Below are 130,268 nucleotides of genomic sequence, written 5' to 3' on the forward strand. Positions count from 1 at the left end.
TTACGTCTAGGGACGTATTCTGTATTTCCATCCTTTTCTACTTTCCTGTGCATTCTTTTAATATCAACAATTGGTGAACTAGAGCTCATATATTTTTTCAAATAGTCAATATTATATTTGGTATCAACATCGCGTATCAGTCCTTTGATTTCCAAGAGGTGATTTGGAATGTACGCTTTTAAATTATCGTCCTTTAAGTGACTATTATTGACTAAATTATTTGCATCCAAAATAGATTTGAGGATTACTTTAACACGGTTTCTTCCTATACTTTTAATTTGCTTAATATTATTAATCTTTAATTTTTGATGTAAAATATCTGCAACAACCATTGGATGCAAACGGGAAATATTCTGATCATTGGTCTTCTCAACATAAACACAACAATTTTGAAAGTCGTAACTATTACAATTAATATTAAAAAGTTTTACCTCCCTTGTAGCAGAAGAATTTGTGGTGATAGTTCCTGTATCCATGTCTTGATTACTAACACTAATAACTTGAGCAGTATTTAGTTCGCACACTGGCGTCTTTTTTATATTCACCCCCATCTGGGGAGAAATTTTTTTTTCTTTTGTATCACTATTCTACAATATGTAAATGTTTTTACCCACGATGAAATTTAAATGTTTTAATTGTCACAAAAACTGCAAGCTGAATGTCAATATTTAGGTACGTTTAACCGTGGCCAAATTTTAAACTGTTCACACAAAAGTTAAACACCGTGAAAAGAAGCCTAGGCTGTTTAACCCATAGGACCGATACTTCTTATCAGTGATAATTAAAACCACTATAAAATTAATTTAAGTTAAACTACTAAAAAATTAATTTTTTCTGGAGCTATTTTAGATGCAACCGTATTTGACGTTTTTTTGTAAGTATATTTAAGGTAAAAATATATACCACAGCTTTGACCAACTAATATTTTTTATAATTAATGTTTTTATTTTTAATTTTAAATTAATCACTTTGACATTTATGTCAAATTTCCAGTAAACGTTTACAGACTTGTCACTACTGGCGCTCGCGAATTTTTAAATATCCCCTCTACGTACGAGCTCACCGTGACCCGTCAAAATAGCCCGGTCAAAACAGCCCCGTCAAAAAAGCCCCGTCAAAATAGCCTCAACACAAAATAGCCTCGACAAAATAGCCCGCACACAAAATAGCCCCGACAAAATAGCCCGCACACAAAATAGCCCCGGTCAAAACAGCCCCGGCTAAAATAGCCCCGGCTAAAACAGCCTCTTATAAACAATTACATAATTATTTATACAAGGTGTCCAAAAACTTTTTTTTTAATTTAAATTATTTGACAAAAAGAAAGAATGTATTTAATTTATTTAATTTAAAATGCATTTTACTGTTGCCCGAAAACAGAAAAAAATGTTTATATCATAAATTAACATTGATTTTTGCTTAACTTTATTGTTCAAACTTCCAAGGGGCAGGAAAGACAGGACTCGAGTTCTCTGAAAAGACAATTTTTATTTAATGTGGTTAAGATAAACATCTGAATAGAGGATAATTACCATTTCCGAAAAAATGTATTTTTAAGGAATTATTTCATGATGAATTCTGAAGGGAGCTTTTTTTTTCGGGGCTATTTTGTCGGGGCTATTTTGTCGGCGGGCTATTATTCCGCGGCGATTTTGTCTGCAGGCTATTTTGTCGGAGCTATTTTGTGTGCGGGATATTATGTCGGGGCTATTTTGTCGGAGCTTTTTTGACGGGGCTATTTTGACGGGGTACCCGAGCTCACAGCGTATACCTAAGCCAGCTCATATTATATTATAATACCTTCAGTGACTGCACTAAATTAATACATCTTCCACATTCATCGTACTTCGCACTATATGTACACACAACCATACTTATATGGAATCATCTGATATTTCTTATTATTTCGTGCGAACTTAAAAAAATTAACACACGAAGTCAAACATAATTTATTTTTTCTACAACCGTGTTAAAAATGCAATTTTTAGCACTCCATACGAGCGTTAAAAATGCTACTTTAAGGCACTAGTGCTTTAAAAAAATTTTAAGGCACTGGATGTAATGTCAAAAAAATATAAAATTGGAATGTCAGTCAAGTTCAAGTAAAAGTTTTTGTAGATATTGTCCTGTAATTACGTTTGTAGAAAAAATATTGTATGATATGCGTGTTAAAAAGTACATTTTTAAGGTACTCATGTGGATTGCAGAATTCGCTTTCGCTCATTCTGTAAACTTTCACATGCGTGCCTTAAACGTGTACTTTTAACACTTATATCATAAATAACTATTAAAGCAATTTACTAACAAATACGTAACAATTAAATAAAACAATAAAGTATTTAACAAACAAATTGAAACTAGTTGTTTTAAGGTCAATAGAATAAAAAAGTTCAATAAAAAAAAAGTTCAATGTATCCCGAATAAAGTACGTGCCTCCTAGTGGCGGGATACGGGCAACAATACATTGGCCTCTAGGTCAGTCCTTACAGTAGGGATCCTGGCCTATACAGAAAAATGCACGCGGGTGTGGGGTAATACTGCACTTTGGTTGAATTGGTGGTGTGTTGGATAAACGTGAAGGGCAGGGTATGGTGCTGATAGAAAAGGCATTCAGGTATCAAATATCCAAAAAATCTTTTCAGGCCATAATAATGAAAAGACCTACTCCAACACAATAAAAACTTATACTTAAATGATGGCATCTCCTGAGGTAAAATATTCCGAAAGTAAAATGAGCCTCCGTTCGGATCTCCGGGTGAAGACTATCTCAGGGGGAACACCATTACAGGTTAGAAAAATCAGGATAGGGTCTTGGAATCTTGATAGTCTTATAGGTAAGAGTCTGGAGTTAGTGGATGCGGTCAAACGAGGAAGAGTTCAAATTGCTTGTATTCAAGAAACTAGGTGGAAAGGACAAAGGACGAAAGAACTAGGTGAAGGATACAAATTGTGGTATGTAGGGAGAAGTAACACTAGAGATGGAGTTGGTATAATTGCTGATAGTGAAATGAAAGATAACGTAGTAGAAGTTGTAAGAACGAGTGATAGAATGATGTCAGTGAAATTTGTAATTGATAAAGAGGTATTAAATGTTGTGTGTGTATGCTCCTCAAACAGGTCTGGGTGAGAATGAAAGAAGAGCTTTCTATGACCAATTAGGAGACGTACTGAGTGATATTGCAGCAGAGGAAAAAGTTATAATAGGAGGTGATTTCAATGCACATATGGGCCAAGCCAAGGCAGGATATAAAACAGTACATGGGGGATTAGGCTTTGGAACTTGAAATGAAGCTGGAAATGACATGCTTGAATAGGGCTTTTCATCGATTGTCATTTGTTTCGAGCTTCTGTCATGTGTTACATAATATTAATATATCTACGTCATACGTCTTCGGTTTGTTTCATTGGTATATACCAATAACGTACGGCGTAGATATATTAATATTACGTGACACATGACAGAAGCTCGAAACAAATAACTGTGAATGAAAAGCCCTATTAGCAACAGCATTGGATATGGCGATTGTTAACACATTCTTTAAAAAAGAGAGAAACTTGCCTACAAAAGTGGACAACATCAATCCCAAATAGACAACTTCATGATAAGGAAAGAAGACATACGTGAATGCAAGGACTGCAAGGTAATAGTTAGTGAGACAGTAAGCCAACAACATAAGCTGCTTGTTCTGGACATCGAAGTAAAAAAGCGAAACTAAACAAAATATCGGAGAGGACCACAAAAAATCAAGTGGTGGATACTAAAAGATGAGAAAGAAGGTCTATTCAGGGAAAGAATAGTAGAAAAAATATGTTCGAACATGAAAGGAAGCTCTAACACAATTTGGAGAAAAATTGCCAATATTATTAGAGAGACGGCTATTGAAATACTTGGGAAAACGTCGGAAAGAAGTTTGACGATAAAGAGACTTGGTGGTGGTCAAATGAAATACAAGAAAAAATAAAAGAGAAGGGAAAATTAAATAAAGAGTGGAACCCATAAAAGGGGGGTTAACTACTGGAAAGGGGGGGGGTTACAACTACTGGAAGGTCTCTAAGGGGTATGGTGTTAGTATAGAGCTCAAAGTACATCCCAATGGGGGGGTTATAACCCCCAAAACCCCCCTGGTTACGCCTATGATACGTATGAAGTAACCGAAATATCCGATAATCAATTTGGCTTTATGCAGGGCAGATCAATAACAGATGCAATTTTCATTGTAAGGCAACTGATGTAAAAATACAGCAGTGAATGAGAGACCAACGCTCATATGGTATTCATTGATCTTGAGAAAGCATATGATAGAGTTCCTCGAGAGATTCTGTGGTGGGCACTCAATAAGAAAGGAATTCCATGGCGAATATGTAAAGATTGTGAGAGATATGTATGAGGGAGTAACGAATCGTGTTAGGACAGGTGAGGGAGAGACTGATAAATTTCAGGTGAAAGTAGGATTGTACCAAGGCTCGGTGCTTAGTCCTTATTTATTCTCATTAGTTTTGGACCAGATAACAGCGAAACTACAGGGTAGCATTCCATGGTGCCTAATGTATGCTGATGATGTATTGTTAATTGGAAATAGTGAAAGAGACTTAGAACAAAAACTGGAACAGTGTAGACAAGCTCTGGAGGAAAAAGGTTTAAAACTTAGTAGGACAAAAACAGAGTATTTGGAATGTTCATTTAAAGATGGAGTTACTACAAATAAAATGGTATCTTTGGATTGTGAAATGATTGTGAAAAGCAATAGTTTTAAGTACTTAGGATCGGTATTACAGAGTAATGGAGAAATAGATGGAGATGCATGCAGTAGAATTAGGGCTGGATGGATAAAGTGGAAAGAAGCGAGTGGTGTTGTGTGACAGAAAAATTCCAATGAAGCGGAAGGGAAAATTCTATAAAACAGCCATAAGACCGGCTATGATGCGGAAATGAGAATGCTTAGATGGATGAGTGGAGTGACAAAGAAGGATACAATTAGAAATGAGTATATTAGGGAAGTCTAGGTGTGGCACCAATTGATGCCAAAATGAGAGAGCATAGGTTAAGATGCTTTGGTCATGTGCAACGTCGAAACGTTAATCACCCAATACGAAGAATAGCTGAAGTGCAGATTCCTGGAAGGAGTAGGAGAGGAAGACCAAAGAAGACCTGGGGGAGACAATAGGCAGAACATGTTGGTAAAGGGGATTAACATTGATATGACCCAAGATGGAATTGTGTGAAGAAATTCAATTAGGGAAGCCGACCCCGCATAGGGATAAGGCAAAGAAAATGATGAGAATAAAAAAGTTCAATGTAAAACTAATAATGTTTAAATTGTTTTTATTTATTTCAACATTTTGTTGTGGTAGGTTGCTCCATTCTTCAAGAGCAGCTTGTACTAGCCGTGCGGTGTTTTGTGGATTATCCCGGCGGAAAATCTAGTTTTTCTTTTAAGCATATCCAGCAAATACTCTATAGGGTTAAGCTCGGGTGAGCAAGCAGTTAACTCCAAACAAGGGATACCTTCTGCTTCAATGATGTCTCTAGTCACTCTAATGGTATGTGGAGGTCCATTTTATCATGCATGAAAATTAAATGTTCTCCTGTTGCATCTCTCCAGAGCCTAACTACAGGTTATCAACATACCTGTGAGCAGTTAAAGTTGATTGGATGAAAATTAAAGGAGTTTTTTTACGGATCAAAATTCCTCTCCAGAACATTATACTTCCCCTTGTATATTTGTGAACAGATCTGACAGTTTTCGTTCTTGCTTGCCCTCTTCGACCTCTAAGTAGGGGAGAGTTGGACAAAACCGGGTACCACTCCAAAAACCGTCTGTATATTTTTCTATGTGAGAGTAGCAAACGTTTTCTGCAGATTGAAATATTCTCAAATGACTTAAGTTTGATATGCCAATATCAATTTTTAAAAATGTTCTTAGATTTTTAATTTTTTTTATTTTTATAAAAATATTGCAAAATACCCGGTTTTGTCCAACCGGTATGATAAAACCGGGTAGTAACTTAATTACCATGTAAAAAGACTAATGGGCAGAAAATAAAATATTTATTAAAAGTATGTGAACAAAAATCGAAAATCCATGAACAGTAGTCACAAATAAAAACTTCATCTACATCATCATAGGCACTACAGGCGTCATAAGCCCATTTGGTGCAAAACACACATTTTATCCAGCCTTCCTTCGCATTATAATTTGAAAATAGTTAGTTGTAATATAGACACGCATAGTCATTATTATCTTCTTCCTCCAAACTCTCCAAAATTTTGTTTTTGATGCCCTTTGGAACCCTTTTTACACGTTTTTTCTTTGTTTTTGTCCAGTTCATTTAGTTTTAATTTTTTTACGACTGGAGATTTTTTTAATTTTCCTACTAGCTTACTAGCTTCTTCAACAGAAGAAGCCACATGTTGTAGTTAACTAAAAGCAAAAAAACCACTGCATAAACTAGAAGTAACAACAGGTCTGATAAAATCGGGTAACCGGTTTTGTCGATTTTCGGACTACCCGGTTTTGTCAAATTCGTAAACAAGACATTAAATGTTATTTAAATTTTTAAGTTATGAAATAATATTCAAAATTTTTGGCCAAATTAAAGGTAATATACTAGATTACATGTATTAAATTTTGAAATGGCCATTAGTTATTCATTAGAGGAGAAAACAGCTATAAGTTTACCTTAAAAATCGAGTTTCCTGCATCAAAAAACAGGTGAGGTCTTACTGCTCCGGCACAGATTAATCAAATGAGGTAGAAATGAATACACACGACTGTTGGTGGTAAAAGGACACTAATTTTAACATTGTCTAATAGATAGCAGCAGACAGTTAGAAGAATTAAGGGGTACCTACCTGGTTTTATCAACCTACCCGGTTTTGTCCAACTCTCCCCTACACGAATTCGTGGGTCATCTGATTTTACACCACTCCTCACTTTTTCTGAAAATAGCACATTTTGTCAATTCCCAATGTTCCAGTTTTGGTGGTGAAGACACCAATTTAGGCGATCAATCTTGTGCTGCCTGTATAACTCGGGAACCCATAACTGTCTCTTTCTGTATACTTCTTGGCAAGCCCGGCCCCAGGGGTGCGCGAACTGGGCGGCTGCCCAGGGCGGCAAATTTTTAGGGGCGGTAAATTATAGATGACTCCCAATTTTTGGTGTACCAAGAGTCTACCTAGTAAGAAAGGGGGCGGGAGTCACCGATCTTGCCCAGGGCGGCAAAATCTCTAGCGCCGCTCCTACTTGGCACGACCTCTTCTTCTTATCGTTTCAACTGAAAAAGTTACACCTGTAGCTTCCAAAAGCTGCTTTGAAGCTGCAGGTGAGAAATGGTTGGGTGTTTTTCAGCTGATTGGACAAGCCAGCTGTTGCTGTTACCTAGCATAGGTTTTGGACAGAACGCCCTGTGTTACGCAAAGCTCTACAGCTACATCCCACTGAGAACATTTCTTTCTCCACAAGACCAATATCTTTCCCCGTTGTAAGTTCTATAACCCCACATGAGGCATATTTTCGTTTTTGCAAAAGTTAGTTTATTTATTTTCGTTCAATTTGCAACTGAAGCAAATAGCCTATAGGTACCTACCGTACCGAGCCGTATGATCTGATTGTCTTATCGATTTGTTTATTTTCAATAAAAACCTTTATTCTTCGCAACAATAACAAGTTTTTTCAAAAGAAATAAATATCTATTGCTTTGAAATATATTATGATTCCATATAAGTTGGCCTTATGGTTCCATATATGGCCTTCTGTGTTGTTCTCAATCTACCTTTTATGTTTTTATTATGACTTTATAATATTAATTTATAAACTTAGACTGAATCGTCAGAATCGTACAATAAAAATTCTCTATTGGTATACTGTTAGAACTTACCACTCTTTTTTTCGAAAAACTGACCAAATCAATAATCAATCCCTATAGAGTTGAAACTACCCCAAACCCAGTCAATAATATCAAATTCGGGATCCATACTTTGTTTTAATATAAAAACATGTGTCGCACTATTTTTGAACAAATCACCACTGTGGTACTATTGGGTTGAAACCACCCCGAAGCCAGCCAATAATTTAAAATTCGGGATTTATACTTGAAATCACCCTGAAACAATAGATAATTCGTAATCTGCACTTAGTTTACTAAGAACGTTAAAATAAGTGTATAGATATAATGTATATTACGGTATACTACGGTATACTACAAGGCTACAATTAGGTTACCCCTCGCGTCACGATTTTTGAATGACGCCAAATACGGTTTTAGTTACGTCAAAATTTCATACCGAGTGATACGAAGTATTCACTAGTATTCACTTCAAAAAAATTTCATGAGGGAGGCAATAATTTTTTTTAAGTGTGGGCCCAAGATCTACAGTTGCGAGTAGAGATGTTTTCATACATGTTCTCAAAATCACATGGGATGATTATATAAATTTAAATGCCACAAACCCTTTTCCTTATCCAGACCATGACCCATGACGAGTTCTCATTCTCACCACGGCTCGGCTCCGGCTCTCGAAGTGAATGGAAGTCAGTTAGAGTTAAACAAGACAAGACATGTTTGGAATGAATAGTATGCCAAAATAGAAAAAAAGAGCAATGTTAGGGAATGTTTCATTGATTGATTGAAATTTGCCGTGCGCAAGTTACCTATTTCTAATCATTTATTATTCAGAATGATCTACACTCAGCGGTTCTCAATCTGTGGTACATGTATTACCACTGGTGGTACATTTAATTTTTTGAGGTGGTACACAAAACGCAAAAACAGCCAAAATAAGCACCACTATTATAGTTAATTAGATCACCTAGTTAGATATGTATTTCAGTTAGATGGTATTGTCGAAGCGAAGATCGGTGGAATATGCGCATTTTATCAATGAAATTCGATATTTTTAAGATATTCCAGAAGCCGCTAGAGATAAAATGTTTTAACGACCTATTAATCATTCATAAATACTCAACGGATATTAGTACAGTTAAAATAATTAAGACGATAACCGGACAACATTGATTTAATGAGTAAAATTTAGTTTTTTTTTTACTTTAATGACAAAAAAAGCAAGCCCATTAGCAGAACCCAATTAAAAATTATTTTGCACATCATATTTGAAACATTATTTGGTTGAAAAATCTCATTTTTGTTGGCAAAAAAAATATATTAATTTGTTTGGACTAAATTACAGTTGTGCTTATCTTAAAAAGGATATGCTACTATCAACATTCGCACAGTGTTGCCAAACTGAATTTTGTTATTTTGGGTGTAAATTTTTTCCACGGATCTCCGAGGGTACTATACCAAAAATAATAAGAAGTATTTGGTGGTACATGACACAAAAAGATTGAGAACCGCTGATCTACACTACATAACTAATTAAAAAAAAGTTTTATAAAAAATATGTTGGATATGATCAAATTGCAATGAAAGCGTTTCCATTATTTTATTTGCCCTTTTGCGATTCTAAAATATTCAACCTTCTATACCTATATAATCATAAATTCCACAAGGAATTTCATTTGTTTCATATGGAACTATGAAATTTTTAATTGCGTGCTTTCGTGCTTATGATTTTAAATGTACATCATCTAATTTGTGAATAACAAACTGATAATAATTTTCAAATCATAAAATACAGCATTTTATTTGAAATTTCTAGATTCAAAACCAATATATTTTTCGCGGTTGTAACTTCGTAAGCTTTCGCTTGTTCTCGTTTGGCGGTTTTTTCTACAGGCGCATTCTCGTTGGAGAGAAACGTTCACCATTTTGTATTTTGTCATTTACGTTATAGAAGCTAAACCGGAACAACTACGATCAGTGCCGGCTAGTTTATTCCTCATTTTTAACAAAAAATACCGCATAAAATCGCAATTACTCAAAGTAAGATAGTGCTGGTCATTAAAATTTAGTGAGCAAAGCAAAATGAGTGCTGAAAATTCCAGCCCTGCTTTGAGTGTGGAAAAATCCATTGTTATACTGCTGGATGTCGCCGGTACAACAACTTCTAACACGTTTTTAAAAGTAAGTAATATTTCGTTTATCGAATAGTAACGTTTTCTTTGTTTAAAATAAATAAGTAAATTTAGCCTATTATTGATTTTTATTAGGCCTGGTGTTCGTCGCGTATTCTTAATAACGGGAAATTTTCCATTTTCTCTATTTTGAAATAATTAGTCTAAAAATAGAATATATTTTGACTACACATGTTTTTAATTCGTGAGACGATGCTCTAGGTTGTCGTCCTTGAGTCAGGTAAAAATTCAACCCTTGATCCATACATAGTGCATTCACATCTGTGTACAGCCGTTGCAAAATGTCTTGCAACAAATTCGCCAAGAGCAGTCTGCTGGTTCCACGGGTAACTATGTTCGCCGTCGTCGTAGATTTCGTTTGCCCTGCTCAATTGCCGTTTCTAAATAGAAATTTTTGCTTAAAAAATCTATATATTTCATTTAATATAATAGCTTCCCCATTTTGGAACAGACACAAAGGAAATGTCTGAATCCGATAATTATTTTTAAGATAGCGGTATTTGCATTCGCAAAGGAGTTGCAAAATAAGTTGAGGTCATTGTCATTTTAAAAATATTGGGTGCTGAATTAATTGTCTCGTTTTATAAAAATGCGGGTTTATTTAATTCTATACACATACAGTGATAATGAAAAGGTCACACGATTTTCGTGTGTAGGTAGAAAGTACTGTATTTTTAATACCAAAATGTCAAAAACTATGGTAAATTTCCAACATTTTCCCAAAATTAATGCCAAATTCTGTGGCCAAAGTAACCTATGAATATGAGAGTTCACTACACTTTATTCTATAAATATATCTTTAAACTTTTTTTTGATTCTCAATTTTTTTAAACAAACAGGTGTTTCGCCCACAAGAGGCTTTTGATACTAATTATATTTTTTTTTGTTTTCCATGTCTACTCTGGTCTTAATTCAGTCATTTATTTCACTTGGTCAAAAAACTGTTGAATGTTTGAAAATGGGTGAGAGAAAAAACAAAAAAAAATTACAGCATACTTAGCAGGAAGAAATCTTCATCATTCTCTTTACCATTATCCCTATCTGGGGTCGGCTTCCCGAAATGCATTTTCCATTTAGGTCATATCGTCCCTGCCATTTCCAACTATCGAATGTGAAACGTGGTACTTTTCAGGAGAGCAAAATAACTCTTTTAGAGACTCCTAATTCAGCGCATTGACAAATGGGAAAATATTTTTATATTTTTTGTATGTAATGTTTAATCCTTGTTAGATTGATAACAAATTTGAACTGCTTATCATTTTTTTCTTTCCAAAAAATCACATTCGTTACTTTGCTTTTTGTATTAATCATAGATTTGTTTTGATCTGATGATTCAAAGTAGCGAATGTGTAGTAGGGAATAACTATAATCAAATAATGAAAATCCGTTAAAGTGAAATCATAAACTGCCTCATAAGAATTTCTTGGAAGCGATACCGTTGTAAACAGCAGCACAGTAACTTCACCTCCCACACAATCCCACCAGTCAAACATCCAAACAACCTTATCACCAATCAAATTAACTAAATCTAATCTCCTTCTGGACATCACCCACTTTTGGACGTGGTTTCCCCACTTTTAGATTTAAATAAGGTAATTCGGACGAAACAAAAATACCTGAAATATGATGAAGATGGTGGCACCGCCTTATGGCAAAGAAAACTCATGATGCACCCATGTGCATCACTGTACTGAGCAGACAGTCAAGCATGATGCACATGGGTGCATCACCGTACTGAAGGGGTTAAGCCTTGAAAATCGCCATTATTTGTTTTTTTACTGTTTTAAATTGTTTATAATTTGAAAAGGATCAACTTCACACAAAAATTACAAAAGACCAAAGTAGTGTCTGCCCGGGTCGAAAAAATTTATTTTTATAATTTTAATATGTAACATCTTTTGAAGGTTGACAGTCATCAATTGTGGCTTAACCCCTTCGTGCCGGACCGTCATTCGGCAAGTCGGCTCCTATATACAGATTCAAGCGCTTACTGAGCGGCTTTGCGTGGTCTGTTAAAATACAGTACCACACTACAACTAATTAAAGTTAATGTCATAATAACACTAATTTTAGAAATAAAACTATTTTTATTAAATTTATTATTCTACATAATATGTGAGTTAAATTAAATTTTATCCATAAAATACCATTTTAAACAAAAAATAATTAAAAAAGATAAACAAGATAATTCGGATGGAATTTCCCAGATTATTTTGTGCTTGATATCGTCCCAGTCTCATAATCTGGGAAGTTCCATCCGAATTATTTTGCAAGGGATAGTAAGGTAAGTTGTAAATAGCAGCACAGTAACTTCACCTCCCACACAATCCCATCAGTCAAACATCCAAACAACCTTATCACCAATCAAATTGACTAAATCTAATCTCCTTCTGGATGTCACCCACTTTTGGGCGTGGTTTCCACACTTTTAGATTTGAATAAGGTAATTCGGACGGAACAAAAATACCTGAAATATGATGCAGATGGTGGCACCGCCGTATTTGGCGAACGAGAACTCATGATGCACCTGTGTGCATCACCATACTGAGACGACAGCCAAGCATGATGCACACGGGTGCATCACTGTAACGAAGGGGTTAATCCCATTATAAACATAATATTTATCTTATACATGCCACAAGAAGGAGAGTTTCAGATCTTTTTTATGGAGACAGGTGTGGGACCAGTTTGTTAACTGAATGAATATTGGGAGAATTTAAAATCAACAGACAAGAGCTTACCAGGAAAATCCCTTAAAAGATGGCTATACCCTATTCCACGAACATACGCCTGTTTTGGATTACTTCGACAACGAATATTTTAATGTGCAAAATAAGGAGAACAAAAGTAAATTGCAAATTACATTGTTGTTTATTGGAATAATTATTAGCGCCATTTACTTTCGTACTTCTTATGTTGCACAGTAAAATATTCGTTGTCGAAGTAATCCAAAACAGGCGTATGTTCGTGGAATGGCCCATAGCAAACTCAACTTAACAAATATGTAGCCAAAGAATCAATAAGAGCAGGCCTGAAGTTTTAATTAAGACAATGCCTATTTTTCTTCAATTCCTTTACTTATACTTTTTAATGATATCATCATATATCTTATGCAATGATGTCTAATAATATATCTATGACCAGTGAGATTTATTTTTGTAGGACCATCACTGCTATGTGCCATCTATTCATTTTTCATAAATGTTTCATTCTCTTTCCACAAATCATCCATATTTTTTCCTTCTGAATTGTACAGGTCCTTCCTTACCAATAACATTTTCTGTTCTAATATTTCACTCTTTCTTAGAGTGCCTGACTGTGATTTGATCTATTTGGTTGAAGTATACTAAGGTCCTTTTGAAATGGCTGTTTGTTCATGTGATAATAAGTACACATGTGCTCCTCTTGGTCCAAGGAAGAACACCATTCTATTTATTAAGGTCACCAAAGGTACAAGTAACTCTGGGATATAGGGTCTTTTTTCAAATTTTAAAATTCTGTTAGTGATAGTCATTTGTAGGGATTTATAAATTTCTTTCGCACCATATCAGAAATCTGACATTGGTGATTACCATTGCAAAGGCTTTTCAATGTCCTGATCGCTTATTGAAATTTAGAAAGTGTGTTCTAGAGTTCTGTGTCCCATTTTGTTATTTTAGGGTTGCTGATTTGTATAAATCAATTTTATATTCAAACAAAGTGCAAACAAAAACAACTTATAAAATAGGATTTCTAATTATTGCACTTCCATATTGTAGGATGAGTGTTACATTATGGGTTATGTTGTTCTTTAAATGAAAACATAATTAAATTCAACGTTTTACTCTTTTCAATGATCTGAATATAATTAATAATATTAATTTGTATCAACAAAGACAACACATACAATTTTATAGGTTACTTTTATCAAAGAATACTCCATCCAACAAGAAGCGAAAGCATCTGTCGGCTCCTTTGATATTCAGGGAACAGAAATATCGGTCGAAGAATGGTAGGGGTAATACTTCACACTACACTAAGAAAAGTAATGAAGAATTCGTTCAAAACTGTAGGAAATTTGAGTTACACTGAGAAACAAAGTAATAATTAAAACTATAGTGTTTTTAAGTTGATCTATTAATATGAATTGTATTTTTTCTGTAAAATTTAATATAACCCATATATCAATTTTGTACTGATAAGTAAAAAGGTTTTAAGTTAAAAATATTGATTTTGACTAAGTTTTGTAAACTTATGTAAACGTGATGGATTTTTAATGCTTAGTTTAATTTAATAGTTAATTTCAAAATAGAGATTAAAATTTTCTATCGATTTCTATTACTTTTTTTCATACTAAAAACTTGAAAAATAGATATTTTTGACCCAAGACCTTTTTACTTAGGACAGAATTATACTTTCAAATTTTCTATTAACTTTGTCTTAGATTGATCTTTTTTTTTTGTTTCCTTTTGAGAAATTTCTTTGAATGTCTATTGACCTCCAACACCACCATATTCTCGCTGCACGAGGAAACTCTGCGGCGGAGGCTAAAATGACTTTATTCACCTTCGATTTCTTTCTGTACATCTGAGGTTTCTCGAAACTCTGGTTGTACTGTACCAAATTCAACTCGCCTGGATATATAACAATTATCTCATCAAATCTAGCATCTAATACTTGGGAATTAATCTATCAGCTGAAAACAATATCGAAGAAGAAGTAAAAGAACAAATAATTAAAGCCAGTAGAACGGCCGATGCCTAAACGGCACAATTTGGAAAAACAAACACGTAAGAGTGCAAAGCAAAGGCCCAAATATATGTCAGTTATTAAGCCAGTTATGACTTATAAGGCCGAGACAAGACCAGGTACAAGCAAAACACAAAAACATCTGGAGACCAACCAAATGAAGATCTTAAGAAGGATTGCTGGAAAAGTACTACAGGACAGGGTAAGAAGTGAGGAAATCAGCCGCATATGTGGGGTGGACAACATAAATACCTGGGTAAAGAAGAGTGGATTAAACATATAAGCAGGATGTTTGAATCAAGGATAGTAAGGGACAAGTCACCGTTAGGCAGAAAAAGTATAGGACGCCCAAGGAAAAGCTGTAATGACAATTTAGGGACAGAGTGAAATGCACCGTTGAAGAAAAACAGGCAGTACTGCCTATATAAAAGAAAGAAGACACCAGATCTAGCATCTAGCCACCTTAACCTGTTTCTTATTTTGTTTCCAATTTTTTCGTATATACTGATTCCTAACATTATCTTTTCTAGTTATTCGCTAGTTCTAGTTATTAATAACTGCGGATTCAATACGGAACTTAACCTAACCCTAATGAAGCTCTGCTTTCACACAAAATTTTCCAGTTTCAGCTGCATTCGCTCTCTCTAATTGTTACCTTCTGATAAATTTTTTATACCACTCTCACATATTCACCCGGCACTCCTTTCCTACTTAGTACCATTAGGTTTCTGGTAACTTTGCTATATGCCTTCCCAAGATTAATAAACACTATGTGCAAGTCATTCTCTTCCACTCATAAGTTTTTCCCTCAGGTGTCATAAAATAAAAATTGATTTTGTGGACCTGCCTTGCATAAATTCAAAATGACCTTTATTTCTAGAACCGTACACTAAATTTATACTATTGCAAATTAAATTAAACACTAAATAGCTGTGTTTACATTGTTTTTTTATTAAAAAGCTTAATTAAAAATCTGGGAATAAATCATTTTAATAGATAGGTACGTATATGGAATCACATAAATGTTTAAAAAGAACTTTCTCTCATTGCCCTACCCCTACGATCGTTTACCTGCTACGATTTCTCGGTACTGAAAATAATTTGTTCACGATCTAGTGGGGCGTCCCAGTACGAACCACACAAGAAAATCCACCTTTGCGTGGAGCCATCACAATGAGAGTTTATTTTAACAATAGATATGTTTAATAGTATTATCCTTTTTTCTACAATTAGAAAAGATTAAACAACACAATAATTTTACAACAAACAGCTGTTAGGGGTTAGGTTGAGAAATAAGAAATAATACATGAAACATGGCGGATCGTACATGCGCAAAGAAATTTGGATCGTGAAATAGTCGATGCTTTCGCTTCTTGTTGGATGGAGTATTCTTTGCTTTTATATTTACAAAAAAATTTAATGTCATTTGTCAAAATAAATCATCTGTCATCACTCATCGGTGACATCTGTGTGTGAATACGAAACCACTATCGAAAACAATCGATAGTTATCGATGGTCGAAGACAAAACATCCACAATTATCGATGGTGTCTACTATCGATTGTTTCGTATCTCTAGTTAGGACTAAAGACTAAAAATTTGCTTCTGAGTTTATTTTAATACCCAGAATCAAGGTTTATAAATAGTATAATTTATTTCTTCCTGCTTCCTGCACAAACTACAGGACCATAAAACTACTTAGTCACACAATGAAAATATCGGAGAGAGTAATTGATAGACAGACACTGGAAGAAACCGAAATATCCAGTAATCAATCTGGCTTTATGCAAGGTAGATCCACCACATATGTAATTTTCATTATAAGGCAGTTGACGGAAAAATACAGGAATAAAGAAACGAAACACTCATAGGTCTTCATTGATCTTGAGAAAGCATAGGATAGAATTCCTCGAGAGATTCTGTGGTGGGCACAAATAGGAAAGGAATCCCTGGTGAATATGTCAAGATTTGAATCAAAGTATTATTACTACATATTTAGCTCGTAAACTTATTATTGTTAATTGTATAACTTTTAATGGGGTAATCCCGTCAATAAATAAAAAAAAAATAAAAATAAAAAAAAAATAAAAGATTGTAAGAGATATGTATGAAGGAGTAACAACTAGTGTTAGGACAGGTATGGGAGATACAGTGGAACCCAGATAAGTCGGCCTCCGATAACCCGGAATTCAGGCTAACTCGGACCGATTTTCATCAGACAATACATACATTTTTTCCCTTATACAAAGTTTTTTTCCCAAGAAATAAACAATACTGTATACAACTGTACGTAATTTAGATGTACTGTGCATACATACAGTAGAACCCCGATTATCCGTGTGCGGATTATCCGGGCTGCGGATTATCCGTGCTATGATTTTCTATTACTTAAATTGCATTTTTGAGGTTTTATCAAAATAGCGTCACTGTAAATCACTCGACAGAAACTCTATACGTGGAGAGGGAGACTCATAATGAGATTTATTTTTTCTGTTGTCTTTTTATGGTAGGGCTATATGTATGGATATACGTACATATGACATGTATTAGAATAAGAAATACGTGTTCGGATTATCCGTGCTTTTCAATTATCCGTGCTAACGTCCGGTCCCGAGGAGCACGGATAATCGGGGTTCTACTGTATTTCAAGTTTTTGCAATTATAATGGAGATTATTTGTAAGTATAGCGTGTTTTATTAATTTTTACCATATTCTTCAGCTAATCCAGATTTTCGATAACTCGGATCGGCTGCGGTCCCGATTAATCCGACTTATCGAGGTTTCACTGTACTGATAAATTTGAGTGTGTTATCCAGTATAAATCTAAGATGTTTTAATTTCATTGGCCCATTCAGTGCATTCATTATTAACTTTTAGTTTAAAATTTTCCATACTTATATTGTTTAATTTATACTGACTAGAAACTATCATTGACTTTGTTTTACTCGCATTAAGTTTTAACTTGTTAGCATCCAAAAATATCTCAATTCTTTTTAACAACCACTGCATCCTTCTAACAACCTCAACAATATCATCACTACTGCATACAATTATTGTGTCATCTGCAAAAAGACTAATAAATTCCAAACAAAATTGGTGGTACACGAACCAAGACAATTAGGTAGCTTAACTGCACTTAATAGCTTAACAGTGGCTTAACAGTGTCTAGTTGGAGAAACTTTGATGTACGGGAACACTGGAACAGAAGAAGTTTTAATTGTGGAACAGTTTACAAATTTGGAACATCTGATTACGAAAATGTCCCATGCATTTTGTCAGACAGAACATCCAATTGATTTGTTATCCTTTCATTAAATTCTCTTGCAAAATTCTCTTGCTTGTTTCTGGTTGATTTAGTAGAAAAAATTAAAAATTGTAGTGTTCTTATGTTTGCTGACGATGTAAAACTGTTTAGAAAAATTCAATCCTGGGATGATGCTGTTATACTACAGGAAGATCTGAAATCTTTTTATGATTGCAGTTTAAACAGAATGTCACTTAATATAAACAAATGTCATAAAATGACGTTCTCGAGGAAAAGAAATCCAATTACATTCGTTTATTATAATTAATAACTTGCCATTAGCCTCTAAAAATGAAGTATCAGATTTGGGAATCTGGTTAGACACCAAATTGTCATTATCATGCCACATCAATCAAGTAACAAACAGGGCGATGAAAGTATGTACTGGGATTTATCCAACGCACATGTGTAGACCTGTCTTTGTTCACATTTAGAAAACTTTATAGTGGTCTCGTTAGGCCCATTCTAGAGTTTGGATCAGTTGTATGGTCCCCATCATACAACTGTTACATTGAACATATTGAAAGAGTCCAAAATAAATTTTTGAGGGTAGCAGCTTATAAGAGTGGATACAGGAGAGAGGAATATGACTATCTGTGGGTAAGAGATAGTCTAAATTTACCAACACTTGAGTCAAGGAGGACATTGTTAGATTTATGCTTCCTACACAAAGTTATTTATTTATTTATTATACGGGATAACCCCATTAACAGAAAAATTACAGTTAAATATTAATACATTTCCAAAAGGTAATAATAAATTCAATGTGTTAAATATGACTTAATTAATCTAAAAAATAGAGAATTAGAAAAGTATAAAAACACTGAAAAATTTCATATGTCACGAAAATTAATATATAACATAAATATTGACTACAAAAAAATATACAACATACAAACATAACACTTAAGAGTATAAAAATAACATCACAGAGCAAGAGATCTTTTTAATTGATTTAGAGTTATATTAAATAAATCAAGTTCGTAATTATTTAACAATCCCATATACCTATCAAGTGGGTTGTGAACGCCGTCCAATGTTCTATGGAAAGGTATTTTAAACATATTATGGTAACGGAGAGCTTGATAAGGAACATTAAAATTAATCTGACTTAAAAGATTGGGAGAATCTATAAGTCCATTTATGATCCTAAAAATGAAAACAGCACCTGCTATGTCACGGCGTACCTTAAGTGGAGGTAGGGACAACTGTTATTCAAGAAAAGAATAATCATGATTGACAATGATAGTTTGTGTATAGTAAGCACATGATCTCAAGAATCTATGTTGTATTCTCTCGATAGTCTCAATATGAGTCTGGAAATAGGGAACCAACAAAGGAATCATGAGTTCTCGTTCGCCAAATACGGCGGTGCCACCATCTGCATCATATTTCAGGAATTTTTGTTCCGTCCGAATTACCTTATTCAAATCTAAAAGTGGGGAAACCACGCCCAAAAGTGGGTGATATCCAGAAGGAGATTAGATTTAGTCAATTTGATTGGTGATAAGGTTGTTTGGATGTTTGACTGATGGGATTGTGTGGGAGGTGAAGTTACTGTGCTGCTATTTACAACTTACCTTACTATCCCATGCAAAATAATTCGGATGGAACTTCCCAGATTATGAGACTGGGACGATATCAAGCACAAAATAATCTGGGGAATTCCATCCGAATTATCTTGTTTATCTTTTTTAATTATTTTTGAAGTTATACTTCTTTACCGGCGATAGAGGGTGATTTTTTTATATGTTAAAACCTATCAGCCTGGCGCATGCGCATTATAACTTTGTTCTGATTGGATGTTCAAATGACATGTCAAAAATTATCCGATATGGCAGCTGTGGTTTGGAGGTAAAGGTAAACAAATGTATAATATATTAGTTTTATTGTTGTGAGGACAGAAACAAAAAAGTTTATAATATTGTAGTGACTTTTAAATAGTTTTTAAAAGCAACAGGTACGTAATAATTGTTAATGTATCATGGATATAAACCTACCTATTTGATCTGCCAAAATACATAGTATGTAATACTTTTATTTATATAATTTGATTACCATCAAAATTTCTATCAATATTCACCTAATATATTGTTTTTTTTACTCTATGTTTTGTTGTATTTTTTTCAATTCTAAATCATTTCAATTCAAAATTAAAATAATTTGATCAATTTTCAAAATATCAAAATATCACAAGTTTAATCCGTTTAGTTAGTCGATCTTCGTAAATAATGGCACATAGTGTCCGTGGCTAAGCGGAGAAGGCGAATGAATTCTAATACCAACCGCTCTTATCAGCGCTGGTTCGAGTCCCAATAGAAACTTTCTCTTTTGTTTTTTTAATACATTTTATGATTGTAAGTATATTTTTTTATTGAAAATACGTATTTAGTTAAAAAAAATTTCGACAATTAATGTTCAGACATCATTTGTGGCTTGTTTAATGTGTTTGTGTGTGTTTTATTCTTTTATTATTTTAATTTTTGGCACTGTTCTAATAAAAATGTTTGAGAAGTAGTAAGTATAAATTAGTTTAATATTTAAACAAACTATAAATAAAAAGTATATTAATTTCGTTTAAATCATATAATAGAAGTATAACTTCTTACGTGCGTACAAAGTACACACACATTCTTTTTTTGTTTAAAATGGTATTTTATGGATAAAATTTAATTTAGCTCACATATTATGTAGAATAATAAATTTAATAAAAATAGTTTTATTTCTAAAATTAGTGTTATTATTACATTAACTTTAATTAGTTGTAGTGTGGTACTGTATTTTAACAGACCACGCAAAGCCGCTCGGTAAGCGCTCTAATCCGTATATAGGAGCCAACTTGACGAATGACGGTCCGGCACGAAGGGGTTAAGCCACAATTGATGACTGTCAACCTTCAAAAGATGTTACATATTAAAATTATAAAAATAAATTTTTTCGACCCGGGCAGACACTACTTTAGTCTTTTGTAATTTTTGTGTGAAGTTGATCCTTTTCAAATTATAAACAATTTAAAACAGTAAAAAAACGAATAATGGCGATTTTCAAGGCTTAACCCCTTTGGTACGGTGATGCACCCGTGTGCATCATGCTTGACTGTCTGCTCAGTACAGTGATGCACATTTGTGCATCATGAGTTTTTGTTTGCCATAAGGCGGTGCCACCATCTTCATCATATTTCAGGTATTTTTGTTCGTCCGAATTACCTTATTCAAATCTAAAAGTGGGGAAACCACGTCCAAAAGTGTGTGATGTCCAGAAGGAGATTAGATTTAGTTAATTTTATTGGTGATAAGGTTGTTTGGATGTTTGACTGGTGGGATTGTGTGGGAGGTGAAGTTACTGTGCTGCTGTTTACAACTTACCTTACTATCCCTTGCAAGATAATTCGGATGGAATTTCCCAGATTAGGAGACTGGGACGATATCAAGCACAAAATAATCTGGGGAATTCCATCCGAATTATCTTGTTTATCTTTTTTAATAATTTTTGTTTAAAATCTTATTTTATGGATAAAATTTAATTTAACTCACATACTATGTAGAATAATAAATTTAATAAAAATAGTTTTATTTCTAAAATTAGTGTTATTATTACATTAACTTTAATTAGTTGTAGTGTGATACTGTATTTTAACCGACCGCGCGAAGCCGCTCGGTAAACGCCCGACTCCGTATATAGGAGCCGATTTGCCGAATGACGGTCCGGCACGAAGGGGTTAAAAACACAAGTAAAAAATATTATTTTTGAAATTATGAAGTGCCTAAATTCAAGTTCAAACCTTATTTTTTCAGTTCTCAATAAGTAATTTGGGCTTATAAGGACATCGCACACATCTTATGGAAAATATGTCACTCAAATTCAATAACATTTATACGAATAGATTCGTTTTAAATTAACGGTCAAATATTATCATTGCGCCAACTCCATATTTTCAATAATAAGAGCAGAAATTGATATAAATAAATCTGAAATCAAATGGATACGTACATAAGTTAGAGAGAGAAAAAATATTTTATAATACCCAAATTATCGGTACTCCATAAATCAGCGGATTAGTTTCACTAATCCGCTTAGGCCCAGCGGGGTTTAAGCTCTTTTGAATAGCACCCAGAGCAATAGTGATTGTAACTGACAGTTTTACTGACTCCAAAAATGTGATTTCGATAAACTTTAATTGCAATTTGCGCCGTAATTAATCATAATTAAGAGTTGGCGCAATGATAAGATTTGACCGTTAATTTAAAACGAATCTATTCGTATAAATTTTATTGAATTTGAGTGACATTATATTTTCCATAAGATGTGTGCGATGTCCTTTTAAAATTTGTTTTTTAACAAATGGAGCAATAACTCCGAAATTACGGCATTTGGGTATTGGTAATATTATATTAAAAATGATCAGTATTTCTTAAGGACTTCAAAATTCTAAGTTCGAAATAGAAAAAAATACAAAAATAGATTTTTTTTCTTAAACTAGTTGGTTTAAACCAAGGTTTAAAGCGTGTTGGTTTAAACCTGCGAACCCTGTTTATTGTGCTGTAAAATGTATCTGTTCTACAGTCCCTGCTCAATTTATTAGACTCACCCTAGAAATATGAATTTTTTAATTTCAAGCACCTAGTATCTTCAAAGTGATACGGTGCTGCTAAATGGGTTAAATAACAATTATTTAATAATCATGCTACATAATTAAGTTAAAGATGGTGCAATTTTTTTATTGAATTTTGAAAACTTGACAGATGGTAATAGAATGTGCTATAAAGTAGGCAATGAGTCGATTTTTTTTTCACTTTAGTTTTTTAGTGAAATTAGTGATCAGCATTCAATTTTCGTAAAATTTGCAGTGGTAAATGTTAAATTGTTCCATGTTAAGGTTAATTTTTAATTTTGTTTAATTGATTTTAAGATATTAATTTAAATATGTTAATTTCTAAAAGATGAATATCTTCGATTGAAATTTTTTCATATAGGTGATTGTAAAAATCTTTCTGTTGAGCAAATCTCTTCTGTTCTATTAGAAAAAAACCACACGTAATAAAAGAGAAATAGCCAAAAAATGTGGTGTATCTTAATCGTCAGTTGGAAGGTTGAGTCAAGAACTTAAAGAGAAACATCCTGATACATCGGTTTCAAGGGGTCGGTATGGCAGAAAGATTTCAGTGACCCCCGGTGGGCAACGAATTTGAAAGAATTTGGCTGTGAGACACAGAAGAGTCATCCATAGCGATATAAGGAATAAATTGTAAGAATGAGAGTGTTCAGTATCAGAGTCCACTGCACGCCGAAATTTGTACACTATGTGATTCAAATGTCCTAGACCAGTTAAAGTCTTAATCCTAGGCCAAAACCATTACCACAAATGCTCAGGAGACGCTTAATTTCGGCCAATTTGCATAAATATTATATAACTACAGAGTCTTTATGCAAATTGGCCCAAACTAAGCGTTATTTGAGCATTTGTGGTGATAGTCGGTTGTTTGGTTGGTTCCTTAACTGGCCTATAACATTTGAATTCCATACTGTACAAATTTCGGCGTGCAGTGGACTCAGATACTGAACACTCTCATTCTTCAAATTTATTCCTCATATCGCTACGGATGACTTTTCTGTGTTTCACAGTCAAATTCTTTAAAATTCGTTGCCCTCCGAGGAGGACTGAAATTTTTCATATCGACCCCTCCAAACCGATGTAACAGGAAGTTTCTTTAAAAGTTTTTGACTCAACCTTCGAAGTGACGATTAAGACACGCCACACTTCTTGGCTATTTCTCTTTGACGACATGTGGTTTTTTCTAATAGAGCAGTAACAGAAGAGATTTGCTCAACAGAAAGATTTTTACAATCACCCATATGAAAAAGTTTCAATCGAAGATATTCATCTTTTAGAAATTAACATATTTAAATTAATATCTTAAAATCAATTAAACAAATTAAAAACTAACCTTAACAATATTAACATTTCGAGGGCTGAGAACCATAGGGTTCCAAGCGACAGTTTGTACAAAACTTGTTTTTTAACAGAAATCTATTATTCTTTGAGTTCTGCATCGCATGGTATTGAAAGTTCTGCCATTCGTTAACATATAACGCCACAGTCAACAGTGAAATCTAGTTCCAAGCGCACGAAATGCTTTAAAGTTCAAACCATATGGTTCCATGTACTACAGTGAGAGTATTGGTGAAAGTTAAATGTCAGTTTTATCAGTTAAAATTACCATTTTCTTGTTTTGCAATGTTCTCTATGTCCGAAAATGAATTTTGGGCGCATTATTGTAGCTCAGCTTCTGAATATCTACTGAAAAATAGCAATGAAAAATTATGAAAATAATTAATTTGATTAATTAATTATAAATTAATTAATTAATTACATATAATTTAAAAATTAATTAACTAAATTAATTAATTAAATTATTTAATTTTAGTAAATTTCTATGCTTCCTTAATTTTCTTCTTCCTTCGTTTTTAAAAATTCTTCCATCATGGTATACACTATTATTGTTTTCAGTGCTACAAAGTCAATAAAGTCTACATTGTTGACATAATATGTCATATGATATTTTTAAAACTTCAAATTTATTTAGGGACACAGAGTTCCAAGTACAGCGGTTACAGTGCCCTAAGGTTCCAAGTACAAGTGTAATATTTTGAAAAAACCATGAAATTTGCATTTTATACCACAATGACAGCATTGATTTAAGAATCACTGTATTACCAAGTCCTTAAACAATAATATATGACATATCTAGCAAAGTATAATTTTGTCATAACCGTTTTATTTGACAGCAAACTTTAAAATTCGTTTCCTGAAAATTTTTGTGAATGTCGCTTGGAACCCTATGGTTTTCAGCCCTCGATTTACCACTGTAAACTTAACGAAAATTGAACGCCAATCACTAATTACACTAAAAAACTGAAGTTGAAAAAAATCGACTCATTGCCCAATTTTAGCACATTCTATTACCATCTGTCAAGTTTTCAAAATTCAATACAAAAATTTCACCATTTTTTACTTAATTATGTAGCACGATTATTAAGTAATTGTTATTTAACCCATTTAGCAGTTCCCTATCATTTTGAATATACTTTTAATGTGCTTGAAATTAAAAACGCTGGACGGAAGGGCCGCCCGAGAACTTTATCGTACCGATCTATTATCGTTATGGTACTAGATACTGGAATTCTATAAAAATAACAAAGTTACTCGTTATTTTGATATTTTAGAAACACCTACTGTACTTAAAAGTATTTTATGGTTCTACGCATCATTAATTCCTGCATTTGAGAAAATGTTCGGTGCCATATTTCGGGGACACACTATAGATGTGTAGATTATTGCATAAATCAATAGAATACTTTCATTTCAAATTAGTTCATTTTTCTGAGAAATTAATAGTTTACAATATTTGCATTTCATTCTATTTCGATTACGCCAGTCAATGCGCGAGATTAAGAACAAGATATTATCTCCAAATTCTATCCTACTGCATGGATTTTAATGAAATTTTGGGAGTAGCCCAATCTTTTAATTCAAAGTCTATCCTATATACTATGGCGCTTTTATCATGGGGGAAGTCCCCACCACTTCTCAGGGGTGAAATATTTTTATTTTCGAATTTCATGGAGAAAAAGGAAGATTTTTAAGAAAATTTAAAAATTCATTATATAATTTGATCACATTTTTTACAAATCCATTCATTTTAAACCCGTTCAACTTTTTGAAAGTAGAAATAACACTATATATATATTAAAAGGTATTGTAGAAGGAAAACAATGCATTTAAATTATGGTGGATGGGGAGTTAAATGTATATACTTTTCATTTTTCCTTAAAGTACATTAGTCATATATTTTTTTGCACCATATCTCGCTTAGTTTGTAAGTAACCGACATTTAACGGTGCTCGTTTTAAAGGCCTTTTCAAACATTACAAAAGGTGTTAGTAGCATTATACACATAAAATCGACAATTTCTCTGTTATTTCAAGTTGAATACACCAATTTGAGCATGCACCAAAAAACAAACTATTTTCACCTACCATATCTCTTTTTGTATTATAAATAGAACATTTACGAAGGAACGAATCTCTTTATTATTTATAATCTAAAAAATGTTTTATATAGCGTTTTTAGTTCGATGCATAGTTTTTAAGGTATTCACAAAAAATCCGTCCGAAAATGTGTCATTTTTCAATGAAAATGGCCAATTTTCAACTACGCATAACTCAAAAAGTATTGAGTTCTCAAAAAAAAGTATAGACCAGTTTTTGCTTAGAAATAGGTTCTTTAGCCACTTCCGTGCTTATTTTGACCAACAAATTTTCCACCCCCTTGAAGAAGTGGGAACCGCCCCAAGATAAAAGCGCCATAGTATATAGGGTAGATTTTGTTTCTTGAGCTATCCCCTACTTACTGTGAAAATATCAAGTAGATCAATGTAGTAGGATGGAATTCGGAGCCAAATACCCTCATTGACTGCCCTACAATAATGCTCTGCTATGAACGCGTGAGAGAGGACACACATAAGATTATAGCAAAATTTCTATTTACCGTAACTTTTCGAGTTTTTGAGCTACAGCAACGAATTTTATGTCATTGGAAAGGTAATTTTGCATTCTTTCAAAATATGTTAAAATATACAGGGCGTATCTAAAAAAATTAAGATTTTTTATTCATTTCCGGTTCAACCGGAAGCCATATTTTTGGTAAAATTTATTGTGATAATAGATAATAAAGTACCATATATGTCTGCAAAATTTCAAATTTTAGTTTCTATTAAGAAGGAAGTTACGGGCATTCGAATATTTTTTTATAAAAAATTCTTAACTCCCCTCCTATGGGGAGCTAAGATATATGACTAATGTCATTCAATTTACTGATAGGATATCAAAAATATATCAAAAAATAAAAAAATTCCTTGGAGCCATTTTTGAGAAAATCTAGTTCAAATTTATGTCAAAATTTGACCCCTTAAATATAGGCAACCCGTAACTTTTTCTGAAAAACGATAACATCCTTCTTATAGCCCCATCTTTAGGCTATATAACGATTTTTTCAAATTAAACTTATCTTAAACAAGTTTTTAGATAGATAGGGAAATGTGTCGGGTGGGCGGTCGGCCATGTTGGCCGCCATTTTGAATTTGGAAATGTCAAATTCCTTATTTTTATTTACCTATCGATGAGCTTACTTTGAGTTGAATTTCATTCATTTCGGTCAAAATTTGCAAAAATGGGCCCTAAATAATCCCCCTATTTCGGCCCCCCTTTGAGAGGTTTTTTTTAAAGCTTAGTTTCTCGACAAAATTCTCCTAAACTTACTCATACCGAATTTCATCAAAATCGGTCCAGTAGTTTTTGCTGGGCGGTGGCGACATACGTACGTACATACTTCCGACATGTTTTTTTTATTTGCTTTTTAGACTCAGGGGGACTCAAAACGTCGAAAAAAAGTGAAATCTGAAAAAAATTTTTTTGCACGATCCTATAACTTGTATCTATTATACTATACTACGTATATAGTACGATAAAGTAAAAAACTCATATTTCTAGGATGAGTCTAATAAACTGAGCAGGGACTGTATGTTCACTTGTTCTACATTTATCCCTGTATCTTTCATAAAGTTATAAAATATTCCCATTTGGTAATTACTGTATTTTTAGATTTACGTACCTAATGTGACATTGTTTTAAAAATAATATCTATGGTTTATTAACATTCAAGTTTAATAAACTAGTTTGATGGTCAGTGCCAACTACATTAGTTAAAAATACAATTTTTGAGATAGTAATAATAATAATTATAAGAACTTTGAACTAACATAACTATTTTAAGAATTCATTAACTGTATGTGATTTAAATTCGGAATCTTTCGAGTCTTAATTAGAATTTTAATAATGTAATGTTGTGGTTTAATAGTAATTTAATAGAGGTTTCATTGAAACATTTATTGATTTTTTTAAGCGGGGGGAGAAAGGTCATTGAAAAACACTATCTGGATTGTACTGGAAGGTAACTTGGCATTTTTAAACCTGTCAAAAGCCTTCATCTTTCCTTAAGGGGCATTGTTGCAAACCTGTGTTGTAATACTTTGCAGTGACCCGCTCTCCTTCACATATACTGTGTTACATTGTAAACTAAATTCTCGCAACATTCTTATTGCTCCCCAGTTTCTCTTTGATTACCATAACAATCAAACCATTCACGACTTTCTTCCTCAATTTTCTGTTCCTCCCATCTTTCTCGCTGTGCAGCCTTAATTCAACCGGCACCTTCAGAGATTCTTTCATCCAGCCATCTAAATCTGCATATTCTTCTTGGCAGTCAGTCTCCTTGTCAATATAGTTTATATAGAAGCCAAAACATCCAAGTCCTGTGAACACCAGAATCAAATGATAGTTTACTTTCCCATTTTCATGTTCAACCCACATCTTGAGATTACTAAGATGTCATGTATAATCACACTTCCCCTTGTCTTCTGTTCATCTCCGCTGACAAACGCATCCGATGGTATTTTATAAGGTCGATGCATATTATCATGCACGTAGCGTTTCCAGCACATAGCGTGTAGAAAGAAAATAATCGTTTCGTTTTGATTCAATTCGAGTCTCTTGCCATCCTCTGACGCCTGATGTTTCGGAATCTAATTATTATCTTATTTTTCACTCATTACATAGCGTTTAGTTTCTGAAAAATATGATTTTAGTGAACGTAAACGTAAGATGTCATGATACGATACGTTCCAGACGGTATGAATTGTTCATATTTAAAATCATTAAATCCTATTTTTCGGAAACTAAATGCTATGTGCTGGAAACGCTACGTGCATGATGTCCTCAAGGACCTTCATTCGTAACATATGTGAGGGTTCAGCTGTAAATTCAACCCAAGGTAACTTGCACAGAATCCAGTGTTGCCAATCGGCGGATAATTATCCGATTTGCGTACCTTTTTGAGAGTTGTCGTATCTTCTTCGTACCTTTAAATACATCGGATATTTGCGGATATTTTTCAGTGTACTACCATCGACTAAAACTTTCTCATCCATATGTTCCCAACACCAACAACACATTAATTTTGTTTTGGTTCCACCCAAATTTTTATAAATAGCCTATACTGGATGAATGTTAGTGACATCCGATACTTTTCATCTTTTGACAAAAGGGACATGTGCCGATTCTTTTGTTTAGAATTTTAATGCACAAGTGCATCCACTTACGGCATACTAATCCAATTCAAATTTCAAAAACCGTCTGCCATCCGATGTTATTTATGAGTTTTTAGTCTTAAAACTTATGAAAGCTAATTCACGCACGATTTAGTTTTATTTTCATTTTATGTAGTACAGTAAAATAATTTCATTCCATAAGTGCCTTCCACCCTATATATTTAACTCAACTAAATAAAAGTACGGCAATCAATGTAGATTGAAAACTTGCGTTGTTTCGGAAAAAATAAAAAAACTTATATTTTTCTAAAATATAATATGTTAATTTTTGTTAATTTAAGTTAGTTAATTGTTTAAATACAACAAAAGCTGTTTTGTAGAAACAATTTTAACAATATCGGTGAATTAATCTTTTAACCTTGATCAAAAATGTTTTTATTTTGATTTTAATTATGCTGAATCCGATTCTGACGTAATAATTGAAACATTAAAAAAAGCTCTTATAGAGTGTGGGTGCGTAACTTGGAACCATATGGGAATTTTGTTATTGTCAATTTTACGAAAAAGTTATTTTTCATCAAATGCTCTGCATGGTTTAAAATATAACAATCAACTATATATTAAATTTTATCAATTTATCAACTGATTTTATCAATCAAACGAGGTATGTTAAAAAATATGAATTTCGTTCAAGAATAAAGTAGGTACTTTTATAGTTCACAATATTTCAAGCAGAATGATATAATTATTGAATATTAAAACATAGTTCTAAATTAAGAACAACTAAAAATTATAGTATTATAACAATTTTCGATATTGTGAAATATTAAGGTACTTTACTATTGAACAAAATTCTTATATTTGACGTACCTTGTAGAAAATTGATAATACTTGAAATCTGATGGTTGCATCTTAGATTTTATACATTACAGAGTATTTTATGAAGAATAACATTTTTTCATAAAATAATTGATAACAAAAAAGTTTCCAATAGGTTCCAACTTACGCAGGCAGAGGTACTGTATCAGAGCTAAAAAAAATTTTTTTTTTTACTTTTACTATATTTAAGCTTGTTATTAAATGTATTTTTGGGTAAACATGTTCTGATGACTTTGTATAAACATTTTTTTAACTGATATTTTTCGGTGGTTTCATTACATTTTTTATCTATCTTAATTTTCTCAAAAAGAAGTTGTTTATTTCATTTTTAAAGTAAAATAGTTTAGTGCATTTTAAAAATTACATCTGATAAGCTTTAAAAAACACCTATAAAATTGTAATACATCAGTTTAAACTTAGTAATATCCGAGTGGTATTAATTCTGTAAAACTACAAAGTATTCAAAAATTACATTTCTTAAGACGTCGTAATTTGAATTAAATTTTTGAGATTTTTTTGAATGATCATTTAGTACGATGTTTGAAAAGTGTGTTGTGCAAATTTGAGAGTTTTATAGGTAAAATTGTAATATGTAGTACCATATATCATTCTGCGTTTAAATTTTTAAATAATACTTATTAGCTTTCTCAGGACTTGAAAAAAATAATGCATTTTAAAGGCATTGACCAGAAATTTTGCGCCTATGCTATTAATGTAGCTGTAGTTTATTTTGTATTGATTTATTTATTTTTCCAGTGCCTAGTTTTAGGTAGTTATTACGTTTTAATAAAATAATATTTAAAAGTGTTTTTTTTTACTTAAATAATTATAATAAATATAACGATCCAAATAATGAAATATTTAGATTTATTTATTTATTTAGAATTTACCACTTACGATAATAAAAAATGCGAATAATATAATAATAGTAAGTATATAGTATTTACATAATACATGAATTAGGTAATCAGCTAGGATACGAGATTTTCATCTATAAACGAAAATTTTTAAGCTGTGAAATAGAGAATCCAGTAGATTAAAGGACCGGTTGTTCGAACGCTAATCAGAAATGGAATCAACTGATCATTATCAAATAGTTAATTACTGTCAATGTCAACTTTGATTGGGTTGCTGAAAACATAATTGATTACGATTATGAGATTAATTGATTAATTAATCAATTATGTTAATAATTGTTACTTTAATCGATAATTAATAATTAATTAATCAATCAATTATGTTAATTATCATAATGATAATTGATTACAATCAACTGGTTGGCGTACGAACAACGGATTTTGTTATTTGATGGTTGTTAAGGGGACTAAAACAATAACATTGGCAACATTGATTTTTAACAGAATAATTTTTGATCTAGCGTACCTTTTCGTGACAAATCGGATATTTTTCGAGCGATCATCGGATAATCTAGAGAAATGCGATTGGCAACACTGACAGAATCTAAAACATTTAACCCTTGTTTTACCAACCAAATAATTAGCTAACCGGGGTACTCATATCCTAAATTTTATGTAAAATTACTCTTTATATTACGCTCGGAATGCTCGGAACTTCGAACAATAGACTCAACCATCAGACCACTTCAGAGCAGTGTCTGATGCTGTTTAAGCGTAATCAAAATTAGTTTCTACGTTGTTTCATAACCGTCGACGAAACATGGTTCGACTGGTGTACACCAGAGTCCAAGGAACAGTCGATACAGTGGACGTCACCCCGCGAACGTGGGAAATGGCCACCATTTTCTGGGATTCGCAAGGTGTGATCTATATCCACGTCCTAGAAAAGGGCAAAACGATCACAAGACTTACTATGCCGCATTATTAGCCCGATTCGATGCCGAATTTCAGAAAAACAGCTCCAATTGGGGAAGCAAAATACTCTTCCACCATGACAACGCTCTGGTTCACACCTCCGTCATCGCCATGGCCAAGGCCAAATTGGTCGAATTCCCTACAAACTGATGTTCCATCCAACGTATTCTCCAGGTTTGGGCCTATACGACTTCTTTTTGTTTCCAAACTTGAAAAAGTCACCCGCCGGGCAGAAATTTTAGTCGAATAAAGAGTTCATCACCGCCACGGAAGCCTACTTCATAGACCTCGAGAAAAGATATTTTTCAGACGGGTTAAAGAAGGTGGAGCATCGCTGAGTCAAGTGTATCGAGCTACAAGGAGACTACGTCCAGAAATAAAACGCCACTTTTCCAAAATTTTCCGTTTTTCTTTTGAAGGCTAAGTACTTATCGGACCGCCCTAGTACATAGATACAGTAGAAAAAATAAGTTTTTACATTCATTTACACCTGCGGAACCTTTGAAATAAGCACACAAGAGTAGGACAACGATGATTCCAATCGATTTTATGGTTTATAATATACCAGGTGTCCACTTATATTTTCCCCCATTTTAACTGCCTATAACTTCTAAACGGCTCAAGATAGAAATATGCGGTTTTCGCTGAAATGTTTTATTTTAGTAAAAGTTTTGTCTGAATGGATTGAATTTTTTATATCGGTTTCATATACGAAATAAAATATGGCGGATTTTTGAAAAAAGGTTGTTGACTTTTTTTTAATGGAACACCCAGTATATTCTTTTGTAAATTGAAAGAAAGGTCATTCACCTATCCAGCGATATAAAGTTTTTTAAAATCGGTTGTCAAATCACTGAGTAATTAATTTTTAAAATGAGGGGTGCAACGTGGATATCACATACCTAAATAACATAACTGAGCAAAATGATATTGTTATGTGATTTCCACATTGCATCTCTCATTTTAAAAACTAATTGCTCAGTCATTTGGCAACCGATTTTAAAAATTTTTATATCGCCGGATACAAAATATCGCCGTTTTTCAAGATACAAAAAAATATACTGGGTGTTTTAATAAAAAAAGTCAACAAAGTTTTTTTTTCAAAAATCCGCCATTTTTTTATTTAAAAGCGATATAAAAAATGGTCACTTACCTAAAAACTTGAAAAAACGGTCATTTATCTATCCAGCGATATAAAAAATTTTAAAATCGGTTGTCAAATGACTGAGCAATTAATTTTTAAAATAAGAGATACTCCATTGAAATGTTACATTTAGTGTGCATTTCTTAGAGGAGTCAATTTTATTTTTTTAATGTGTAGGGGGGTTCAGTAGAAGCTTAAGTTCAAGTTTTTGGGGTTGATGCCCTTGTCCTCCGGCCGCCGTCTTGGAAAAAGAGGTGCAAAGGGTTTTCGCGCTGTATCTCGTAAACTAGCTACCCTACCGAAAATTTAATTTCACATAAAATGAAGCAAATTAAATTTTCTACAATTTCATATTTATCACTTTTTATCCTAAAGGGACCAACAAAAAAGTTATAAACAAAAATAAGAGAAAATTTTGTAAGAAATTTCCTTTTGGAGGTTATAACTTTTTTTACGTTCATTTCACAATAAAATAACATCATAGCGAATTTGTAGAGGATTTTTCAATAAACAATTTTCACTATAAAGTTGTTTAATTTTATTTACTATCTAGGTTTTACAGCGCTCCAAACTTGACCAGATTCTCGAATTCTCGTAGAAAAATAATGCTTTTCTATCTATATATTAGACGAGCGGCATTAACCGTTATGCTAACCACGAAAATCAAATTTAAGGTGAATGATCAATTTTGGTCTATTTTTATGTTTTCGAGGTCGCTGAATCCGAATATGAAGTTAATTTTTATCTAGAGTTGGTGGAACATGTTAAAAAAATTAATTTTATACAAAAATGTCAAAAATCAATTTTGATGATTTTTCAAATTTACCTCGCTGAATCTTTGGTAGCTGTAAATATTTCCTTTTAAAAATTTTACTGTGTCATCTTTGAAGTATGTAGATAACAATGAAAGTCCAAAATGTTTAAACACATTAAAAAAAGAGTTGTTAATTTATTGACATTTTGTCATCATATTTCGTTAGTTTCATGTTTACTTAAAAAAGTTGAGTGACAAACTTTTTAGTTTATAATTTTAACCAACACAACAATAAAATATAGTTCATGAAGAAGTTTTTTGGAAAATTTTAAGTCAAAAAATATAATAGAAAAAAAGTTATGTTACTTCATATACAAGCGGCACACCCCAAAAAACGCTTATATCTCGAGATCCTGGCCACGGTGTGGTGAATGGCTAATTTTTATCATACTTTATGATTTTGATATTAAAAATCGTTTTTTTGCTCTGCTTAAGAATTTTGCGGTTGCGTCATTCTTCTTCTGAAGCGGCGAATTTGTCCTCAAACAACTTCTTGGGCCTTTTCTATATATGCTTAGAGTTATAAGTTTTATAGTGGGAAGAAAGGTCAAAAACAAATTAATAATAGCATAGGAATGTTAAAATCATAATAAATTGTATGAATAAAAAATATATATAGATAGAAAAGTAAGCCTAACTTTTGTTTTTATTGTATCCCTATGAGCATTCGAGAATCTGGTCAAGTTTGGAGCACTGTAAAACCTATATAAATAAATAGAATTAAACAAATTTATAGTGGAAATTGTTCGCTGAAAAACCCTCTACAAAATTTCTATCTATAATGTTATTTTATTTTAAAATGAACTGAAAAAAAGTTCTAACATCCAAAAGGAAACTTATTAAAAAAAATTACATATTTTTGGTTATATCTTTTTTGTTGGTCACTTGACGATAAAAAGTAATAGAAACAAAATTGTGGAAAATTTAATTTGCTACATTTTATGTTTTAATAGATTTTCCGTAGGGTTGGTAGTTTACGAGATATAGCGCGAAACCCCTTTGCACCCCGTTTCCAAGATGACGACCGGGGGACAAGGATGGCGACCCCAAAAACTTGAACTTAAGCTTCTACTGATCCCCCCTACACATTAAAGAAATAAAGACTCCTCTAAGAAATGCAAGGTACGGCCTAAAAAATGTAACATTTTAATGGACTAAGATGCAATGTGGAAATCACACATAACTTCGTTAGTTATGTTAAGGCGCATTTAAATCAAAGCGAACACGAACGAACGAACGAAGGAACGAATTCGTAGGTGTTCGCTTGGTCATTCGTTCGCTACAAAGTAGGGCCATTTACATTGAAGCGAACGTTCGCATTCGTTGATGATCGGGAGTGCATATTGCCCGCAGATGTTTTTAAGATGGGCCAGGCCAGTGCCAGTCACACATTGTGTTTAAGTTTATTTTCGTGTTTCTTGCTGGATAAATTTTAATACAATAATAGCTTACAAAAATAGCAGGTAGCAGGTATTATACGCTGTTTGAGGGAGCTTAGAAAATAACATAATAAAGAACCAGCTTTCTTAAAATTCTTCCTCGAAAAAGTTACTTACTCTTGATATTATGACTATATTATGTTCAAATAATAAATTGTAAAATTAGTGTATCAAAATAAATTTGCTTTTAATTAATTTTAGCAATTAATTTGATTTGGTTATCTCATTAGTGTTTCTGGGTTGAAATTTATCCAATAAAAACATTAGGCTTTTAAAAGCAAACCACTTCGAACCCTCTTTTTGTCTTTCTCGTCTAAATGATGCCAGAAGCTAATTCATTTTTTAGTTCAGAGACATCACAACCCATTCCTATAGAAATGTTAAAACAAGCATCAGTTTTTCTGTTTATTATTTTATATAGCTTCGATTTTGGGTTTCATAGGCATATTCCATATTGCAAAATTATGTTTTCACGACTACACAATAAATAACCCTCTCAAACTAATGTTTGTAAATAAATTAAATCAGTACTTCTAAACGAATTCGTTCGCTACCGTCTATCCACTGTCCACATTGAACAACGATTTCCTTTGATGATTCGCTCACTTACCGACATCGGTTGGAACATGTGCGAATGCGAACGAATTCGTTCGGTCGTGCTCGATTCGCTGTACAAATACAATAAAGTTAACGAACTAATTCGTTCGTTCGTTCGTGTTCGCTTTGATTTAAATGCGCCTTTACGAGGTATTTCGACCCTCGTATTTAGGTATGTGATATCCACGTTGCACCTCTCATTTTAAAAATTAATTATTCAGTGATTTGACAACCGATTTTGAAAAAATTTATATCGCTAGATAGGTGAATGACCTTTCTTTCAATTTACAAAAGAATATACTGGGTGTTCCATTAAAAAAAAGTCAACAACTTTTTTTTCAAAAATCCGCCATATTTTATTTCGTATATGAAACCGATATAAAAAATTCAATCCATTCAGACAAAACTCTTACTAAAATAAAAACATTTCAGTGAAAACCGCATATTTTTATCTTGAGCCGTTTAGAAGTTATAGGCAGTTAAAATGGGGGAAAATATAAGTGGACACCCGGTATTATATAATTTGATATCAGAATACACGTCGCGCATGAATAGTTATGATAAAGCTGCATCAATTACTGGAAACATTTCCCGTGATGTGAGATCGTTTGTAGTATGAAAGTTTAAATTCAGCGTTTTTAGGCATATTTGTTGCCAAAACTCAAAATCGAAATTTTATGTTATAGGTTTTGAAGCCAATGGAAGTGATAAATTTTATTGATCTCATGAGAATTATAAAAAATGACAAAAATCGCGCAACCTTTATACAGGGTGTCCAGCAACTCTACCGACAAACGAAGACAGGAGATTCTTCAGATAATTTTAAGATAATTTAACCCAATTCACTTAGTCCGAAAATGCTTCCTAAGGGAGCTAGAGCTCTTTGAAGATGGCGTCTTGTAATTAGTTTTTCTTAAATACCTCCAGAACGCTTCTATTTTGAAAAACAAAAAATGGTACGCGTATTTATCTTCAAGATATAAATCCAATCGATCCATTGCAAATTTCTAGTACCGATCATAGGCGTCCGTTTTGGGTAGGGCAACGGTTATTTTATCGCATAAGTTTTTTATCTTTAACTTTTATGCATTTCTGATACTGGATTATTAAATTGGGAAGTATTTTAGTACTAAAAAAGGTACTCTTGTTTTAAATCGGTAGGACACACTGTTTTCTAGAAAAATCGATTTAAAAACTTCGCTTTTTGAATTAAAAAAAAATTTAAAAAAAAACTGTTTAGAAAGACGAAAACTGGTACATTTATTTATATTCCAGAGATAAATCGATTTCATTAATTGCGAATTTCTAGTACTGGTCATAGGCGTCCGTTTTGGGAAGGTCAACAGTTATTTTATAGCATAACTATTTTGTCTTGAATTTTTGAGCATTTTTGACACTAGATTATTAAATTATGAGGTATTCGAGTACTAAAAGTTACTCTTATTTTATGTTGGTAAAATACTTCGTTTTTTCGAAAACGAAAAACTTTCCAGTCGATTTTTCTAGAAAACGGTGTGTCCTACCGACTTAAATCAAGAGTACCTTTTAGTACTAGAATATCTCACAATTTAATAATCCGGTGTCAAAAATGCATAAAAGTTAAGGACAAAAAAGTTATGCGATAAAATACCCGTTGCTCTACCCAAAACGCACGCCTATGACCGGTACTAGAAATTTGCAATGGATGGAATCGATTCATCTCTGAAAAGTAAATATGCATACAAATTTTCGTTTTTCTAAATAGAAGCGTTCTGGAGGTATTTAAGAAAAACTAATTTCATGACGCCATCTATAAAAGAGCTCTAGTTCTCTCAAGAAGCATTTTCGGACTAGGTGAATTGGGTTAAATTGTCTTAAAATTATCTGAGGAATCTCCTGTCTTCGTTTGTCGGTAGAGTTTATGGACACCCTGTATATTTAACGGCTTTATAGAAACTGACAATTTGCGAAAAAATGCAAAAATTGCAGACGAAAGCTGCAATCTTCACCTTTAAAGCGCATTTTGTTGTTTGTCGATAGGATACTGTTCAAAAGATATCGAATTTTTACCGACGAGATGATATAAACTTTATTTAAATAATTTATTTCACGCGTGTAACTGACATTCAAAGTAGCCGGCCATTTCAAGCGTAGTTACTGAGAGAACGGTTCATTCTACGCAAAAACTAAATATGTTTGTCCAAAGTTATCTAAGGCCGCACCTACATTGGATCCGATTTTCTCCGATCAGATCAGATCCGACGTCGGAATAGAAAATAAACCCATAGTATTAAATGGGGGTGCCTACATTGGATCCGTTTTTCTCCGATCCGATCAGATCAGATCCGACGTCGGAATAAAAAATAAACCCATAGTATTAAATGGGAGTGCCTACATTGGATCCGTTTTTCTCCGATCCGATCAGATCCGATATCGGCCGACGTCGGGAGTAGCTTCTCCTATTCTCATCGAGAAGTGTTTGGTTTCATTCCGATTGGTTGCAAGTTGAGTTGCAATTTTAGTTGCAAGTTGGTTGCAAGTTGGTTGCAAATTGGTTGCAAGTTGGTTGCAAACTGGTTTCAAACTGGTTGCAAGTTGGGGGTTGCAAGCTAACGTGTTTAAATATATTCAATTCATCATCTCCTTAAATCGGAACTCATTGTCGGTGGTCGGAAGATTACTGAACCAATGTAGGCACCCTCGCCGGAAAACCGGTCTGATCGGATCTGATCTGATCGGAGAAAGACGGATCCAATGTAGGCACCGCCTGTCGGATCGGATCGGATCTGATCTGATCGGAGAAAATCGGATCCAATGTAGGTGTGCACTGAGCAAAATTCGTCTCGTTTTTAGTTGGTGACTATAATTTTGCAGTGTTCAACATTTTTTTATCTGGAAAGCATGCTAAACGCCAACAACATAATATCGGAAGATATAAACCATATAATAGAGATTATTCAAGTACTTTAGAAGCTACTGCTTAGCAAAGAAGACAAAAATCATGATATATGGAACCTTTTATAATACTTCCTGTTCTCATGTATGGTTGTTGGGCGTGGGTGCTTTCTAAAATCTAACACAGATGAATATATGCCATTAATGTTATTACATATATACAGTAATGCCATATAGAATAAATATAAAAGATTATTTGAAGCCAGAGATATACATAAGGTCTATTCGTCGAACAAATCCTGAACTTACCCAGATGGAGAAAGCCTACACATTACAAAATTTGGATAAGGTCGAATTATTATTCGTGTTGAGCTGCCCCCCCCCCCCACGTTCAAAAATTAAAAAACAAATAGCGCTGATGATTTATGAGCTTTCATATTCCGCAAATTAAAAAAAATTTGAGCTCGTTACACTGGGTAGGAATTTAATATTTTAGTGGGGGGCTGAGTCAGCCCCCCCCCTACATAAAAGTGGGGTTACTTTTCTTGCCAAGGGGTTGTAGCGCAATAATCGAAATGCGCGTGATTTTAGAGTTTATTCTTAGAGTGTATACTTTATACGAATTATATCCGCGATACAATATATTTTAATTTTCCTCAGCACTTTTCTCTTAAGTTGAATCAATAAAGAGTTGTTTGGGGGTGAAGGGGATGAGCTCAAAAGTCGAAACTATATCACTTCGAAAGCTCATAAATAGCTCATAATTCTGCCGCAAAGATCGATTCAATATCCCTATTTTGAAGTAGTGGGGGGCTCAGTCCCCCTCCCCCGTGATACGTTCGAGGCATGTACCGCGAATAAATCTAGTCCTTGGAATAAAATTTGGACGTCTGTGGTGGGAGGACATCTAGCCAGAGCAAATGAAAGCTATCCTGCATGACTTATTTTATTGGCGAGACCGCAGTAACTAGATGAAGAGGTAGGCCAAGGTTGAGAGGATGTAGATGAGGATTCCAGAAAGATCAGTGTTGTCAACTGACATTAAGCTGCACAGAATATATCTGAATGGAGATATCACCAATGATGATGATGATATTATTAACCTGGTAACCAAATCGTCAATATTGATAAACATACAGGTTAACATAATTTCTTAATATATCTTTTTTAAATCGATTTGTGGATTAGAAATCATATCTCAACTCGTAAAATCGTTTAATCCTATATAGTCGGAGAGATAGAAGCGGATTTTGTGCGTGATAAGTAATATGGAAAAACTATACGGGGATATGTTGAATTAGTTGTGTACATGACTTTCACCAACTACCGGAAACCAGAGTTGGGGCCGAGGGTAGTTATAAGGGGTCAAAATCGCGGAATTTATAATTTTTTTTATGACGCTCATGATCGATATAGTGCACCAAAATTTGGGAATAAGTAGGTCATGACGTAATTAAGTAAAATCTCTAGGGGCGGAACGCTGCGTGGCCGACAAAGGGGTGGAGGTAGGGGTGAATGTAAAAAATATATAAGGGGTTTTTTTGCGACGTTCGTGATTGAGAGAGTGTACCAAAATTTGGGAATAAGTAGACCATGACATAACTAAGTAAAATTCTCAGAGCCGGAAACCAGAGTTGGACATGAGGGTAGTTATAAGGGGACAAAATCGCCGTTTTTATTATTTTTTTTGTGACGCTCATGATCGAGATAGTGCACCAAAATTTGGGAATAAGTAGGTCATGAGGTAACTAAATACAATCTCCAGAGGTGGAACGCTGCGTGGCCGATAAAGGGGTGGGGGTAGGTGTGAATATAAAAAATATAAGGGTTTTTTTGCGACGTGCTAGATTGTGATAGTGCACCAAAATTTGGGAATAAGTAGACCATGACTTAGCTAAGTAAAATTCCCAGAGCCGGAAACCAGAGTTGGGGATGAGGGTAGTTTTAAGGGGTCAAAGTCGCAGTGTGTATTATTTTTTTTTTGTGACCCGGCACACATTTGTCCCCCACGCAGCGTTCCGCCCCTGGAGATTTTACTTAGTAATGTCATGATCTACTTATTCCCAAATTTTGGTGCACTATCTCGATCACGAACGGCACAAAAAACCCCCATATATTTTTATACTCACCCCTGCCTACCACCCCTTTGTACCTCAAGCAGCGTTCCACCCCTGAAGATTTTACTTAGTTACGGTATAATCTACTTACTCCCAAATTTTGGTGCACTATCTCCATCATGAGCGCCACAAAAAAAAATAATAAAAACCGCGACTTTTACCCCTTATAACTACCCTCGTCTGCCACTCTGGTTTCCGCCTCTGGGAATATTACTTACTTATGTCCATGGTCTACTTATTCCCAAATTTTGGCGCACTATCTCAATCACGAACGTCGCAAAAAACCCCTTATATTTTTATATATTCACCCCTGCCAAACCCCTTTGTCGGCCACGCAGCGTTCCACCCCTGGAGATTTTACTTAGTTACGGTATAATCTACTTACTCCCAAATTTTGGTGCACTATCTCCATCATGAGCGCCACAAAAAAAAATAATAAAAACCGCGACTTTTACCCCTTATAACTACCCTCGTCTGCCACTCTGGTTTCCGCCTCTGGGAATATTACTTACTTATGTCCATGGTCTACTTATTCCCAAATTTTGGCGCACTATCTCAATCACGAACGTCGCAAAAAACCCCTTATATTTTTATATATTCACCCCTGCCAAACCCCTTTGTCGGCCACGCAGCGTTCCACCCCTGGAGATTTTACTTAGTTACGTCATGACCTACTTATTCCCAAATTTTGGCGCGTTATCTCGATCATGAGCGTCACAAAAAAAAATAATAAAAAACGGAATTTTGACCCCTTATAACTACCTTTCTTCCCCACTCTGGTTTCCGGCTCTGGGGGTTTTAATTATTTATGTCATGGTCTACTTATACCCAAATTTTAGTGCACTATCTCAATCACGAACGTCGCAAAAAACCACTTATATTTTTTATAATCACCCCTACCCCCACCCCTTTGTCGGCCACGCAGCGTTGAACCCCTAGAGATTTTACTTAGGTACGTCATGACCTACTTATTCCCAAATTTTGGTACACTATCTCGATCATGAGCGTCATAAAAAAAAAATAAAATCCGCGACTTTGACCCCTTATAACTACCCTCGGCCCCAACTCTGGTTTCCGGCCGTTGGTGAAAGTCATTTACACAACTAATTCAACATATCCCCGTATAGTTTTTCCATATTACTTATCACGCACAAAATCCGCTCCCAGCTCTTAGACTAATATAATACAATATTGAATCAAACATGTCACAACAAAACAGTTGCAGAACCTCTTCAGAATATAATAATTGATTTAAGTCCTTAAAAATAAAATTTGTGAGGATAATGATAACAAAAATTTTGCTAATATTTGTTGAATTTTTAAATAAATATGCATTACTATTTTTAATAAGAATAAATATACAATATACGGTTGCTAGGAGCCATTTTATGAGATAAAAACTATTTATAAGTAAAGATAAATTCTATACATTTTATAGACGAGTGATAATTTGTTGTTTATAACCAGTAGTTTTATTTACTTCTATATCTAATTCAAATTTCCCGCACTTTTAAAGTTTAAAAGTTTCCAGCGTTTTAAAAGTACTTCTTTTATGCTTTCCCACTTTTCTTCCGAGTGCAATGTTTCTGGTTCTTCGTTTAGTCTGTTGGTTATTCGTTCTTCGTACTTCTTCTGTGTCATATTATCTTTTAGTAATGCTGTTTTTTGATTTTTTTGTCCGTTTGATGGTCTTTCTTTATATTAGCATTCATTTTATAACCTGCTCTTACCAAAAAGTGATCCGAGTCGCATTCCGCTTCTCTCATGCTTTTTATATTTATTATATTTTGGGCGTGCTTCTTCTCTATTAATATGTGTCTATTTGATTTTCTTTTTATTCGGAGTTCTTGATATATCGTTACTGAGTTACCGGGTGTTTTATGTAAAAATTGAATAACTATTTTTACTCAGTGGTTTACACCTATTTGACATAACCTTGCCATACTTGGCAAAAAATGTAGGTACTGTACATCCTACTAAATTATGATAAATAAACGTTTTTGGTTACTACCAGAGGCGTACGACAGGGGACAGTGAATGGTTTACCCTTCGCAAATTCCACGCCTCTGGCGAAATTGCTATTTTAGCGCAATATTTTGACTCTCCAATGTTTTCTATGTCAATAATACACTGTTCATTTTGTAACGTTGAAGTCATTATTTTTCGAGATATTTGTAGTTGAAAATGAAATGACACGGCTATTTTGATATGTATTGTGCCCCTTCATTTTTAACTTCAAATATCTCGAAAACTAATGATTTTATCGGTAAGAATAAAGAGATTATTTACATATTATACAGTATTGAAGAACAGAAAAATTGCACTAAAATAACAATTCTGCCAGTGGCGTAGAATGTGGGAAGGGTCAATCATTCACTTTCCCTTGTCATAGCCCTCTGGTAGTAGCCAGAAAGGTTTACAGTAGAACCCCGGTTAACCGAAATAAAGGGGGGGGGGGGAGGCGTTTCGGATAACCAATTTTTCGGTTTAGCCGTCATATGCTAAAAATAGCCTAATAACACGGCGTATAGGGAAAATTAATTTACAAACAATGTCTATACAGGGTGAGGCAAATAAAGGGCCTATTAGAAATATCTCGAGAACTAAAGGCAACAGAATCATGAAAATTGGAATAAAGGGGTTTTGAAGGATGATCTATTAAATGAAAATATTTTCATCTTTTTGCAACTTCCGGTTATACCGGAAGTTGCTTATAACTTGCGTTTTTTTTTTATGAGACACCCTGTATATTTTTACATTTTTGGATTCTCTTCGATGTGTTCTTTATTAAAATAGGAGGTTTTGTAATATTATACAGGGTATTTTAAAAGATAATTACGTTTTTTTATTAATTTCGTAGCAAAATTAACATCCTGTAGAATTGTAGTAGTTTGACATCTAAAACTCTACTTACGTTCAAATGATTTTTAATATACTCTACTATTGTTAAGAATCATTAGTATAGCTAAATTTTTAATTTTAGTATACAGGGTTGGTCGAAACTCGGAATGAGTATTTTCTGAGGTTTTTTAAATGGAACACCCTGTATTTTAGTGTTGTAATGAAATGATATTTTATGGTACTTTTTTATTTCTTAAGCATTCCCTATACCTAACTGCTTTAATTTGTGCTTAATTGTTAATCGCACCAACAATCTTAACTACGTAGGTATTTTTATAGCTAAACCATTATTGGTAATTTTAAGGACCAGTCTGGATTAATATGTATTTATTTCTGAAAAATTATTTGGGATTGAGTATTTTCACGGCCAACCTAATAAAATTTTACGTATTTTTTGTTGCAATTAATGTTTAGCTTGAATCACCAATAACTCACAAATTAAAGCAGTTAGGTATAGGGAATGCTTAAGAAATAAAAAAAGTACTATAAAATATCATTTCACTACAATACAAAAGTACAGGGTGTTCCATTTAAGAAAACTCAGAAAATACTCATTCCGAGTTTCGACCAACCCTGTATACTAAAATTAAAAATTTAGCTATACTAATGATTCTTAACAATAGTAGAGTATATTAAAAATCATTTGAACGTAAGTAGAGTTTTAGATGTCAAACTACTACAATTCTACAGGATGTTAATTTTGCTACGAAATTAATAAAAAAAACGTAATTATCTTTTAAAATACCCTGTATAATATTACAAAACCTCATATTTTAAGAAAGAAGACATCGAATAGAATCCAAAAATGTAAAAATATACAGGGTGTCCCATTTAAAAAAAACGAAGTTATAAGCAACTTCCGGTATAACCGGAAGTTGCAAAGAGGTGAAAATATTTTCATTTAATAGATCATCCTTCAAAACCCCTTTATTCCAATTTTCATGATTCTGTTGCCTTTAGTTCTCGAGATATTTCTAATAGGCCAGTTATCTGCCTCACCCTATATACATAATACATATACTGTAGTATGTACAGGGTTATTCACTATATTTTGACCCCCCTGTAAACTGCTTCATTTACAGAATTAGAAAAAATGTTAAATACAATAGTTATTCGATTTTTAAAGTATGATTTTTTGACATATATAAATCATACTAGTGACGTCATCCATCTGAGCGTAATGACGTAATCTACTATTTTTTTTAAATGAGAATAGGCGTCGTGTGCTAGCTCATTTGAAAGGTTATTCAATTGTCTATTCAGTAATATAAACATTAAGATAATTATTTCTACAGGGTGTCCAAAAAAAATTTTTTTAATTAAATTAATTAACACAAAAAGAAGAGTGTATGTAATTTATTTAATTCAAAATACATTCTACTGCTGTCAGAAAACAGAAATAAATGTTAATTGAACAAATAAACATTACTTTTCACTTAAATTCAATGTTCAAGCTGCCACCCATCTGCCTCTTGGCCTTGTCAGTTTAAACATTGAATTTAAGCAAAAAGCAATGTTTATTTGTGCAATAAACTTTTATTTCTGTTTTCTAACAGCAGTAGAAGATATTTTGAAATAAATAAATTAAATACATTCTTCTTTTTATATCAATTAATTTAATTTAAAAAAAACATTTTGACACCCTGTATAAATAATTATCTTAATGTTTATATTACTGAATAGAGAATTGAATACCCTTTCAAATGAGCTATCACACGACCCCTGTTCTAATTTAAAAAATAGTCGATTACGTCATCACGCCCAGATGGATGACGTCACTAGTATGATATATATGTCAAAAAATCATAATTTAAAAACGAATAACTTTTGCATTTAATATTTTTTTCTAATTCTGTAAATAAAGCAGTTTACAGGGGGGTCAAAATATAGTGAATAACCCTGTACAGTACAGTAATACAGTATGTTATTACAGCTATACAAAATATTTCAAATACAATAATGGTTTGTAAATACATAGTAGGCTACTAGAGTATGTACTGTATAAACTGAACAACTTAAGTTACTACAACCTTTAGTCTAAGAGCTGGGAGCGGATTTTGTGCGTGATAAGTAATATGGAAAAACTATACGGGGATATGTTGAACTAGTTGTGTACATGACTTTCACCAACGGCCGGAAACCAGAGTTGGGGCCGAGGGTAGTTATAAGGGGTCAAAATCGCGGATTTTATTATTTTTTTTATGACGCTCATGATCGAGATAGTGCACCAAAATTTGGGAATAAGTAGGTCATGACGTACCTAAGTAAAATCTCTAGGGGCTCAACGCTGCGTGGCCGACAAAGGGGTGGGGGTAGGGGTGAATATAAAAAATATAAGAGGCTTGCGACGTTCGTGATTGAGATAGTGCACCAAAATTTGGATATAAGTACACCATGACATAAATAATTGAAATCCCCAGAGCCGGATACCAGAGTGGGGAAGGAGGGTAGTTATAAGGGGTCAAAGTTCCGTTTTTTATTATTTTTTTTGTCACGCTCATGATCCAGATAGCGCGCCAAAATTTGGGAATAAGTAGGTCATGACGTAACTAAGTAAAATCTCCAGGAGTGGAAAGCTGCGTGGTCGACAAAGGGGTGGGGCAGGGGTGAATATAAAAAAATGTAAGGGGTTTTTTGCGACGTTCGTGATTGAGATAGTTCACCAAAATTTGGGAATAAGTAGACCATGACATAACTAAGTAATATCCCCAGAGGCGGAAACCAGAGTGGCGGACGAGGGTAGTTATAAGGGGTAAAAGTCGCCGTTTTTATTATTTTTTTTTGTGACGCTCATGATGGAGATAGTGCACCAAAATTTGGGAGTAAGTAGGTTATTACGTAACTAAGTAAAATATTCAGGGGCGGAACGCTGCTTGGGGTACAAAGGGGTGGTAGGCAGGGGTGAGTATAAAAATATATGGGGGTTTTTTTGCCGTTCGTGATCGAGATAGTGCACCAAGATTTGGGAATAAGTAGATCATGACATTACTAAATAAAATCTACAGGGGCGGAACGCTGCGTAGTGGACAAATGTTGTGCCGGGTCACAAAAAAAATAATACACACTGCGACTTTGACCCCTTAAAACTACCCTCATCCCTAACTCTGGTTTCCGGCGCTGGGGATTTTACTTAGCTAAGTCATGGTCTACTTACCCCCAAATTTCGGTGCACTATCTCGATCTAGCACGTTGCAAAAACCCCTTATATTTTTTATATTCACACCTACCCCCACCCCTTTATCGGCCACGCACCGTTCCACCCCTGGAGATTGTACTTAGTTACCTCATGACCTACTTATTCCCAAATTTTGGTGCACTATCTCGATCATGAGCGTCACAAAAAAAAATAATAAAAACGGCGATTTTGACCCCTTATAACTACCCTCATGCCAACTCTGGTTTCCGGCTCTGAGGATTCTACTTAGTTATGTCTACTTATACCCAAATTTTGGTGCACTCTCTCAATCACGAACGTCGCAAAAAAACCCCTTATATTTTTTGTATTCATTCCTGCTCCACCCATTTGTCGGCCAAGCAGCGTGCCACCCCTGGAGATTTTACTTAGTTACGTCATGACCTACTTATTCCCAAATTTTGGTGCACTCTCTCGATCATGAGCGTCACAAAAAAAAATAATAAAAACGGCGATTTTGACCCCTTATAACTACCCTCATCTCCAACTCTCGTTTCCGGCTCTGGGGATTTTACTTAGTAATGTCATGATCTACTTATTCCCAAATTATGGTCCACTATCTCAATCATGAACAACGCAAAAATCCCTTTATATTTTTTATATTCACCCCTACCCCTCACCCCTTTGTCGGCCACGCAGCGTTCCGCCCCTAGAGATTTTACTTAGTTACGTCATGACCTACTTATTCCCAAATTTTGGTGCACTATCTCGATCATGAGCGTCATAAAACAAATAATAAAATCCGCGACTTTGACCCCTTATAACTACCCTCGGCCCCAACTCTGGTTTCCGGCCGTTGGTGAAAGTCATGTACACAACTAATTCAACATATCCCCGTATAGTTTTTCCATATTACTTATCACGCACAAAATCCGCTTCTATCTCTCCGACTAATTGTACATTACTTAATCCAGAAGTCAGTAATTTTTGTCTGTTTTTCGTAAGTCCTTTACATCGTTTTCGAGCGGCGATGTTCCGCCGTCTTTTAATTAGAAGGGCGTCAGTAGGAGTCGATTCGCTGCATTGTTCCACAAATTTTAATTCAACCTGTAATATCACAAGTGATATTTAACTAATTTATTTAAATATTTACGTTCCGGTTGACCCGGGTTCCGGTTAACCTGATTTCGGTTGACCGGGGTTCTACTGTATTTGACATATTTTAGTAGGGTGTACAGTACCGACACTTTCTGCCAAGTATGATGAGGATATGTCAAATACTTAAAGTACTGGATACAAATAGTTAATATTTATGTAATAGGAATGTTTGATTTAAAAATACTATGTAGCCAGTACTTGAAAAGTATTTGAAATATTTTATCATACTTTCCAAAAAGTCTAGGTACTGTACACCCTACTAATTTATGTTAAATAAACGTTTCTGGCTACTACCAGACACGTACAGAGGAAATGGTTGACCCTTCCCAAATTCTACACCACTGCTGGAATTGCTATTTTAGCATAATTTTTAATTAAACTCTTCAATACTTTTTATGTACATCATATACTCTACATTCGTAATGATAAAATTGTTAGTTTTCGAGATATTTGAAGTTAAAATTGAAATAGCCCAATACATTAATCAAAATAGCTATGCCGTTTCATTATCAACTTTATATATCACGAAAACTAATGACTTAATCGTTACGAATAAACAGTAGGTATATTATTTACCTAGAAAGTATTGTAAAATCACAAATTGTACCAATAAATGTATATTTGTATTGAAATTTGGGAAGGGTAAACCATTCACGGTCTCCTGTCGTACGCCTTTGGTAGTAGCCAGGAACATTTGTTTATCATAATTTAGAAGGTTGTACCGTAACTACACGCAAAGTATGATAAGGATATGTCAAATGGTTTCAAAGTACTGGGTAAAACTAATTATTAAATAAAACACCCTGTAACTCAGTAACGAGCCACATTTTATTTAAACAATTTGGGTTAAATCTTAATGTTTTGAGGTCTAGAATCTACAACTCATGAGATTGGACATTCCTAATGAATCACGCTGTCTAAGGCTTTTATTTCTATTATATCCGTTTATATTCCATTTTTCTTCAAATAGTTCCATATATATCTTTCCTTCTTATTCTATCAAAAGCCTTTTTCAAATCAATAAAGCATATTATGGATCTCTTTTCCTTTCATCAATAGTTTTTCTCCTATTTGTCTCAATATAAAAATCAAATCTTGGGTACTCCTTCCTTTTCTGAAGCCGTTTTGAATCCAAAAGGATCATGGACGCTATTTGAAAATTTTCCCATTACAGGATTTTAAGCAACAATTATTGTATTTCACAAATATGTCAATACATAGTGTTTAGTAAAATTAAATAAATTTTAAACAAATACATTACAATGTGTAGTGAAATATTCAGTGGCAATAAATTTCATTAACTGTGCAAGGTTATTTATAAATATGTTCATGATCATATTTTATGGTATGCAGTAATTTAAAATTTATGGCTCAAAATGTTTTGTAGCTCTAAATATATACATGGTTTATATTTTCTTTTTAATTCTTATGTTCATATTTCTGAGAAAATTTTCCATGCGTTCTTACCTGTTTTTATTAAAGGAGGTTTTAACCTTCAGAAGTTGGTGATATGAACCATGTAATCCTAGAATGTTCAAGAAATAAGAAGAGCATTGAATCATCTTTCGAAGAAATGGTAAATCTCAAATTCTGTTTGCCAACCAATCTAAATTGTATAATTTTTAGTAATAATATTAACTTATATAAATGTTTGTATAATCATTTAATTCGTTGCAAAATGAAATTGTAAAAAACTAACACCATTGTAAGCAATTCTGCGATACAAAATATTATTGTGTGTTCACGAAAAAATTAACATAAAAAAAATAATTAAAAAAAAAGTTAAAAAAAAGTAAAATAATGATAAACAAATAAAAAAAACAAAAAAAAAACAATGAAAAAAAAAGGAAATAAAACTAAACAAAAGACTACATAAATAAAGCATTAAAAAAAACAAAAATATAATTAAAAAAATATACATATAAAAAAATGCACTAAACAGAAACACACACATATAAAAAAAAAATGCTCCCTTTATATTTCATAAATAAAAATAAGTCTGGCTAATTGGTTCATGCCAAAGCCAATTATAAAAAAAAACCTTCAGAACTCATTATTTTTTTATCTAACTTAAATATCATTCTAGATAAACCAATATACTTATTGTAATAAAGAAATTCCCTATATTTCACGAATAACAAATATTTTCTGAATTTGGGGTCACATGGCCCTCTTGGTCTTCCATGTTCCAATTTTATATTAAGTAAATATCGTCTTGTGTGGAATTCCTAGTAATTTACATCGATACTGTTATCGAAGGAACTTCTACAACAATCTAAAATCTAAACTATAGGGACAATTAGAAAAAATCCTAAGGAGGTACCCAAACAATTTCTCACGGACAAAACCGAGAGGAACATTCAAGCGAAATTTTGTATACAAAAGATGCAATTTTAGTTTCCTACATAACGATAACAATAATGGAGCGTTCTGCTGCTCAGCGCGCAACATTCTGACCTAAATGTGTCTGGTAAAGAAACAGTCTATAAGCTCTGAATTATTTTGGACTATAACAAACACAACAGTACAGTAGATAGTTTTAATAAAATTGTCAAGGAATATTCATTCAGTTGTAATACAAAGCGGTGGCATCTATTTCATATTTATAAGCATATATACACACACCTAAACTTATTTGGAATCATCTGATATTTCTTACTATTTCGTGCGAATTTAAAAAAACAAACACACGAAGTCAAACAATATTTATTTTAAAGCAATTTAGTAACAAATACATAACAATAATTAAGTATTTAACAAACAAATTGAAAGTAGTTGTTTTAAAGTCAATAGCATACAAAATTTCAATGTAAAACGAACAAGAATAAAAAACCGCTAAACGCCGTAAAAATGAGTGGCGCATAAAATATTCCAGCTACAAAAGATCTGATATGAATGTTACGTGGCGCGAAAATGGATTTTCATTTGAAGCAAAACAAAATTCTAGTTTTATTTTAAAAGATTTTTCCATAATATTTGCTAAATTTGAAGTAAACGCGCCATAAAAGAGTAACTTTGATACAGTTTGAATTTTGAAACTCTTTTGTGGCGCGTTTACTTCAAATTTAGCAAATATTATGGAAAAATATTTTAAAATAAAACTAGAATTTTGTTTTGCTTCAAATGAAAATCCATTTTCGCGCCACGTAACATTCATATCAGATCTTTTGTAGCTGGAATATTTTATGCGCCACTCATTTTTACGGCGTTTAGCGGTTTTTTATTCTTGTATCAGGAGTTTTTCAAAGTTATTTATAAATTAAATGTATGAAGTTGAATGCAATGTTCCTCTATTACACGTCAAGCTTTATAAATGGTCACCTTTGTTGCATTATCTCCCAAATCATCTAGTGTCCATCGAATGTACACTAGATTTTTTTCTATTCGAAATAGATTGAAAAAAAAATATATTGAGATGGCCGGTAAATGAAGTCGGATTGCCCGTTGCCAGATCAAATTTAGCGTCGTAACCACTACAACTCATAAACCATTTGGGGAATAATCGTTAATTGGATTATACTTTTGTATCTTAATAACTTCTCTAAACGGCTTAACCGATTTTGATCAGTAAACATGAGTTTGAAACCTATTGACCAGTAGTATCTGATGGATCTAAGGTCAAGTATGATAACTGAAGCTATTAGGTACAGGAATTATTTAGCTTTGGAAACCGTTTTTCACACAGAAAATAGATTTTATCATATTTATTGTTAAAATACAAATTTTAACCAGCGTCCAAAATAATAATTTCAGACGCTCCCTCGTAAAATAACCCCTAAGTGAACCGCAGACTCTAGCGGCGTATATAAGTATTATTTTTTCTGGCGCGAAGCGTTCCTCCCTTCCCGAAAAGACTTAACCACGTTGCATCGATCACTTTTCTTCTTAAATCTCGAGGAGTGAATAACTAAAAACACTTCTCATTAACGGGTCCGCGTCATCCACGTGAAAAATTTACCGCCAAAAAAATTCTACCGGCTTTACTGAGCCAAAAGTGCGTAAAATAGTGCGCGTATCTATGTGTTTATAAAACAGTTTTTCGCAAACCGTATGTAGGTTACCTCAAACAGCTACACAAGGATACCTATCTGGCCAGATAAGAAAAAACAACCAGAAGCAACCACAGCGCAGGGTGAGTTTGTTTATTTCTACCAATAACTATCTTTGAACGCCTATAAACTAAATCGAGATCAACGAATCTTTTTAGTGTAAAAGAAAAGGTGCGCGCGTCTAAACTAATATTATATATTTTGAGCCAGCGCCTGGAAATACTTTTCCGAGAATAATTTAATTAATCTCTCGAAATATTTATGTAGTATTTTTCTTCATAGGTATCTAGTGGTCCTTCGTTACTAGCCGGATAATTAGCCATTTCTAATTTGCGTAAAAAAGAAAAAATTCTTGTATTCATTTGCAAAATCTCGCCGCGCGCCATCTTATAACGGTATTTTCGTTTTCGATTCTTTCCCTACGACTTGACGGAATATTCCATCGGTCACGTGGTACTACGAAGAAACCACCTACGTCACAACACGTACAAATCACTTTGCTCTAACAACGCTAAAGAATTTTCCACTGACATACGGGGGTGCGTTTGATAATATTTACACATTTTTACAAAAAAAAGACTCTTTAATATCTTAAATAATTCTTATATTAAACATTTATTATCGATTACCAATTAAAATAAATTATCACAATGGAACAGGGACAAATTAACAAATTAACGAGGTCCAAAACTGCCAGTAAATTAGATTTAACTAGATTATGTAGTAGTGTAGAAACTGACTTAGCTTCTCTAACTAAATATATGATTAAGGAAATACTTTGTCAACTCAGAGATGCTTTTCGTACCTATAATGACGCAACTAATCTTCTCGCTGCAGAGCTAGCTACTACTGAAGACGTAGATCCGATAGTAAAAAAATATTATAAATGCATTTCTTTACTTGAGGAAAAACTCGAAAGCCTCCTAACTCCACCTACAAGTTCTACAACATCTGAAATATCTAGTGTCCCAAATCCCAATGTCCCGTCTCCTTCTAGTCAAATTACTCAAAATGCCACCACCAAACAGAGAACTGTCAAGCTCCCGGAACTTCGTATCAATAATTTTTCCGGAAAATTAAGTGAGTTTCAATTCTTCTACCAAACCTTTCTCAGCATCATTGATCAAGATGAAACCCTCACTAACATCGAAAAATTTATTTACTTAAGAAATCTACTCAGGGACGATGCTTACCGCTTAATAGAAAATATTCCATTGATTGAGACTAATTATACCATCGCCTTAGATACCCTGAAAGCTCGATATACTAATGATCGCATTCTTATTAGAGATCTAATTTCAGGCATTGTTGAAGCTAAACCCTTGAACAATCATGCCAATTCCTCCCAGTTAAGAGAATTTCATATTTCTGTTTCAAATAGCTACAAGGCTTTGCTTAATCTCAATAAGACATCCGATGAATTATTAAATTTAATCCTAATTCACATTACTTCACAGAAGCTTGACCAAGCCACATTGCGTTCAATGGAATTTGCCCCTGATGCTGACAAGGTCATAGAGTTTTCAAAGTTTCTAGCAAATATAAATATCAGAGCCAACCATTTGGAAAATCTGCAATCTTCTTCTTCGTCCAAGTCCCAAAATAATTACAAATCACAAACTTCCAAGGAAGTAAGACATTCATATCACACCACTAATAACCAACACGACAACCAACAAACGAACTCCTTCAATAATTCTAAGTCTAGACTATGCCCCTACTGTAAAGGTAACCATTCCATCTACATCTGTAGGGATTTCAAAGAACTCACACCACGAGCCAAGAGCATGTTCGTCAAACAACATGATCTCTGTTATAACTGCCTTGGTTCAAGTCATTCCGTTCCAAAATGTCTAAGTAAGACAACTTGTTCCCACTGCGGTGGCAAGCACCATAGCTATTTACATTTTGATATGAGAAAAAATTCTTCTTCTCCCCAACGTGATCCAATAAATCCAAACACGTACAATGAACTAACTAATTCAAATAATAGACCTTCTTCTTCACAAAATCAGGATAGAGACAACACGCACCCATCCCAATCTTCTATGTCACACGTGTTGTCAGCTAATACGGTCAACACACCTGTTGTCCTTCTAAGTACCATACAGGTATACCTCCTTGCCCCCAGTGGGAAAAGAATTTATGTAAAGGCGCTTCTCGATCAAGCAAGTCAAGTTACATTTGTTACACAAAATCTTATTAATCAGCTAAGCACTCCCACCTTTAACAAGCAGTTACAGATCACCGGAGTAAATCAAACTGTCTCGGTTTCCAAATCAACCGCTAATCTGACTATCTATTCTTCCACAAATGATTCAAGGTTGGACATTTCTTGTTCCATTCTACCTAAAATTACAAACTGTCTGCCACAATTGCCAATTATGGCCAACAAACTAAAAATTCCACAAGAAATGGAACTAGCTGACTCTCAATTCCATATCACTTCAGACATTGATATTTTACTCGGTGCTGATTACTATGGAGATATTATACTCGGTCAAATTATTCGTTTAGGTACTGGTCTACCAATTCTGCAGAACACTACATTCGGTTTTATCATCTCTGGCCGCATTCCTGAAAATTGTATAAAAAGCAAGCATGGTACCTCTCAATATGTAAATAATTTGGTTACATGTACGACACTGTCTTCTACTCCAGAATCGCCTGAATCTCAAACCGCTGATGAAAATCTCTCTCAGATTGTTCAAAAATTCTGGGAATCCGAAGAAGTCAACCCTCCCATTTCTGAATCTGTTGAAAATCATCCATCTGAATTACTTTTTCTGAATACTGTTAAGATTTTGCCTTCAGGTCGATATCAAGTTAATCTAAACTTAAAACACTCTGTTGATGACCTACACATGGGAAATTCCTTTATCACAGCTAAAAAACGATTCTTTCATTTGGAGAAAAAATTGCATTCAGACCCTGTCCTGTTGCAAAGCTATTCTAAAATTATTCAAGATTACCATTCTCAAGGTTTAGTCTCAGACGTTCCTCTTCAAGTAAGAAATTTTGACGGAAAATTCAATTATTTTCTGCCTCACTTTCCTATAATAAAAACAAGCTCCACCACTCCCGTGAGAATTGTCTTTGATCCCAACAACAAGTCCACATCAGGTATTTGTTTAAATCAGGTTCTAGATAAAGGCTTCACGGTGCAACCAGAACTTTTTGATATCTTAATCACTTTTCGCCACTACACGTATATACTAGCAGCTGACATTAAGCATATGTTTCTGCAAATTTCCATAAATGAACAAGAAACTTTCCTTCTCAACTTTCTATGGAGGGATAAACAGGATGACAAACTTCAGTGTTTTCGTTTCAACCGATTACCCTTTGGTTTATCCTCGTCCCCTTTCTTAGCCACTCGTGTATTAAAACACATTGCTGATACTCATGCAATTTCACATCCATCTGCGGCAAAAACCTTGCTCAACTCTACCTATATGGACGATGTACTATCTGGTGGTAACAATTTAGAAGAAATTGAGACTCTCCACTTTCAGTTAAGTTCCTTGTTGAGTAAGCACGGCTTTCAGCTCCATAAATTAAGCTCGAACCATCCAGAATTTCTTAAAAAACATAAGTTGATTCCAACTCCAGAAATTAAGTTAAGCCTGGCTGGTTCCTCAGACAAGATATTAGGTATTATTTGGTCACCTGATCAGGATACTTTTTCATTCAAGCCTCCTGTATGCGAGGTAACATCGCCAATTACTAAGAGAAAAATTCTTAGTTATGTCTCTCGTTTATTCGACCCTTTAGGGCTTCTTTCACCAACTCTTGTATATTCAAAACTTCTGTTGCAAAGGATTTGGTCATTGTCACTAGATTGGGACACCCCCATTACCAATGATAAAATTCTTTCTGATTGGCAATCTCTTCTAACGAAATTCCAATCCATAAATCTAACAAAATTTCCTAGATGCTTAGTCCTAGATAAAAAGGTTATCTTAACTCAGCTTATTACCTTCTGTGATGCTTCTCAGGACATCTACGCTGCCTGCGTGTATCTCCGAGTCACTTATGACGACTCTACCGTCTCGGTGAGACTTGTCACATCCAAGACAAAAATCGCTCCCCTAAAAAACAAACTAACTATCCCAAGATTAGAGCTGTCCGCCATTCTATTAGGAATCCAGTTAACTCACCGCTCACAAGGTATCTTACAGAAAGATTTAAAAATTTCTGAAACTCATCTCTTCTCGGACAGTACAATAGCCCTGACCTGGGTAACTACATCTAAGTTTCTCTACAATCAGTTTGTACAGTCTCGAGTCATAAAGATACGTTCCCTCAGTGAATCTTATCAATTTCACCACGTTGAGTCGAAACAAAATCCAGCGGATCTGCCCTCCAGAGCAAAATCTATTTGTTCTAATGCTGAACTTACTGATCTGTGGCTTCATGGTCCGAAATTTCTAATTAAACCGGAAATCGATTACTCACTATTTCAGATTAAAAAATGGAATGGGGAATTACCTGAATTAAGAAAAAATCAAGTTTCCTTAAATGTCACTGTTACTGCTCAGTCAAATGACACCTTGGATGATTTATTTAATCGTTGTTCATCTTTCACAAAAATTCAAAGATCCCTAGCCTATGTTCTTAGATTTGTTTCCAATCTTAAAGCAAAATCAAATCACACTGCTATAGATACTGATGTACTTTCCGTGGAGGAAATTGAATTTTCTACTTGCCTTGTTCTCAAGTATATTCAATCCATTTCTTTCACTAAGGAGATTCATGAATTGTCCAAACGGCTGTCTGTCTCCAATAAAGCCATCAGAGCCCTGAATCCCTTTATCGATGAAAATGATAAACTGTTACGAGTAGGTGGCAGGTTACGTTTCGCTTCCATAAGCTATTCACAAAAGCATCCAATTCTCCTTCCTTCTAAGAATCGTATTATTGCTCTGATGATTGAACAGCAACACAAAAAGCTGTGCCACGCAGGCGCACAAACCACTTTATCTCATATACGATTGAAATACTGGCCCCTTGATGGTCTTCGACAAACCAAGAAAGTCATTCATAATTGCATCAATTGTTTTAGATTCATGACTCCTAATTATTTTCAACAAATGGCAGATGTTCATCCAGATCGTGTCTTATCTAGCCGACCTTTCGAAAGAGTCTCCATTGACTATGGTGGATTTTTTCTTGTCAAAGCCTCGCCTTTAAAAAATGCTAAACTCTATAAAGTATATATCGCTTTTTTCATTTGTATGACCACCAAATGTGTTCATTTAGAACTGGTCACTGGACTGTCTGCTGATGCATTTCTTCTTACCCTCAAGAGGTTTATCGCTAGAAGGTCAACTCCCAGCATCATTTGGTCAGACAACGCGACCAACTTCTACGGTGGTCGTAATCAATTAAAACAACTTCATGAATTTTTTCTAAATCAGGATAATACTCGTCAAATTCAAGACTTCTGTACCCAGAATTTTATTAAATTTAAGTTTGGCGTTCCTCGTAATCCCTCTCAATTCGGACTACATGAAGTTGGCATCAAGAGTGCTAAGTACCATTTATATAGGTTGATTGGGAATTCCCACTTTACTTTTGAGATATTCTATACAATTCTCTGTCAAGTTGAAGCTATCCTTAATTCTAGACCTATTACCAAACTCTCTAATGACGTCAATGACCTAACAGCTTTGACCCCAGGTCATTTCTTAGTAGGACAGAGCTTGACTGCACCTCCTGAGCCTACACTTTCTGATATACCTCAAAACCGTCTCACTATTTATCAACAAGTGAGCCGGATCCAACAGAATTTTTGGCAACGGTGGAAAGTGGATTACTTGAATCTTCTCCAACACCGACCAAAATGGACGGTACCTACCAATCCTGTACAAGTAGGTGATATTGTCTTATTAAAAGACGACAATACACCTCCTCTACTTTGGCCATTGGCAAAAGTGACCGAGGTACTCCCTGGTAGGGACAATCTCATTCGCACAGTCAGGGTTCATTCCGCCAACGGCGACTACTTGCGAGCTATTAGAAAGATTGCAGTATTACCATGCAATTACTAGTTCAGTAATTTTTATTTAATTTTTTGTCTTTCTAGGTTAGTCGTTTAGGTAAACTCATTAATTTTTATTGATTTTCAATCCTTTATGCGTTAGATACTAATTATAATAAATATGTTACTTAGCTAAAAAAAAAAAATCACTAGTTGTTACGAGGGTATCTCAGAATGTTTCAATTTTTATATTTCACTTTCTATATTATTAACACTACTACATAACCAGAGGCGTACTCGCTCATGGAGCCCCCCGGCAATATGTTAAAATACAAATTTTAACCAGCGTCCAAAATAATAATTTCAGACGCTCCCTCGTAAAATAACCCCTAAGTGAACCGCAGACTCTAGCGGCGTATATAAGTATTATTTTTTCTGGCGCGAAGCGTTCCTCCCTTCCCGAAAAGACTTAACCACGTTGCATCGATCACTTTTCTTCTTAAATCTCGAGGAGTGAATAACTAAAAACACTTCTCATTAACGGGTCCGCGTCATCCACGTGAAAAATTTACCGCCAAAAAAATTCTACCGGCTTTACTGAGCCAAAAGTGCGTAAAATAGTGCGCGTATCTATGTGTTTATAAAACAGTTTTTCGCAAACCGTATGTAGGTTACCTCAAACAGCTACACAAGGATACCTATCTGGCCAGATAAGAAAAAACAACCAGAAGCAACCACAGCGCAGGGTGAGTTTGTTTATTTCTACCAATAACTATCTTTGAACGCCTATAAACTAAATCGAGATCAACGAATCTTTTTAGTGTAAAAGAAAAGGTGCGCGCGTCTAAACTAATATTATATATTTTGAGCCAGCGCCTGGAAATACTTTTCCGAGAATAATTTAATTAATCTCTCGAAATATTTATGTAGTATTTTTCTTCATTTATGAAGCCTATAACCTAAAAATTTGAATTTTCCCGGATATGAGGTATACATCGTTAGATTCGTCTTGAGTCCTTATACAAACGCTAAGTTATTGGCACAATTCGTACGTTGAAATGTTGAGTAATTGTCGAAAAACCAAAATTTTCAAAGTTTAGTTTTTCAGTTTTTCGGCTATACTGAGCCGTGTGTATGTCTGATCCTGACGGCTTGGACACCATTTGAAAGCTTAAGTCAACACTATTGATTTGATATATTTGCGGTTCTCATACCTCTTCTTGATCCGAATATATATATATGTACTCCCAAAAAATATGCCGTTTTGTACCTACAAAGTCCTATAGCTGGCTTATGGGTGGTCAAAAGTCACAAACTACACCGGTTCTAAATCGGCCCTGACCCCCTCTTTAAATACAGAGAAAAAATATCAAATCGGTTTAACTTTCAAACACACATACATACATATCCACAAACATTTTCCCTTTTTTAAATAAAAATTGAGTCACATTTCTAAGCTCTATAACTTTTGAATGGTATAACCGATTTTCAAAATTAGACATGCGTTGGAAAGGTAATGATCACTTCTATTAGAAACCGCAAAGGTTGGACTTAAATTTTCGAAGTTTTTGGGAGTTTTGGGGACCAGAACGAAAAACAGACCCTAAATAGGAAGGGCCGTAAAATCGACACCCTTGGACCAAAATGGATGGTTGACATATGAATGGGTGAGTCTTTTTCTGAACTTGAAGATGGGAGTTGGCACAATTTTCAATTCAGTCAGATTTAGAAAATTGAAAATTTCGTGTATATAATAGTGTCGCGTGTAGGGGGGTGTATTTCTGCGCCACTGGCGAGAACTGCCGTTATCTGGTAATCTTTCCGATATAAAACTAACAGCTTCGATAACTAATAAATCGAAAACTATTAATTTTATCAAAAAAAATGTATAATGAACATTTTTTGTTTATAATTAATATTTTTACCAGCATTTGCGGTCAAAATATAAAAAAAAATTTCCACCCTCGAGATGAGGTGGCAACTACCCCCTTGGTAAAAGCGTCTTTCGGCATCATATAGATTTTGATCCTTGGACTATCCACTACTTATTGTCAAATTTTTAAACAAATCTATCCATTCTGTAAAAATTGCGAAGTGAAAAATTTCAGTTCCTGGACTAATTATACCTTTGGAGCTCTATAATTTCTGAACGGCTTACCTGATGTTGATCACTAAACATGAATTTGAAACGTATTGACAAGTAGTATCTGATGCATCCAAGATCGAGTATGATAACTGAACGTATTACAGGAATTATTGATCTTGAAAAACCGTTTTTCCCATAAGAAATAGATTTGATCATACTTATGAACCCTATAACTTAAAAATTCGAATTTTCCCAGATATAAGGTATACACCGTTAGACGCGTCCTGAGTCCTTCTACAAACGCTCAGTTATTGGCGCAATTCGTAGGTTGAAATTTTGAGTAATTGTCGAAAAACAAAAATTTTAAAAGTTTAATTTTTCAGTTTTTTGGCTATGGTGAGCAGTGCGTATGTCTCAGCTTGATCGCTTAAGGGCCATTTGAAAGCTTAACTCAACCCTATTAATTTGGTGTATTTGCGGTTTTCCTGTCTTTTCTCGAACCTAAGATATATACGCCCAAAAAATATGCTATTTTGTATCTACTTAGTCCTCTAGCTAACTTACGGGTAGTCAGAAGTCAAAAATTAGACCGGTTCTGAATCGGCCCTCACACCCTCTTGAAACACAGAAGAAAAAAATTCAGATCGGTTTAACTTTTCCACATACATACATACATACAAACATACATATCCACAAACATTTTGCATTTTTTAAATAAAAATTGAGTCATATTTCTGAGCTCGATAACTTTTGGATGGTACAACCGATTTTCAGAATTAAACATGCGTTGGAAATGTAATGATCTATGTTATCAGAAGCCGCAAAGGTCGGGCTTAAATTTTTGAAATTTTTGGGAGTTTTGGGGACGAGAACGAAAAACAGGCTTTAAATGGGAAGGGCCGTAAATTCCACAGCCTTGGACCAAAATGGAGAAGTAACATATGGATGGACGAGTCTTTTCGTAAACTTTAAGATAAGATGTGGCCCAATTTTCCATTCAGTCAGGTTTAGAAAATCGAAAATTTCGTGTATATATAGTGTCGCTTGTAGGGGTGTTGTGCGCCACTGGTGAGAACTACCGTTCTCTGTGGATAATGTTTAAATTGTTTTTTTTTTTTTGTATTTTGTGGTAGTCAGTGTTATCACCTCTAGTCCTTATGCAAGCTTCAGTTTGCGTGGGCACGCTCCTAATCAAATTGGCATCATTTTGTTGTGGTAGGTTGCTCCATCCTTTAAGAGCAGCTTGTACTAGCCGTGCGGTGTTTTGTGGATTATCCCAGCGAGCTCTAATTTTTCTTTTAAGCATATCCCACAAATATTCTATAGGATTAAGCTCGGGTGAGCAAGCAGGCCACTCCAAACAAGGGATACCTTCTGCTTCAATGATGTCTGTAGTCACTCTAATGGTATGTAGAGGTCCATTATGATACAATAAAATTAATTTTTCTCTTGTTGCACCTCTCCAGAGCCTGACTACAGGTTATCAACATACCTGTGAGCAGTTAAAGTTGATGGGATGAAAATTAAAGGAGTTTTTTTACGGATCACAATTCCTCTCCAGAACATTACACTTCCCCTTGTATATTATTGTGAACAGATCTGACAGTTTTCGTTCTTGCTTTGTTTCTTCCTCGACCTCTAAGTACACGATTTCATGGGTATCTAATTTTACACAAATCCTGACTTTTTTTGAGAATAGCACATTTTGTCAATTCCCAATGTTCCAGTTTTGGTGATGAAGACACCAATTTAGGCGATCAATCTTGTGCTGCCTGGATAACTTGGGAACCCATAACTGTCTCCTGCTGTATACTTTTTGGTATGCACTCTTCTTATCGTTTCAACTGAAACAGTTACACCTGTAGCTTCCAAAAGCTACCTTTATAGCTGCAGGTGAGAAATGGTTGGGTGTCTTCCAGCTGATTGGACAATTAAACGATCTTGGAGAGCCGTTATTACTTTTGGCGACTTTCCCTTGCTTTATTTTTGAGCTTTCTTAGTTCCTGTTACCTAGCATAGGTTTTAGCAAAGTTACTTGTGGTTAGTAAACAAGACGTCGGCCCTATGCAACTAATTGTCAGTGATGAATCAATAACAAAAGTTAACCATTTTAAATACCTAGGATGTTGGATAAACGAGACACTAAATCTGAATGAAGAAATTAAAACTCGTATAGAAATTGCAAGAGGAGCATTTATGAAACTTAGATATATTCTGAGCAACTCTCAGCTGAATTTACAACTAAGAATCAAGTTCCTAAAATGTTATGTGTATCCTGTATTACTATATGGATGTGAAACCTGGATCATGAAGGTTAACATGATGAACAAATTAGAAGATGTGGTCGTATCGTAGAATGCTCAGAATATCTTGGGTTCAACGCATTTCAAACAGAGAAGTCTTAAACAGAGTAGGTCAAGGCGAAGGTGACTTAATGAAGATGATAAAAAAGAGAAAACTTAAATATCTGGGGCATATAATGAGAGGTAGCAGATACAGGATGCTGCAGTTAATACTCAATGGAAAGATCGACGGAAAAAGAGGAATTGGTCGAAAGAAATATTCATGGCTCCGAAACCTTCGTCAATGGACTGGCTTATCAGCAGATCAATTGTTACATGCCGCACAAGATCGAGAACGATATCGGCAAATTGTTATGGAAGCTACCCACGCCTAAATATTTGAGCACGGTACTTAAAGAAGAAGAAGCATAGGTTTTGGACAGAACGCCCTGTATTACGCCTAGCTCTACAGCTATGTCCCTCTGAGAACATTACTTTCTCCACAAGACCAATAATCTTTCCTCGTTGTAAGTTCTATAACCCCACATCAGGCATATTTTCGTTTTTGAACGCAAAAGTTAGTTTATTTATTTTCGTTCAATTTGCAACCCAAGCAAATAACCTATATCGTACTGAGCTGTACTATCCGATTGTCTTATATATTTGTGTATTCTCAATAAAACCCTTTATTCTTCGCAACAATAACAAGTTTTTTCAAAAGAAATAAATATTACTTTGAAATACATGGTGATTCCATATAAGTTTGGGTGTGTGTATATAAGACTATGGGTCGATTTCTCATACCTGCGGTAATCGATGGTTCAGTTGAACCAGGTTCACCGGTGAACTTCGGTTTTGTTTGGAATGCATTTCTCATTGCACGTTCATGTCAGTGCACATTCTACAGCTTTCGACAAATGCCAATAGATGGCAAAAGGTAAAAAACTGTCACCATTTTGAACTACCTTTTTTATGCTGTTTTTGAATAAAGTGAAATTTAAGTATTTATAGTCAAATAGTCATTTTAATAATTATAAATAAATGTTATAAAAACAAAAATAATGTTATCTTTTATTGTTAGGCTTATTATAATAAAATATGTTATATTTATATTATGACAGCGTTTCGTGTTAATACAATGCATGCGTAATCCATGAAATCATCTGAAATGGGTTCAGAAATCTTTGAACGGCCGAATTCCAGCGTTCAAGCATCGTTCAAGTTTAAACTGCCATCGGTTGAACGTGAATTGAGAAAGACGATTTTTACTTTAAACTGACGTCCACTAAAAGTTCAGGTTAAACTGGAGTTGAACTCGATATGAGAAATTTGCCCTATGAAAAAAGGAAAATATTTTCGCTCTTTCTGCAAGATTTTGCCCTTGAGCTAGTTACACCCTGTATACAATCTCGACCACAACTAAACAGGCATATGGCACTAACAAAATTTTCAGAAGATTCTGAAGATGCATAGCGGACTGAAAATACCAGGAAACGTGACCGATATAAAATTCGCAGTCGATCATCCGCCAGAAAATTCACATCGAAATGTGATAAATGAAAACATTTTGTCTTCAAGGAACATTCCGATATTTAAAAAAATGTTTCTTATACCTGTGGCGACGTAAATTAGTGTATAATTCCTTAAGTTAGAATGTTTCCTGTTTTTGTTCAGTTGTAATTAAAAATGTGTTTTACTAATATTTATTAATCATTTATTGATACAATACCAACATTGTTCTTCTTATATTAGGCTTCTTGGCCTGTTCTTAATCGATTTTGAACTTGTATTCGTAGCTGTCATGTTGACTGCCAGCTATCTCGCCACCTTTTAAAGAACCTTCCTATTTGGTCTCTTGCCTGTTGGCTTCGAATCCCTGGCTATAAGGGCTATTCTCTCGCTGTCCATTCTCGTCACATGCTGATTCCACTCTCGTCTTCTCTGTCTTCCCCACCGTACTATATCTTGTATATTACAGAGATCTCTTATTCTGTCTCTCAGTGTTTTCCCAGTTATTGACCTCAACGTTCTCAGTATTCTCTTGGTTTCTGCTGTGTCACATTTTGTTTCTATCGCGTACGTCATGATCGGTCTTACACATGATTTGTATATGCATACTTTACCTTCCAGCCTCATATCTTTGTTTCTCCTGATGACATCTCTCAGACATCCTGACACGTAATTGGCTTTATTTGCTTGCTTTCGGAAGCTCTCTTTAACATCTCCATAACTACATATTTCCACTCCCATACATTCGAATCTCGAGACTTGTTCAATTAGTTCGTTGTTAATTACTAATTTGCATCTTATGGGTTCCTTTGACACTGCCAGGTTATTTTGTCTTAACTGATATTTTCATGTTGTAGTTCTTCGCCACTGTATGTTTGCCATTCGCTGTAGGTTATCCTCGTTATCGGAGATTAAGATTGCGTCGTTAGCATAACAGAGGATTTTTATTTGTTTTTCTGCCATCTTATATCCTTTTCCAGTACCTTTAATGTTTTTTTCTATGATTATGTCCATTACTAAATTAAAAAGCAATCTATCCCCTTGTCTGATTCCCGAGTTGATTTCTACTTACGATGTTAGTTCATTCTCGACTTTCATTCTGGTTTTGTTCTTCGTATTAATGTCTTTAATTATCCTTATCATCTTGTTGGGCTGATTTTTTTCCTTTAACAATCTTAGCACATCTTCCAATCTTACACAATCGAAGGCCTCAGTCAGATCTATAAAGCACATAAATGCAGGTTTATTATATTCCAGTGCTTTCTCAGCAATTTGTCTGGCTATGACATTACCAACATTAAAATTACGAATACGTTATTTTATTTCTTAAAACAACTTCATGTTTTTGTCAATTGTCATTTTTCACCGGGGGTCATTTCTGACCCTTGTTGGTCATCCGTGTAAGAAAAAAAGGTTGGTCATCGGAAGGGTAAGCAACATACTCAAAAGCTTAGACTTCTTTACCCATTCACTGCTACATTTTGCTGGAAGACATGCTCAGAAGCGGCATTTTTTAATGGCCGACGGCCCTGCCTTACGTTATGTTAAATATATTAATCTACCTACGAAAATCAAAGTCCGAAATGAACAAACTTTAGAAGTTCTGATATGTACTCTACACGCTCATCGACGTACGTCTACCTTGAACTAGCGCTCAGTTCCTACTGGAATTTAAAGTGAGAATGTGCAGCAGTGTCACGGATTTGTGCCACAGGCACTGTCTGAAAACTCAGCCTGGCACGAATTCGTGCCATGCGCATTCAAAGGGTTAAGCATCTTTAATTTTTATTGCTTTTGCTAACAATAAGTGAAGATAATTTTTATAAATACAAACAGCATAGGAATTTTGAACTTTTAAATTTGTATTCATGGTTCACAATAATTGTTTTTTTTTTTTTAATATTTTTAATAAATATATTAGTTTTGGGACTACATATCCTATAAATTTAGTATATTTAGATCTTATAGTAAAAAAATTCTAGTATAAAAACTTCAACTTCATTTTTGTCAATAACTTGCAAATTATGTCCCATACACCCTTCATGCACTTGTGTCTGCAATTATTAGAAATAATTTTTATATAGGTATGTATATTGTCTCCAAGTTTGGTAAATTTGATATCAAAATCCACTGAAGTAATATTAAAGTGTAAACCAAATTAAAATTAAAAAGCAGTGGAGAGAACTGAATCGGTTGTTTGAGAAACCGACAATGACATGTCCACAAAAGCAAAGTTCTGGAAAAGTACAAAAAACATCTCGGGGGTTGCCGGGTTTCTCCTTGATACAGAAAAAATTCGTAACTCTAGGTTCATTTAGAATGTTAAACAGGGATGGGTTTCTTGAAATGTGATTCTATATTTAAGGTTAGTAAAAATTCAGAAAAATACAAAATCGGTTTTTTGGACAAAATATACTTACATTGACCTCACTCATGCTGATAGACAGATTGGACAACAATACATATTAGACAACATACAATACCGCTATTTAATTCAAACTGAAACCCTTTACAAGCCGTATGTGAAGGCTACTAGGATGTGAATTAAGCAGAGATGTATTGAATATTTTCTATTTACTGAGAAACTAGATGCAGTGAAACAACTTAAAATTAAAACAGGAATATTAAAACAATGAATACTAGATTGTAGTAAAAGTGCGAAAAATTTGCATATTCTGCTCAAAATATATTGCACTTGATGGATTGAACTGATTATCATCATAACATCAAAGTAACAATTTATCTGCCAAGTCTGTATTTATTTTCAAGATCATGGGATCATTAAATATCCAACTCGTCTGAAACCTAGATTACTGACCTGGTCTTAAGACCTAAATATGTTAATCCGTGTCTTCATTGATTGAAAGATAATTTCATAATCTTCCCCCACATAACTTTTAATTTTGAATATGTCATCAAGTTCTGGGTCTATTGCTGTTTTGGTGGTACTAATCTCCATATAGAGCACACTAAATAAATTTATTCCATCCATCATATTTAAGCATTACAGCCCAATTCGAGCTTTGGCCTCCCTCAGCACACCTCTCCATTCATTATGATCTGTAGCCATTCTCCTCCACTATCTGCCAAGGAGATTTATTGTGTCCTCATGCACATCATCCTTTTATCGCTTTTTTGGTCTTCCAATAGATCTCTATCCTTGCATTCAACGTTTTTTTTTTAAACCTGTTTTCTTCCATCCTAAGTATATGATCTGCCCAATGAAGACGCTGAAAGAACAATTTTTTTTTATATGTTTATTAGGCAATCTGCTGTAACATATAACAATAGGCACATTTTATCTGAGAAATAATGACATGAAGAGAGATTGTGACCAGCGCCACACATCTCTATAGAGATAATATTAAATTCCTGTATTACATAAATATATTAACTTAGCTACTGTAACAATGTTAATGTCTGTGCGGTAAATCTAATGGTGTCTGTCTCTTTAACCGTTTTGTTTCCTGACTGCTGTCTAACAAATTAATTGCAAGCACATTCGCGTGGCTTTCAAGACGTACAGTGTATTTTGCACTTGACTCCACTATCACTTCACTGACGGTTTTCGTTTCTAGATCATTGTAAATATCCCTGTTAGTAACAAACCACGGAGCATCGATTATTGAACGTAACACCTTGGACTGGAATCTCTCAATTATGGATACATTCGACTTGGATGCTGTTTCCCAGAGCTGCAGACCATATGCCCATACTGATTTGAATATTGTGTTGTAGACTAGCAGTTTATTTCTTGTCGTGAGCTTAGACTTACGCCCTAGAAGCCAATAATGCTTACTAAATTTTATGCCCAGTTGTTTCCGTTTGTTCCATATATGGATTCTCCAGGTTAATCCCCTGTCCAAGTGCATGCCCAGATATTTTACAGAGGTAACTGAGGGAATTACCTTATTATTTATTGTTACTGTAGGTGATTCACCGTGACATTTTGTAAAAACAATATGGTTTGATTTTTGTTCATTCAATTTAATTCTCCAATTTTGTGCCCAAGTATTTATTTGATTTAATACTCTCTGGAGTTTTGCAGCAGCTTCGACGGGATTTTGTGTACTGCTAGGATTGCAGTATCGTCTGCAAAGGTGGTGGTCGTTGTATCACGATTTGTGGGTAAGTCGGCTGTGTAAATCAGATACAGTTGTGATCCCAGAACACTTCCTTGCGGTACCCCTGATCTGATGGGATATAGTTTTGTATAGGCTGACTCAAACTTCACTCGAAAGTATCTTTCTGATAAATACGACTTAAGGAGTGTATATAGTTCCTCTGGTAAGTTCTTTTTCAGTTTATACAACAGTCCTTGATGCCAAACTTTATCAAAAGCCTGGCTAACATTGAGGAATGCTGCTGAACAGTAACTTTTTTCTTCAAAGGTTTTATTTATAACGTTGACCACTCTGTGAACTTGTTCGACGGTACCATGCTCTTTCCTAAAGAAAAATTGGTGGTCGGGTATCATATTTCTGTCTGTTAGTATTTGTAGAATTCTTTTTTCTATTATTTTTTCCATGATCTTAGACATTACTGGCATTAAACTAATTGGAAATTTTAAACACTGTACATTAGACTAATTTAAAAGGACTATTTCACGTGAATTATTTTAGTTTGATTTCAATTTTTGGATGTCGTTAGTTTAATTGTAAGTAATGTAAGTTAACTTGTGTTCAATGTTTAATTTTGACTTTTAATTTTAATTGTAAAATGGAGTTTTCCGTCAATAAATATTAATTATTAATTAATTAATTACTGGCATTAAACTAATTGGTCGATATAAAGTGGGCTCATTTGGAGGTTTTTCTGATTTTTGTATAAGGATAATTTCCGCAATTTTCCATTGGATTGGGAAGTGTTTTAGCCTTAGTACGGCATTACACAATTGAGTTAGCATTTTAATTGCTTTGGTAGGTAGATTTTTAATTACCTCACATGTGATTAAGTCATAGCCAGGTGCTTTCTTTTTTATTAGATTATTGTTGATTATGTTTTGAACTAATGTCGGTCTAGACGGTCCAGTTGGCAAAGGCGCAGTCGATCGACAAGTTTAGTGGTTTGCGATCGATGGTTCGAGCCTCAGCCAGGTCAAGAAATTATTAAAAGCCCAACGCCGTAGTATAAAACTCAATAGCGTCTACGGCTTGGTCTGGAATAAACTGGCGTCTGATCGGCCTATGGAGGAGCGGTACGACAAGGGATAAGGGCTTGCGGCTTGGTGATACTCCTCCATAGATCCCTACCGAAGGGCGTTGACGCCTAAGAACGGTGCATGTATATATGTTTTGAACTTCTTTGGGTGAAGCGTGTAGTGTTTTTTCTCCTGTCGGGGTTTGGTTCTGTAGGAAATTGTAGATTTCTTGATCGTTATTTGTTGCAGCAGCTGGTATAGGTTTGAAAACTTCTTCTAGATATTCGCCGAAAGTTTCTGCCTTTTCATTGTTTGTTCTGGCCCATGTTCCGTTGGATTTTCTAATTGGTGGGAGATGACGATGTTGCTGTTTTAATTTTTTTGTAGCCTTCCATAGCGCGTAATCGCTGGCATATGACGGCGTTAAATTTTCTAGGTATTCTTGAACGCTGTTATTTTTTAGTTGTTTTAGTAGTTCCTTCAATTGTCGTGCTGCTCTATTGAGCCTTAACTTGTCATCTGGATGTCTAGTTTGCTTCCAAGTTCTACTCAGATACCTTTTTTCAATTATTTTTTTCTCTGACATTTATTGGACAATTAATTTTTTGTTTTGCTTTTGTTGGTGGAGGTGTTGATTTCCATGCAGCTTCCTGAATCGTTGTTGTGTAATTTTGGATTTCTTTTTCTAGTTCTTCTGGTGACTTTAGTGATACGTTTAGTTCAATATTTGCTTCAACCCTTTCTCTGAAAGCTTGCCAGTTGGTTTTGTAATTGTGCAACTTGGGCAGAGGCTCTTTTTCTTTAATTCCTGAATGTACAGTTGCTACTACAGGAGTATGATCAGACTCTATATCGAAATTTGATTCGATACTTAGATATCCCCTTGAGAACCCTTTTGTAACAAAGAAATCTAAACAGTCGGGAACTTTCTGCGGGTTGGATGGCCAGTATGTAGGCTGATACGTAGACAAATGGTCCAAGTGTTGTTCTGATATGATTTGATGTAGTACCCTGCCTCTTCCAGGAGCGCACAGTCTTGAACCCCAACTAGTATGTTTGGCGTTATAGTCTCCACCTGCCAGGAAACGGTTACCAAGGTGGTTAAAGAGATCACTTAAAGAATTTTTGTTAGCTCTATAATTTGGTGGGCAGTATACAGCAGCTATCGAGATTGGTCCGATCCAATCTTCTATTTCAATGGAGACTGCTTGTAGATCTGGTTGTTCAATCTTTTGTAAAATATGGTGTTTTATACCCTTTCTAATGATTATAGCTGCTCCAGCACTGGCTCTTCTTGCTGTGTCTGGATGGGCAGCATTGTACATTGAATAGTTGGATATTCTAAAACTATTTTCTCATGTTAAGTGAGATTCAGATATTAGAATTATATCTAGGTTGTGAAATTTTAAAAATGCCTCAATTTCATTCTTCCGATTTATGACCCCATTGGCGTTCCATAAAGCTATTTTAAATATTTGAGCCATTAATTATTGGATTTAGTGTTTTGCTGTACTAGATCTCTCAAATGTCTTATTTCCTTGGTTAGTTCAAGGATTGCTTGCTTTTGCTTTTCTATTTGTTGTTGAAGTTGAACGTTTTGTTGCAGGAGATAATTATTTTGCTGTTGAAAGAATGTGGTGAATTGATTATTTGTTGACTGCGGTAATAACTCTACCCTGTTTATATTTTGAACTTGATTTTGATTTGAAGCTGCTTGTGCATATGTTTTCACCTGTGCTGGAGCGTGTGAGCTGCTTATAGTGTTCTGTGATTCTTTTTCTTGTACTTTTGGTCTTGTCACTTGATTTTGTACAGCCACACCATTACTGGAGGGATATCTTCTATTTAAAATTTCAAGGTATACCTGACAACCTTTATAATTTGCAGGATGTGCTCCTCCACATATGCACATTTTGCTGGATTGCCATCCTCTTTTTTCTTTTTGCAGGTACGGTAGTCGTGATACTCAGCACATTTCACGCAGCGAAATTGTTGAGTGTATTGGTTTCTTGTGTGTCCATAACTTTGGCATCGTTTACATTGCACTATAGTGTGCTTTTTGTGGGGTGTTTCGAATCTAACAACTGCATCTAACAGTTTTGAGATTTTAAAGATATCACCGTTATTTCGATTTCTCTCAATGTCAATAAAGAACAAGTTTTTGGGTGATTTTGTTTGTTTGTCATGGACATTCATTATTTGTTTTACCTTATGACCTTCTTCTGCTAATGCTGCTGTTATGTCTTTTGTGTCTGTGCTGTGGTGTATGTTTCGTAAAACTACTCTGTACGATTTTTCTTCTGGTAGTTTATAGGTATGCCTGACAATTTTATTGTCGTCCAGCAGCTTTTTGATTGTTTTGTAATTGTCGATAGTAGTTGTCTGGATTTTTATTTTGTTTTCTGATAACAATTTGTAAGCAAAATCTGACGTAGATGAGCGAATTAATGTTAGAAGAGCTGGTAAATTTGAGACTCCATATAGTATAAAAGGAGGAACTTTATCTATTTCCTTTTTGATATTATTTCTTTGCTCTGTATCATCTTCATTTGATAGTGAAGAAAAACGATTTTGTGTGCTAATAGAATTTTCAACTTCACTTACCTTTAAGGATTTCTTTTTCATTTGTGGGCTGTTGCTATTTCTTCTCCGCTTCTTATATTCAATTTTTTGGAACTCATTTGGTTGAAATACTTCATATCTGAACTTTCTTGCTCCATTTTTTCGTTTTCTGACAGTGAGACATTTCTTATTTGGTTTTGATTACTTGTAGTTGGATTTACTGCATCATAATAATAATTTATCTTCTGCTGAACTTTATTTTGGTGGCTTTGGTCGGGAATGGCCTTTGTTGACATCGTGAATGGTGTACATTGCATTTGTTGTTGAGTGGTCCTTGTATTCATTGTCCTTGTGGTCCTTGTGGTCATTGCATAATTTTGTGGTCCCATTGGGATGGATTGATTTGCATCAAATGCAGTTGGATACTGAACATTTTGCGTGCTGTAAATGTTTGGGATGGGTTGCATTTGTATATATGGTGTAATTTCCCCTATATTCGTATTTTGATACATTTGTGGTTTAATAATTTATTCACCTAATTTATTTAAGTTACGCCACTGATTAAAATAGTCATACCGATTATTGTGTTTAACTTTTTCACAGTATTAGGTATTAATTGTTATTTGTTTTGTTTCTTAATGATGGGTAATTAATAAATAAGTAAATACCTTTATACGATCACTGATAACAGCTATCACAAAGCGATAAGGCACCTGCACCGGTTTTCGTTGTCAGATGCAGGTAACTTCTTTTTATGTAGCGTAAGTTGTTCAAGTTTTATTTTTAAAACACAGCACAGTTTAAAACAGATTAAAAACAGTTTAAAAACGTTGTTTCGAATATTTGTATTTACATCGATTGGCCATTCGACCTTATCGGTCGACGTCTGAAACGAAACTGAAAGAACAAATGGATTATTTTTTTTTCTTCATATTTTTTATTTACATCCAATATATCAAAATATTGTCTGTTCAATGCCACAAATAAAAGATAAAAATTAGCTTGTCTTCATTTCTGAAGTATAGTGTAGTGTCTATATGAAATTAAGCAAACTTTGGTCCAATGTCTTCTCCTGTTTGGGATGCAGGTCTTCAAACTGATCTGTATTTCGCATGACATCACATAATAAATAATGGTCCCTAGTGATAGATACAAAATGTTCATGTACTAGTATAGAGCTTATCTCTCTGTGTTTTTATGATTGTTAATTATTATTAGTATTTATAATCTGCTACATTTATAATAATTTACTTCAGATAGCTTTATTTCAAGGTAAATTCATATTCATTTTTGTCTTTGTAGCTCATCATCAATCAGCCCTTTGCATCCACTGCTGGATATAGGCCTCCCCTATTTCCCTCCACTGTCTTATGTCCTGGGCACTTAAAATCCAATTAGTGGTCTTCCTCTACTTCTTTTATAAGCCTCAACCCTCAGCTAAGCTAAGCTCAACCCTCAGCTATATTGACCCCAGAAATTCACTGACAATTAGGACTGACCAAATGTGGTTTTTTTGGCTGAAGCTGAAGGTGACTAAAAATATATTAAATGATAAAAATTTAAATCATGTGCATTATATTTTTATTAACTGATAGGTGACAAACAAAAATATTAAAATATTAAAAAACCATTCGGCTTCGGTCAAAACCAAGCCGAACGTTTTAATACATTTTGACCGAAAGTGGCCCAAGCTGATGCCGAATCCGATTAATCGGTCTGACAATACCTCGCAAAATAACCTTGTATTCAAATCTGGTTTGTGAATGTTGGCCATCTTGTCTGTAGCAACTCAGAAAGGCTGCACACATTCATGTTGCCTTGAACCAGGTTGTTTAACCAAGATGTTCTTCCTGGACCCCAAATATTTTTCCCTGTAGGAAGGCATATCTGGATTCATTTTGCATAATGTGTCTGAAGCGCTTTAGCTTTTGGGAAATGATGGTGTTGAATAATAGAAATAGCAAATTTGCGTATGTCTGGACACAGATTCATTATCATTTATGGTGTCTATTTTAATATATAATTAGCAGATAACAAGACACTATTATATTTTTAGTTATTTAACTATTTCGTAGCAAAAAAACAGAGTTAGATTATGCAAAGTTTTATAGGCTATTTATACAGTAAGAGCCACCATAGTAGACACATAGGAACATTGAGCTATTACAGTTCTGGAGCCTTCACTTGTTGCAATGTTTATTTTTATGTCAAGTGACGTTTAGAACGTCAAAAAATGTATAGAAACTGAATATTAACATAGAAAGTTGACAAATCATAGATCAGCTGTATTAAATACAGCTGATCTAATTTTGACGTTTATAGTTGTCATTTTATTAAAGTTGTAAAAACTTAAAAGTATTGTACTATTCTTGGTGTTTGAAGAAAATTATTTTAAAACAGAGTAATAATACTATTAACTAATGTATTTTTTGTATCAAAAAACAATGATTTTGAATAGTTTCTTGACGGTAACATGACAGGTATGAAAGTCACATCTGAGAACGGACCGGATTAGCCCATAAGCATAGCAATTAGGTACATACCCATGTGTCTAGTACGGTGACTCTTACTGTATAGTATAGACTAAATTTTGTACACATGAGTATATTATGTAAATAATACCTATATCATTGCTTTTACTTAGATAAAAGATTAATTATTATTTTCTTATTTTACAGGATACCCTTTACTCTTATGTAACCAAACAAGCTGAAACCTTCCTGAAGGAGTCATGGGAAGAACAAGAAGTAAAAGATGCAGTCAAACTTATCAAAGATGATCTTGATCAAGAAGCAGCCATTCCACTCATTAAAGAGCTGACTGAGAAAAACAGTGATAATGAAGGCTTGAAAAAAGTACAGGGACTGATTTATAAAAAAGGCTACAAGAATGGTGAATTGAAAGCACAGTATGTATTCTAAATAACAGATCATATGTTTGTATAAAAAGGTGAATGCTGTCTAAACTTTTTAAAGATTTTATAATATACATAGATATTTACTTGATCTTAGCATCTGAAGCATAGTATTCGAATAATTTCTTGTATATAGTTAACTTCTAATATTATAGTACATTAAGGTATAAAATGTTTGACTATTTTAATCCAGATTAATCAATCATCTTGCATCTTATTAAGTGAACCGGTCATTTGGAAAACAACCTAAGTCTATATTTGGGGTAAAATGACTTTTTGATACCAGATTCAGATTCGTTTATTCATGTCAATAACACAAGTGTTTAACACATGTCAAATAAAATTACACAAAGATTTGGACGCATTACAAATTAAAAAGATGCACAATACGACTAAGAGTATTAATAACATTAAATACTAACATTAAAATCACATTAAATTTGATTACATTAACAATGGACATTGCTTAAAGTCATAAAATCCTAAAATTTAAATGCAAGAAATTCCTCATTACTATAAAAAACATTTTCTAACAAAATATCTTTAATTGTACTCTTAAATTGATTTAATGGAAGACACTTTAAACTATCTGGAAGTTTGTTTAAAAATTTAATAGCCCAGTATCCTGGCCCAGTTTGACACCTCCTCAATCTCCAGTAGGCTGGCACGAGATGGTGTTTATATCGGGTGTCATGTTGGTGTATGTTCTCATGGGTTTCAAAGTGCGCCCCTCCCCTCTTGATAAACATTAGGTTCTCATTTATATATAGAGATGGAACAGTGAGAATTCTTAGGGACTTATATGCTTGCCTACAATCATCCCTATACCAAAGACCAGCAAGAACTCTAACTGCCTTACGCTGCCAACCAAAGACTGTCAACATTTCTGCTGAATGACCCCAGACTAAAATGGCATAGGCTAGATGAGACTGAAAAATTGCATGGTACACTGTTATTAAGACTTTATGTGAAACATTAGATGCCAGATCCCTGAGTACAAACAGATTTTTTGCTAGCTTTTTACTTAGACTGTTGATATGTTCACCCCATTGAAGCTTGGGATCTAATAATACACCCAGAAATCTGACACTGCTCATACCATCATTTACATTCTGTGTGTCTCTGAGAGAAAAAACAACTCTGTTGGTTTTTGCTGCATTGAGCAGTAATCGGTTTACGCAAAACCATTCATTGGTCACTGACTGTGCAGACATAGAACCCTCAAGCGACTCCCCAAGTGTATCAGTTGTAAAAGACACTGTGGTGTCATCGGCGAAGAGTGTGTACTTTGCATTTGTGTTAATGCTCGTAAGGTCATTAATATAAATTAGAAAGAGAATGGGTCCCAGAACAGAGCCCTGGGGAACCCCAATATTAACAACACTCTTTCCCGATAACACCCCAGAGACCCTCACAACCTGTGTTCTGTTTTCTAAGTAAGATTGAACTAGTTTTACACTGTAAGGACAGAAGTTGTATTTTTTGAGTTTTTGCAAGAGCATTCCATGATCTACACAGTCAAATGCCTTGCTCAAGTCACAAGACAGAACAGTATTAAACTGCAACCTATGAAAGGTGTCTACAATATGTGATGTCCAGTATGCCAAGTACTGTGGATTTGTCCTTTCTAAAACCGAACTGAGAGTCTGAGAAATAGTTATTATTTTCAAAAAATGTGGTTATTTGTACTGCCATAGCTTTTTCAACAATTTTAGAGATTATTGGAAGCAGCGAAACAGGTCTATAGTTTTCTGGATTCTTAACGTCCCCTTTTTTATAAATTGGTGTAACAATTGCTTTTTTAAGGACTGATGGAAATTTATTTTCTTTAAAGCATAGATTTATTAGTTTAGTGAGTGGGCTTATAATAATATTTTTAATTATTTTAATAAGGTTAACATTAAATCCATATATATCATGGCTATTTTTATTCTTTAAGCTGTTCATTATATCCCTCGTTTGATTAAAGGTAATTTCAAGAAATGAAAAGGTGTTTGTATGATTGACATAATTAATTTTATTAATAAAGTCAATATTTAATTTTGGAATGTCTTTAACTATATTAGTGGCAATTTGGGAAAAATAATCATTGAACTGGTTTGGCATGATCTTGTGATCTTCTAATGAAGACCCTGATTTTCCTCGATATTTGTTTATCATGTTCCACATGGTTTTCTGTGGATTTTTTGAATTTAATATTATTTGGTCATTTGACCTCACTTTGGCTTTCTTAATTTTATTTTTATATTGATTTCTGAATTGTTTAAGTATATGATGGTTATTATCATTTTTATGTTGCCTATAAAATTCTTCTAAAAATTTTAGATGTTCCCCCATTGCCTGTAGGTCATTTGTAAACCATGTGATTTTTTCAGATTGGTCTGATCTTACTCTATATTTTTTTTTGTGAAAAAGATTCTAAAAAACAACTTTCAAGAATATTCATAAAGTGACAGAATTTTAATTCAACATCAGTGTTATCTTCATAGATAAAATCCCAGTTTACTTCCGATACTTTGCTGAAAAATATGTTCTTACCTTTTTCAGTTATAGGCCTAATAAGCATAGTTGTCTCAGTAAAACCTGTAACCTTTTTTTGAATCTCAAATTTGACAATCTGGCCTTTGTGATCTGAAAAACCAGTCTCAAAAACCTCAGCAGAGTACAGGGGCAATCCAGGATCCATGAAAATGTTATCAAGACACTTATTACCCCTTGTCGATTCATTTATAGTCTTGACTAGGTGAAAACCTTCAAGAACGCCTTGAAGTTTACGGACACTTGCATTGTCAACAAGAAAGTCCACATTGAAGTCCCCAGCAACAAGGACTTGTTTATTTGGGCTTAATGTGCCTAGAACTCCTTCAAGAGAGTCCAAAAAGATGTCAAACGGGCCAGAGGGGCTATGGTATACTGCTAAAACTAACAAGTTAAAATCTTTTAGACATATACAACAATATTCTATACAAAAATCAATTATAAAAGTGTCATTATTAACAACATTAAAACATATAGTATTTTTGACGAAGATCGCAGAACCCCCTCCTCTATTTTGTGACCTTGCCGTGTAGTTGGCCAATCTGTAGCCCTCAATATGGACTGTTTGGATTTCCTCGTCTGCCAGCCAGTGTTCTGTAAGGCATGACGATTTCATGATTGAACTCAACCATTCCACCCAAAAACAAATCAAGTTACTGTTTAAAATAAGTCAGTATGTTTTTCGGTCAGTTCGAAAACAACATAATGTCCTTATCCATATCAATGTATGTCATTATCCATATCAACATAAATCCTCGTTCATAATCTTAATAATCTTATAAGTTTAACCTCGTAGTTTTCGTATTATTCTCGAACATGCCTCTGCTCTCTGCATATTATTTTTTCATTGTTCACTGGTAATCTTATATTTTCACTGGGTAGTAACACTGATAATCTTATATTTGCAAAATTTCAAAATGTGTTTAATTCGTAGAACAATTTTAACATTTGTTTTTAATACAGATTTTAGTCCTCTACAAATAGTTTCTCATGACTTTTGATGAAAAATAATTTAGGCTGGCAGGAATTCAACAGTTTAGAACTTCCCATTGAGTTTCCTATGATGACTGATTTGACAATTCATCGCCCAGTATATGATAATGTTCTAGAAAATTTTGATTGCATATCGTGCAAACAGACAATAAAATTGAATGCATTTAATAATTTAATGGGATGGGATTCTGCAGAATTGCTCAATATATACAAAGTAGAATTTAAAAAAAAACTTCTAGAACCATTATTACGATTTACATAATATAAATATTATAATTTATGTAAGGTAGATAAACCATATCGTCTACTTCATATCAAATTGAAATTTTGTATACCAGGAATAAACCTAAAAATGGTGTTAAAAATATTTCTGACTATAAAAATTGTAATGTGTGCAGCAGACTATTGAGAGAATGTCACATTTCGATATTGCCTGGGCCTATATGGACTTTTTCATCATTAGGTACTTAGTTAGAAAGTGATCGTGGTAACAAATTATTCATTGTAAATAAAACAAACTGTGTTTGATTTTAATGTATATCTATTTATATACGACTGTTTATCCGAACTCCTGAGTTGTCATGTAAAAACTCGATTGAAAATACCTAAACATAAGCTTATTGTCCTTTCTATGAAAAATAAACACGAGATTAACAAACGGTCAGAGGGAGGTGAATCTACAACCAATTTATCCAATGAATACAAAGTTGGTAGCCTGGTATGACGGATAAAAAAACAAAAGACAAACATAAGTAACTTTAGTGCTGGCTTAATTCTTCTGACGGATCCACAAATCGTAATACGATAAAACTTGCCATAAATACGGATTTAGATGATGATGTATATAAGCGGTTTACTCAAAAATTAAAAAAAATATCCAGGGGAGAACCTATTTCTCCTCCCAAGATCCCAGGGAGTTTTAACTTTGTTGCATATAGTTTGTGATGCCAAACTGACACCAAGAATCAAAGGGCCCCGCAACACTCCTTATGGAAAAGTGGTCCCGATCAAATTTAACAAAAGTTTGGTCAATGATACTTCTTGATGTGTAGACTAAAAAAGTCCATGGGACCTGGGTCTGTTCATTTTGTTGCAAATAGCACTTTTTTGTTCAATTTCTATCCCATTTGTCACTAAAGATATACTGCCCTACTAAGAAAGAACCCCGTATCTCCACTATAGCTTGTCTTGAGAAAAACGCGAATAGTCATTTTTGGCGTTTACGGGGAAACTATTTCCTTTCATAAAATATTTAGAAATGTAAAATATGGGGTTTCCTCTATGTGAATATATTATATAAATCATAATTATTCATATGGTGCAAATATCTCAAATTTTGAAGATACGGGGTTCTTTCTTAGTAGGGCAGTATACATGTATGTATGTAAGTATGTAAAGATGTATGTAAATAATGCTTTCATTCGCCTATGGATAAATAGTATTCCTATATCAATACAGTTCGATTATCCGAAAAAATCAATTTTCCGAACACCCCTGTCCCCCAATTAGACACTCTACTGTAGTTGAATTCTCCCTCTAATTGTGTAACAATTTGTAAAACTTTAGACATTTCGACATGTATTACAACATTTACTCAAAAGTTGTGTTGTTTGGTCTAAATGATTGTATAGAATGTAGAAATGTTATAGAATACCAATAATGCAAATGAGTATATCATGTAGGAAATATTTAGGAATTGCAATGTGACTAATATATTTATTGTTCCCTCTAGTGTATTTCCTGATGTTGTCCCTGCTTTGGAGTCCTGGGCCAAATCTCGTAAAATCGCTATATATTCAACTGGCAGCTTAGAATCTCAACAACTCCTATTCACTCATACCACTGAAGGAGATGTATCTGCACACATTTCCAAATATTTTGATCAAAGTACTGGATCCAAGACAGAGTCTGCTAGTTATGAAACTATCTCCAAGGAATTAGAAGTTAAACCCGAAGAAATTCTATTTATCACAGATAGTGTTGATGGTAAGTAATATAATTAGCTAAACTGTGCTTCAGAGAAAACGGACCAAACACAAAAAAAACGGAAATTTTATATTTTTTTATATATTTCTCAATTTTCTTTTATATTTGATTTATGTTAAATGAATTATAACATGTATGTACCTAGAAGCTAAATTGATATGTTCAGAGGATAAACTAATTTGCAAAACCAATTAAACCATAAAATTTTCAGAGCTTATTATTTACAAATCAACAAAGCTTTGTGGAATTGATAGTTTTTTTGAGAGCTGTGTGAACTATTGTATTGGTCTAAAGAGTTTCTGAGATATCTTAGTATTACACTAACTTTACAGTGTATTGTATTTCCTAATAACGGTGGAAACATATTGAAAATTTGTTCAGATTGTTGCATTGCTGGAAAATGGAGCAACCCAAAGGGATGTGCTAAGACAATTGAATGTTAGTCTTTCAACTGTTACAGAACTTATTAACGATTTATCAAGAGAAGGTCGCATTCTCACTATTGCTGCATTGTGAAACCGCATGCAAACTGCTAGAATGTTCCCAAAGACACATTCAGCAAGCCCAAGGACCAGTAATTCGCATTTCTACTGTTCACCGAAGGTTACGAGAACAGGGTTTGACAGATTGCAATCCAGCAACAGGGCCATTACTTACTGCTGCTCACAAAAAACACAGACTTGCATTTGCCTGGAGACTTACATCAATTGGAAAATAGACGATTAAAGGTAGTCAAAATAAGGTCTACAGAAGGGCTCGGGAACATTGTGCTGTCTGCACTCTGTCACAATGGGTCGCTTTTGGTGGTGGTTCAGTACTGATTTAGGCAGTGGATTTTTTTGAGGCTTACACAGATCTCGTCTTGATTGAGATGGGGCGCATTAACAGCGCACAAACATACAATACAGTATGTCCCTGTAAGTTGTATCCACATGGAAAACTTTTTATTATTCATTTTACTAAAAAAGTTATTCTTTATAAAAAGTTCTGCATGGTCAAAAACCCAAGATTCAACCATCAGATATCAAATTTTATGAATGTTATATGAGGTATGTCAAAAAGTTTGAATTTCACTCAAGAGTAAAATAGCTTTATTTTTCACACTATTGAAAATTGCTATTATGAAAAGTTGTTTGGAATTAAAAACTATATTCTAATATGCAATTACATCCTTCTAATTGAAAAAAAGTCTTTTTGAAAAATTATAGATAACTATTTCAGTTACTTCAATTCTGATAACTCTTTTATGATTCATTTTATGAAAAAGAGATTCTTAATAAAAAGTTCTGGATGGTCTAAAACATAAAATACAACCATCTTACATCAAATTTTATCAATTTTATACAAGGTATGCCAAAAAAGGTAAATTTAGATCAAAAGTAAAGTACCTTTATGGTTTAGAATATTTCAATTAGAAGGATGTAATTACATACTCAAACATAGTTTTTAATTCTAAATAACTTTTCATAATAACAATTTTTGATATGTATTGTGAAAAATAAACGTATTTTACTCTTTAAGGGAAATTAATATTTTTGAAATACCTCATATAAAATTGATAAAATTTGACGTAAGATGGTTGTATTTTAGGTTTTAGACCATGCAGAACTTTTTATTAAGAATCACTTTTTTTTCATAAAATTAATAATAGTTTTATAATTTAAAAAAAAATTCAATTAGAAGGATGTAATTGCATACTAGAATATAGTTTTTAATTCCAAACAACTTTTCATAATAGCAATTTTCAATATTGTGAAAAATAAAGCTACTTTACTCTTGAGTGAAATTCAAAACTTTTTGACATACCTCGTATAATATTCAAAAATTTTATATTTGATGGTTAAATCTTAGGTTTCGGACCATGCAGAGCTTTTTATGAAGAATAACTTTTTTTCGTAAAATTAATAATAAAAAAGTTTTCCATATGGATACAACTTACAGGGACATACTGTGTAACAGAGATCCTACAACATCATGTGATGCCATATTCTGGGTTTATTGACAATGGTGTTCTACTAATGCAAGATAATGCGAGACCACACACTGCAAGGATGGTAACACACTATCTTTAAGATACTGATTTTCCAAAAATGGACTGGCCTTCTTAAACTACAGACCTTAATCCTATTGAGCATATAGGAAACCTTCTCAAAAGGCATATAAGATGTCGTATACCTGCTCCATCAACGAGTAAAGAGCTTTCGAATTGCTCTCATTGAGGAATGAACCACTTTTTCCCAAAGGGACATTCAAAACGTGATCAGTTCTATGCCAAATCGAATGATGAGTATCATCCAGAACCATAGTGGCAACACACATTATTGAAATTAGTGATACTTACCTTTTCTTGGCTTTATAATTCAATTACATATTGTTATAACTGTAACAGTACGAAGAAATTTTCAATACATTTATTATTTTTACAAATTTTTCCTTACTTTCCATTTTTTACTAATGATAATGTGGGGTTATGTGCTACAAGAGTAACTGAATCAATACACAATAGACATAGATTTATAATACTCTAGATTGCGCCTTACGATCTTAAAATGGGTGACGGTTGCGACAGAGATAAATGAGCCTATTTGGTCGGTAGTCTCTTTCTAATTCAAGGGGAGTATCGACGACGTCACTGTCCTACTCTGTCGTCGAGTATTTTAGATGGTTTGACAGTTCGAGCGGATGGCGACGAGAACTGGTCGTTTGTCTTCGGACGTGGATAATCCTGGTTCGAATCCCATACCAATCTTTACTTTTTTATTTTTAATTTAATCAATATTGCGTTTATTAGATATTATTACATCTCTAAAATAAATCTATGCAAAGAAATATATAACAAATAAGAAAAACTGTGTAGGTACCTATAGATTTTAAAAAATATAAAAGCCAATGTTATTTTTTTTAATAAGTTAATGGTAGAATAGTATAAAGTAATTAAAAATATTCGTAAAAAATTACCAATAATTAATATCAACATAATGTACCATCGATTTATTAATTGAATCGGTCATTTCAAAAACAACACGAGTCACATAATATTCCTAATTTTACAGAAGAGCAAAGAAAACTTAACTATATAGTCGAAAGATGGATGAAATGGATGCCATCAAAATTCAGAGTTATATTGTAGTTTTGTTCCTAATGTTTTTACTGGACTGGTGTCGTTTTTGCACACAACGTTTATCTTAAAGGAGTCTATTCCTCTCAAAAAGTTAGTTTCTCAAAATTGTGGACTTTGCTGTTTTTGAAATGACCGATTCAATTATAAGTAATTAGACATTATTTTTATTTATGAAACTATTGTTACAATTTTTTAAAAAAGTAGAAGCAAAACAAATATTATTCACATCATTCGAATAAGGACGAATTTATATTAATAACGAATGACTTTTATTTTACTATGCAGTTCACAAATTATGTATTCCAATATTAACTTACTATACACAGGTACTACATTTATTATCTGCTAGATTTACTTAGGTCCATTTTTCAGAAGTAAAAATATCTAATAAACGCAATATTGATTAAATAAAAATAAAAAAGGTAAAGTTGGTATGGGATTCGAACCACCATTATCCACGTCCGAAGACCAAAGACCATTTCTCGTCACCACCCGCTCCAACTGTCAACAAATATTACTCGATAAAGTGGGATAGTCACGTCGTCGATATTCCCCTTAAATTAAAAAGAGACTACCGACCAAATAGGCTCATTTATCTCTGTCGCAACCGTCACCCATTTTAAGATCGCAGGGCGCAATCTAGAGTATTATATATCTATGACAATAGATGATGTAATTTGATATAAATGTGGTAAAAAATTTCTAAAATTTTATGGGTGGCCTGTTTTCTCTGACGCTCAGTGTATATTACTGTAATAAGCTGCCTAATCTTATGCTTTCAATAAACATAAAGTAGAATCTGTGCAAAACAGAATCACATGAACAGAAACAAATTTTCCGCTTTGGCCAAGTTCGATTTTTATGCATTATAATTAGCAAATCTCCAAATTTCTGACATTTTTTTCTGGAACGAGTCATATCTACACTAGGGATACTTCAAGCAATTGGCTTAGTGTACCTCATAGAGAAATAAAAATAAGAGAGTGCTTGATTCCATAGATGTGATCGGCACAGTGTGACGTCACATGCTAGCTACTCAATGAACTACTCAACTAAGCAACCAGAATGGGGAAAGCGGGAAATTTAAAATAATTATATATTTCCCTCGGAACTTTTCAGTAAAATAGGATGGGAAAAAAACTACACGCATTTTATTTTTATATTTTTATTGATATTTAATCTACCCACTTTTTTGAAAACACTGTCACTGTCTTTTGTCACAGTACTAGTTTTTTATTTATATGTACACTATGTATACCATAGTCTGTTATCACTTGTGTAATTCCAATTTGTACTGTATTATCAGCTTAACAGATAAGAGTATTAGAAAGTACCTGAAAAAAAAATAATATAAATGACTCGAAAACATGGAATTAACATTACTGTATGGTCCATTAACCGTTATGTCTAAAGGTGGGAAACAATCAATACAATGTAAATTTTTAGGTTAATATCGCTAAATTTCCCAGATCGACTAGTTTAATGTCTTTTTATCTCACAACTTAATATGTTTTCCTTCTTTTGTGCTATTTTGCCAGTTATTAGCACGCTCATCACTGTATAAGCTCCACACTAACACGTGATGACCCTGTTCTTTGGCTCTAGTATACTCAAGGCTCTTGTACCGGGTGGCCAACTAAGAACGGCCGTCGGCTATATCTCAGAAACGGATTATGTCAGAGCTTCGGGATAAAAAATTTTATGACAAAAGTGACCTCGAGAAAAGCCTGGAAATTATTTTTAGAATTGTAGGTCTACCGCTAGATGGCGCAATTTAAACAGAAAAATTTAAAAAGGAAAATTTGACAAAATTTTACCAATTAACAGGCATTCAAAATACGATCATCTTATTCTTCATAAAATTATGCGTATATTTTGTAATACAAGTTTTGGTCAATCTTTTAAAATAAGAGGTAGGGGAGAGTGGGAACCTTGTTACGGAAAAGTGCTTGTAAGTCCGGTTCTGCTTAACCGATCTTTACAAATTTGGTCTTGTTGTAAACAGCTCTTTACTGGCAATGTAGGAGTTATAATGTCGAAGCAACCTAATATGTTTGGTACCTGCTAGAGGGCGCTATTTAATTTTTATTTTAAATCTAGTTTTCCTTGAAAAATATTAAATAGAAACATACCGTTTTATTATCAGATTATAAAAGAAGAATAAATTAGCAATAAAATACCGAAAACAGCATGTCGATATCTTCTTCCAATCCGGAGATATCTTAAAAAACGTGTTAAATGGGAGAAACTTTTATGCATATTCTAATTTCGACTTATTATGTTACTATATTATTAGGTAAGTAGGTATATTGTACCACCATTTATCTTATGAATCAAGGACTGATGAAAAGTATTAGGAAACTATTACCTAAGTCGATTAATCAGTAACAGTCAAATTATTACACTTCAGTAATAAGTATAAAATAAATTGCCCTTTACATACCTACAAGCAAGGCTATGATTAACAAATGAATATCGCTTCTAATGTCAAAACTTTTAATGGCGTTGTAATTGTGTCTATTGTTTATGTTGTTACCTTTTTAATTAATTACATTCGTTAATATAAATATAAAAATATGATTATTACAAATGAAGAAGCTTTTGACATGTTGGCAGTTTATTTTGAATGTATGAGAAATGCCACTGTTGCTGCTAGAGTATATGCACAGCAGTATCCCAACAGACGACATCACGGTAGACGAGTTTTTATTCGAATCGCACAACGTTTACGTACGACAGGAAGTGTGCATTTACCTTTGCATCGAAGACGTCGTATAGGTCGCACTGAGGAAAATGTAATAAACGTTTTAGCGTTTATAAATGTAAACCCCCATTTAAGCACAAGAGCTATCGCCAGAAGTTTGGGAATAAGTCGAACCACTGTCCAAAATATTTTAAGAGACCACAGGTAACTTTAGTAAATCATATTCGTTTACTTTATTCGCAATTAGAATACGCCATAATTTTTATATTTCATCCAATATTTGAATGATAGTTTGTAAATATTTATATTTTCCACATTTTGCAAAATTTTAATTATCTCAAAATTTACTATTTTAGATTGCATCCATATCACCTTGTCCTACACCAACATTTAAATGCTGAAGATTTCGATACCAGGCTGGATTATTGTAACTGGCTACTAAATATGATAGACGACAACCCCGAATTACTTTCAAGTATTATGTGGTCAGATGAGGCTACATTTCGTAGTGATGGCCATGTAAATCGCCATAATATGCATTACTGGTCTGAAACGAATCCCCATTGGATGCAGGAGGTTCGGCATCAGGGTCGTTGGTCTGTTAATGTATGGTGCGGTATTCTAGGTGGACAAATAATTGGACCATATTTTTTTAATGAAAATTTGAATGGAGAAAATTATTTAGATTTTCTAATGAACCAATTGCCACTACTTTTAGAAGACGTACCATTAGCAACTCGTCGAGACATGATTTTTCAGCATGATGGGTGCCCAGCACATTACTATAGAGGTGTTCGGAATTTCTTAGACCAAACCTATCCTGATAGGTGGATAGGACGTGGAAGCCTATTTGCTTGGCCAGCAAGGTCCCCCGACCTAACGTGTTTGGATTTTTATTTGTGGGGAAGAATAAAAGAGATAGTTTTTATTAATAGACCTACGACAAGGGATAATATGATTCAAAGAATACGAGATGCAATACAAAGCATCCCAGTAGCAGAAATTGAAGCTTCCGTTTTATCCACTCGTCGGAGACTTTTGTCTTGTATTGCAAATGATGGACAACATTTTGAGCACCTTGGGCGCCATTAGTCTTAGTTTTTTCTCAGTAATTACTATTTTGGAATTTACTTAGGTACTTAGTTTGTGTATTATTGGTAGTAGGTAAGTATAAATTTTAATTTATGTAGTTAAAAGCCAATTGTATCTGAGCATTTTTTTTTATAATTTATGATTTACAATGTATTGTTATTGTAAATTAATGTAATTTGTAAGACCTATGCAATTATTAGTTAAGTTAGTGGGTTTATAACTACTGTTAAGTTAAGCATAAAAGTTTCTCCCATTTAACACGTTTTTTAAGATATCTCCGGATTGGAAGAAGATATCGACATGCTGTTTTCGGTATTTTATTGCTAATTTATTCTTCTTTTATAATCTGATAATAAAACGGTATGTTTCTATTTAATATTTTTCAAGGAAAACTAGATTTAAAATAAAAATTAAATAGCGCCCTCTAGCAGGTACCAAACATATTAGGTTGCTTCGACATTATAACTCCTACATTGCCAGTAAAGAGCTGTTTACAACAAGACCAAATTTGTAAAGATCGGTTAAGCAGAACCGGACTTACAAGCACTTTTCCGTAACAAGGTTCCCACTCTCCCCTACCTCTTATTTTAAAAGATTGACCAAAACTTGTATTACAAAATATACGCATAATTTTATGAAGAATAAGATGATCGTATTTTGAATGCCTGTTAATTGGTAAAATTTTGTCAAATTTTCCTTTTTAAATTTTTCTGTTTAAATTGCGCCATCTAGCGGTAGACCTACAATTCTAAAAATAATTTCCAGGCTTTTCTCGAGGTCACTTTTGTCATAAAATTTTTTATCCCGAAGCTCTGACATAATCCGTTTCTGAGATATAGCCGACGGCCGTTCTTAGTTGGCCACCCGGTACTTATATTAATGTAACATTGAACTCCCTTAGTAACAGTAAGTTCGTTGGAAGCTGCCTTATTGTGCCCAATATTAGCTTGTAGGGTCCTGATTGGGATCGTTCAGAATAATTTAGGACATACCGCTCTGTTAATTCCCCCTACATTTATCTCTCATTTCTGAGTCTCTTCTGGCAATTTGTTTTTGTGCTCTGTCTATTTTAGTTGCATTAGTTAAGACAAAATACTGGCAGGTAAGACAATGGGCCCATACCCTGACAAGTCTATAATCCGTCAAAGTTCACCAGCTGTAATTTTTATTTTATTCCTATCACAGTAGAGCGTCGATAATCCGAACCCTGGTAATCCGAACGCAAAAAAAATTATAAAATTAAAAAATATGATCGCGGCCCGAATTTTTGGATTTAATATGACAATATGGACAAAATATGACCGCGGATTTTTGTTTTGTTTATGCAGAAATACATACAATATATTTGTTTATTATGCAGGTGTTTTATTCCTTGTAACTTAAACGTATGTACATATGTACTATGTTTAATAGCTTTGTATGTATTTTGAACATATGTTCGATAATCCGAACTACCCCTGTACCAATTAGTTCGGATTATTGACGCTCTACTGTACTTAACTTTTACTTTGTTTCTGAAATTGATTTCTTGCTAAATTATATCAAATTGGTTGATATTCCAGCGTACCATTTGGTCATTATGTAAAAAAATCTTAACAATTGAATTTATGGTAACCTGTAAATACTTTGTTTAACAAAAAGTATATTATTTTTCAGAGGCGAAAGCTGCTAAAACTGCTGGGTTATCTTCTGTCCTAATTACTAGAGATGGTAATGATGCTTTACCCGAAGAAGCTTCCAAAGATTTCCCTGTTATATCCAGTTTCCAGGATGTTGTATTTGACAAATCAGTAAAACGTAAAAATGAAGAGGAGAGTGCACCAACAGAGGTTCGTTCAAACAAATCTAGAAAACACAAGTAGATATTATTTTACTTTTCTAGTAGATATATTTTAAGGTTTCATGGGTTGAACATGTTACTGCATTTATTCCAGATTTTGTGTTGTTTTAATATATAACATACTACTAATTGGTAGTGAAAATTTTAGCAAAAATTCATTTGTTTTTAGCAGATTTATTGAATTGTTCAACCTATTAAAAATTACTGTTTTATGATAACCAAAGTTTAAATGGTACCTGTTTGTGTCAAGTACTAATTAGAAGGTTTTGTTAACATATCTAATGAAGAATTACTAGTGTCCCAAAGATTTTTTTGTAAATATTTCTTTAATAAAAGTGTATTCAATGTTTTTAGTGTTTTCTCTCAAGTAATAGGTTATCCCATATTATGTTGATCCATTTTTGTATCTATATGACTAAAGTTTTCTATTTTAAATTTTAATCGCATGGTTTGTAGTGGGCTTTGTAATCTATGACAATTTTGTCATAATTACGATATGAAACTTGGTGTATTTGTGGTAAGTATATGATTTAAGGCAACAAATTTACTAATATTGAACAAAGTTTTCAGAATTAATATTGCTACATCCAATAGGAAAAGAACCAGATAAATTTAAAAAGGATTGCATATAAAATTCCGAAAAAATAATAGATGCTACCAGATCCATGTTTAGAAAAGTATGCGCTCAGTTACTGACAGCTTTTGTTGTAGAAATCTTCCTGGCAAACGAAGACTGCAGATTCCTCAGATAATTTTAAAACAACTCGCCCAATTCACCTAGTCTGAAAATGCTTCCTAAAGAAGCTAGAGAGCTCCTTAACCTATTGACTGCCAGCAACGCAACTCTCGTGTTCTTCATATCGTCGGTGATTCTGCAAAACCTCGTATGAAAATTTTTCCTTTCCAGAATTTAGTTTTTTGCCCTGTCAGAAACTCTGTCAAAAAACACATGTCGACGTAATGAAAATGTCATTTCGTAACTATGTTAACGTAATTAGGTTTCTTGACATTTTCATTACGATAACATGTGTACCCCTTAACGGAGGACAGGACAAAAAGCCAATTTCTGAAAAAAAAATTCTCATACGAGGTTTTGCAAAATCACCGACGATATCATCTTATGGGTCTAATATTTAGCTAGCATAATGAGAATAACCTCTTATTGTGGTTGGCAGTCAAAAGATTAAAGATGGCACCTCGTAATTAGTTTTTTTTTTTCAATATCTCCAGAACGCGTTTATTTAGAAAAACTAAAACTGATACACCTGTTTATGTTCCAGAGATCAATCAATTCCATCGATTGTGAATTTCTAGTACCAGTCATAGGCGTCTGTTTTGGGAAGGGCAACGATTATTTTATTGTATAACTTTTTTATTTTTAACTTTTTAACATTGTTAACACTGAATTGTTAAAGTGTGAGATATTCTAGTACTAAAAGATATTATTGTTTTAAGTCGGTAGGATGCACTGTTTTGATTTGAATGAAATCGATTCATCTCTGGAAGATAAATAAATGTACCAGTTTTCGTTTTTCTAAATGTTTTTACCGACTTAAAGCAAGAGTCACTTTTAGTATTACAATATCTCATAATTTAATGATTTAGTGTCAAATATGCTTAAAAATTAAAGACAAAAAAGTTATGTGATAAAATAATGACCTACTCAAAACGGATGCATATGACTGATACTAGAAATTTGCAATTGATCGAATTGATTTATCTCTAGAAGGTAAATAGGCGTTCCAGTTTTCGTTTTTCGAAGTAGAAGCGTTCGGGAGATATTTAAGAAAAACTAATTACAAGACTCCATCTTCAAAGAGCTCTAGCTCCCTTAGAAAGCATTTTCGGACTAGGTATACATACATAATGTTCTTGAACTCGTAAGTGGAGCATAGAGCTTCAGTGAAAACGCGCCCATCGGGTTCTATTTTGCGCTAGGGCCTTCACCTCATTCCAAGACTTTCCTTGACTTCTTATCTCGTCCATGATGGATCTTCTCCACCGGACTAGGTTAATTGGGTTAAATTATTTTAAAATTATCTGAGAAATCTCCAGTCTTCGTTCGTCAGGAGAGTTTCTGAACACTCTGTATATACATTTAGGTATAGTAAGTATTGAATTATATGCTCCAGAATACTTGATTATACAAATTATTTCTATTTTTAGAGCACTCCTTGGATACAACAGCTTAAATGAAATACTGAAGATGACGAAAGGAAACAAACTACGTATATCTGTATTGTTTATACCTCATGAAGAATAATAATGAAGATCAATTGAGGATTTTTAAGATCATTTTGAATTGTTGAATCTACACATTCATTTGTGTTGCCATCCTAACTCTCATAATATACATTTAACAATTTAGCTGTAGAACTATTTGAGTAATATCAAATATACTAAAAACAACGCTGTAGTATTTGTCTACATGAAATTTTAATCCTTAATTTACCGACTATCTAATGGGAAATACAGTTGCACCTGCTTATAAGAATAATCTTCGTGCCAAGCAAAAGTATTCCTATAACCGGGATATTCTAATAACTGATCATTGGTGGATCGAAATTTTTATTCTTAAAACTTGTATTCTGATTAGCGGGTTTGATTGTACAATTTGCAATTGGGTAACTTGTGCTATGTTATTCGACTTATCACAAACTAGATCCTTTGACTCAAATAGTATGTAAACTTACTAACACTTCTTCTTAACGTGCCCTATCAAGTCCCCTTGACGTTGGCAATTAACATGGCGAAACTGTCTCTGTCTCGAGCTATTCTAAATAGGTGTTCTGCTTTCTTTATTCCTGTCCACTCCCGGATATTCTTCAACCAAGAGGCCTGCTTTGTACCAATTCCTCTTCGTCCTTCGATTTTACCCATCATAATAAGTTGAAGAATATTATACCGGTCTTCCCTTACTACGTGTCCAAAATAGACCATCCTTCTATATTTGATGTTATCAATCAGCTTGCGGGCAGCATTTGCTCTCTTAAGGACTGCCACACTTGTCAGAGTAGCCGTCCATGGTAATTTCAGTATATGTCTGTGCAGCCACATTTCAAAGGCCTCCAAACGGTTAATGGTGGATATTTTTTATGTCCATGCTTCGACACCATACAAGAGGACTGACCAAATGTAGCATTTAATCATGCGCTTTCGAAGTTGAAGTTGCAAGTTATCATTACAGAAGAATGACCTCTTTTTAAAAATGTTGTGCGGGCTATCTCGATTCTACATTTTATCTCTTTATCTGGATCTAGTTCAGTAATATGGCAACCAAGATATTTAAAACCTCTTTGAATTATATGACCATCAACATATAACCGGGAATCTTGATGGGCCAAACGGCTAACTACCATGTATTTTGTTTTTGAACATATATGTGAATTCTTTGTCTTGTTCAAAGGTATGGTTGCTAATTTAAATTCTCTGTTTTTTTCCTAGTTTAGTCCTCTTCTATAAGTTCATTAGCTTTTACATTGTTGTATATTCCCTGGTGACATACCAGTGTGACACTGTTGTTTTATCAGTATATCAAGCTATCGTCAATCACACCTCTTACTCACTCACGCCTAGAGTCTATCCTGGAAGCCCCCATAGCCGTTTGACTATCTGCATGTAATGATCAACTTCACTAGATCTCATGCTATGTGAGAGTAGAATCAACATTCTATATGTACTTTCTTTATATTTTCCTGATTTTGGTCCGCCGGTATCTCTTCTAACTGTATTTTTCTGAAATCTCCTGTCGATTTGTAATTAACTTGTAATTTTTTTAAAGTGATTGAATTTCAATATTTTTTTCATTTTAAGCACCAGACTTATTACTGTTGTCTGTAAAAATTCATCACTAGTGTTTTTTGCAAATCACTCATTTGTTTTTGTGTTCTTGACTAATTGATTAGTTTTCTATTAGATTGCTGGTAAATTGGTCGTTTTTGTCGATTTATTTTGATTATTAATTTTGATTTACTGTCAACTTGTTAGTTATATTGATTGCTTTTTACAGCTCGTACCAAGCTAATTTCATTTTCAATGTTTTCTACTTCTATCCTCTGCTCTTGGGCCATTTTTGGCGAAAGAAATTTTGTAGATTCGTCTCATATATTTTCTATTTGTATTTCTTCTTGTCTACATTTGTATATTTCTTTCTTTCGATACTTTATTAACCCACTAGCTGCCTGTCCAAGAGGATGGAGCTCGGTTAGGAGCGATTCTGTTAAACGGCACCTGACTGAAGTAACCATATCACGCGCTGGCGCGTTATCGGCAGTGGGTGGGTTAAATCTGACTTTACAAGCACTAAATAGTAGTCGGACGAATAACGTATGGATTTTTGGGCGGCAGTTGATCCCTGTTTCAATTTTTATAAGTACTTTTAATAAGTACTTATAATATGTACTTTTAATTTTTCAAATATCCTAAAGCCTATTTGCTAACTTCTTTGGTAAGCCTTTTCTATTTATTTTCTTTTTCTTGTTTTTAATAGTTTCTCCTATTAATGTAATCCTCCCTGTTTTCTTTTTCTGTATTTTCTTTTTATTTTATTTTCAGTATATAAGCACTTTTTGTGGCAGAAAAATCGATTCACTGATTTATATAATTTACCTTTTTTAACTTGTTAGTAATCTCATCATCTGTTTATTCCAGTTTGTAACAGTTTTAATGTTTTATTTTTATTTAGATCACATAAAGTATAATTGAGGACCTCAGAGCAACAGTGGCCTAAGCCACAACCTATAAATAATATAGATTATAAACATAATGGAAATACGAATGCAAAGATTGCATTTATCTCAAAAACTTTGTTTTTTGGGCTTGGGCCACTGTTGGCTCTGATAGCCTCAATTAACGGCTATTACATTAAGGAATGCATGTACCTTTTCATTTCTTATTTAGCTTCTATATATTGTAACTTACATTCTTAGATAATTGTTTTTCTTTTCATTTATTTACAGATATGTATTTATGTAATCCCTCTTCTTGCGCAAGTTATTGAACAGAATATGTTCAGTATGGCCCGTACAATATTCCAGTGGGCTACAATGCCTGTTGTAGGTCTTTCATCATAAAGATCTATATTTAGTCTGGGCAGATTATCGGAGAATCGGTCATTTTTTGGAGAAGTTATTTACCAGCAATTTTATTGATGGAATCGAATGATTGAATATATTAATAACATAGGTATGCAAAGTCCGCAGATAGTGTGCTACTCTTTTTATAAACAAAATGGCGCCCGAAAATTGTGGTTTGTTTTTTTCAATTTCTGCTCTAAAGATTTTAACTTTACGCCCAAAACACCTAAATAAAAATTAACTGTAATTAAATTCTGCATAGAGACGTGTTTTTCCCGATTTACTTCGACGAAAATTTTACCCGGAAAATGCGGGTTTTTTCAACAAAATCTTTGATTTTCAACTAAAATTTTAGATAAGTAATTGTTCATCAATAATTAAATAACTTGGTAATGTAAAAGGTATTTTCTTATAGATTACAATTACAGAAGCCGATGGAAATTGAATGAACAGTTTAGCAACAATTGAATTGTTAATTAAAAATTTACGGTCGCTATAATAACCACAATAATTATGATACATAAGAATAACTATGATTTTTCTATAAAAAGACACTGTACCTATCTAATGTACTTTGCAGAATTGAAATTGGACTATTTAAGCTGCCTCACGAACATTTTAAAATTATAAACAATTTTTTGGCTTATAAACAAATAGAATATCTCGACTTTTAAAAGAAGAAACGTTTAATTGTGATGAGTGGTTCCTGAGATACAACCGGTCAAATATGACCGGCATTTGCGGCAAAGATATAAACAATAGGATCATAATTTTCAAACCATCACCTTTATACTTTTATCCTCTTTCTCCACACCAATTTTCATATCTTTAAAATACTCATAACATATATTATTATAATAAAAACTATCAATATTACGAGTGAAAATTGCCAAAAATAACAAAATTCCAATCAAAAATTAGGTTAGATAAAATGTAATCTCAAAGTTCAAAATCGGTATACGTTAAAAAAATGCATTTTCTCGGCTTCCCATTGAGCCATTCTTTTTTTGTTCCCAAGTAACTCTAGGAGAGCCATCTAACTAATGCATTATTAAATGTCAAAGTTGCTTTTGTTTTGTTATAATAGATTAATTTATTTATAAGAAAAGAAAACTACATATTTTTCCAGTTGTAGACTTTTCTTAGATAAACTTACTACAAGTGTACCTTTTAACGTCAAAAACACAAATATTCTCATTTGAAAGCTGTATAATTAATTTATTATAACAAAACAAAAGCAACTTTGACATTTAAGAATGCATTAGTTAGATGGCTCTACTCGAGTTACTTGGGAACAAAAAAAGAAGTGAAGAAAATTGCTCCATGGGAAGCCGAGAAAATGCATTTTTTAACGTATACCGATTTTGAACTTTGAGATTATATTTTCTCCAACCTAATTTTTTATTGGAATTTTGCTATTTTTCGCAATTTTCACTCGTAATATCGATAGTTTTTATTATAATAATATATGTTGTGAGTATTTTAAAGATATGAAAATTGGTGTGGAGAAAGACAACAACAAAAATGTTGATGATTTGAAAATTATGATCCTATTGTTTATATCTTTGACGTAAATGCCGGTCAACTTAGACCGGTTGTATCTCAGGAACACAATTAAACGTTTTTTCTTTTAAAAGAAGCGTCCTGTCGCGTTGTTTTCCAATTCCGTTTATGTGATTTAATTTCATATTTCCCGAGATATTCTATTTGTTTATAATTTTAAAATGATCGTGAGTCCGCTTAAATAGTCCAATTTCAATTCTGTAAAGTATGTTAGATAGTACAGTGTCTTTTTATACAAAAATCATAGTTATTTCAATTTCTATCGGCTTCTGGAATTATAATCTACACGAAAAGAGCTTTTATATTACCAAGTTATTTATTTATTGATACACAATTACTTATCTAAAATTTTAGTTGAAAATTAAAGATATTGTTGGAAAACCCCGCATTTTCCGGGGAAAATTTTCGTCAAAGTAAATTGAGAAAAACACGTCTCTATGCAGAAATTATTTACGGTGAATTTTTAATTGGGGTGTTTTTGGTGTAAAGTTAAAATATTTGGAGTTATAGAGCAAAAATTTAAAAACACGATTTTCGGGGGCCATTTTGTTTATAAAAAAAAGTAGCACACTATCTGCGCACTTTGCATACCTATATTATTAATATATTCAATCATAAGATTCGATTCCATCAATAAAATTGCTGGTAAATAACTTTTCCTTGTCGTTTGCTAATTAGCCCAGAGTAATTACCAATCTTTGTATTTTTGAACAGCAAAATAATCTGACATTTATTGTCACAACATATTTTATCATGATAAATGGATGCACTGTTATAACACCACTAACAAACAATTATTTTTATGTGGTCGTTTACATTTAACATTTGGGTAGCCGTTAGCCGTACATGTTATAATACTACTAACAGACAATTATTATGTGATCGTTTACATTCAACATATGAATCGCCATAACAGTATCATTCATATGATATCTAAACAGTTAATAGTTAGAAAATGGATCAAATACACCGAGATATCTAGTATCTTCACTAATGATTTATTTTTTTATTATTCTCATTAATTGATTGTTTATTACACACATTACTTTTAACTTATAATAAACCAAAACCATCTATTCAGTGTTTGGTACATATATTTGTCACTTCACCATATATATCAGTTTCACGTCTTCATTGCTTTGGTTTTCTAATTTAGGAGGAACGTCCAAGCAAGATGGCAAAAACTGAAAACGGTGTAGAGGAGGAGAAGGACAAGGAGGAGAAAAAAGAAGAAACTCCTACTGAAACATCATCAGCGAATGCTAAAGTTGAAGATGAACCGATGGAAGTTGATGGAGATGATGTCACGGAGAAGGAAGAAATCGTCGTCAAAGGTAAAAACCATATCAACCATATTTCCTTTTAGTATCATAACGCCGTATTCAATGTGTATGTGGAAAATTTGTGTGGGTTAAAATGGGAAAGAGCAATTTATAAGCTATATTGGTATTATGTTGTGTAGCAGAGCTAACTTACTTTTGTTGTATCTTATTGCTCTTTCTTAATTTTCATCAAAAATCTATCTCTTAAAGTATTGATAAATCCCATTATCTTTCAACATTCTATAATACGCTGGTTCTATTTGTTTTCTTTGCGCAAATCTTGGTCCAATGCTATTTAAGTGTATTCATTTTTTCGAATCTTGAGAAAACTAATAAGTATTTTTGAAACATTTAAACGCAGAATGAAACATTACATTATTACAGAGGGCCGAAAGTCCCTGAAAACTTATACAATGTTTATTTTAATAAGTTACAGGAGTGAAAAAAAAAGAAAATTTAGTGTGATTTTTAAGTTCAAATATCTCATTTAAAAGAAATTTTTGGGTTATTCTAAGGGACTTTCGGCTTAATATTTCTTTCTGCGTTTAAATTTTTCAAAAATACTTATTAGTTTTCTCAGGATTCGAAAAAATGAATGCATTTAAAACCGAAATTTTGGGCGTCCGTGCCATCTTATTCTTCATCTTTGTGAATTTTGCAATAATTATTTTATCTCCATGTTATTTCTCATTTATATTTCTTCTCCCATCCATATTGATTATATTTTCATTGTAAGTGCTTTTGTTTCCTTTATGAACGTTTTGTGTGTTTTGTTTATGCTGGATTGTTTCTATACATAATTATATTCAAGAATTTCACTTCTATTCACCATATTCTGTTATCGTCATAATTCTTCCACTCTTTCATAGCTGAAGAATTGTTCTTTTTCTTGTACATATTGTACAATTACTCTATTATACAGGGTGTCCAGAAACTCTACCGACAAACAAAGACAGGAGATTCCTCAGGTAATTTTAAGACAATTTAACCAAATTCACCTTTGTCCGAAAATGCTTCCTAAAGGAGCTAGAGCTCTTTGAAAATGGCGACTTGTAATTATTTTTTTCTTAAATACCTCCAGAACACTTTCAAGCAAAAATTGGTACACATATTTATCTTCCAGAGAAAAATCGATTCCATCCATTGCGAATTTGTAACGGTTATTTTATCGGACAACTTGTTTGCCTTTAAATTTTAAGCATTTTTTACTTTGGATTATTAAATTGTGAAGTATGCTAGTACTAAAACGGACTCTTGATTTAAGTCGGTAGAACACAGTTCTCTAGAAAAATCAATTTGAAAATTTTTCATATCGAATTTGAAAAAAAAAATTCAGAAAAATTGTGTATTTTACAGAATACCTCCTAATTTAATAATCTAGTGTCAAAAATGCTAAAAAAATTAAAGCCAAAAAAGTTATGCGATAAAATAACCGCTGACCTACCCAAAACCGATGGTCGTATGACCGATATTAGAAATTCGCAATTAATGAAATCGATTCATCTCTGGAATATAATTAAACGTACAAGTTTTCGTTTTTCTAAATAGTATTTTTTGAAATCCTTTTTTTATTATTTAAAACAAAGAATTTTCAAATCGATTTTTCTAGAAAACTGACCTATTGACTTACAACAAGAGTACCTTTTAGTACAAGAATACCTCACAATTTAATAATCCAGAGTCAGAAATGCCTAAAAGTTAAAGACAAAAAAGTCGCCTATGACTGTTACTAGAAATTTGCAATAAATGGAATCGATTTATGTCTGGAAGATTAATACGCATACCCACTTTTGTTTTTCTAAATAGAAGTGTTCCGGAGGTATTTAAGAAAAACTAATTACCAGACGCCATTTTCAAATAGCTCTAGCTCCCTTCTTAGCCAGGCCGCACATCAAAGAAACATGAAACGTAAATTACGTTTCATGGAAATAAACCACTGCTAAACAAATATACGTCCGGTCATTTATGAGACTCTCCGAAAATAAAAATGTGTCATTAGCATGAATCACACTCGTTTCATTGATAGGCGGACTTTGAGATTTGTTTAGCAGTGTTTTCTTTTCATGAAACATGTTTTTCGTTTCATGTTTCTTTGGTGTGCGGCTTGCCTTAGGAAGCGTTTTCGGACTAAGTGAATTGGGTTAAATTGTCTTAAAATTATCTGAGGAATCTCCTGTATTTGTTTGTCAGTAGAGTTTCTGGACACCCTGTATAGTTTGTTCAAACGGCACAATTTTTTGTTGTACTGGTACCAAACGGCACAATTAAAAATAGACAATTCTACATCCAAACTCGCATACATATAAGAAAGGGTGTTCGACAGAGATGTGTGCTTTCCCCTCTTTGATCTAAAATTTATTCGGATGCCATATTTCAAGAGTCTTTGAAAGATGCAGATATGGGAATCAAATTGAATGGAGTATTGATAAACAACATACGATATGCTGATTATGGTGTCTTAACTCAATTTGTGACAACATAGTCGATCTTCAACAACTTACGTCATTATAATCGGAGAATACTGGGCACCGGACAGGGAAGTAAAATGTCACATTGAGCAAGCTTGACAAGCTTTCGTGAAATTCAGGAAGGTACTGACCTGTTCAAAGTTCTATCTTTAACTGAGACTAAGGTTTACTAAGTGCTACGTATGGTTGGTGTTGCTATATGGTGTAGAGGGCTGGACACTCAAAATGAGGAACATAATCAGATTAGATGCCTTCGAAATGAGGCTTTATCGCCATATCCTAAAGATACCTGGTTTTAAACAATCCCATAACCAAAAGTTTAAGGGGTTAATAAATCTGCAGAACCAGATGGCCATTCATTAAACTCTCTTTTACGTATCCATCGATTTGGAAATTTTTATTGAAGATAATTCCCCAAATCATTTTAAGATGCGCTTACATGGTCAACAAAAATTGGTCAATGGACCGTGATAGTCGTGACGTCAAATCAATGTTGGCTACTCTGGAAATTTTGCCAAACAAAACATAAATTCACAGGTGGTGTTTATTTTGGTTTTTATAATTGGAATATATTGCTTGTAAGATGTTTAATTTTTACAAAATGGTAATGTGTTGTGTACCCGTTATTGTAATCAATGCTTATAGTATATTTTCCACCATATTTCCAAATAGGACTGGTTAAGAACCTGAAGAAACGCACTAAGTACTATTGTAGTATGTAAATCCTTGATTATGTGTAGGGACATTTATAAAATTAAAAGCAATATGATTGATATGACTAACAAGGATTGTCTTTAGAAAAAATGTGCAGATGCTTGTTTTTTTTATTGGATTTAGGATTAGAACATGGGGCCAGAAACAAAGTAAATAGTACATACATAAACATAATATATCTTATCTAAGCTATCTAATTAGTAATCTAAGTTAAGGTTATCTAAGTCTGACCGACCTTTTTGTTAAGAATAGATATAATAAACATTTTATTTTCAAAGTGAATTTTTGCTAAATTAATCTTAATAAAAATTTTGGGATAAGGACAAGGGTCACACTTTTCTCATTCAAGGGTTTTTCTTTTTTCTTAATAATTATTGATTACCTAATACCCACCCCACACGGTAAGGCAGGCATGTAGGCAATCAAAAGGAAAGACATTTAAGGTTACAAGCCTAATCTAGTCATTCTATAACTTAATTTTACAGTCATAGGAAAAACAAAATAAAATCAAAAATATGTTTATCACTCAGTGCCAAAAGATACATAACATTTAAACTTATTAAATTTTTTGTAAGAATGTCTGACTGATGTGTGTACTTCTTACAATTAAAAAATATATGATCCAAGTCCGCCGTTTCATTGCAAATATCACAAAGATTGTTATCAATTATCTTTATTTTGTATAAATGTGCCGGATCATGTCCAAATTTCATCCGAGATATGGTTAGATATGGTTAGATATGGTCAGATGCTTGTTAAAACAAAATAAAATTAAAAATGATTACACAAATCACGTGTGTATAATCCATTGACAGACGTCAAACATGATTTTTGATTTGTTTGGAAAAATATTTGACGTTTTGACGTCACACTATCACGGTCCATTATGAGTAATGATAGTCGATTACCATGTGACAATCAAGCAATTTACGGCAATGACAGCAAACATCGATTTTTGGCAAAATGTTTAGCAACTACAATATTAAGCGATAAGGAGCAATTATAAGAACAATATTCTAGATCTAGATAATACTTTCATATTATATAGTTAAATTTAGTTGAATAGCTCATAATTTAGTTGAAAAACGGTTCTCGCCATGGATGACATCATTATCATATCATGAGTTAAAAGCAAAAATAAATAGGCGTTTCTGGGTGCGAATGTTTTAAGCAAGATAGAAATAAACTTCATTCTGTTGTGAATTAGATGATAATTTATTCAAAAACTTCGCCCATTAATTATGAAACAGATGATCAATATGAGATAACCAATGCCTGCATCAACAAATCTTATCTACTTGAGTGAATTGTCCTATTAACTTTTTTGATAATCTGTAAATAACTTAATCTGTTGTACTTATTATGTGAATTTGTGCTGTTCTTTGTAGTAGAAAAATATATATTTTCAAACCTAATTTTTTCCGATTAAGTACACTTGCACATTTTGTTGCTTTTAGACTTTGTAAATACACTGCAGTGCAATAAAAATCGATCCACTAAAAATTTGGTCATTTTTGATGTTTCGAATTTCCTAAACCTGTTGTCCGATTTAAGTGATTTTTTACCACGTCATAGCCTTATTCATTGACAATATCCCTGTAATAATATTGTTGCTAGACAGTAAAATTATCATTGTATACCGGGTGTACGAATCAAACTGTGTTTTTTTTTTCTCAAAGTTCGCATCACCCTGTTGACTATTCTGGCATTTATAAAATACTGAAATTAAAACCCAACTATAGCCTCAGGTTTTCTTAACATTTTGTCTTTCGATTCATTCGCTTATGTTGGATAATAAAAAAGTTAGGTACTTTAACAACTGGCCATGTTCGTCATCAGTACAGGGTGTTTCTAAAATATTTGCGCAAAACTTTAAGGGGTTATTGTACATGAGAAAATAATGACAATTTGCTTTATAATCATATGTCCGCAAACGCTTCGTTTCCGAGATACGGGATGATCAATTTTTTTTTACAAACTGATGATTTACTTATTGCTTTAAAACCAGTTGAGATGTGCAATCAAATTTGGTAGGTTTTAAGACGTAGTTATTGCACATTTTTTGACATACAATTAAGAATTTAATATTCACCAGTGGCGCGCAAACGGGTATTATGACCGATAATATTACCCGTACGCACGCCAATGGTGAATATAAAATTCTTAATTGTATGTCAAAAGATGTACCATAACCAAGGTCCCTATACCATAGGTTGTATGGTAACTTTGACATTGACAAATGGAATATTGTCATCGTGACGTCACCCAGACGATCAATTTTACGAATTGCTTGTAAACATAATAGGATACGTGGTTTGGAGGCTATATTTTGTTATTAAATATCGTTAGTGTTTTAATTTGTGTTTATATCTTGAGATATAATGTATCTATAGATATCATTAAGCGTTTTTAGTATAATAACTTAAACCCAAAACTCTTTTACAAGTGTTCAGATACATTTTAATGTGGTTGCGTTAAGTACCTACTTACTTACTGGATTGCAGCCATCTGAAGATCGTTTGAATAAACAATTATAAACTAAATGAATATATAAATTGGGGAAAATTCCCTTTATTGCACTGAAATTGTATTTTTTTTATAATTTATTGTTAATGTAAAACTTCACAGGTACCTATTGAATGGAATCATAATGTTTTCATAGTTTTAGGTATTATAATCCAGTACCTAACGTAATTAGATGGTCTTAAGGGAAAAACTACTAATTTTGATACATAAATCTTTAGTTTAATCTCTTTTTCACCATGTTTTACATGTTAGGAGGAATTTATAATAATGTACTACATGCATTATCCCCAATTCAAAATTATTATATACTAGGTCTGGATCCCGCGTATGAAAAAAAGTTGATTAATAGCAAGCTGAAAATTTGTTAATAGCTTAAGGGTGTCTAATCGGACAAACTTTGATATATGGGAACGCTGGAACAGGGGCAGTTTTAAGTGTGGAACAGGTTAAAAATTTGGAACGGTCACACCACGAAAACGGCACATTTATTTTGTCCGACAGAACAGACTTAAACTCTGCGAACAGAGATTAAACTCTCATGCACAAATCAGACTGCTATTTATCACCTGTCATAATTCCTGTCATTTGACATATTCTACATGTTCCACTCATTAAAACGCCCATTTGGTGATAAATAGCAGTCTGATTTTTGCATGAGAGTTTAATCTCTGTTCTAAGAGTTTAAGTATGTTCTGTCGGACAAAATACATGTGCCGTTTTCGTGGTCTGACCGTTCCAAATTTTTAACCTGTTCCACAATTAAAACTTCCAGTGTTCCCATATATCAAAGTTTGTCCGACTAGCCACCCTTAAGCTATTAACAAATTTTCAGCTTGCTATTAATCAACTTTTTTTTCATACGCGGGATCCAGACCTATACCTACTCAAAATCATTTAAAAAAGTAAATTGTATTCAACCCATTATTAATATACCTAGGATATTTTAATGATTTAGTCCCATATATACACAAGAAAGAATCTACTTCTGCTTTAATTAAGTATGTAGTAATGCTATTCCACTGCATATATTTAATTGCAATTATATTCTATGATTTTTGTAACTCTACAGGCATCTACCGCATTTTTTAAAGAATATATGAAATAAATAGTCATTAAAAATCCAAACGTATTTTTTTTTAATATACATATTTTCAATACATTCCTACTTTCCGAGTTCATTTCAATGAGTGAAGTGAATGAATTTGAATGCAGCATTCTGGGTGACGTCACTCCCGCCATTAGATTCTCGACGCTGATTGGTGGAAAGTTACCATACAACCTGTCTATTTATGAACCTTGTACCATAACTACGTTTTAAAACCCACCGAATTTGATCGGCATATCTCAACTGGTTTTAAAACAATAAATAAATTGTCAGTTTGTAAAAAAAAATTGAACATCCCGTATCTCGGAAACGAAGCGTTTGCGGACATATGATTATAAAGCAAATTGTCCTTATTTTCTCACGTAAAATTACCCCTTTAAGTTTGTCGCACTTATTTAGAAACACCCTGTACTGATGACGAACATGGCCAGTTGTTAAAGTACCTAACTTTTTTATTATTCAACATAAGCGAATGAATCGAAAGACAAAATGTTAAGAAAACCTGAGGCTATAGTTTGGTTTTAATTTCAGTATTTTATAAATGCTAGAATAGTCCACAGGGTGATGCGAAATTTGAGAAAAAAGCACAGTTTGATTTGTACACCTGGTATACAATGACAGTTTAACTGTCTAGCAACAATATTATTACATCGATATTGTCAATGAATAAAGCTATAACGTGGTAAAAAATCACTTAAATCGGACAACAGGTTTAGGAAATTCAAAAATATCAAAAATGACCAAATGTTTTGTGGATCGATTTTTTTGCACCGCAGTGTGTAATTTTTCACTCTCAAATGTAATTTCCTATTTTAGTGTTAAAATTTTTGTTCCAATGGCGGTTCATTCCAAATTGAACCTTGACCTGTAATTTCTATTCAAACATTGGCGCTCGCTCATAATTTCTAATGTACTTACACTTTAGTGCTTTCGCTTCCACTCAAATCACTCTCATCTTTTCCGTGGTTTCTTTTTTGGTCTTTTGTCCTCACTAAATGACCAATCCATCGAAGTTTCTCAGATAAGTATTTTTTTTAGCAATTAAACAGATCGAATCAGATTTTTATTTTTTGCACAATTTTGTCTGTTTTGTTTATTTCTGTGTTCTTATGAGCTGCAATCTTTGTTTCTATAAAAATCAATTTTTGTTTCTCTCCATAAGAATCAATTTCCATTTTTTCACAAGTTCTTCAAAATACATGATATTTCTCACTAGTGCATGTGTATCGTTTTTGATTATTTATATTGATTTATGCATTACTTTAAAAAAACAGAAAAAAGAATATTATGAAATCTGAAAATATGGTAACATTGCATCTTCATTGTGATCTGGTATCTTCAAATGTGAAATCTGGTATTAAGTGTCTTACAAATAATAATTGTGTCTGTGTCCACTACATATTTCTTGAATTTTACCATTACCTTCACTAGCCTTCGAAAAAAGATAGAGATAGATAATTGAAGTTTTTTCCGTTTTTTTTTGCTGTCATTTCATAGGTGTTAAATTTACATTTCTGGGTAAAATACTTACACTTTTACATAGCGCTACCTACATTCCAATACCACATATGAGTAAATGTAACGTTTTTCAGGAGAGCCAAAAAACTGATTTTTTCCTTTGTAGCACACATTCTAAATAGTTTTATTGCATATTCACTTAATAACATATTTGCTTTTTATTGTTTGTAATAATAACATGCCTGAAGATAAGCTTTGGTGCATTTTAGGTCACTTACGAGGTATTATAGTTATAATTTTATTTGATAGGTATTTTAGGCTTGTTACGCCACATACACGCTATTGGAACTGTGTTGTTTTAACGTTGGTCTTATGGGTGAGATGCATCGATATTAATGCTGAATATGTTATGAAACCTTACAATAATTAACATAAAAATAGTAAAAGTAATACAGTAAAACAGTAAAAGTATTAAAATAACTTAGGAAGTGGTTCCCAATCTTTTATGTCTGGAGACTCACCTTCTGATGCTTTTTCATATTCGCGACCCATCCCTCACCCATGATGATCTTTATGTACGTTATTCAGCTACTGTAAGAGTGACGCCGCGACCCACTAGTGAGTCGCGACCCACCGGTTGGGAAACAACTTAGGAAATTAACCGAAGGATTAATATGATACCCAAGATCCAGCCAAATACCGCCCAATTACTTGTCTTGAAACTTTGTATAAATTGGTCACATCCCGGCGGGCGTATCTACCAACATTGTGCTCTAAAAAATATCATAGAGCCTCAGCAGAACAGACCGGATGCGCTAAGGGCTCCATGGACTGCAAAGAACAACTTATCATTGACTCGGTCATTTCTAACCAGGCATATTTCAAAAAAGTAACCTTTTAACTGCCTTCATTGATTACAAGAATGCCTTTGTGAGTGTCTCATGAATGGCTTATAAATATACAGTGATGAGCGCACTAATAACCGGTTAAATTTAGCGATAGTAACTTAAAAATTGACATTATATTGACTGTTTCCCACCTTTAGACGTATCAGACGAGTTTAAGAAATGCCACTGTCACAGTTACAGTTTTAGTTGACATACTCTTCTGATACGTCTAAAGGGAAACAATCAATATAAGGTCAATGTATATGTTACTATCGCTAATTTTAACACCTACTAGTTTTAATTCTTTTTATCTCACAATTTAATATGTTTTCCATCTTTTGCGCTATTTTGCTGGTTATTAGCACGCTCATCACTGTATATCAAGAATATATAAAGTCGATGATAATATAGTGACCTTTTTAACACATATAATGACGTAGTGAAAGACTGAAATTCATCTTCAAATACCTGGTGAAAATAACATCGAAACTGAAAATATCGCAATCAGCCGGGGCCTGTTCCAAGGAGATTCGTCAAGTCCACTGTGGTTCTGTCTAGCTATGAACCCAGTGTCTCAGCTGTTAAACTCCACTGATTTAGGTTTTAGCATTAAAAATAACAACAATGTGGTGACGAATTTTAATCATCTGTTGTGTTTGGATGATTTCAAATTAATGGATTTCACTCGAAACCAATTACATAGATCAGATACTAAAAACTGTAGATTTCTTTTCTAATGATATTATTAGTATGCACTTCGGACTAGACAAGTGCCGTGTTTTAAATATAGTCAGAGGAAATAAACAGCCAGGAGGATTCGATATTCAAAATGACCAGAACATCAGGGTCATGGGTGAAAAGGAAATATCTTTATTCTGAGTAAAGCAAGCGTGGAAAATTGACCATGAGCAAATGAAAACTGAGATAACTACACCGATCAAACTGAGGGAACCAGAAATCCGCATAAACCACCTTACAAAGGAGGAAAAAATGCGTAACTGGATAGGTAAACCTCTGCTCTGGCGGCATCCCAATGAGGTCAGCCAATACTACGTGTACATATAGCATCGAACTATAAAGATGTTCGCTAAAACGGAAGGTTTATTACTCATCATTCCGGATGAGGTTATACCTACCAAAAATTACCTGAAATATTTTGTCATCAAAGACCTCAGGTCTAAAACGACAAATGCCGATATGGATGTCAAGCCCAAGAAACCATTCAACATCTTACCGGAGGCTGCCAGGCATTTTCTGCAACTGAGTATAAGGAACGGCATGATTTAGTAGGAAAGAGAATTAATCAAAAGGTACCCATCAAACTGGGACTTCTCCAAACAAACCATCTCCCATACTATCAATATATTCTGGAGAATATGCTTGAGAATGACAACTACAAGCTATACTGGGACCTCACTGTGTTCACAGACCAAACAGTGCCACATAGTAGACCAGATCTCGTATTAGTTAATAAATTAACGGGACAAACAACACTCTTTGATGTGAAGATACGTAAAAACAATAACCTGCGTTCTAATTACACTGAAAAGATCGCCAAGTTGTTCAGAGTCCATAAGTAGCATAGCTGATACGAGCTATTAGAACTCGAATTTAGCAGCACACGTTAACATGGTATTAGAATTTATCAAATATTTGGTATTACATATTTGTGAAAGAATCTGATCCGTGCTATTACAAATTTATATATAATGCGCTAAATAATATTTTCTCGATACTTGTGATTAGAATCATTTGGTACAGCATGCTAAATAGGCTCAGAATCAACCACTAACTTGTTTCGCCTAAAAATTCTCATACGTGGTATTAGAATGTAGGTAGCGATATTACTTCTAGTTTACAAAGTTATATCATGTTTTTTTGTATCCAAGTTATGGACAAAATAACAATGCTGCTGAGATTGGAAACATCAATATGTATTAAAATATATTTAAATAACTTTAATTATTTATTAAAAATATAACTTTAATCTAATTCTGGTTTTTTATTTGTAGGGGATGCTGTATCAGAGGCTCCTGCAAAGACTGAGGAAATAACTAAGACTGAAGATACTGCCACAAATAAGGCCACTGAAGAAAAATCTGATAGCACCCAAAAAGTAACTACAGAAACAAAGACTGAAGACGAAAAACCAATGGAAACTGACAATAGTGTGGAAACTACAACTGCAGAACCCATAATTACAGAGTTACCAAAAGAAATTAAAGTGGCGGAAGTTACTACTACAGATGTAGAAGAGAAGAAAGAAGTTAAGAATGATGAAGAGCTTAAGAAAATGGAAGCCACTGCCACAGTAGAAGAAAAAGAATGTGATAAAGAAGAATCGAAAGAGGCGACAAAATCTGAAATGAACAAAACTGAAATTGCTGTAACAGATACTAAAGAAACAAATACAACGGAAAATTCAGCAGAGTCTACAACTGTGGAGATTAAAGAAACTGCAGTCGAAACAGAAGTTTCTAAAAAAGAAGAGACAGAAGAACTAAAACAAGTAGAAGCTAAAGAATCCAAATTAGAAGAACCAACAGAAACTAAGGTCGAAAAAGAAGAATCTAAAAAAGTAGATGTAGAAGACATCAAATCTACTGAAAAAGAGAACCTCCCAACAAAAGTAGAAGAAACTAAAACAGAGGAATCCAAAGTAGAGGATTGTACTAAAAAAGAAGACAAAGATGAACCTAAAACAATATCAATTACAGACCCAAAACCTGCTGAAACTGAAAAGAAAGTAGAAGTGGAAGTAATAAATAAAGAGGAAATGCAGCCAGCAGAAGAAGAAACTAAAATGGCAACAGAAGACACTAATACGATAACCGAGGAAACTAAAACGGTAACTGAAGAAACCAAAATGACAACGGAAGAAACGGCAACTGAAGAAACTAAAATGGTAACGGAAGAAACTAAAACGGTAACGGAAGAAACTAAAACGGTAACGGAAGCTAAAATGACAACGGACGACACTAAAATGGCAACAGAAGAGACTGAAATGGTAGCAGAAGAACCTAAAATCGTAACAGAAGAAACTAAATTAGCAACAGAAGATACTAAAATGGTAACAGAAGAAACTGAAACTGTATCAGAAACAAAAGTTACAACTGAAGAAACAAAGAAAGTTCCTGAAGAGACAAAGCCAGTGACGGAAGAAACAAATGTAGCACCAGAAGAAACAAAGGTAGCAACAGAAAAATCAAAGGCAGTTATAGAAGAAACTAAGGTAACAACAGAAGAATCAATGGAAGTAATAGAAGAAACTAAGGTAACAACAGAAGAAATTAAGGTAGCAACAGAAGAAACTAAGGTAGCCACAGAAGAAACTAAGGTAGCAACAGAAGAAACTAAGGTAGCAACAGAAGAAACAAATATGGCGACAGAGGAACCTAAAGTAGTAACAGAGGAAACTAAAGTAGCAACAGAGGAAACTAAAGTATCAACAGAAGAAACTAAAGTAGCAACAGAAGAAACTAAAGTAGCAACAGAAGAAACTAAAGTAGCAACAGAAGAAACTAAAGTAGCAACAGAAGAAACTAAAGCAGCATCAGAGGAAACGAAGGTAGCGACAGAAGAATCGAAAGTAACGACACAAGAAACAAATTTAGCAACAGATGAAAGTAAACCAGAAACAGTAGAATCATCCAAAATGGAAACTGAAGAACAACAAGAAATTAAACCAGTAGAAGATTCTATGGATGCTGAACCAAGCTTAGATACTGAAACCAAACCTGAATCTGCAGGTGAGCAAAAAGAAACAGTAGTAGATGTTGTTGACAAGAAGGAAGAACCAAAAGTAGTTGAAAATGGAGAAGTGACAGAAAAAAAGCCCGAAGAAAAAGATTCAACAGTGGTTGAGAAAGAAAATAAAAGTGACTTAGCCAATGGAATAGAAAAATCAAATGGTGTAAGTAAAGAAGTAACAAATGGTAATTCAAAAGATGAAAAACAAAATGGAGAAGCTACTGAATCAACAGATAGCAATGTAGAAGACATTAAAGTGAAAAAAATTGAAGAAGCTGCCACAGAAACCACTCCTGTAAGTGTTCAAGTGTAATATGTCTAATTATTCGTTTCACTTGTCCTTAAAAACAGTTTTTAGTGTTTATTTTTATATTATTTATTTGTAATAGTTCTCATGTTCTTGTTTACAATTGGATATAGAATGAGGTTCGCAGTTAATTTTTTGTGATGTAGGCCTAATCCAAAACTTTTCTGGCGTTAGAAACATTGAATGGAATACTTACATATTTGAAGTTGTCCAATTTACATTGTATATTTATTAGTAATGTCGCCTTTATTAAAAATAGACTGATAGGAGAATCTCAAATTTATAAGACTCAAAGACTGAAACGTTTAAAAATCTGATAAGACTTAAGGGGACATTCCAAATATGTTGCATCAAAATCTGAATTTATTTAGACTCGATTGTATTTATAACTGCGAAGTGTGATCCTTTGGCCAACAAGGCATTAAGACAATGGGCTATAATTACTTTTCTAGTCAATAATAACAGTATTTAACTAACACTTTCACAACAGAAGCTCTTTTTGGTATGCTTTTAAAATAAAAATAATTATTTCAAGCATACTTGAGAGCTTTCGCATTGGGTGTAATGGTGGAGCATCAATGAAATTGTTAATTGGATACATAACGAACCTCGCAACTGTATACGTAAAAACGTTTATTCGCAGATGTACCTTTCCGAGCTTTCTCAAAATCAAGCAAGTGAAGCAAATCACAATCTCATTTTAACGGTACCTGACGACAACATTGCGTAATGATTCATTGGTGAGGACGTTCGGATAGTTGTAATCTTTGCCATGATACGAGGATCATTTGTAAAATAAGATTCCCTACGCCGCTGAGAAGGAATGCGACGTACTGGGAGAAATCTGGCAACACTGCCTTACACATCAACTCTCCTTCTCTCTTATCCCACTTTTGCCTCGCTGTATCGCTCAGTGTTGGCCTAACAGCCTTCGAAGATGGAGGTCCCGGTCGATGTTACCGTCAATGTGAAATTAATTCTGTGATACTTTTTTTAATGCAAAATGGATTTCACCTATTGACATTCATCGTCAGTTAATCGAAGTTTAGGGGTAAAAGTGCATATGTTGGCAAAAAATAGTGTAGAGAATTCAGTGAAAGCCGAACGGAAATTTTGAATCGTTTCGTTTGGCCTTCACTAGATTCTCTACGTCATTTGCGAACATGTTGAACAGATATGCACTTTTACCCATAAACTTCGATTAACTGACGATGAATGTCAATAGGTGAAATCCATTTTGTATTTAAAAAATATATCACAGCATGAATTTCACATTGTTGGTAACAGTGGCCAGGACATCCATCTTCGAAGGCTGCTAGGCTGACACTGAGCAATGCAGCGAGGCGAAAGTGGTGGGGTAAGAGAAAGGGAGAGTTGATGTGTAAGGCAGTGTTGCCAGATTTCTCCCAGTACGTCGCATACTTTCTCAGCAGCGTTAAGAATCTTCTTTCAGGAATGACCCTAGTACCATAAACAAGACGAAGAGAGTATACTAATCGCATTCAGTATTGTCCATTGTCACACTCGGTCAGTACTTCAGATCTGATGGTAAAATAAGCAGCAGTTATCATGCATTTTGTACTACGGTCATTATTTACATTATTCCATTGTTTGAATGAAGAACTGTACGAGATTGAATATAATCCTGGAACATCATTCCATTTTTTACATAACGTTAGTAAATAAGTTGTTTATCAATTAAGCAAGTAACAATGTTTCTAAGCCAGGATAGTTTTGAGTATTATCTCTTGTGTGATCTAAATTGTTCCTCTTAGTATAAAATTTTAACTTCCAAGAATAAGTGCCAACAAGATAAAAGACTGGAGAAAAGACTGCGACTACATTGGCATAATTTTTTTTTCAAAATTTAACTGTTCTGTAATAATCTCAGTATTTAAATAATCATCTCGTGACTGTAAAATGTAGCTGTAAATGGGGATGGTCTTAAGAAAGCGCTCGTTTAATTTTTGACTATAGAATGTTTTAATTTTTGTATTTAGTCTAAAAATTTTTAACATTCCCTGTCAATATGATGTATATTTTTTTTTATCGAAAATACTCAGCTAACTTTAAAAACCATTACTAGTTTCAACTACTTGTGATAACGTAAGTTTTGTCATCACTCTTTTGTTTAAATAAATTAATTTGGTGTATCAATCGGTCCAAAGAGGCCCTATTTATTGTATACGTTCAAGCACCATAATAAAATTTTTGTAGCGTTACCATGTTTTGCTGTTTTATTTACATTAAGAACTATTACATGATACAGAAGTGACAAGAAGTTTCATCCTTAATATGCCATCTAACATAAATCTAATATGACATTTAACATAATAATATATGGCATTTTTGCTGGGGAGATCCTTTCGGATAGTTCCGGCGCCACTTGCATCTTTAACCCTGTCCGAAATAACTACTTAGGGTAAGAACAGAACAAGTGGGTCGAGGTGGAGGTGTAGGTCGCGGTGGATGCTACTAGTTAAGTCGCGGTCGATGTCGACAGCACATAGCAAGGAGGTCACCTGCGCTGTCAGTCGAGCTAGAACCACTATCAAGTGAAGTAGTTTAATGAAATTTGAATGACAAAAAGACTGTGCTTTTGCGATGTGTCAGTCAAGTGATGATAGTGATGAGATATCAGCTGTAAATAATCAGATCCTCCTTCATATTTCAAACATTTACTGAATTTAATTACTTTATAAATTCAAAAATAAACTGAATACAAAAAAGGGATTATATAAATAGTATTAACTCAGATAGCGCAGGTAATGACAACTTGGCTTCGAACGGACCAATCACGGGGAAGCATCCTCGTAGGCCGCGCAGTAGGCATCCATGTAAAACAAACTCATTTTATTTTCAAAAGCATCGATGTAAACCTCCTAGATGGCATCGCGCTAAACCTCCACCGCGACTTACCTGCTCTGTTCTCTTCCATTCACTACAATGTGTTTGTTTTACATGGATGTCGACCTCCACCGCGACCCACTTGTTCTGTTCTTGCCCTTAGTGTCGATGTATCACTAGCCCAGGGGACTGACGGCTTAACGTACCATCCGAAGCACGGTGAACGGCTCATCATTTTTAGAAATGAAATCAAACTGAATGGAACTCGTGCGCTTTGGCGTATGAAGCCTAGAATAATACCTAGAGCTAAATACATGACATCTTCCCTTTTTAATTTTCTTTAGCATACATAATCTTGAAATTTAAGGGGTTGCTTTAATCACTGTTCCCCTGTTACTCATGCGTGGAGCCAAATCAATTATTTGTTGATTATGATGTTTAGAAAAAAATCGATTTCTTAAGCCGACCACTCACGGTACTGCGGTGTCGTTCGACAAGATCGTCGATGATATCGATTCTGCAGCAGACAGGCCAGTCTGTCTGCGGTCAAATTGTACTATTTCGTTGGATGCACGGCACACACATTCAAAATTTTTGACAGTTAGTGAGTTCAACAAAATTGAACGACATGGCTGAATCGTGAGTGGACGGCTTTAAATGCAATCAAAACAGAATATCTCTGACGTGTTACACGTGGAGAGAGATACAACTTGCTCCAACTCTTTGTGCAGGGAAAGATCCAAGAAAAGGGAAGCTTAGAGAGATGTAGAATATCATGACTGAGTAACATGAGTGACTACTACACGTATGTACATCAAATGAACCTTTTAGAGCAACCGTCTCGGTTGTAAGTCCGAATAGCTATGATGATTGCCGACCTCCGTCGGAGATGAAACGTGAAGAAGGAGCATCAGATCATCTCCAGCATATATTCGCTTATTTGTCAAGTAATTTAAATGTACACTGTTTCTTCGCACCATATTTTCTTTTTCTACTATATAAGATCTAGGAGAGTTTTCAATTTTTGATATACATAATTCTAACGGGTAATCCCTATCTTATTCTTTCTACATTATTATTCTGAAATTAATTTCATTCGGTCATAATACTGCTTATAAAATTTTATTTTTTCTAACTTATTTCGTTTATTATCATCGTCAATCTTCTCTGTGGAGAGAGAGGCAAATAAAAAGAGAACACTGGCAGAGTTTCTCAAAACAGATGGAACACGACTTCTACGGAACACAAAAAGAAGTATGGAAAATGATTAGAGAACAAAAAAAGGAGATGAACAAATTAATAAAAACGAAACGCATTCAGAAGGAATCGTGGACAGGCTACTTCCGATCTCTATTTGCTAAAGCCGACGAAAATGAACAACACCTGAAGTTACGACAAACGAAGAAATAAACATCGAGGAAGGAGAGGTAAAGGAAGTAAGAAAATTAAAAAATAGAAAATCTCCAGGAGAGGACAGAATATCGAACGAACTCATAAAGTGTGGAGGACAAGATCTGACTAAACAACTATTAAAACTAATGCAAAAAATAATAGAACAAAACCAGTGGTGTCATGGTTTTGTTTACAAAACCTAAATTCTCTATTTATTTTTTTTTCTTTTCTTGACCAGTGCCGGAACGGCGTTCCCGCACCATGACACCACTGAACAAAACAGAATACCACAAGAATGGAGATCAAGCATCATAATGCCTCTCTTCAAAAAAGGAGACAAATCGGACCCGGAGAATTACAGAGGAAATAACTTATTATACACATTAAAATTAACAAACTGAATGAAATTATTACATTAGCAGAAGAACAACAAGGTTTTAGGTCGGGAAGATCATGCACTAACGCTATATTTATAATGAGGCAAGTTCAAGAGAAATCGTTATAATACAACAATCCGGCATATTTATGTTTCGTGGACCTTAAGAAAGCATTTGACAGGGTCAAATTAAAGGACGTTATCCATTTGCTATAGTCGAGAGCTCTAGGAATAATTAAAACGATCGAAAACATCTACCAGAACAACACAGTAAAAGTAGAAGATGAACTAACTGACCCAATTGAAGCCGGCAATGGGATAAGACAGGTGAATTCCTCGAGACCTTTATTGTTCAACCTGATGGATGAAATAATAAAAAAGCAAGTACTAAAAAAGGATACCAAATGGGAGAAAAACAACTTAAAATAATCTGCTATGCAGACGATGCAATATCCCTCAAAGTGAAGATGATTTACAACGTATGCTGCACCAATTTAACATAACCGCCAGAAAATTTAACATGTTAATTTCCCCAATGAAGTCAAAATGCATGGTTATAACAGCAAATCCAATAAGATGTAAATTGGAGGTGGAGGGTCAGCTGAATAGAAGAACAAGTGATGGAGTTTAAATATCTAGCTATGGAAGGCTCGAAACAGAAGTGATTATGAAAGGCAGAATTTACAAAACAGTCATCAGACCAATAATGACATACGCGGAGGAAACCCGACCCGATACAGAGAGGACAAAAAGATTGCTCGAAACAGCGGAGATGAAACCCTCCGAAAAAGCGATGGTAAGACTCTTGAAGGAACAGACAGAGTGATTGTCTATATAGAAGAAGAAGAATCTTCTCTGGTTCCAGAAGTTTTTCTTTGATTAGAAGTTTTGTTCTTAATTTTCTGATTTGTAACAGCTGAGATGGTGATTTATGTGTTCCTGATACTACGCGTTTTTGTATTCTAAAGGTATGTAATCTGTATAGACATGCGCGCCGTGTGTACGCCATGCGTTCTTAGCGCCGACAAGTTGGATCGTGTGCCTCTTGAAAACACGTACTAATCTAACGAACGCACACGGCGCGCATATCTATACGTACCTTAATAATTACATTTAACATACTTTTCGATGTTTACACTGCCCTTTCTGCCAGCCGTTTGACCACAAAAGGGTAATGTGGGCTGCAGAGCTGGGTAGTATCCGGATACTTTTTAAATTTTGTATCCGTATCCGTGATCAAATTTGAAAGTATCCGGCATCCGGATACTTTTTTGATATTCGGATACTTTTAAATATTTATCGCCCGCCGATAATGCACCTAACTTAGGCGCACAACACTGCCATTCCTTCAATCCAGATGTGTCTAATATGTTAAATCCCATTTTTCGTACTCGTCATCGTTATAATATATTATATAGCTAATGGAGCTTTGTTTTTACCTAATCAGTTATAAATCTTCATAAGTACGTTGTTTAATTAATTACTTACATTTATTTTCTATATCTCTCTTTTCAAGAACCCCTTTTTGTACCCTTTATAATTAGAATAAATTATTTTTCGGATTATAATAAAGTACATCTTAATATTTATAATTTTATTTTAGTGTACCTACAAGTACAAATAAGTACTCAAGACTTAGGTGTCAATAAGTAAATATTTTATTATTCATAAGCAATAAACAATTTTTTGAGTACTTTCTGATTTCTTTCTTTATCATTTAATGTATTTTTATTATCATTATATATTACATTAAAAATACATGCACATCACGTAGTCCTAATACTAATAATTTATGTCCTTAAAAAAAGTATCCGAAAAAAATATCCGGATACTTGTATCCGAATACATTTTTAAATGAAAGTCTTCGTACTTTTTTAAAAAGTATCCGGATACATTTTGAGTATCCGTATCCGGTTTCCGGATACTTTTTTTCAGTATCCGACCCAACTCTGGTGGGCTGAAGGTACAAAATTGAAAATTCTACTCTTGCAAAATTCCTACACATATGTGAATATAAGGCATCTTATCTGAAATTACAGAATCTAATGTGATTCCAAACGGTATCAACATTTCACTACTGTTTCAGCAGTTTTATTCTTTAGCGGAATTAGCTCCAGCTATTTTGAAAATTAGTTCATCAAAACAAAGTAAGACCGTAAAACATCGCTAGCAAAGGAAGCTCAGAAAAATCTCTTTAAAAAGTCTTACATACCTTAATAAAATCTTTAATATCAGAGTTTATTTGAAACCAATATAAAATATTCCGTGCACTATTTTGAGTTTTAGTAACTCCAATGATTCTCATACAACAGTGAGAGCATCTCTTTGCGTAGTACAGGGTGATCAGTTAAGGGGAGCGAGCGGCCATATCTCATAAGATATTGGTCGTATAGATTTGAGAAACAAAAGAATGTGTGTACTTTGTACGCACGTAAGAAGTTATACTTCTATTATATAATTTCAACGAAGTAAATATACTTAACAGGTCATTTGTATTTTATTTAAATATTAAACTAACTTTCTTATCTACCGCTTTCAAAAAAATTTTATTAAAACAAACAGAAATTAAAAAAAAATATGAATCGTCCAGGATTGGAACCGGAGACCTTCCGATCTCTGATCCAACGCTCTATCAACTAGGCTACCGAGCCTCTTGTAAGTGACACGTAAGTTTCGGATATAATTACACAACACGGTGACAAATCGATCGAGTGGAAAATATTATACCTACATATATTTTATTATCTTACTACAGAGGAAAACAAATACATAGACACAAAAATTATAATAAATAATACATTACTAAAAACACTAATATATTCTTTGAATGACTTATTTGCGCTGATACAGATACATACATACCTATGTCTGTGTGCGCATGCGCGCAATATTATGAAATTTTACTCTCAATCGCGCCTAAAGAAGTATAACTTCAAAAACCATGATTAAAGTGGCCAAGAGAAATTGGGTGCGTTCGGACGACCATAGCGGCTGGCTGTCAGCAGAAATCGGCTGAGTGGTTGTATCCAGCCGTGATAGGGAAAGCTTAGTAAATCTCTCGGCGGTTGACTTCCAGCGGTGACGGGTGACAGCTACTGCTGGCTCAGCTGTCCAGCCGCTGTGGTCGTCCGAACGCACCCATTGCTGGAAATTATTTTCGAGTTTGTCAAACGTCCACTAGAGGGCGTAACAACCAACACAAAGTAGAAAAATGGGATTTTTATAGAATTTTGTCTAATGAAAGTTTATCGATGATATCATTTTCATATTCACAGACCATTTCCCTACATTTTTTGTCTAAATCGTTTTGTTCTATCTATCAAAATAAAGCGGTGGGGGAAGTTCAATTAATTTTTTTAAACAAACCAAGATTTCTTCCGTTTCTTTTGACCGATTTTAGCAAACTTAGGCTCATATGAAAGAGCATAATTTGCACTACAAAACGTTTATTTGGTTTTGAATTTTTGACGTTTGCTGTCGCCGCTATATGGCGTTAACTGAAATGGTAGCAAATTTTTGAGTTTTTTTCAAAAAAAAAACAAATGTAATGGTATATTAATTTTTATATATTTTAAAAGAGGATAAATTTCTCTATAATTTAATGAAAAGAATTTATTATCAACCTTTTTTTGAACCGTTGATATTGACCAAAATATAATTTTATTGCATTAAAAAATGGCACGCCACTGTTTTTTATCAAAATAAAAATCAGTTTTGTAATCTATTAGTTGCTAACAAAAAGTACCTCTTGACTTTTTTCGTTAGACAAACGGTTTTAGATTGAAAAAAAAAGTAAATTAGTATGTTTGGAGATACGGGCGCCCCAATGTCTCATAACATATCAGATATGGGCGAAACATATCTTATTTTTTCAATCCAAAACCGTTTGTCTAACGAAAAAAAGTCAAGAGGTTCTTTTTGTTAGCAACTAATAAGAGATTACAAAACTGATTTTTATTTTGGTCAATATCAACGGTTCAAAAAAAGGTAGATAATAAATTCTTTTCATTAAATTATAGAGAAATTTATCCTCTTTTAAAATATATAAAAATTAATATACCATTACATTTGTTTTTTTTTTTGAAAAAAACTCAAAAATTTGCTACCATTTCAGTTAACGCCATCTAGCGGCGACAGCAAACGTCAAAAATTCAAAACCAAATAAGCGTTTTGTAGTGCAAATTATGCTCTTTCATATGAGCCTAAGTTTGCTAAAATCGGTCAAAAGAAACGGAAGAAATCTTGGTTTGTTTAAAAAAAACAATTGAACTTCCCCCACCGCTTTATTTTGATAGATAGAACAAAACGTTTTAGACAAAAAAATGTAGGGAAATGGTCTGTAAATATGAAAATAATATCATCGATAAACTTTCATTAGACAAAATTCTATAAAAATCCCATTTTTCTAATTTGTGTTGGTTGTTACGCCCTGTAGCGGACGTTTAACAAACTCGGAAATAATTTCCAGCAATTTCTCTTGGCGACTTTTATCATGATTTTTTTTCTCAAATCTATACGACCAATATCTTATGAGATATGACCGCTCGCTACCCTTAATAATTTAATTCAGAATTAGCCAGACTCTTTCCTAAGTATATAAGTTATTCTCATATCGCGAATAGATCAATTTGGTTTCAGCAAGATTGAGCACCTCCCCATTATCTTAGAAGCGTTCAAGAGTTTCTCGACAATACATTTCCAAATCTTTGGATTGGACGAAGAGGAGTGATTTAAATTTCCAGCAAGATCCCCGGATTTGACACCTCTAGATTATGTTTTATGGGGTTATTTAACACGTTCGATGCGTATGTCGCTCAGCGGCGACATTCGGTTTGCCTCTCCAGTGCTGATGTCGCCGATGAGCGGCATGTGTTCAATTACATTACATTATAAAAATTATTTCAGGTTCTGGACGAAGTACTTAAAAATATACGCAGCGAACGTGTTAAAAAGCAAAGTGTATGTAAATAGGCCACAGATTATCCAAGAACTGAAATAGAGAATTACAAAAGAGACAGCACCAATTTCTCCGGAAATGATTAGAAAAGTCTTAGATGAATTCTTATCGACCCCGAAGAGGTTGTAATGTATTTTTGAAAATTGTTTTTTTATAATAAATGAAAACTGAATATTTTTTATAGAAATTCATTGTAAAACTGTCAAAACAATATTCCTTTCTCACAGTTCCTAGGTAGTAATAAAAAATTCATAATTAAGTTCCATGAACATTTATAAGATTTTATTGAAATAAAACTCAAAAATATAAATATTTGTAAAAAAAGTGAAATTCATGAATAATATACATTGTCCATTTTTTTTCGTGGACATTGTTGCAACATATTAAGCAGTAGGCAGTATTCTGCTGACGTCACAATAAGAGTGACCGCTGTTGTTATACAAACAAACAGTGATGACGTTTAGGTTTTAATAAATTCATTTTCTCGAGAATGGATGATTTTGGTCGATTTTTAAATTACAATTTTTTGGCCTATCTATCACACTATTATAGTGACGTCAGCTACCTGGGCATGATGACGTAATCGATGATTTTTTAAATGATAATAGGGGTCGTGTGATAGCTCACTTGAAAGGGGTTATTCAATAAATTATATACATTCTTCTTTTTATCTCAATTAATTTAATTCAAAAATATTTTTTTGGGCACTCTGTATAAATAATTAGATATATTATGTTTATATTACTGAATAGAGAATTGAATAGCCTTTCACATGAGCTACCACCGACCTCTATTCTCATTTTAAAAAATCATCGATTACGTCATCACTTCCAGATGGATAACCTCACTAGTATGATATATGTGCCAAAAAATCATAATTTAAAAATAAAAATCGACCTGTTTCGGGACTTATCTCCAGAATCGCCCATTCTCGAGAAAATGAAGTTATTCCAACCTAAACGTCCTCACTGTATATATGTTTATAATGGGATTTTTATCAATTTTTTAGCTCTTGGCGAGATTTTTTTGAGATTTAAGTTGATTAGTAGGCTTTTTAATGTGAAAGAATTATATATTAACCCCTTAATGTTTTGACTATAAACAACTAATTGTTGTTAAGGAGTAGTTTTCTGAAAACTTTTTAGTGGAGTCACTGAAGGTTTTCACCTCCGATTTCGTTGAACCTTCATCGATTTTCATGAAAATTGGTGAGTAGTTAGAAGATACTTCAAGGAACAAAGGTGATATGATGCTAACTTGCGCTTTTACCCTGGGGTGGATGCCACCCCTTCTCGGAGGTGAAATTTTTTTTATTAAAAATAATACCAGAAATCGATAGGGGGGTAACTTCTAAGCAAAATTTGTTATATAAAGTTATTAACATAAATCAATACTTTTTGAGTTATTAAATATCAAAGATTTTATTTTTTCTTAAAAAAATTCATGTTTTAAAGCTGTTTTTCACATATTAATCAAAAACTATAAGCTTTTGTAAGAAAGCTATTATTACCAAAATGAAAGATAATAAAAAACTTAATACACTCCCCACTTAAAGAACTAAACTAATGTTATTTCAAAGTGAGTTATGGGTAATTGAATATATATTTTTTTCGATGAGTACTCAAATTTAAGTATTCAAGCTTACCTAACGGGAAAACGATGCATTTTATAGAATATACTTGTTAAGCACTTGTCAAAGTACTTCGGAATACCTATCAAATGAGCTCCAGTAGAAGTTAATAGCCTCAAAATTAAGCAAGTTATGATGAAAATAAGAGAACCCTTTCGATTTTTTTAGGAAAAAGTGATAAATAAAACATACGCCATTTCCACAAAAATCAAATTTGTAGTAATCGTCACAAGAATTTCTTTAGGTTAACATAGTTAACGATTTCAACAATTTTGACCGGTTTAGAATGCATATTTTTGAAAAAGAAGATATAATTTAAAAAAATCAGAATTTTTAAAATTATCGTACTTTTCATTTTTTTTTTGATAATAACTCCAAAAATACTCGATATACGTAAAAAATGATATATATAACTAAATTTTAGTTTTTTCAGTTAAAAATACTTTACCCATTTTACTATTTCCGTAGAATAAAAAATAACACATAACTGAGATAGAAACGTTTAAGATTTCAATTTTGCTGCGAGAACCATGTAACCGGGGCCATTTAACCTTTTATTTTTAAAAAGGTAAGTTTAAAAGACTAATTTCGACGTTTTTTAATAGCTCTTAGAATCAACTTTAATTAGTTTTTAGGTGAACCTGATATCTTAAAAATTAACGGACTTATTTACAAAAAAACCCTAACATTTTTTGGAAAAATTTTTAAAAGATACATTTTGAAACATTTTTGGTGCATAAGTTTTAATGCTATCAACTTGTTCGAGGGCTTATTTGATAGATTTTTCTATGAACTTTGACAAATGTTTAATAAATTTATGTTATAAAATGCATCAATAAGTTTATGATATCCTCATGTTACCCTGAAATACTGACTGTCCTACTGTTATTTTTGACTTTGCCTGTTTCGGTTGCATCAGCTGAAAGATCATTTTCAGTGTTAAAGCAAATTTAAAGTTATTTAAGGAGTAGTATGGGTCAGGATATTAAGTCACATTGGATTATTAGCAATCAACTAGGAGGAAGCTGCCCAATTTAACAGGAGGATAATACTAATACAAAATTTTGCAACAATGAAGAATAAAAAAAAATGATTTTGTTTAAATGTAATGTAAGTATTTTGTGTTTTATTTATTTTGAATGCGTGTTTCATTTGAACTTTTTTAATAATTTTGGGTATTTTATCTAGGTATTTATTTATTGCAATAAATTGTACATAAAATACAAAAATTGACTATGAACATTATAATTTTTGAACTGTTTATGACATTGTAAAGTGCCTTAAAACTCACCATTTTTAACTTAATTTTTTTAAAGTTTTCCGACGTAGTGTCCCGGGTCCCCCGTTCTCCTGGGCGTGTTCCCCCTGCGGGCAATACCTCCACACCCACTGGTAGGCACCGAACATTCCTAGAGCCGCTCTTGGGGGCCCTTCGTGTTTGCAGGGGGCCCAGAATTTGTAGATCCACGCCTGGATATACAAGTCCTATCCTGTTGATTCCGGCTTGTTTGATGACAATTTTAAGAAGGATACTGAACAAAAGTGATGACAGTGAGATAGTGGGTCTTCTTGTCGCATCCCCTCTCTGACTTCAAACTTATGTGTTTATTTTTCATTTATTTTAACCTCAATATCTGGTTTTCTAAGTGTAGCTTTTATCATTCTTACTAATTTATCCCGTCCACCAGGGAGACCACCAAAAAGATGGAGATAGTTGGCAGTCTACCTCTCAAGAAATACTTCAACCTCGAAATTAACAGATCGACAGATCTACAACAAGTATAAGAAGAAGACTAATTTATCACTAATTCCTATTTCACTTAGTGCCATATATATTTCTTTCCGTGTTACGGTGTCAAAACATTGTTTAAAGTCGATGAATGTGGTCACTGTAGATTTTCCACACTCATAGCTTCCTGGTTGTATTTCGCGCAGCAGAAAAAATTGATCTACTGTGTTGCGCCCACAGGCGCCGGCAGCGGGGCATACTGCAAGTATGTATTATAAAATATATGCAACATTGAGTAGCTCTATTTCCTTGTAATTATGGCATAAACTTTTATCGCCTTTTTGTGAATTGGGCACAGGGTGACTTCAATCAATTCTATCGGTCTATGTTCTTATTCCCATATTTCTTTCAGAAACTTTTCCAAATGCTTAATTAGTACTAGTCCTCCATATTTGGACATTTCAGCTGTTACTTCATCCATTCTTCATTACTTCATACTTCATCTATTTTTTCTGTTTCTTTATGCGCTCTTTCCTCTGTTCGTTCTTGATCGGTCGGTATTTTCCAGTTCTCCATCTTCATATTCTGTTGTGGGTATCTCATCCAGAAGTTCTTTGAAGTATTCTTTCCATCTGTTCAGTATTTCCTCGTCACTTACCAAATCTCTTCAATTTTTACTTTTGTAGTGTACAGGTTTTTCTTTGATAACAACTTTTCTCATTTTTTATCCCTTTATATAACTTTATAATTTATCTACATATTTTTAAAGCTTTCTTGTATGCATTTCAAGTTACCTTCATTGTATTTTCTTTTCTTTGATCTTATTCTTTTGGCTAAGTAGTTAATAGGTTCTAAGGTAGGTATAGGTATGAAATAAATTAAACATCCAGAGAAAATGGCATGTATGTATATTTATATAATTATGTATATATAGAGTGCATTTTACAATTCTTATACATACAATGTGTTCATCTATTCAACAAAATTTTGTAATAAAAATATCCAATATAAATACAATTTTGGTGGGTTAAAAGATGAAAAATTAGTACTAAAAAACAATTTACAATTGAATGTACGAATCGAAAATTATTGAAATGCTTATCTAGATAAATTCAAGCCTTTGCCAAACTTGGTAAAATTATCGCAACTTATATAAGCGCTGTGGTATTGCACATTAGAAGGTAAGTACTATATATGGTTAGTAATGAGTTATCGAAAAGCTCTAAAGATCATTTGATTAGAAAAGAAGCTGCAAGAGTTGTGCCTCCTTGGACGAATCTTACAGAGTCAGTTGATTATTTTTAGAGAAAACCAAAGATACTGATAGTGATTTTTTGTAATAGCTCTAATATCAAGTGGCAATGACTTAAATTTACATATGAACAAATGAGTTTACTCTAAAAAATTCGACCAGTCAAACAATATTAAAGTCATGTTAGTAAGAGTATTTACTATTTCTGGACGAGTTTATCTATAGAGTACACATTTTCTTTGTACAAAAACTGGTCATACCAAATTAATTGCTGTCTGAAGTGACGATAAACCATTGCGAGCAGATTTTTTTGTCATGGGTTAATAGTTATCACTATGGCTTGCAAGTAAACTTATTACATCGGATTATATTATTTAAACCTACTTCTCTAGACACAAATCATACTCTGGCGTTTTTAGCATACGAAAAATTCTACTAAAAGTAATAGTCCATTCACTCACGGTAAAATATTGCAAAACCTCTGAGTTTTAAAGAACCGCTTGAATTGACATGAAATTTGGCATACACATAGCTAACATGTCAAAGAAAAACTATTGAGCCGATGTGTGCTTTTGCCCTGGGGGTATCACCCCTTCTCAGGGGTAAAAAAACATACGATCAATATAAGTCCGGGAGTAGATAAACTGACCAATTTTCAGCAATTGTTGTTCTATAGAGTATAAAGTTTTTTCACTAAGTCAATACTTTTCGAGTTATTTGCTAGTGAATATTATGTTTATTTTTTTCAACAAAAAAACACGTTTTTAGACGGTTTTTGCAAATAGCTCAAAAAGTATTATCAAAAAAAATATAGCTTATAAAAAAAAGTGAAAAAATAAGGTATGTATGAAGTCTATAGACACAGAAGAAGCAGAGTTGTAGCTATGAAAGTAGATTTTTATTCATCAAATTGAATATTTCAACGTGAAATAACCAAAAAATGAAGCACTTTTCGGGGAAAATGCATCACAACTTTTTTAAATTGTTTAAAAAAGCTTTATTTTTGTTTATTAAAAATGTTTCTTGCATCAAAAGTGTGCAAGTTACTCTCAAAATAAAGTTGGTCCCTTTTTTGGTAAAAAAAAATCGTGAAAATCGCCCCAATTAGAATCCTAAATGAAATTAATCGTTTCGCAATTTTGAACTGTCCATAACAAATTTTTCTCTTACAGCAAAACAAAAAATCTTAAATATTCAGAAAGGCAAAACCTACATTTTTTAGTTTTTGAGATTATTGGTATCACTAATGATTTTTAAGCTATTTTGAAAAAAAAAGCATTTTTTTATTATTAAAATTAAATTAAAAAAAATTTACTGCAAAACCAAATTTTTTCACAAATAAGCCCTTTGAACCGATGAAACTTAGATATCATAATATGAAATTATTTTAATTATTTTATTTTTATTCTGCAAGTTTCATCGGTTCAAAGGGCTTATTTTTGAAAAAAATTATATTATATTATTATTATTATTATTATTTTATGTTATTATATTATATATTTATATTATATTTATTTATATTATAAACAATAAATTATACATAAAGTAACTTGTGAAACGGTAATGATTAATTTCATTTGAGATGCTAATTAGGGAGTGATTTTCACGATTTTTTTTAACAACAAAAAAGGACTAGATGCTTTTTTAAAAAACAAAAATTAAGCTTTTTAGACACATTAAAAAAGTTGTGATTAGTGTTCTTCGAAAAGTGTTTCATTTTTTGGTTATTTTACGTTGAAATATTCTATTTGGAATTTCACGAAGGAGAACCTACTTTTTATTAGCTACAACTCTGCTTCTTCTGTGTCTACAGACATCTTACACCAGTGTAAGTATACACTGTGTAAGTGTAAAGACTTCTTACACCAGTTTAAGTATAAGTACACACCAGTGTAAGTGTACACAAGGTGCAAGTACAGATACTTACACCAGTTTTTTCACTTTTTTATACGCTATATTTTATCTAACAGTATTTCTTTCCATAAAATACTTATTTTTTGAGTTATTTGCGAAAAACCGTCTAAAAATGTGATTTTCTTGTTGAAAAATGAACTTATTCACTCGCAAATAACTCTAAAAGTATTGACTTGTGAAAAAACTTTATAGATCTAAATTTGCTTAGAATTAGTCAGTTTATCGAATTCCGGACTTATTTTGGACGTATATTTTTTCACCCCTGAGAAGAGGTGAAACTCATCTCCAGGGCAAAATCACTCATCGACACATATCACTTTTTTTTGACATGTTAGCTATGTTTCTGCCAAATTTCATGTCAATCCAAGCGGTTCTTTAAAATTCGCAGCAAAAACCGTGAGTAAATGGGCTATATGAGGTAAACACCAATATGTAACAACATAAATTAGGCTAAGATATCCTTTAGTTTGAGGATATTTTCCATAGCAATTGCTACCGTGATCTACTGTATGATTTTACGTAAAAGCGCAAATCCAACGTTTGAAACGTTTTCATACAAAAATAAAAAAATCCTGCAACTTAAAATGTTCTATACAATTCTCAAATTTTCCACAGGAAGGTTTGCGGAAATGTTATAAAAATCATATTGCCCTAATTATTTTTAATAACTTAAAAAGTTAATGGGAATTTGACTATGTCATGGAATCAATTTTAAGCTGACAGTTTACAGAAAGTAAATATTGTGTAGCCTCCGGTGCATGATCTCAAGACCATAAAATGTACAAGTAGGATAAAAATACTTTAGTATATTTATAACTACATGTTAATTTTACTGTAAAGTTTTACACAAACTTACTAACTTTTTAATTTAATCATGATTAAAACTGACTAAGATGTATTATATAAACAAAAATCTTGATTAATCTTTTTATTTTACACTTCCCATTTTTGCAATCCCTCAAAATCCAGTAGAGTTTTATCAGTTGAACGGTGTAAAGTAAGATAATATTTAAATTACATTTAAAAATAAAATAGTCCTCCAGAATTAGAGATGAAGTTGGTGAACACTGTGATAAAGAAATTGGATGGTAGAAAAATGTGAAGAATTTGAAAAAATGCAAGGAATGTTATTTAACGCTCAATAAACAGAATGAAGGTAGAAATGATTATTATTACCGAACGATTAAGCTGGATAAACAAAGAATTCGGACTTAATAAACAAAGGGAAAACAAAAATAATGATCGTAGATCATTGGTAGTGGGCAAATAATAATCTAGTGCACATAGGACAAGTGGCGAATTTCGAAGTAAGAGACAGATTTGTATACTAGGGCTACCTGCTAACCAACAATGGCAATTGATCCTCAGACTAGCAATGGCCCGCACCGCAACAGCTAAATTAATTAAAATATAGAAATACTGAACAATAACATGGAATACTAAGCTCAGGTTCATCAATTGTTTTCCATTGCTACATACGCAACTGAAACATAGACTCTCAAAAAATCGATAAAATGGTCTTGACAGAACACACAGCCAACCTCACCTATCAATTTCAAGCTAACAATATTTAGAGTATCATCACGCCCTGACATGACCTCAAAGAATAAGGAAGAGGACAATATCACAACTGCTACTATTTCTTTATTACCAGACTTTTTAAATTTTTTGGCTGCTGAATTTTTGGACTGAAACTTTTTGATTATTTCAATTTTTCTTAAATGTTTAAATAGGTATTCTTTGTGTTTAGAAACTGACTAAAGTAGCTTGTAAAATAGTGACAAAATTCGCTGTTTGACAAGAGATGGTTAGGGAGAACATTTTTGAGTGTCTGTTTTCCCACCTTGTACAGGCACACTAAGTAATAAAGCAAAATTGATTAACTTTGCAAAATGCTAAAGTCCACCGACGATAAACTGAAAGAATGGGAAAGCTATATATCAAATGGTAGGGGAGCCCAAGCGGGGATTTTTGCAGTTACTCGAGCGCGTCAGATTATCGTATGGGGAGAAACCTGGTACCCTGATCCACAGATCCTAAACATTAGATCGAAAAACTGCAAAATACACTTAATCAATATTTTTGAAAAATCTATCGAATGGTACCAAACACGACTCCCCACGGAGGTGGGGAGGACTCTAAAATCTTAAATAGGAGCCACAAATTTTTATTCCAGATTTGGATTCTTTACGTACAAATAAGCAACTTTTATTCGAAACATTTTTTCAAATTATGGATAGATGGCGCTATAATCGGAAAAAACGATTGTTGGAAATGGAAAATAAATTAAAAAATTGCCAGCGCCCACCAAAATGGAAAACTTTACTTAACTTTTTTTGGTTTTAGGACCTACTCTTCACAACTCAATAGGTCCCCAAAACCCTCGAGTGACTGCACATTTAGTATACTTCGCTCACCTACTAAAAGTTCCTTTAAAAAGTTTTTAAAAGAAATCTAAAATTATAAATGCCATTAATCAACTCAAAACAAATAAGAGCCCAGGTCCAGATGGAATATACCCAGAAACGTTGAAATTGATCAGTGAAGAAAACATCGAAATATTTGTCCTTTTATCCAATCGCATTTATGATACAGGAAAAATGCCCCATGACTGGCTAGAATTAATATTCATCCCACTACAAAAAAAGCCAAACCCACCAGTTCCGTCTGATAAGCCTTATAAGTAAAGTCCGGATTATAAGCATTTTGATTTTTTTTGCTTATTATTAGGATTTTTAGTAAAAATGCTTATTTTAAAGATATGTTGTTTATCTTTGTTTATTTTGCTTCTTATGATAAACTATAGTTAAATTTCACGTGTTACTTCCTGTCTTAAGAAAAATTCTAACAGAGCTACAAAACCCTAATAATTCAATAAACCATAAGAATTTTAATTCCTTAGGCTTAGGAGATAAACGGGAAAACCCATCGTTATACCTGTCCATGTAATAAACTAATATTTGTCTGCAGAAAACACAAATTTATTATATTGTAAAATACTTTTCGGTAGTATCGGTACATTTGTCTAAATTTAAATACCTACGCACCATCACATCTGCCTATGTTGAAAGAACTTTTTCTACGTATAAATAATAATATGTCTACAGATAGAAGACACAGCTTTTTACAAGAAAATTTTGAAAAACATATTCTTAATTGATTTTATGCTAATGGCCATGAATAAAAAATATATTAATATGTTAATCATTTTTCGATTTTTTTTATTATATTATTAACACATTTTTAATTTTTTATTTATTTTAATAATACGATAATTAAAAATAAATGTAATTTAATGTTAATGTCCTTTATTCATATCATATCCATGTTTGCTTACAGGTTTTTTTCCTTGAACCTTGCTTATTTCATAAAAACTTTGCTTATTTTTATGTCATTTTTTGCTTATATAAGTGCTTATTTTGACCTTCCTGTCATGCTTATAATCCGGGCTTTACTTGAGTCGCGCAGGTAAAGTCCTATTAATAGTATATTAAGTATGGAGAACGGTAAGGGTTTTATACCGATCGAAGACAATTGTTTGGAGGAGGAGCGGAGCGACGACTCCAATTATTGTCTGAGATCGGTTACTCTTAACGTTCGACATGCTTATAACGTTTTTTGCACGATTGATACCATTATAAATTATAAAATTAAACATTTTCGTCATATTGACTAGTTTCATTCATTTTATCAAGATAGATACTTTGGTTGTTAGGTAGTAACTAGGGTGCATAACAACAATGGAGAATTGAGTTTTTATTTAGTTGTCAATAATTTTAAGTACAATTTTGATTATTATAAATTAAAATATGAGCGAAAGTGAATTTGAAGAAATTGAACGGGCTTGGGAAGAAGGGTGTTCCGCAATTATTCCCGAAAAATCCAAAATCCGTTAAAATACCTACCAAAGTTTTAAAAAATGGTGCGAAGGCAAGAATTTAAGAATCGAAGAAAAGACTCTATTGGCATATTTCGTTCAAAGACATATGTAGTTGAAAGCTCCTGGAAGCCTCTGGGCAGAATATTCAATGATTAAATCCACCGTTTTTCTTTATGATGACATTGATATTTCCAA

At 33.5% G+C, this 130,268-nt stretch overlaps 1 protein-coding gene across 1 annotated transcript; it reads left to right on the plus strand.

The window, feature by feature from the left end:
• Positions 1–9,742: 9,742 nt before the first annotated feature.
• Positions 9,743–112,318, plus strand: LOC126883260 (enolase-phosphatase E1). Its single transcript, XM_050648571.1, has 6 exons — positions 9,743–10,026; positions 74,412–74,641; positions 79,911–80,164; positions 88,738–88,910; positions 96,716–96,893; positions 108,052–112,318. The coding sequence occupies exons 1-6, from the start codon at positions 9,928–9,930 to the stop codon at positions 110,100–110,102; spliced, it is 2,985 nt and encodes a 994-aa protein (XP_050504528.1). The 5' UTR covers positions 9,743–9,927; the 3' UTR covers positions 110,103–112,318.
• Positions 112,319–130,268: the final 17,950 nt, after the last annotated feature.

This window comes from Diabrotica virgifera, chromosome 4 (genome assembly GCF_917563875.1).
Source record: "Diabrotica virgifera virgifera chromosome 4, PGI_DIABVI_V3a".
NCBI classification, from domain to species: domain Eukaryota; kingdom Metazoa; phylum Arthropoda; class Insecta; order Coleoptera; family Chrysomelidae; genus Diabrotica; species Diabrotica virgifera.

Coding starts and splice junctions, on each gene's coding strand:
- LOC126883260 (XM_050648571.1), top strand. CDS start 9,928: ATGAGTGCTGAAAATTCCAGCCCTGCTTTGAGTGTGGAAAAATCCATT. Junction 10,027..74,411: donor CTTCTAACACGTTTTTAAAA/GTAAGTAATATT, acceptor CTTATTTTACAG/GATACCCTTTACTCTTATGT. Junction 80,165..88,737: donor TATCACAGATAGTGTTGATG/GTAAGTAATATA, acceptor ATTATTTTTCAG/AGGCGAAAGCTGCTAAAACT.